Genomic DNA, 144179 nt, shown 5'->3' on the forward strand with positions numbered 1-144179 from the left:
TCAAACTAGCCACCCTTTGCCTTGATGACAGCTTTGCACACTCTTGGAATTCTCTCAACCAGCTTCATGAGGTACTTTGGAATGCATTAACAGGTGTGCCTTGTTCAAAGTTAATCTGTGGAATTTCTTTCCTTCTTAATGTGTTTGAGCCAATCAGTTGTGTTGTGACAAGGTAGGGGTGGTATACAGAAGATAGCCCTATTTGGTGAAAAACCAGGTCAATGTATGCTCCTGAGTGGCGCAGTGGTTTAAGGCACTGCATCTCAGTGCTAGAGGTGCTACAGAACTTGGTTCAAGTCCAGGCTGTAGGGTGGTGCACAATTGGCCTAGTGTTGTCTTGAGTTAGGGTTTGGTTGGGGTAGGCCATCATTGTAAGTAAGAGTATTATTTTTTAACTGGCTTGTCTAGTTAAATGAATAAAGATTTTATGGCAAGAACAGCTCAAATAAGCAAAGAGAAATGGCAGTCCACCATTACTTTAAGACATGAAGGTCAGTCAATCTGGAACATTTCAAGAACTTTTAATGTTTCTTCAAGTGCAGTCAGAAAAACCATCAAGCTCTACGATGAAACTGGTTCTCATGAGAACCACCACTGAAAAGGAAGACCCAGAGTTATCTCTGATGCATAGGATGAGATCATTAGAGGTAACTGCAGTGCAGATTGCAGCCCAAATAAATACTTCACAGAATTCAAGTAGCAGACACATCTCAACATCAACTGTTCAGAGGAGACTGCGCGAATCAGGCCTTATGGTCGAATTGCTGCAAAGAAACCACTACTAAAGGACACCAATAATAATAAGAAACTTGCTTGGGCCAAGAAACACAAGCAATGGACATCAGACCGGTGGAATTCTGTCCTTTGGTCTGAAGAGTCCAAATTTGAGATTTTTGGTTCCAACCTCCATGTCTTTGTGAGATGCAGAGTAGGTGAACGGATGATCTCCGCATGTGTGTTTCCTACCGTGAAGCATGGAGGAGGAGTTGTGATGGTGTGGGGGTACTTTGCAGGTGACACTGTCAGTGATTTATGTTGAATTCAAGGCACACTTAACCAGCATGGCTAATACATCGTTCTGCAGCAATACGCTATCTTATCTGGTTTGCACTTAGTGGGACTATCATTTGTTTTTCAACAGGACAATGGCCCAAAACACATCTCCAGACTGTGTAAGGGATATTTGACCAAGGAGAGTGATGGAGTGCTGCATCAGATGACCTGGCCTCCACAATCACCCGACCTCAACCCAATTGATACGGTTTGGGATGAGTTGGACCGCAGAGTGAAGGAAAAGCAGCCAACAAGTGCTCAGCAAATATGGGAACTCTTTCAAGACAGTTGGAAAACCATTCCAGGTGAAGCTGGTTGAGAAAATGTCAAGAGTTTACAAAGCTGTCATCAAGGCAAAGGATGGCTACTTTGAAGAATGTCAAATATAAAATATATTTTGATTTGTTTAACACTTTTTTGTTTACTACATGATTCCATATGTGTTATTTCATAGTCTTTAATGTCTTCACTATTATTTTCCAATGTAGAAAATAGTAATAAAAAATAATAATAATAAAAACCCTTGATTGAGTAGGTGTGTCCAAACTTTTGACTGGTACTGTATGGTGTTATTCCATAGTGGACTAAATGAGAAAAAAGAAGGAACCCACACACTGCTCTTGACAGTATCACTGCTCTTTAATAAGCTTTATGTATCAGACCTCTGACGAAGGTCGATACGTAAAGCTTATTAAAGAGCAGTGATAATATCAAGAGCAATGTGTGGGTTCCTTCTTTTTTCTCATATTGTTCAACTGTTACCATGCACCTGCAAAAAAGATAGCTCAGATGTGCGAGTGCCTTTTGAATGGTGGACTAAATAAAATGGAGTGTTGCTGGCCTTTTATTCCACCCATTCCATTGGCCATAATGCAAATCACTGTATATGAATTACATATTGGCTTATGGAGAAAAGAATAGTATTTGTGCCTATGTAAAATTGCCGTTTGGAGTAGTCAGTAGGGTCTGTAGAATCTACCGCACTTTAATGCTCTACGTTACTTGTTGTTGGGAAAGTGGTCAAATGTTCAGTTGTGTGGGTTCTACAATTCTGCCAGGTTACATGAAATTTGGCCGTATAGCCCTAAGTAGAGTGGCCATCTTGGAAAGCAAAAACTATTCCTTCACATTCTGTCTTTAAACTAGTGTAGAGGCCATGTCTGAAACTTGTCTTGCCTTCTACTTACTAAAACTACATACAGTGTACTAATTGTACTACATAATATTTACAAAATACGGTATAGGAAAAAAAGTTATAGGACCGGTGCTGGGTGCTGCATCAGCATTTTGAGGTCTTATCACAAGCCCAGCGACCAACAATGTTCTGTTTAGTCTTTACTACAGTGGGCTAAATCAGGGTCACACAGTGTTTCTTGGTAGTCTTAAACAAATCTACTTTGAAACAAAATGATGCACCTCACACACATGGGCTTAAAAAAGAAGACACCTGTACCGTGTCAGATATAGAGTTGAAATGTGTTCCGTTTTGAGTTTGCACCCCAATATTACACTTTATATACATCATAAGATAACTTTTAAGTAATGCTGATTTATTATGAAATCATGAAAAATATGAATAACATTCTACCCATGAGGCAACTAGAGTGCGATTTGGTAATTTGACTGCAGGAAAGGGCTACAAACTTTAATGTTCTGAGTGATATGAGGAAACAAAGGTTTAATAACAAGAGATAGGAAGATCAGCAGTATTCTCACAGTAGGCTGCATTCCATGTGGTTGAAACTGGAGTTAAGGTTGTCAATGCAGCGGGGTTTGTATAGCTTGTGATGAGAATGATTAAAGCCACACACCTTCATTTGTCAATAACCTCAAAGACTGGGCTACCAACTAAAATGTTAACACTGGAACAAATGCATCCCATTACATTTTCACATGCAAATAGCACTTGATTTACATTTAAAAATATATACATATATTGCCAAATTCTCGCAGTCAGCATGCCAGTTGCACACTCCATCAAAACTTGAGACATCTGTGGCATTGTGTTCTGTGACAAAACTGCACATTTTAGAGTGGTCTTTGACTGTCCCCAGCACAAGGTGCACCTGTGTAATGATCATGCTGTTTAATCAGCATCTTGATATGCCACACCTGTCAAGTGGATGGATTTTCTTGGCAAATGAAAAATGCTCACAAATAGAGATGTAAACTAATTTGGTTAAAACATAGAGATAAATAAGCTTTTTGTTCATATGAAACATTTCTGGGATTTGTTATGTCAGCTCATAAAACATGGGACCAACACGTTGCATGGGTTTGTACAACCGAGTAATTTCTGCACAAACTGTCAGAAACCGTCTCAGGGAAGCTCATCTGCATGCTCATCGTCCTCACCAGGGTCTTAACCTGACCGCAGTTCGGTGTCGTAACCGACTTCAGTGGGAAAATGCTCATCTTCGATGGCCACTCGCACGATGGAGAAATGTGCTCTTCATGGATGAATTTTGGTTTCAACTGTACCGGGTAAATGGCAGACAGTGTGAGTGGTGTCGTGAGGGAGAACGTTTTGCTGATGTCAACGTTGTGAACAGAGTGCCCCATGATGGCGATAGGGTTACGGTATGGGCAGGCATAAGCTATGGACAACGAACACAATTGCATTTTATCGATTGCAATTTGAATGCACAAGGATACCGTGACGAGATCCTGAGGCCCATTGTCGCGCAATTCATCTACAGCCATCATCTCATGTTTCAACATGATAATGCACAGGCCCAATGTGCAAGGATCTGTGGAAGCTGACACAATTTGTGGAAGCTGAAAATGTCCCAGTTCTTCCATGTCACCAGACATGTCACTCATGGAGCATGTTTGGGATGCTCTAGATCGAAGTGTACGACAGCGTGTTTCAGTTCCCGCCAATATCCAGCAACTTCGCACAGCCATTGAAGAGGAGTGGGACAACATTCCACAGGCCACAATCAACAGCCTGATCAACTCCATGCAAAGGAGATATGTCGTGATGCATGAGGCAAATTGTGGTCACAGCAGAAACTGACTGGTTTTCTGATCCACGCCCATACTTTTAAAAAAGGTATCTGTATTCCCAGTCATGTGAAATCCATAGATTAGATTAGATCCTAATGAATTTATTTCAATTGATTGATTTCCTTACATGAACTGTAAGTGCATGTTGTGTTTATGTGTTTGTACAGTGTATATACTCTACATCTGTAGTTCTTTCAACATGATGGCAAATTCAACACTGATTGGTTTGTGGCTACTCCTGGAAGTTTGCAGTTGTATCTCAAAACGGACCAGTAACAACAAGCAGGCCGTACACAGTCCCTCTGAAGAAATCAACATATTTCATTATTATAGATGTCATACATTTAGTTATTCAAACCATTTTGAATTGTGGATCCGAGATCCCGATGTCACACATCAGCCCCGTTATTTATAGAAAGACCTTATTGCATTGAGGGCAATGGAAGGGGCAGAGTAAAAAGTCCTGTTGGGTATTTTGACCTCAGTCCCTTATGAAATGACACCATATATAGATTCTACAGACCCTACTAGTACTCCCAACCAAACTTTTACATTGGCACAAAGAATAGTTTTTCACTGTAAGCCAATATGTCATTTATATACAGTGTTGCTTTGAGGACAATCGAGGGGGTGGAGGAAGGAGTCAAAAGCACTGTATTAAACCAGGCGTCCAGGAAAAGAGACCAATTTAAGTTTTCCAGACTCTTGAGTAATTCCAATAACATATATATTTTTTTACAATTGTATTTCTTTAAATATAGCCTAAACAGAACATTGATGTTCCCAAAATTTTGCATGTCTTTGCAGGGGGACTCTTACTTAAAAAAAATATATATATATACATCTGGGATCGTCCTTCCAGAATAATATCCTGCTGCTAGGAGAACTGTAATGATTCTTTGGAAGGCGGGGTAAACTTTTCTGGTGATGTCACTTGAGGTTTTTGAGGGATCCCACTTTTGGGCAGTTACTCTTCATTCCCTTCAATGATTACCCATATTGATCTCGTTATTACATTTTGATCAGCACTTTTTGATCAGCAAATATTTGCAATAGCTGATAGCCTACTGTGCCTTGAGTAGATCAATTAGACTACTGTGCACTGTTCTACCAATAATGCAATGATAAAACAATAAAACGTATGCCTAAAACAGGTTTCAGTTTAACGTTTTCTTAGTCATATGTATGGTATACACTGTCCAACTAAATGGATACTGGCAAGATCCTTCTCGACAATGCAACAACAATAAGAAATAATACAATATAAGAATATAATAGACATTTTAGCACAAGTATATTGCAGGAAGGCACAATTTATAGTACAATATTTACACATGTATCAGAGAAGGGACGATTTGGGGGTGTTTGCATTGTGTAGTGTTAGCAATAGTAAATAAGAGTCTGGTAGCAGCAGTTGTGAAGTGTACATGGATGTACACTGAGTGTACAAAACATTAGGAACGCCTTCCTAATATTGAGCTACACCCCTTTTTGCCCTCAGAACAGCCTCAATTCGTCTGGACATGGTCTCTACAAGATCTCAAAAGTGTTCCACAAGGATGCTGGCCCTTGTTGACTCCAATCAAATCAAATCAAATTGATTTATATAGCCCGTACATCAGCTGATATCTCAAAGTGCTGTACAGAAACCCAGCCTAAAACCCCAAACAGCAAGCAATGCAGGTGTAGAAGCACGGTGGCTAAAACCTAGAAAGGCCAAAACCTAGGAAGAAACCTAGAGAGGAACCAGGCTATGTGGGGTGGCCAGTCCTCTTCTGGCTGTGCCAGGTGGAGATTATAACAGAACATGGCCAAGATGTTCAAATGTTCATAAATGACCAGCATGGTCCAATGCTTCCCACAGTTGTGACAAGTTGGCTATATGTGACACACTCAAACCGGTGCACCTGGCACCTACTACCATATCCCGTTCAAAGGAACTTAAATCTTTTGTCTTGCCCAATCACCCTCTGAATGGCACACATACACAATCCCTGTCTCAATTGTCTCAAGGCTTAAAAATCCTTCTCTAACCTGTCTTCTGCCCTTGATCTACACTGATTGAAGTGGATTTAACAGGTGACATCAATAAGGATCATAGGTTTCACCTGGTTCACCTGGTCAGTCTATGTCATGGAAAGAGCAGCTGTTCCAAATGTTTTGTACAGTCAGTGTGTGGATGTGTGAATGATCTAACCATTCACATTTTTTTATCCTCACGAAAGTAAACATTGTCTCCTGTCCATGAACAACACCTCTTCCTCCCTTTTTCCTCTCTCTACCCTACTGATGTTACATTTGCAAACCCCTTTGGTTAACATAGAGATTCTGGGAACATCAGAAGGTGGGGGGAAATTAACTATATTCTGGTTATCCCGACCAATTGAACATATGCGGTGGTACTTAATGAATATGATGTCAGTTCGGTTATCATCTGAGACATTCTCATCAATGATAAGATGACATAAACTCTACAGTGGAAAGTCTACACATCAGAGTTATCGGATTCACATGGAATTGTTGTTCAATTTAAATGTTTGAATATGAAATTATTCGTGATGGGATGAAATGTGATTTTAGCTTCTAAAATGGAGAATTGGGTTTTCATAAGGTTAGGGCTCTGCTCAATCAGTGGCCCGTCCCTGTGAAGAGTCATGGGTTATACAACTTTTCAGACACACCCTTCTCGCTGCACTATATAAAGCCTTGACAAAAATGTAACCTCCTGTTCCGAGGATGTGAGGACGACGGTCCGATGTCAGAATGGTTCAGATAATAACTACAGAATGAAGCCAACATCAGCGTGAGCTTCGTTTGCGAATAGTATGAACTTTGAACTCTTATTCACTACAGAAGTGATACCTCCTAGCCGTTGAGTTAGCAACAGCAGCTGCAAACGAGGGTTAGGAAGGAACAGACAGAGTATCCTGTCCATCACACAACGACGTTACTACAACGTATCCAATTGACCACCAGACATTCTTCAAAGGACTCGGTTTGGCAACACGGCCTTCCATCTACCACCAACCTACCGAAGTGCAGCTCAGAGTAAATATTTATTGCATTTTCCTTTTCCAAATGGGCGGTCATTTAGAATGCATAAGATACTGTATTTACCAGTGCACAGCACTGTCCCATCCGAACAATAACCCCCCCCCAGTAAGACTGTAGTAACCAGTGAATTGCACTACAAAATACTGTAAGGTCACTTGTTGCTACTGTTAATGATAATGAATGGAACAAAATAAAAAGCTTAGTCTATTCTTCATCCTCTTTGAAAAAATGTATTTCAGGTATAGGGTGCCATTTCAGATTGTCCCCAAATCTCCATCGTCTTTCAGCTGTTGGCTCTGCAATGGCAGAGGGTTCTTCCTTTTCTTTTGTGTAACAAGCTGTCATATCTGTTCCGCCCGCTAGGGAGGTTGTCCTTTATGATGTCATTTGTAATCAAGTTATGATGAATTCTGTGTATATGTAATTCTATGTGATTAGTTAGGTATTTAGTAAATAAATAATTAAACCCAATTTTGTATTGCTGATTCAACTTGTTAGCCAGGGTTCGTGAAGATAACCAAGAATTTACAACTTTCAGATGAGACTGAATTAAGGTGACGATTAATATTGACTGCTATTGATGTAAAATATTACTAGGTCTTTAAGAGTTTATTCGGAAGATAACAGCTCTATAAATATTATTTTGTGGTGCCCCGGCTCTCCAGTTAATTACATTTACATGATTAGCTCAATCAGGTAATATTAATTACGGAGAAAGGATTTCATAGAATAGCATGTCATATCACTTAATCCGGCATAGCCAAAGACACGACACCACTGCCTGTGGACACTGGTCTCATTCTAATGGTCTACAGACAGCCTCTGCTTGAAGATATTCTATATGACTGTAAAATAAATAAATATTTGTTTATATTTGAATAGTTATTCTGTTACAAAATATGTACATAGTGTAGCATTGATTCACCAAGCAAGTCTGGGATGCCAACAGAAAATGTTGTTTTATTTAAATACAATTTGGTTGAATGACACATTTAGCCATATGAGAATTACATGGGAGTTCAAATGTTCAAAATTGTTTACCGTTTTACAGTAAATTGCAGACAATCCTGGTTCTACTGTAGGACCCAGTTAAAGAAAAAAGTGAAAGAAAAGTCCCATCCGAACAATAACCCCCCCCCAGTAAGACTGTAGTAACCAGTGAATTGCACTACAAAATACTGTAAGGTCACTTGTTGCTACTGTTAATGATAATGAATGGAACAAAATAAAAAGCTTAGTCTATTCTTCATCCTCTTTGAAAAAATGTATTTCAGGTATAGGGTGCCATTTCAGATTGTCCCCAAATCATCATCGTCTTTCAGCTGTTGGCTCTGCAATGGCAGAGGGTCCATACTTAGTGTTGTACAAATCAGAGTCCCCTTGTTCCCAGAACTACTCTTCACCAAATTCTCAGAGCAATAGGCCTTCATCCTGTACATATTAGCTTTATTCTCGCAGCAGCCCACGTTACTCAGTAACAGATAGACATCTTTCCTGAAAGCCTTAGTAAAGATGGCATAGAGGAAAGGGTTGGCACAGGAATTGATAGGAAAGAACAACACCAGGAGTATCTTGGAGTTGGTGACAGTGATGAGCGGAACCTTAAAGGCTGCGGATATAGCGAAGAACGAGATGGGTGCCATGCAGAGGAGATCGGTGAAGATGAGGACAGCCATGCGCTTAGCGATCTTGGCGTCTGCACTGCGGCTGGGGAACTGGGGGTTCCGTACTGCCAGGTAGATGAGGACGTAGCAGACGCAGACCACCAGGAACGCCCCCACGTTGAAGAGGAGGAGCAGGAGGATGAAAGCCTGGGCCAGAGGAGTCTTCACATCCATGGGAAGGCACATGCTCACCTGGAAAATATTTATTGTGTTATTTAATATACAGCAGTAATGAAAAAGTGTGTCCTAACCAATCTTCTCCTCTGGGAAAATAATGTAAAGAACACACAGAACAATGGACGGTCATTGTTTTCTTTTGCCGCGGTGTGTTATAGCAACAACGATGGACGGCTATCACTGGCTGTCGCAGCGGTGTGTTTTTTAACACAACGATGGATGGTCATTGCGTTCTGTCGCTGCAGTGTGTTGTAGCAACCACCTGCTGGGTGCAGACTAGTGGTGACTATTTGCGTGGATTCAACATGTAGAATCATTGAAAAATGAACAGAAAATGACGGCCACTATTCTGTTCAGAAGCACTAGGTATACTCTGCCGTCCATTGTTCTGTTTTTTTTTAAATAGTACAGTGTATTACATACCCTGCTGTAGCTGCTGACCCCCACCAGGGGGAGCATGGCCATCCCCAGACAGATCAACCACCCTCCAGCCATGATGACAGCAGCCTGCGCCAGGCCTAGCCTCTTCTCCAGCTGCAAGGCATGAGTTATCGTATGCCAGCGCTCCAGAGTGATAGTCGACAACGTGTACACCGACAGCTCCCCACCGAACACAGACAGGAAGCCCGCCGCACTACAACCTGCTCCCGTCTGCCAATCGATGGCGTGCTCACTGTAGTGGCCTCGGGTGTGGAGGTCGACCGCGGCGATCATAAGGAGGTAGACGCCGATGCAGAAGTCAGCGAAGGCCAGGTGACACATGAGAAAGCGTGGCACAGTGAGTTTACAGCGACTGGTGAAGAAGATGAGGAGGACTGTCAGGTTGCCAATGATCGCCAGGATGTTGATGAACCAGATGGCGACTCTGAGAAAACTGAAACCTGGAGTGAACAAAGGAAAAGCAGTCAAACTCAATCAAACTTCATTTATATAACACATTTCTTACAGACATTAGATACAATTTTTATTTTATTATTATTAAGAAATAAAGATCGTAAATTAGTCAAATAACAGTGGAAAGGAGACCGTACGACAAAGAAATCTGCCTAGGCCTTCTGTTCTTTCAGTAAAAGGCTGTTGCCAAAACATGTCCGTTAGTTTGACCTCTTGACTGCTTGAAATAACATTAAAACGTCTAAAGACTATTAGAGTGAATGAGGGTTTTCCCAGTTTGTCTTTTTAACCCTGCATTCAAATACAATTCTTACGGGACTAAGCTGAGTTGAGGGCAGCAATTCTTGATTCTACCTGCTATGTCTTCACACGGGTTAAAGGCGTCAGCCTCTGGTGTACACTGGAGGGTTGGTCTGGTCTGACAGTTTAACCCTAGTTCTGGATACTGGAAATCCACACCTCCGTAGGACTCATCTTCGACATCTTCATTTGTTCCATGTATTTCCACCAGTAGGGATGTGTCGGATGAGTCCACCATACCAGCTGGAAACCTGGTGGTACAGGAAGCGAGAGCTGTAAAGAGTAGGTCAATGGTCACTAAAGTTTTATGACTGTATAATTATATTGACATTTATTTTTCCCCGAATACCAATGCATTTAGTGTTGCGAGCTAGATGGATATTGTAGACTTATATGAATTAGTCTGGTAATCTGAGGCTACAATGATAGAAAAACCTGTTTCCATAGTTCAAAAGTGGAGAGATGAAAGGTCATAACTGAAAGGTCATGATTGATCATAATGTGTCACTAGTATTGCAGGACTGGATGAAAAACAGTTCACTTTCGTTCAGACAAGTAGTGGCATTTCTAATCAGATAGTTTAAATGGGATCCCTGAAAAGTCATAATCAATAGATGATTAATTACTCAAATTAGGAATTAGGCAAATAAGGCACCTTCACTGAAGATGTCTCTTAGTCAAAACGGATGAATCTACCAACTTAGCAATTCCATGATGTAATGAATAATTATTTGGGAAACTTAGACTTTAGTTTTTAAAGGCCCAGTGCAGTCAAAAACGTGATTTTCCTGTGTTTAATATATATTTCCACACTATGAGGTTGGAATAATAATATAAAATTGTCATAATTATGAGTGTAAGAGTTGTTTTTTTGGTGGGATGGAGTTTTGGCCTTCATGGTGACATCACCATGTGGTACATTAGTTAATAAATCAATAAGAAAGAGAGTTCCAAACCTCTCTGCCAATAACAGCAAATTTTCAGTTTTCCCTCCCCACTCAAAATTCTTGCTTGGGAAATTGCCCTTTACTAAAAAGCTATTTTTGATGATTTTTTACAATTGTAATTTAAAACAATCACAATAAGTCGCTAAATTGTTAACCAGAAATGATTTGATATTGAAATAAAAATGGCTGCACTGAACATTTAAACTACTGCAGTAGTAAACGAAGAAGAAAAGAAACTCACTTTTCATACGGACTGTCATCACAATACGTAGGCCAAGATCCATTATGTTGTGCTGCATTGATTGGAGAATCCCTAGGGGAGAGAGAGGTAAATTAAACCTGTGTTCAAAATCAGCTTGGAGCCATAGAGATGGATAGATGGCGCGCTTGCCACAAGATAGTCAACAATGGCACTGTCTATGCCATCACAGAAGCCATGATCACAAAGATAGGAGGTGTTCTCTCTTTTCCAGCTCTATATTTGGAGCATACTACCATGAGTGTCTGGTCTTGATTTCCTTGTGAACCTCATTGATAAACTGCAACAGACTGAAACAGATATGGTTCCCATTTATGATCCTGTGTTGTTAGAACTGCGAGCTTGAATGATTACAGTAAAAGAGAGAGGGGGCATGGGAGAAAGAAAGAGGGGGCATGGGAGAAAGAGAGAGGGGGCATGGGAGAAAGAGAGAGAGGGCATGGGAGAAAGAGAGAGGGGCATGGGAGAAAGAGAGAGGGGGCATGGGAGAAAGAGAGAAGGGGCATGGGAGAAAGAGAGATAGAGAGAGAGAGGGGGCATGGGAGAAAGAGAGAAGGGGCATGGGAGAAAGAGAGATAGAGAGAGAGAGAGGGGGCATGGGAGAAAGAGAGAAGGGGCATGGGAGAAAGAGAGAGGGGGCATGGGAGAAAGAGAGAGGGGGCATGGGAGAAAGAGAGAGAGGGCATGGGAGAAAAGAGAGAGGGGCATGGGAGAAAGAGAGAGGGGGCATGGGAGAAAGAGAGAAGGGGCATGGGAGAAAGAGAGATAGAGAGAGAGAGAGGGGGCATGGGAGAAAGAGAGAAGGGGCATGGGAGAAAGAGAGATAGAGAGAGAGAGAGGGGGCATGGGAGAAAGAGAGAAGGGGCATGGGAGAAAGAGAGAGGGGGCATGGGAGAAAGAGAGAGGGGGCATGGGAGAAAGAGAGAAGGGACATGGGAGAAAGAGAGAAGGGGCATTGGAGAAAGAGAGAAGGGGCATGGGAGAAAGAGAGAGGGGGCATGGGAGAAAGAGAGAGGGGGCATGGGAGAAAGAGAGAAGGGACATGGGAGAAAGAGAGAGAAGGGGCATGGGAGAAAGAGAGAAGGGGCATGGGAGAAAGAGAGAAGGGACATGGGAGAAAGAGAGAGGGGGCATGGGAGAAAGAGAGAAGGGGCATGGGAGAAAGAGAGATAGAGAGAGAGAGAGGGGGCATGGGAGAAAGAGAGAGGGGCATGGGAGAAAGAGAGAAGGGACATGGGAGAAAGAGAGAAGGGGCATTGGAGAAAGAGAGAAGGGGCATGGGAGAAAGAGAGAGGGGGCATGGGAGAAAGAGAGAGGGGGCATGGGAGAAAGAGAGAAGGGACATGGGAGAAAGAGAGAAGGGGCATGGGAGAAAGAGAGAAGGGGCATGGGAGAAAGAGAGAAGGGACATGGGAGAAAGAGAGAAGGGGCATGGGAGAAAGAGAGAAGGGGCATGGGAGAAAGAGAGAAGGGGCATGGGAGAAAGAGAGAAGGGGCATGGGAGAAAGAGAGATAGAGAGAGAGAGAAGGGCATGGGAGAAAGAGAGTGAGAGAGAAAGAGAGAAGGGGCATGGGAGAAAGAGAAATAGAGAGAAAGAGAGAAGGGGCATGGGAGAAAGAGAAATAGAGAGAAAGAGAGAAGGGGCATGGGAGAAAGAGAGAAGGGGCATGGGAGAAAGAGAGAAGGGGCATGGGAGAAAGAGAGAAGGGGCATGGGAGAAAGAGAGAAGGGGCATGGGAGAAAGAGAGAAGGGGCATGGGAGAAAGAGAAATAGAGAGAAAGAGAGAAGGGGCATGGGAGAAAGAGAAATAGAGAGAAAGAGAGAAGGGGCATGGGAGAAAGAGAGAAGGGGCATGGGAGAAAGAGAGAAGGGGCATGGGAGAAAGAGAGAAGGGACATGGGAGAAAGAGAGAAGGGGCATGGGAGAAAGAGAGAAGGGGCATGGGAGAAAGAGAGAAGGGGCATGGGAGAAAGAGAGAAGGGGCATGGGGAGAGAAGGGGAGAGAAAGGAGGCAGAGGGAGAATGGGAGAGAGTGAGAGAGAAAGAGAGAAGGGGCATGGGAGAAAGAGAAATAGAGAGAAAGAGAGAAGGGCATGGGAGAAAGAGAGTGAGAGAGAAAGAGAGAAGGGGCATGGGAGAGAGAGAGAGAGAAAGAGAGAAGGGGCATGGGAGAAAGAGAGAGAGAGAGAAAGAGAGAGAGAAGGGGCATGGGAGAAAGAGAGAAGGGGCATGGGAGAAAGAGAGAGAGAGAGAAGGGGCATGGGAGAAAGAGAGATAGAGAGAGAGAGAGAGAGAAGGGGCATGGGAGAAAGAGAGATAGAGAGAGAGAGAGAGAGAGAAGGGGCATGGGAGAAAGAGAGAAGGGGCATGGGAGAAAGAGAGAGAGAGAGAAGGGGCATGGGAGAAAGAGAGAGAGAGAGAGAGAGAGAGAGAGAAGGGGCATGGGAGAAAGAGAGATAGAGAGAGAGAGAGAGAGAAGGGGCATGGGAGAAAGAGAGATAGAGAGAGAGAGAGAGAGAGAGAAGGGGCATGGGAGAAAGAGAGATAGAGAGAGAGAGACAAAGTGTGTGTTTGTTTGTGTGCGTGCACTTGTTTTCCTACATTGTCAGGACCCCAATGTCCTAGCATTTCACCTTAATATCCTGAAAAGTTAGGAAAACAAGAACTGTTTTGAACATTCAGGACTTTTTTCAGGTCCTGAATTTGTTCAAATTGTATTTTAAGGGTTTTGGGGTTAGGGTTGGCTTAGTGAAAGGGTTTTTGGGTATAATGTTAGGGTTAGGTTAAGTATTAGGGTTAGGTTTAGGGTTAGGGAAAATATAATTTTTAATGCTCCAAAAATGTTACACTCCAAAAAGTCCTTACACTTCATGAAAATACAGCTGTATATGTGTGTGTGTGTGTGTGTGTGTGTGTGTGTGTAAGGCCAACTACCACATTTCGGACCCTGGGCACTGACCTCTTTCATTTCAACACATTTTGCCATGGTGCAGAGAGAAAAATTGGCAGTTTTACAATGTTATTATACAATATTGCAGTTTTAAAGCGAATTTCCTGCTATTCTACACATTTTGCCATGAGGCTGAGGGAACCTGTTGCAGTTTTAAAGCAAATGTCCTGCAATTCTACACATTTTGCTATCATATGCTATCTGTGGGCCCCCAACCTCTTGCTGCCTGTCTCCAGAGGAACTGCAACGAGGTCATGCTTTGATCTTGTACTGATATGCTTTGGGGAAACAGTCAGTCGGAGAGACATATGTTTTTGATTCTCAAGACATAATCACAAAGCAGTGGTAGAGTATCACTTATATTAGGACATGCACATTTGATTTGGTTAACAGCAATAAGGAGAGACTGGCATGAGAGCTGCGTCACAGACACACACACAGACACAGACACACACACGCACAGGGCCGGATAACCAAACGGGCACGCATCGAACATGCACCCCGGCCCCCAACCTAAAATTATAAACAATATATTTAGTCTCTTGTGATAGACTGCTAGCTGGCCAGCAAACACTACTTGGTTTTGGGTTCCGAGGTTACATTATCTTTAACCCATGCCCGAGAGACTGATTCCAGCTGCATCCTGTAAACAATTCATGTGATTCATTTGAAGGGCATTGAAGACCATTGTCTCATTAATTGCAAACTTCTACTAGGAATAGCCCACTTAATTACTAGTTATATCCCTCGAAAAGAGGAAATCCCTGTCCGTCAGCCCTAAAGCAAGTTTCCTCTTGGTCTAACGTCAAGACACTGGTTTCTCCTGTGGGAGACCCAGGTTCAAATCCTGCCTTTGACACTTGCCCCTCAAATCCTGCCTTTGACACTTTCCCCTGGTGTGAATCAGAAGAGGCTGGTTGGAGGAGCTATAGGAGGATGACTCGCTGAAATAGAACAGGGTCAAACATGTGGTTTCATATGTCTGATGTGCTTGATACCATTCCAGCCATTACAATGAGCCTGTCCTCCTATAGCTCCTCCCACCAGCCTCTTCTCGTGTGAATGGGATTATGCCACCTGTGTGTGTCCCAGGTGAGTAAGGCACAGCAGTGGCTGTTGTAGGTGAGGTGTGCCTTCTGCAGGTTGCCCAGATCCCTGAAAGGGGGTAGTCTCTTTAGGCCATAGGCTGTACGGGCAACCAGCTCCACGACAGAATTGAGGCCATGGGATGGCAAAGTCTCTATCGCCGTCGACGAGACATCTCTGGAAAACATACAGTGAAAACACAATCATAATAAAAAATGTATTAATTAATTCTCTCCCTCACTAATGAACTCACTCACTCAGTCATTCATCAGAGCTCTAATTACAGACACGGCAAAGGGTTCAGAAAGGTTTTTGAGGATATCACAGTACCAGTCAAAGGTTTGGACACACCTACTCATTCAAGGATTTTTATTTAGACCATTTTATACATTGTAGAATAGCCCTTACACAGCGCTTAGTGGGACTATCATTTGTTTTTCAACAGGGCAATGACCCAACACAGCTCCAGGCTGTGTAAGGGCTATTTGACCAAGAGTGAGAGTAATAGTGCTGCATCAGATGACCTGGCCTCCACAATCACCCGACCTCAACCCAGTTGAGATGGTTTGGGATGAGTTGGACTGCAGAGTGAAGGAAAATCAGCCAACAAGTGCTCAGCATACATGGGAACTCCTTCAAGACTGTTGGAAAAGCATTCCAGGTGAAGCTGGTTGAGAGAATGCCAAGAGTGTGTAAAGCTGTCATCAAATCAAATCAAATGTATTTATATAGCCCTTCGTACATCAGCTGATATCTCAAAGTGCTGTACAGAAACCCAGCCTAAAACCCCAAACAGCAAGCAATGCAGGTGTAGAAGCACGGTGGCTAGGAAAAACTAGGAAGAAATCTAGAGAGGAACCAGGCTATGTGGGGTGACCAGTCCTCTTCTGGCTGTGCCGGGTGGAGATTATAACAGAACATGGCCAAGATGTTCAAATATTCATAAATGACCAGCATGGTCAAATAACAATAATCACAGGCAGAACAGTTGAAACTGGAGCAGCAGCACGGCCAGGTGGACTGGGGACAGCAAGGAGTCATCATGCCAGGTAGTCCTGAGGCATGGTCCTAGGGCTCAGGTCCTCCGAGAGAGAGAAAGAAAGAGAGAAAGAGAGAATTAGAGAGAGCATACTTAAATTCACACAGGGCACCAGATAGGACAGGAGAAGTACTCCAGATATAACAAACTGACCCTAGCCCCCCGACACATAAACTACTGCAGCATAAATACTGGATGCTGAGAAAGGAGGGGTCAGGAGACACTGTGGCCCCATCCGATGATACCCCCGGACAGGGCCAAACTGGAAGGATATAACCCCACCCACTTTGCCAAAGCACAGCCCCCACACCACTAGAGGGTTATCTTCAACCACCAACTTACCATCCTGAGACAAGGCCGAGTATAGCCCACAAAGATCTCCGCCATGGCACAACCCATGGGGGGCGCCAACCCAGACAGGAAGATCACATCAGTGACTCAACCCACTCAAGTGACGCACCCCTCCTAGGGATGGCATGAAAGAGCGCCAGTACGCTAGTGACTCAGCCCCTGTAATAGGGTTAGAGGCAGAGAATCCCAGTGGAAAGTGGGGAACCGGCCAGGCAGAGACAGCAAGGGCGGTTCGTTGCTCCAGAGCCTTTCCGTTCACCTTCACTCTCCTGGGCCAGACTACACTCAATCATATGACCCACTGAAGAGATGAGTCTTCAGTAAAGACTTAAAGGTTGAGACCGAGTTTGCGTCTCTCACATGGATAGGCAGACGATTCCATAAAAATGGAGCTCTATAGGAGAAAGCCCTGCTTAGAAATTCTAGGGACAATTAGGAGGCCTGCGTCTTGTGACCGTAGCGCACGTGTAGGTATGTACGACAGGACCAAATCAGAGAGATAGGTAGGAGCAAGCCCATGTAATGCTTTGTAGGTTAGCAGTAAAACCTTGAAATCAGCCCTTGCCTTGACAGGAAGCCAGTGTAGGGAGGCTAGCACTGGAATAATATGAACATATTCTAGTCAGGATTCTAGCAGCCGTATTTAGCACTAACTGAAGTTTATTTAGTGCTTTATCCGGGTAGCCGGAAAGAGCGTTGCAGTAGTCTAACCTAGAAGTAACAAAAGCATGGATACATTTTTCAGCATAATTTTTGGACAGAACGTTTCTGATTTTTGCAATGTTAAGTAGATGGAAAAAAGCTGTCATTGAAAGAGTCTTGATATGTTCGTCAAAAGAGACATCAGGGTCGCCGAGGTCCTTTACAGTTTCATTTGAGACGACTGTACAACCATTACGATTAATTGTCACATTCAACAGAAGATCTCTTTGTTTCTTGGGACCTAGAACAAGCATCTGTTTTGTCCGAGTTTAAAAGTAGAACGTTCGAAGCCATCCACTTCCTTAAGTCTGAAACACAGGCTTCTAGCGAGGGCAATTTTGGGGCTTCACCATGTTTCATTGAAATGTACAGCTGTGTGTCATCCGCATAGCAGTGAAAGTTTATGTTATGTTTCGAATGTAAAATATATAGTGAAAACAATAGTGGTCCTAAAACGGAACCTTGAGGAACACCGAAATTTACAGTTGATTTGTCAGAGGACAAACCATTCACAGAGACAAACTGATATCTTTCCGACAGATAAGATCTAAACCAGGCCAGAACCTGTAAGTGTAGACCAAGCATTTTCTAACATTTTTGAGAGGAATGGAAGATTCGATATAGGCTGATAGTTTTTATATTTTCTGGGTCAAGGTTTGGCTTTTTCAAGAGAGGCTTTATTACTGCCACTTTTAGTGAGTTTGGTACACATCCAGTGGATAGAGAGACGTTGTCACACTGACCATAGTTTGCGTTGTTTGTTTCTATGTTTTGTTTGGTCAGGGTGTGATATGAGTGGGCATTCTATGTTGTTTGTCTGTTTCGATGTGTTTGGCCTGATATGGTTCTCAATCAGAGGCAGGTGTTAGTCGTTGTCTCTGATTGGGAACCATATTTAGGTAGCCTGTTTTGTATTGTGGGGTGTGGGTGATTGTTCCTGTTTCCTGTGTGTGTGTTCACGTTACGGGACTGTTTCGTCTTCGTTCATTTTGTCGGTTTATTGTTTTTGTTCGTTGTATAGTATTCAATAAAAATGGATAATCATCACACTGCATTTTGGTCCTCCTCTCTTTCGCCTGACGAAGAACGTTACAGCAGTTTATTATGTTCAACACTTGGTTGGGCCAAGCACAGGAAGCAGCTCTTTCAGTAGTTTAGTTGGAATAGGGTCCAGTATGCAGCTTGAAGGTTTAGAGGCCATGATTATTTTCATCATTGTGTCAAGAGATATAGTACTAAAACACTTGAGTGTCTCTCTTGATCCTTGGTCCTGGTAGAGATGTGCAGACTCAGGACAACTGAGCTTTGAAGGAATAAGCAGATTTAAAGAGGAGTCTGTAATTTGCTTTCTAATAATCATGATCTTTTCCTCAAAGAAGTTCATGAATTTATTACTGCTGAAGTGAAAGCCATCCTCTCTTGGGGAATGCTGCTTTTTAGTTAGCTTTGCGACAGTATCAAAAAGGAATTTCGGATTGTTCTTATTTTCCTCAATTAAGTCGGAAAAATGTGATGATCGAGCAGCAGTAAGGGCTCTTCGATACTGCACGGTACTGTCTTTCCAAGCTAGTTGGAAGACTTCCAGTTTGGTGTAGCGCCATTTCCGTTCCAATTCTCTGGAAGTTTGCTTCAGAGCTCGGGTATTTTCTGTATACCAGGGAGCTAGTTTCTTATGAGAAATTCTTTTAGTTTGTAGGGGTGCAACTGCATCTAGGCTATTGCGCAAGGTTAAATTGAGTTCCTCAGTTAGGTGGTTAACTGATTTTTGTCCTTTGATGTCCTTGGGTAGGCAGAGGGAGTCTGGAAGGACATCAAGGAATCTTTGTGTTCAAGGAATCTGTGAATTTATAGTATGACTTTTGATGTTCCTTGGTTGGGGTCTGAGCAGATTATTTGTTGCAATTGCAAACGTAATAAAATGGTGGTCCAAAACTAGGTCCAGAGTATGACTGTGACAGTGAGTAGGTCCAGAGACATGTTGGACAAAACCCACCGAGTCAATGATGGCTTCGAAAGCCTTTTGGAGTGGGTCTGTGGACTTTTCCATGTGAATATTAAAGTCACCAAAGATTAGAATATTATCTGCTATGCCTACAAGGTCTGATAGGAATTCAGGGAACTCAATGAGGAACGCTGTATATGGCCCAGGAGGCCTGTAAACAGTAGCTATAAAAAGTGATTGAGTAGGCTGCATAGATTTCATGACTAGAAGCTCAAAAGACGAAAAGTCCTTTTTTTTTGCAAATTGAAATTTGCTATCCTAAATGTTAGCACCACCTCCGCCTTTGCGGGATGCACAGGGCATATGGTCACTAGTGTAGCCAGGAGGTGAGGCCTCATTTAACACAGTAAATTCATCAGGCTTAAGCCATTTTTCAGTCAGGCCAATCACATCAAGATGATGATCAGTGATTAGTTCATTGACTATAATTGCCTTTGAAGTAAGGGATCTAACATGAATTAGCCCTATTTTGAGATGTGGGGTATCATGATCTCTTTCAATAATGACAGGAATGGAGGAGGTCTTTATCCTAGTGAGATTGCTAAGGCGAACACCGCCATGTTTAGTTTTGCCCAACCTAGGTCGAGGCACAGACGGTCTCAATGGGGATAGCTGAGCTGACTACACTGACTGTGCTAGTGGCAGACTCCACTATGCTGGCAGGCTGGCTAACAGCCTGCTGCCTGGCCTGAACCCTATTTCATTGTGGAGCTAGAGGAGTTAGAGCCCTGTCTATGTTGGTAGATAAGATGAGAGCACCCCTCCAGCTAGGATGAAGGCAAAGGGTGGCTACTTTGAAGAATCTCAAATATAATAACACTTTTTTTGGTTACTGCATGATTCCATATGTGCTATTTCATAGTTTTGATGTTTTTATTCTACAATGTAGAAAATAGTAAAAATAAAGAAAAACCCTTGAATGAGTAGGTGTGTCCAAACTTTTGACTGGTACTGTACAAATTCCAATGGAGCTAGAAGCAGAAGTGCATGCATTAGATAGATTTTCAACTTCTAAAGTGACTTACAGTGTGTGTACTGCATGCCTTTCTAGTATGGGTAGTTGATCCCTGCAGCTGTGGGAAGGTTACCATGACTTCACATAGTCTTGTGATAACCTGACTAAATAAAGGAAACATAGAATAAAGACCAAATATTGATAGTCTTAAGTGTGTCGCTTACAGTATCCTAGGGCCCACTGCTCCTTTAAAAGCTTCCCTATGGATCACTTGGAGGTTTCGGTTATTCTTCAAAACCCTGAGAACACATAAAACAAAGTAAATAGCATTGTTTATTGATACAGGTTTATTTAGCCATTTGCTATCATTGTAAAAAAATAAGTTGAAATGTTAAAAGTATAGGAAATACTACAATTTATTTATCTTGGTCCCATTAAAGGCATAGTCTTGTATTTCTCTAATGCCATTGTTGAACAGGTTCCTGGAATAGAGAGAAAACAATGTTAACACCATTGGCATTAAGGCCTAGATCCCAGATCCTGAGTAGGCAATAATGACAGTTAGTGACTTTAAATGTCATTCAGTATAGCAATATCATTTTCACACTTCAGGCTTTTAGGACTATATTCTCCTTTGGATTGGAAAAAGTAGGTCTAGCCATTATAATAACACAGTACTTACATTGCAGTATATTCAGTTGTCATGCCAACGAAAGCATTTACTGGTATTGACAGAAGATAGAGGTTGTCACAGATATCCCTGTAAAACACATTTTTGATTATTTTTGATTTATCCGTTATTTTACCAGGTAAGTTGACTGAGAACACGTTCTCATTTACAGCAACAATATGGAGAATAGTTACAGGGGAGAGGAGGGGAATGAATGAGTAAAATTGTAAACTGGAAATTATTAGGTGACCGTGATGGTTTGAGGGCCAGATTGGGAATTTAGCCAGGACACGGGGGTTAACACCCCTAATCCTACGATAAGTGCCATGGGATCTTTAATGACCTCAGAGAGTCAGGACTCCCGTTTAACGTCCCATCCGAAAGACTGCAACCTACACAGGACAGTGTCAATCACTGCCCTGGGGCATTGGGATATTTTTTAGACCAGAGGAAAAAGTGCCTCATACTGGCCCTCCAACACCACTTCCCTTCCAGCAGCATCTGGTCTCCCATTAAGTTGATATAATACTGTTTTAGGCCTATATTTACTTTTCAACAGTGTCGACATGGTGTCCTTCAACGTCACTGACCCATACTTACAAGACTCTGTCTGATGAAAGTCAGTGTTTTTAATGAATTTCGAATAAAAAAATAGTTTTAATGGAGAGTTTTGGCATCTCTACCTCTTATGGACTCTACTAGGATTTAAGGCAGCACCTCTTCTCATGTTGTTAGAGCACCCCTTTTTTTATTCATATACTTACAAGACAAAATTTTGGTTCCAAGGTTCCAGAGAATGGATAGAAGTCATGTCAGGAAACACTGTTATCCCAGTGTTGGATATACTCCTGTTAATGCATAAAAAGACTGTATTATATTACTTCATAACACAACAATAACCTATTTGCTCTACCTTACCGAGGTATGTTGTATCATATGGTTTCTATGTGTTGTATGTACAATATACACTGAGTGTACAAAACATTAGGAAAATCTTTCTAATATTGAGTTGCTGGGGCATTGACTACAAGGTGTCGAAAGTGTTCCACATGGATGCTGGTCCATGTTGTCTCCAATGCTCCCACAGTTGTGTCAAGTTGGCTGGATGTCCTTTGGGTGGTGGACCATTCTTGATATACACGGGAAACTGTTGAGCATGAAAAACCCAGCAGCAGTTCTTGACACACTCAAAGGAACTTAAATATTTTGTCTTGTCCATTCAACCTCTGAATGGCACACATACTGTACACAATCCATGTCTCAATTGTCTCAAGGCATAAAAATCGTTCTTTAACCTGTCTTCTCCCCTTCATCTACACTGATTGAAGTGGACTTAGCAGGTGACATCAATAAGGGATCATAGCTTTCACCTGGTTTCACCTGGTCAGTCTATGTCCTGGAAAGAGCAGGTGTTCATAATGTTTTATACATACAGTGTATACACTGGGAACAATAAAGATTTACTGAACTGAAATGAGCTATTGTGAGGTCAAAGTGTCAACATGTACATTGTAGCAGAGTATAAGAAAGTATGTGAATGAATAAACCAGACAGGTAGCATTATCTAGAGTGGAACAAGCCCTCTATGCAGAGAGAGATAGGATACATCCCAAATGGCAGCCTATTGCCTTTATAGTGCGTTACTTCTGACCAGAGCCCTGGTCCTGGTCAAAAGTAGTTCACTATAAAGGGAATACAAAGTAGTGGACTATAATAGGAATAGGGTGCCATTTGAGACACAGACATAGTACAGTACGGTATGGTCTCTGGTATCTCTTAAAGTTCAGAAGGCCTCTCACAGATAACGCAGCTTAGGAAGGTTGTTGAACGTCCTTCGAGCGATGTGCACTAGGCTCCGTATGTTCTTAATGAAGCTGCGAAACAAAAATGTATATGAGGTCACATACAGCACACATCTGACATACAGAACACACTTGATTTCAGCCAGTCCCTTTACAATATATTCAAAACATGGTCTCAGTAAGATAAGTCAAAATAGTGACATTTAATCATTTTAGTTATACTGTATGTCACCCAAGCTGACATATTAGTTATACCTCACTTACAATGACATATTACTAAACGTCACATACATCACTTGCAAATCTAGAACACCGTCTTGAAGACAGATCAGCCCATACAAGAAAGCAGACTAAACTCTGCTATGAGGATCCATGTTCTACCCCTGGGGGGAAACACACTCACATTTCATTGAGGTCGAGAAGATTGTTGAATGCAAGGGTCTCTATAGTTTCCAAGGCAACACTTTGACCGATTTCTCTAAAAGACGCACCAAGCAAAAACGGGTTATTTTGAACAATTCATAACCAAAAGGGGTGTGGTCAAAAAGCAATTGAATTGATATGGATCAACCCCAGATTGATATTTGACACTCACATATGCTGGACTCTTCTCAGGCCATCAAAGGTGTGGCTAGCTATAGTGCTCATAGTCAGATGCTTCAGGACGCTGAGAAGTATGGGAACAGTCAGAAAGACAATATTATATAAAATTGTACTTTTAAACTATTTTACAGACCATCGAAAAGGAACCAAACTTTAATTCAATACATTAGTATGTGTTTACTTTTAGTAAGTCAAATAAGACATTTTGTTAACAGTCAAGGAAGTGTGTTCTTGAAAGAATTCCCTGTCTGAAGTTGTCCTGGTAACAACACATTGTTCAAGGTCTTCCACACAGCCACACATATATCAGTTGTCCTCTTCAGTAAACACACACGCTCACATACACACACATAAGCACACGCACACGTACACGCGCGCAAGCGCACACACACACACAGACACACAGACACACAGACACACACACACACCAAAAACAAGCCCTAAATCCAGTGCCTTGCAAAGGTATTCATCCTCCTTGGCGTTTTACTGTTTTGTTGCATTACAACCTGTAATTTAAATGGATTGTTATCTGGATTTCATGTAATGGACATACACAAAATAGTACAAATAGGTGAAGTGAAATGAAAAAAAATACTTGTTTCATAAAATTCTAAAAAATAAAAAACAGAAAAGTGGTGCATGCATATGTATTCACCCCCTTTGCTATGAAGCCCCTAAATAAGATCTAGTGCAACCAATTACCTCCAGAAGTCACATAATTAGTTAAATAAAGTACACCTGTGTACAATCTAAGTGTCACATGATCTGTCACATGATCTCAGTAGAAATACACCTGTTCTGAAAGGCCCCAGAGTCTGCAACACCACTAAGCAAGAGGCACCACCAAGCAAGCAGCACCATGAAGACCAAGGAGCTCTCCTTACAGGTCAGGGACAAAGTTGTGGAGTCGGGGTCGGGTTATAAAAAAATCAGAAACTTCGAACATCCCACGGAGCACCATTAAATCCATTATTACAAAATGGAAAGAATATGGCACCGCAACAAACCTGCCAAGAGAGGGCCGCCCACCAAAGCTCACAGACCAGGCAAGGAGGGAACAAAGAGACCAAAGATAACCCTGAAGGAGCTGCAAAGCTCCACAGCAGAGATTGGAGTATCTGTCCATAGGACCACTTTAAATCGTACACGCCCCCAGAGCTGGGCTTTAAGGAACAGTGGCCAGAAAAAAGCCATTGCTTAAAGAAAAAAATGAGCAAACACGTTTTGTGTTTGCCAAAAGGTATGTAGGAGACTCCCCAAACATATGGAAGAAGGTACTCTGGTCTGATGAGACCAAATTTTGCTTTTTGGCCATCACGGAAAATGCTATGTCCGTCGCAAACCCAACACCTCCCATCACCCTGAGAATACCATCCCCACAGTGAAGCATGGTGGTGGCAGCATCATGCTGTGGTGATGTTTTTCATCGGCAGGGACTGGGAAACTGGTCAAAATTAAAGGCATGTTGGATGGCGCTAAATTCTTGAGGGAAACCTGCTTCAGTCTTCCAGAGATTTGAGACTGGGATGGAGGTTCACCTTCCAGCTGGACAAGGACCCTAAGCATACTGCTAAAGCAACACTCGGGTGGTTTAAGGGGAAACATTTAAATGTCTTGGAATGGCCTAGTCAAAGCCCAGACCTTAATCCATTTGAGAATCTGTGGGATGACTTAAAGATTGATGTACACCAGCGGAACCCATCCAACTTGAAGGAGCTGGAGCAGTTTTTCCTTGAAGAATGGGAAAAACTCCCAGTGGCTAGACGTGCCAAGCTTATAGAGACATACCCCAAGAGACTTTCAGCTGTAATTGCTGCAAAAAGTGGCTCTATACAAAGTATTGACTTTGGGGCGATAAATAGTTATGCACACTCAAGTTTTCTGTTTTCTTGTCTTATTTCTTGTTTGTTTCACATGAAAAAATATTTAGCATCTTCAAAGTGGTAGGCATGTTGTGAAAATCAAATGATACATACCCCCCACAAAACAAATTTTCCTTGCAACTCTGCCTAGAAGGCCAGCATCCCGGAGTCGTCTCTTCACTGTTGACATTGAGACTGGTGTTTTGCGAGTACTATTTAATGAAGCTGCCAGTTGAGGACTTGTGAGGTGTCTGTTTCTCTAACTAGACACTAATGTACTTGTCCTCTTGCTCAGTTGTGCAGCGGGGCCTCCCACTCCTCTTTCTATTCTGGTTAGAGCCCGTTTGCACTGTTCTGTGAAGGGAGTAGTACACAGCGTTGTACGACATCTTCAGTTTCTTGGCAATTTCTTACATGGAATAGTCTTCATTTCTCAGAACAAGAATAGACTGATGAGTTTCAGAAGAAATGTATTTGTTTCTGGCCATTTTGAGCCTGTAATCTAACCCACAAATGCTGATGTTCCAGTTACTCAACTAGTCTAATGAAGGCCAGTTTTATTGCTTCTTTAATCAGGACAACAGTTTTCAGCTGGGCTAACATAATTGCAAAGGGTTTTCTAATGATCAATTAGCTTTTTAAAATTATAAACTTGGATTAGCTGTGCCATTGGAACACAGGAGTGATGGTTGCTTATAATGGGCCTGTGTACACCTATGTAGATATTCCATGAAAAAATCTGCAGTTTCCAGTTACAATAGTCATTTACAACATTAACGATGTCTACACTGTATTTCTGATCAATTTGATGGGTTTTTTGGGACAAAAAATGTGCTTTTTTTCCAAACATAGGCATTTCTAAGTGACCTCAAACTTTTGAACGGTAGTGTATATTATTTTAACTATATTTACTGTATAGCTAATGAAGATTACGATAACTATTGCAACAAAGAAACAATCTTAGGGAAGGTTTTCACTCATAGAAACTGCACATGTAATAATCTGTTTGCGATGCGTGCAGGACAGCAGAAATGTGATCTGGAGTTAAAGGTCATGGGTTAGACAGCAGAACTATAGCACACATGACTATACTAGGCACCAAACAAAATAGTTTATGTATTATGTCCTGGGTTTGGTTCTCCAATAGTCCCGTCATCAAAGCGTATATTGAAAAATGAGTTACATGACAGAATTGTTTTACCATTACTGTTACAGTATACAGTATATGATGGAGTGCAGAGTTAAAAGAGTGTGTTGCTTCAAAATAGGTCACTGATCTCTGAAATTCAAGTAAACTCGGAGGCAAGGTGGAATCCTTGGACGTGCGAATGAAGTCGAATTTCATATCCCTCCATCGTTCCTGTAGTCGGACATCGATTTGGATGGTCAAAGCGATGAGGGAATCGAGATCAGGCAAGAAAAGAGAGATGGGGGGGAAAAGCAAGAGCTGATACAGAAACGGGGAATGGGGAAGATGGGCGACACCTGGAGGGGTGTGGAGACAATCACAAAGACAGGTGAAACAGATAAGGGTGTGACACAGAGATTATTTTCAAAGTAACAGAAGAAAATGTTTCGCAGATAATATTACACTTTCAATAACTACATAAATACACTATTAAACGGTTTATGATACATCTCCAATAACTCCAAAGTTTTATATTAAAAAAGCTAATTATATAAAAATCTGATTTATTTTAAGGTCTTTGTCCATAAATTCTCATCTGTAGTCAAACTGACATTAGTATGAACAGTGTAAAATCTAATGCAATATGGGACTTCTAATCATCTAGTCGAACAGAAGTGTCAAGACGTTGCATTAGTTAATGTGACGACTGTTGCTCATCGAATGATTAAAGGTTTCTAATTGTGTGATTAACTGAATCAAACAATTATTAACTCATTAACCTGGGGCACCATGGGAAAATTAGTTTTATTGAGTTTCTATTTCCCAAATTAACTTAAAGAATATCAGAATATCGATTTTACAACAGTCGCTAATTAATCAGTTTCCTCTACAGTCTCATTCTGAACGTCGTATAATCCGTGAATCTGCACGGACCCGGGTCTCACCAATGAGTTCGTACCACACCAATCTTAGTTGAGTATTTATTTACTAGAAAGCTAAAATGATGATAAAAGATATGCATACACAAAAACACATTCTAGGCTATTGATTAGAACTTAGTATAACGGGCCAACACACTATGGAGCGTGTTACCCAATATGGGGATTCAAAAGAGAGAGAAAAAGAAAAGGACACGAGAGAAATATACATTTGGGTGCATTTGTCAGCTATGCTTAACCCTAGCCTTGCCCCAAACTGCCGCTCTTATGGGTCAGAATATAATGATGTAATTACGTCTCAGATGGGAAACTCTGCGTGGGTCATTTAGGCTTCTCAATGACGCACTTCTCTGGCGCTAAACTCTCTGGTTGTCCTCACGATGTCAGTGTCCTTTTGGCTTAGTGGTCTGTATCCTCGCCCTTGCTCTGGAAGGGGTATTCTGAGGACAGACAGCTCTGTAGCTCAGAGCTCACAGCAAAGGAATGAAGCAGTGTAGATACTACGATTCGATGGTGGTCTGGCTTGAATTCACCCGCTTAGACACAGCTACTCATCCGTAGCTTGGATAGAAAAAAGATTTCTTTGTTTTCAACCTTGTGTTGCATTTTGGGTTCGTTGACTTTTTAGACCTTGGCTGCAGCTTGGGTCACTTAGTCTGATATGTTAATTATTCACTCACATGTCTTATACCCTCGGGTCAGAAGTGGGCGTAACCACCTTTAGGGCAATTCTCACGTTTCATCTTTACCAAAACAGTTACAATGTTTTCGTAATAATGTCATCTATTAACCTTTAATAACAAAACAAAAATGACATAGGTTTTCATATTCCATCTATCGTCATGACCACCATTGTGGCTGACGGAAACCATTGTTCCAAAGTCCCTTTATTGCATGTTTAATGTTCTGAGGTTGGTTCTCTATAGTGTGAGGACACAGGAATGTTGTCTGTGGCCTAAGATTTACCATGGTCGTGATGGGTCATAAAACCCCCACATCTTCAAACCCCTAGATCTCTCCTCCTCTGTTGGGGTTGAAAGATAATCTGCGGAGGCATTTTGAGGAGTTGGCACGGCAGCGCAACAGGGACGAGATGCAGCCCCAAAAATGTATTGGGGACGGGGGGGACGGGGAGTGTGGCTAAGTCAGGTAGAAGACCTGAGCCAACTCCCCGTGCTTACCGTGGAGAGAGGTGGACCGGGCAGGCACCGTGTTATGCCTTGAGGCGCATGGTGTCCCCAGTGCGCAGGCATAGCCCGGTGCACTACATCGCAGTGCCTCGTATCGGCTGGGCTAGAGTGGGCATCGAGCCAGGTGCTATGAAGCCGGCTCAGCGCATTTGGTCTCCAGTGTGTCTCCTCGGCCCGGGGTATATGGCACCAGCCCTACGCACGGTGTCCCCGGTTCGCCAGCACAGCCCAGTGCGGTCTGTTCCACCCCGCCGCACTGGCCGGGCTACGGGGAGTATCCAGCCAGGAAAGGTTTGCAGACCTCCAGTGCGCCTCCACGGTCCCGTCCATTCGGAGCCACCTCCACGCACCAGGCCTCCGGTGGCAGACCCACGCATCTCTCCGTCTCCTTCCTCCAGTTGCTCCCGCCTGTCCAGTGCTGCCAGAGTCTTCCTCCTGTCCAGTGCTGCCAGAGTCTCCCTCCTGTCCAGCGCTGCCAGAGTCTCCCGTCTGTCCTGAGCTGCCGGAGCCGCCCGTCTGTCCTGAGCTGCCAGAGCTGCCCGTCTGTCGTGAGCTGCCAGAGCCGCCCGTCTGTCCTGAGCTACCAGAGCCGCCCGTCAGTAAGGAGCTGCCAGAGCTGCCCGTCAGTCAGGATCTGCCAGAGCCGCCCGTCAGTCAGGAGCTGCCAGAGCCGCCCGTCAGTCAGGAGCTGCCAGAGCCGCCTTTCACTCCTGTGCTGCCGGAATCACCCTTCACTCCGGAGCTGCCTGAGTCTCCCGCCTGTCCGGTGCTGCCGGAATCTCCCGTCCATTCGGGACCCGCGGCAAGGGTCCCCAGTCCGAGGTCGGCGGCGAGGGTCGCCGCTCCCAAGGCGCCACTTAAGTGGGCCGAGACTATGGTGGAGTGGGGTCCACGTCCCGCGCCAGAGCCGCCACTGCGGACAGACGCCCACCCAGACCCTCCCCTATAGGTTCAGGTTTTGCGGCCGGAGTCCGCACCTTTGGCGGGGGGGTACTGTCACCTTAGTTCCTTTATTATGTCTTTGTTTTAGTTTGGTCAGGGCGTGAGTTGGGGTGGGTAGTCTATGTTCCTTTTTCTATGTTGTGTTTTTGTGTTTGGCCTGGTATGGTTCTCAATCAGAGGCAGGTGTCGTTCGTTGTCTCTGATTGAGAATCATACTTAGGTAGCCTTTTCCCACCTGTGTTTTGTGAGTGATTATTTCCTGTTTAGTGTTTTTTCCATTCACCTTACGGGACTGTTCGTTTGTCGTTTATTGTTTTGTTCAGTGTTCAGTTATTTTATAAAAAATATGAACACTTACCACGCTGCGCTTTGGTCCTCACCTTCTTCCACCACAGACGATCGTTATAATTAGTGTGTCAGAGTGTTTGGACAATCTCTCGATTTACAAAAGCCACATTGACAGGCCTCCTCATTAAGCCGAGCTCCTACAGATGTCCAAACACCAGCTAACGTAACCACCAGCTAATGTAACCTCCTACGAGGCCCATCGTGACAGCAGAATAAGAAATGGAGGACAGAGCCACTCAAATGGAATGGCCGATTACTTCACTTTAATGTAACTCTGTGGTTTGGAAGATATAAACAGACGACCCTCCCTTTTGTAGGCCCGCGGATCAATTTCCCAAAATGGTTGTATATATTATTTTATTCAGAACTCAACAGTTGGTTAGAATTTGAGCAAGTGATGTCAGGGACATGAAAACCAAATGAATTTCATATGTGATCACAAGTGTTTCACATGTGAAGTTAATGTGATAAAGTGACAACATGTATAAAAAAACAAACATGTGATAACATGAAACTACACATGTGAAAACATTTGACATCGTGAAATAAATGTGACAACATGGGGATGCAAAATTTCAACATGAGATACCATGAAACTACACATATGACAACATTTGAAAGTTTCTCACATGTAAAACTGCGAAATCGATTTTCATATTTGAATATTTACCATATGTAAGAATGCAATTCCACATGTGAGAGTTAGTTTCTTACATGTGGAACTGCAAATGTGATTTTCACGTTTTGATTTTCACATGTGAACTTGCAATTCCACATGTGAAGTGAAAACATGTTAACATGTGATCTCTAAATGTAATACATGTGAACATCTGACCTCACATGTGTCTCTTTTGTTTTCACATGATTTCAGATTGTGAAATTGTAAATTTCAAGTTTTTGTTTTGCAAGGGAAATAATTAAATGGTATGTTTTTTTAATAGATAAATGGTAAATGGTATGGCGATTTTGAACTGTTCAGCTAAAATAGTGTAAAAAGCTTTAATCAATGACGACATAGTACTGACTTTTCAATATGACCATAGCGGGATTTGATATCACAACCTCTGGAGTTAGGGGTACACTTATATGTCTGCTGCTCCAAAAAGTCTGTAGCATTCTCAGAAGTCCACTACAGAGTCATTACCTATAATACATCTCTGCACTTAGCAAAAGAGTGCCGTCTGCGCTGCTATCAGTTAAGGAGATTGTCCGGTACTTTTGTATACTCTTTGGCCAGTAGTTCTGAAAGCAGCACTCGAGCCAAAAGTGATCCCCGACAATTGCGTACTACGTCACATATATCCAGATATGTGCACCATGTCATTGCTCTCTCTCTCACTCTGCTGTGTGTATATCTTGGTAGCTGTCACTCAATTTTTTTTTTTTTATTTCACCTTTATTTAACCAGGTAGGCTAGTTGAGAACAAGTTCTCATTTGCAACTGCGACCTGGCCAAGATAAAGCATAGCAGTGTGAACAGACAACACAGAGTTACACATGGAGTAAACAATTAGCAAGTCAATAACACAGTAGAAAAAATGGGCAGTCTATATACAATGTGTGCAAAAGGCATGAGGAGGTAGGCGAATAATACAATTTTGCAGATTAACACTGGAGTGATAAATGATCAGATGGTCATGTACAGGTAGAGATATTGGTGTGCAAAAGAGCAGAAAAGTAAATAAATAAAAACAGTATAAAAACAGTATGGGAATGAGGTAGGTGAAAATGGGTGAGCTATTTACCTATAGACTATGTACAGCTGCAGCGATCGGTTAGCTGCTCGGATAGCTGATGTTTGAAGTTGGTGAGGGAGATAAAAGTCTCCAACTTCAGCGATTTTTGCAATTCGTTCCAGTCACAGGCAGCAGAGTACTGGAACGAAAGGCGGCCAAATGAGGTGTTGGCTTTAGGGATGATCAGTGAGATACACCTGCTGGAGCGCGTGCTACGGATGGGTGTTGCCATCGTGACCAGTGAACTGAGATAAGGCGGAGCTTTACCTAGCATGGACTTGTAGATGACCTGGAGCCAGTGGGTCTGGCGACGAATATGTAGTGAAGGCCAGCCGACTAGAGCATACAAGTCGCAGTGGTGGGTGGTATAAGGTGCTTTAGTGACAAAACGGATGGCACTGTGATAGACTGCATCCAGTTTGCTGAGTAGAGTGTTGGAAGCCATTTTGTAGATGACATCGCCGAAGTCGAGGATCGGTAGGATAGTCAGTTTTACTAGGGTAAGCTTGGCAGCGTGAGTGAAGGAGGCTTTGTTGCGGAATAGAAAGCAGACTCTTGATTTGATTTTTGATTGGAGATGTTTGATGTGAGTCTGGAAGGAGAGTTTGCAGTCTAGCCAGACATCTAGGTACTTATAGATGTCCACATATTCAAGGTCGGAACCATCCAGGGTGGTGATGCTAGTCGGGCAGCGATCGGTTGAAAAGCATGCATTTGGTTTTACTCGCGTTTAAGAGCAGTTTGGAGGCCACGGAAGGAGTGCTGTATGGCATTGAAGCGAGGGGCTGAAGCTGATTGATTGAACTCTAATTGCTAGGAGGCTGGTTCACGAGGGTGAACATTTTGGGGAAATGATGCATCACACCTTTCAGAAAAACAGTCACTTTCAAACTAGGGATTTTGTGGCTAATTGAGGTAACACGGTAATTATGCTTATAGACTATGCATGTACGAACTACACAGACACATCCAGCCCAAAGCAGGAGGTTAAAAAAAGACTTACTAGTCGGCAAAGTTCAGGAGCGTGTCTTTTTTCTGGCTAATCTTGCATCATTAATTTAATTAACTTATTTCAGCAATTTGAGGGTTTCCTGTATAGTTGTCTAATGTTGGTGGGGCATATTTTCCTGCTTTAATGTTACTCCTGAATTTTTTTTGTGTATTATACAAAGTTGAGGTTTACTTTGATGTCCAAAGTGTAGGAATACAGGTGAAATCAGTCACAGACACAGACATGGTGGCGTAGCAGGAAGAATGACGTGAACCAAAAGGTTGTGAGTTCAAATCCCAGGTGAGGACATGTTGAATAGTAATGACTATGTAAGTAAACATAGTTGAAGTCTGTAAAATATGTAAGTTGAAAACACTGTGACTGTTTTTTTGAAGTTCCGGTGACATCCTAACAAGTAATTTCTGTTTGCAGGGCCTGTGACATCTCGTGAAAAGAACTCCACTGGACTTTATGCAAACTGTAAACGACATATCCTGAGGCTGCATTTATTGTAGCTGGGGATTTTAACAAAGCAAATTTGAGAAAAACAATACAGAAGTTCTACCAATATATCGACTGCAGTACTTGCGCTGCCAAAACACTCGACCACTGTTACTCCAACTTCAGGGATGCCTATAAGACCCTCCCCCGCTCTCCTTTTGACAAATCTAACCACGACTTCATTTGGCTCCTCCCTTCCTATAGGCAGAAACTCAAACAGGAAGTACCAGTGCTAAGGACTAGTCAATGCTGATCTGACCAATCGGAACCCACGCTTCAAGATTGTTTTGATCAGACAGACTTGGATATGTTCCGGGTAGCTTCCAAGAAAAACATTGACAAATACACTCTGATTCAGTGACAGAGTTTAACAGGAAGTGTATAGGAGATGTTGTACCTATTGTAACTATTAAAATCTACATTTGCTTACCACCACAATAGATCCACAGACAATGCAATCGCCATCACACTGCACACTGCCCTATCCCATCTGGACAAGAGGAATACATATGTAAGAATGCTGTTCATAGACTATAGCTCAGTATTCAACACCATAGTACACTCCAAGCTCACCATTAAGCTCGAGACCCTGGGACTGAACCCCACCCTGTGCAACTAGGTCCTGGACATCCGGACGGGCCGACCCGGGTGGTGAAGGTTTGAAACATCACCTCCACTTCACTGATCCTCAACACTGGGGCTCCACAATGGTGTGTGCTCAGTTCCCTCCTGTACTCCCTGTTCACCCATGCCTGCGTGGCCAAGCACACCTCCAACTCAATCATCAAGTTTGCAGATGAGACAACAGTAGTAGGCTTGATTACCAACAATGACCAGACAGCAGTGGAGAAGGTGGAAAGCTTCAAGTTCCTCGGTGTACACAACACTGGCAAACTGAAATTATTCACTCACACAGACAGTGTGGTGAAGAAGGCGCAACAGCGCCTTTTCAACCTCAGGAGGATGAAGAAATTTGGCTTGGCACCTAAAACCCTCACAAACGTTTACTGATTCACAATCGAGAGGATCCTGTCGGGCAGTATCATCGCTTGGTACAGCAACTGCACCGCCCGCAAATGCAGGGCTCTCCAGAGGGTAGTGCGGTCTGCCCAATGCATCACCGGGGACAAACTACCTGCCCTCCAGGACACCTATAGCACCCGATGTCACAGGAAGGCTAAAAATATGATCAAGGACAACAACCACACGAGCCACTGCCTGTTCACCCTATCCTCCAGAAGGCGAGGTCAGTACAGGTGCATCAAAGTTGGGACCGAGAGACTGAAAAACAGCTTCTATCTCAAGGCCATCAGACTGTTAAATAGCCATCACTACTACATAGAGGCTGTTGCCTATATACATAGACTTTAATAAACGGAACACAAGTCACTTTAATAATGTCTACAAATCTTGCATTACCCATCTCATATGTATATACTGTATCCTATACTATTCTGCTGTATCTTATTCTATGCCACTCTGACATTGCTAGTCCATATATTTTTATATTCTTAATTCCATTCCTTAACTAGATTTGTGTGTATTGGGTATATGTTGTGTAATTGTTAGATATTACTTGTTAGATATTACCTCACTGTCGGAGCTAGAAGCACAATCATTTTGTTACACTCGCAATAACATCTGCTAAACACGTGTTTGGAACCAATAAAATTTAATTAGGATTTGGGAACAAAAAACATAGTTTTCTCCTGAATCAACACTAGAAATGTTAGATTTAAAAATCAACAACAGATAACTGATACCATGCCATTCCATTAGGTCTTTTGTGGCTTTAGCCTCTTAAAGGTACAACATGGTCATTTGCGAACACTGCCTGGAAAGGATTCAATTAACATTTTCATACTAGTGATAAATTAATGATGTAAGTGTTAAATTAAAACGTATTGGATCAAAAGAACCCCAGTGTTGGCGTTAATAACCAGTGTTAAACCAAAATCACGCCCATCATTATCATATTTCCCAGAAGGCTATACTGCAGGTAGATTTTTTAAAAATAGTTTGTTTCAATATCTATTTTTTTTTTCATGTACATTGATTAATATTATGCTACTTAAATATAAATAACATACTTTTTTCTAAACTAATCCAATCTGTTACTTGGACTTATTGCACCCATTACTGAAATGGTTGTTCCAGTTTAGATCTCTTAGGTAGTCTCATGTCTTTGGTTTCCCAAACCTGCAGTTGTTCTGAATGCAGGCTGCAGGGGAATAAAAATTCTAAATGTTGGATATCCCCACTCTGGCTGGATTCCAATAAGAATTACCCATCACTTTGCAGGCCTGAAAAACATGAGTTTCAGGTCACTGTATTGGGGTAAAAAACTTGGCCCTCAAAATACCTTATTAAATATTTGTTATTGTGTTGAATAATGAAATTTTATTGTTAACATATTAGCTTAGTATCTCACTTGGTGAAGGCCATAGGACTGAACAGTTATGAACGCAACAACCATGTCACTGTCCCTAACAAATACAGTCATGGGTGGTAACTTTACAATTCACTCGACATTACAATTCACTAGGAAATTTGCAAAAAAAGGCTTTACACTAACTAGATGTTACATTTACCACTGTCAGTGTTGATTTAACACTGGAGAATTTGCTGTGTAAAAATGACCTCAGCAAATTATCTATGAGAAGACTTATATACAGGTTTATAAACAGTCTGCCTGCCAAAATGTGGCTTACAGACAGACAGCTTTAAAGGGTTAGTTCACTTTTGATGTTCATCTTATTTTCGGCCTCTCTATAGGGTGTTGTTGTGTACTCTGAAACATTTTTGAATCCATTAACTCGTTATTTAACAATTTCAAGAATCATCTGGCTCACACTTTTGCAGCGTGTAGCAATCCTAAACTAGACTTCAGAAAAGTGAGCTATCCCTTTAATGGAAACTTGACTGCAGGAGATGGCCACTATACTCTGCCGAGAGATATTTGCTTTGAACTCATTTACAACTTTGAACCTCTCTCCACACACACACACACACGCACACGCACACACACACACACACACACACACACACACACACACACACACACACACACACACACACACACACACACACACACACACACACACAGGCTAGTATGTTTCAAATTGAGTAGAATTCAATAGAACATCTGCATTTAGTCATATCCAAATCAAGTAATAAAAAATTCACAACGTTGGCCACATAGTGTTTTAGAGCCTCTGGATTTGAGGATGAAACAGCAGAACATACAACAGTCAGCCTCCCAGGACTGGAGGAAGGTATCCGGAGCATTATATCAATTCAGTAGCTAGAGTAGTCAGCCTCTCAGGACTGGAGGAAGGTATCCGGAGCATTATATCAATTCAGTAGCTAGAGTAGTCAGCCTCTCAGGACTGGAAGAAGGTATCCGGAGCATTATATCAATTCAGTAGCTAGAGTAGTCAGCCTCTCAGGACTGGAGGAAGGTATCCGGAGCATTATATCAATTCAGTAGCTAGAGTAGTCAGCCTCTCAGGACTGGAGGAAGGTATCCGGAGCATTATATCAATTCAGTAGCTAGAGTAGTCAGCCTCTCAGGACTGGAAGAAGGTATCCGGAGCATTATATCAATTCAGTAGCTAGAGTAGTCAGCCTCTCAGGACTGGAGGAAGGTATCCGGAGCATTATATCAATTCAGTAGCTAGAGTAGTCAGCCTCTCAGGACTGGAGGAAGGTATCCGGAGCATTATATCAATTCAGTAGCTAGAGTAGTCAGCCTCTCAGGACTGGAGGAAGGTATCCGGAGCATTATATCAATTCAGTAGCTAGAGTAGTCAGCCTCTCAGGACTGGAGGAAGGTATCCGGAGCATTATATCAATTCAGTAGCTAGAGTAGTCAGCCTCTCAGGACTGGAAGAAGGTATCCGGAGCATTATATCAATTCAGTAGCTAGAGTAGTCAGCCTCTCAGGACTGGAGGAAGGTATCCGGAGCATTATATCAATTCAGTAGCTAGAGTAGTCAGCCTCTCAGGACTGGAAGAAGGTATCCGGAGCATTATATCAATTCAGTAGCTAGAGTAGTCAGCCTCTCAGGACTGGAAGAAGGTATCCGGAGCATTATATCAATTCAGTAGCTAGAGTAGTCAGCCTCTCAGGACTGGAAGAAGGTATCCGGAGCATTATATCAATTCAGTAGCTAGAGTAGTCAGCCTCTCAGGACTGGAGGAAGGTATCCGGAGCATTATATCAATTCAGTAGCTAGAGTAGTCAGCCTCTCAGGACTGGAGGAAGGTATCCGGAGCATTATATCAATTCAGTAGCTAGAGTAGTCAGCCTCTCAGGACTGGAGGAAGGTATCCGGAGCATTATATCAATTCAGTAGCTAGAGTAGTCAGCCTCTCAGGACTGGAGGAAGGTATCCGGAGCATTATATCAATTCAGTAGCTAGAGTAGTCAGCCTCTCAGGACTGGAGGAAGGTATCCGGAGCATTATATCAATTCAGTAGCTAGAGTAGTCAGCCTCTCAGGACTGGAGGAAGGTATCCGGAGCATTATATCAATTCAGTAGCTAGAGTAGTCAGCCTCTCAGGACTGGAAGAAGGTATCCGGAGCATTATATCAATTCAGTAGCTAGAGTAGTCAGCCTCTCAGGACTGGAGGAAGGTATCCGGAGCATTATATCAATTCAGTAGCTAGAGTAGTCAGCCTCTCAGGACTGGAGGAAGGTATCCGGAGCATTATATCAATTCAGTAGCTAGAGTAGTCAGCCTCTCAGGACTGGAGGAAGCTCTGGATAAGAGCGTCTGCTAAATGACTTAAATGTAATGTAATGTATCCGGAGCATTATATCAATTCAGTAGCTAGAGTAGTCAGCCTCTCAGGACTGGAGGAAGGTATCCGGAGCATTATATCAATTCAGTAGCTAGAGTAGTCAGCCTCTCAGGACTGGAGGAAGGTATCCGGAGCATTATATCAATTCAGTAGCTAGAGTAGTCAGCCTCTCAGGACTGGAGGAAGGTATCCGGAGCATTATATCAATTCAGTAGCTAGAGTAGTCAGCCTCTCAGGACTGGAGGAAGGTATCCGGAGCATTATATCAATTCAGTAGCTAGAGTAGTCAGCCTCTCAGGACTGGAGGAAGGTATCCGGAGCATTATATCAATTCAGTAGCTAGAGTAGTCAGCCTCTCAGGACTGGAGGAAGGTATCCGGAGCATTATATCAATTCAGTAGCTAGAGTAGTCAGCCTCTCAGGACTGGAGGAAGGTATCCGGAGCATTATATCAATTCAGTAGCTAGAGTAGTCAGCCTCTCAGGACTGGAGGAAGGTATCCGGAGCATTATATCAATTCAGTAGCTAGAGTAGTCAGCCTCTCAGGACTGGAGGAAGGTATCCGGAGCATTATATCAATTCAGTAGCTAGAGTAGTCAGCCTCTCAGGACTGGAGGAAGGTATCCGGAGCATTATATCAATTCAGTAGCTAGAGTAGTCAGCCTCTCAGGACTGGAGGAAGGTATCCGGAGCATTATATCAATTCAGTAGCTAGAGTAGTCAGCCTCTCAGGACTGGAGGAAGGTATCCAGAGCATTATATCAATTCAGTAGCTAGAGTAGTCAGCCTCTCAGGACTGGAAGAAGGTATCCGGAGCATTATATCAATTCAGTAGCTAGAGTAGTCAGCCTCTCAGGACTGGAGGAAGGTATCCGGAGCATTATATCAATTCAGTAGCTAGAGTAGTCAGCCTCTCAGGACTGGAGGAAGGTATCCGGAGCATTATATCAATTCAGTAGCTAGAGTAGTCAGCCTCTAAGGACTGGAAGAAGGTATCCGGAGCATTATATCAATTCAGTAGCTAGAGTAGTCAGCCTCTCAGGACTGGAGGAAGGTATCCGGAGCATTATATCAATTCAGTAGCTAGAGTAGTCAGCCTCTCAGGACTGGAGGAAGGTATCCGGAGCATTATATCAATTCAGTAGCTAGAGTAGTCAGCCTCTCAGGACTGGAGGAAGGTATCCGGAGCATTATATCAATTCAGTAGCTCTACAGCAGAGTCTCACAACTCAATCGCTGGTTGAAAACTGTTTTCTGCCCCTCCCAAAAGATAGAATTTGTAGATAATTGGCCCTCTTTCTGGGACTCACCCACAAACAGGACCAAGCCTGGCCTGCTGAGGAGTGACGGACTCCATCCTAGCTGGAGGGGTGCTCTCATCTTATCTACCAACATAGACAGGGCTCTAACTCCTCTAGCTCCACAATGAAATAGGGTGCAGGCCAGGCAGCAGGCTGTTAGCCAGCCTGCCAGCATAGTGGAGTCTGCCACTAGCACAGTCAGTGTAGTCAGCTCAGCTATCACCATTGAGACCGTGTCTGTGCCTCGACCTAGGTTGGGCAAAACTAAACATGGCAGTGTTCGCCTTAGCAATCTCACTAGGATAAAGACCACCTCCATTCCAGTCATTACTGAAAGAGATCATGATACCTCACATCTCAAAATAGGTCTACTTAATGTTAGATCCCTTACTTCAAAGGCAATTATAGTCAATGAACTAATCACTGATCATAATCTTGATGTGATTGGCCTGACTGAAACATGGCTTAAGCCTGATGAATTTACTGTATTAAATGAGACCTCACCTCCTGGCTACACTAGTGACCATATCCCTCGTGCATCCCGCAAAGGCGGAGGTGTTGCTAACATTTACGATAGCAAATTTCAATTTACAAAAAAAAAGATTAAGTTTTCGTCTTTTGAGCTTCTAGTCATGAAATCTATGCAGCCTACTCAATCACTTTTTATAGCTACTGTTTACAGGCCTCCTGGGCCATATACAGCGTTTCTCACTGAGTTCCCTGAATTCCTATCGGACCTTGTAGTCATAGCAGATAATATTCTAATCTTTGGTGACTTTAATATTCACATGGAAAAGTCCACACACCCACTCCAAAAGGCTTTCGGAGCCATCATCGACTCAGTGGGTTTTGTCCAACATGTCTCTGGACCCACTCACTGTCACAGTCATACGCTGGACCTAGTTTTGTCCCATGGAATAAATGTTGTGGATCTTAATGTTTTTCCTCATAATCCTGGACTATCGGACCACCATTTTATTACGTTTGCAATTGCAACAAATAATCTGCTCAGACCCCAACCAAGGACCATCAAAGGTCGTGCTATAAATTCACAGACAACACAAAGATTCCTTGATGCCCTTCCAGACTCCCTCTGCCTACCCAAGGACGCCAGAGGACAAAAATAATTTAACCACCTAACTGAGGATCTCAATTTAATCTTGCGCAATACCCTAGATGCAGTTGCACCCCTAAAAACTAAAAACATTTCTCATAAGAAACTAGCTCCCTGGTACACAGAAAATACCCGAGCTCTGAAGCAAGCTTCCAGAAAATTGGAACGGAAATGGCGCCACACCAAACTGGAAGTCTTCCGACTAGCTTGGAAAGATGGTACCATGCAGTACCGAAGAGCCCTTACTGCTGCTCGATCATCCTATTTTTCTAACTTAATTGAGGAAAATAAGAACAATCCGAAATTCCTTTTTGATACTGTCGCAAAGCTAACTAAAAAGCAGCATTCCCCAAGAGAGGGTGACTTTCACTTTAGCAGTGATAAATTCATGAACTTCTTTGAGGAAAAGATTATGATTATTAGAAAGCAAATGACAGACTCCTCTTTAAACCTGCGTATTCCTCCAAACCTCAGTTGTCCTGAGTCTGCACAACTCTGCCAGGACCTAGGATCAAGAGAGACGCTCAAGTGTTTTAGTACTATATCTCTTGACACAATGATGAAAATAATCATGGCCTCTAAACCTTCAAGCTGCATACTGGACCCTATTCCAACTAAACTACTGAAAGAGCTGCTTCCCGTGCTTGGCCCTCCTATGTTGAACATAATAAATGTCTCTCTATCCACTGGATGTGTACCAAACTCACTAAAAGTGGCAGTAATAAAGCCTCTCTTGAAAAAGCCAAACCTTGACCCAGAAAATATAAAAAACTATCGGCCTATATCGAATCTTCCATTGCTCTCAAAAATTTTAGAGAAGGCTGTTGCGCAGCAACTCACTGCTTTCCTGAAGACAAACAATGTATACGAAATGCTTCAGTCTGGTTTTAGACCCCATCATAGCACTGAGACGGCACTTGTGAAGGTGGTAAATGACATTTTAATGGCATCGGACCGAGGCTCTGCATCTGTCCTCGTGCTCCTAGACCTTAGTGCTGCTTTTGATACCATCGATCACCACATTCTTTTGGAGAGATTGGAAACCCAAATTGGTCTACACGGACATGTTCTGGCCTGGTTCAGATCTTATCTGTCGGAAAGATATCAGTTTGTCTCTGTGAATGGTTTGACCTCTGACAAATCAACTGTAAATTCCGGTGTTCCTCAAGGTTCTGTTTTAGGACCACTATTGTTTTCACTATACATTTTACCTCTTGGGGATGTTATTCGAAAACATAATGTTAACTTTCACTGCTATGCGAATGACACACAGCTGTACATTTCAATGAAACATGCTGAAGCCCCAAAATTGCCCTCGCTAGAAGCATGTGTTTCAGACATAAGGAAGTGGATGGCTGCAAACTTTCTACTATTAAACTCGGACAAAACAGAGATGCTTGTTCTAGGTCCCAAGAAACAAAGAGATCTTCTGTTGAATCTGACAATTAATCTTAATGGTTGTACAGTCGTCTCAAATAAAACTGTGAAGGACCTCGGCGTTACTCTGGACCCTGATCTCTCTTTTGAAGAACATATCAAGACCATTTCGAGGACAGCTTTTTTCCATCTACGTAATATTGCAAAAATCAGAAACTTTCTGTCCAAAAATGATGCAGAAAAATTAATCCATGCTTTTGTCACTTCTAGGTTAGACTACTGCAATGCTATACTTTCCGGCTACCCGGATAAAGCACTACATAAACTTCAGTTAGTGCTAAATACGGCTGCTAGAATCCTGACTAGAACCAAACATTTTTATCATATTACTCCAGTGCTAGCCTCTCTACACTGGCTTCCTGTCAAAGCAAGGGCTGATTTTAAGGTTTTACTGCTAACCTACAAAGCATTACATGGGCTTGCTCCTACCTATCTCTCTGATTTGGTCCTGCCGTACATACCTACACGTACGCTACGGTCACAAGACGCAGGCCTCCTAATTGTCCCTAGAATTTCTAAGCAAACAGCTGGAGGCAGGGCTTTCTCCTATAGAGCTCCATTTTTATGGAACGGTCTGCCTACCCATGTCAGAGAAGCAAACTCGGTCTCAACCTTTAAGTCTTTACTGAAGACTCATCTCTTCAGTGGGTCATATGATTGAGTGTAGTCTGGCCCAGGAGTGGGAAGGTGAACGGAAAGGCTCTGGAGCAACGAACCGCCCTTGCTGTCTCTGCCTGGCCGGTTCCCCTCTTTCCACTGGGATTCTCTGCCTCTAATCCTATTACAGGGGCTGAGTCACTGGCTTACTGGGGCTCTCTCATGCCGTCCCTGCAGGGGGTGCGTCACCTGAGTGGGTTGATTCACTGTTGTGGTCATCCTGTCTGGGTTGGCCCCCCCCCCCCACTTGGGCTGTGCCGTGGCGGAGATCTTTGTGGGCTATACTCAGCCTTGTCTCAGGATGGTAAGTTGGTGGTTGAAGATATCCCTCTAGTGGTGTGGGGGCTGTGCTTTGGAAAAGTAGGTGGGGTTATATCCTTCCTGTTTGGCCCTGTCCTCGGATGGGGCCACAGTGTCTCCTGTTCCCTCCTGTCTCAGCCTCCAGTATTTATGCTGCAGTAGTTTGTGTCGGGGGGCTAGGGTCAGTTTGTTATGTCTGGAGTACTTCTCCTGTCCTATTCGGTGTCCTGTGTGAATCTAAGTGTGCGTTCTCTAATTCTCTCCTTCTTTCTTTCTCTCTCTCGGAGGACCTGAGCCCTAGGACCATGCCCCAGGACTACCTGACATGATGACTCCTTGCTGTCCCCAGTCCACCTGGCCATGCTGCTGCTCCAGTTTCAACTGTTCTGCCTTACTATTATTCGACCATGCTGGTCATTTATGAACATTTGAACATCTTGGCCATGTTCTGTTATAATCTCCACCCGGCACAGCCAGAAGAGGACTGGCCACCCCACATAGCCTGGTTCCTCTCTAGGTTTCTTCCTAGGTTTTGGCCTTTCTAGGGAGTTTTTACTAGCCACCGTGCTTCTACACCTGCATTGCTTGCTGTTTGGGGTTTTAGGCTGGGTTTCTGTACAGCACTTTGAGATATCAGCTGATGTACGAAGGGCTATATAAATAAATTTGATTTGATTTGATTTGAGTAGCTAGAGTAGTCAGCCTCTCAGGACTGGAGGAAGGTATCCGGAGCATTATATCAATTCAGTAGCTAGAGTAGTCAGCCTCTCAGGACTGGAAGAAGGTATCCGGAGCATTATATCAATTCAGTAGCTAGAGTAGTCAGCCTCTCAGGACTGGAAGAAGGTATCCGAAGCATTATATCAATTCAGTAGCTAGAGTAGTCAGCCTCTCAGGACTGGAAGAAGGTATCCGAAGCTAGAGCTTCTTGGGTATAAAGCAAAAAAATATATGTTGCTGGGATTTTTCAAATGCATAGAGAGCACGTTTCCGTAGATTTATAAGGCGTTGGAACATCCGGTGCATCCACAGCGTAGAAAAGTTTTAAAGTATATATATATTTTACTAGGCAAGTCCGTTAAGAACAAATGGTTATTTACGATGACGGCCCGGGAACAGTTCCCCTTGTTCAGGGGAAGAACGACAGATGTTTACTTTGTCAACTCGGTGATTCGATCTAGAAACCTACCGGTTACTGGCCCAACACTCTAACCATTGGGTTACCTGTCTCCCCGTAGACCTATGTAATTGATCAATTTTAGGATACATTTTCTGAAAGTAACACCAATAGTAGTCTATCAAGGCAAGTAATAATATAATTGAGCATTTGTGCTTTTTAAAACACCACCATACATGACTAATCTTTCATTTTTTTAAAGTTAAGTAATTTAACATTGTATGTGCATGCATGCTCTCTGGTTCCAATTGATTTGACCAGTGTGTAAATGCGCACCAATATTATGTAAATTATTGTTACCATGTCCATCCACAAAATATTAATCTGCTCAGATGTAATATAAATCACTTACAGTCTTGGACCCCTTTCGCTCGTTGGAACGGACTTCTCCGTGATGTTGTTACATCTAATGGTGTTGGCGGAACACCGGCAGATTCCCGGACACACAAAGCTCGAAGCGTACCGGCAGCCAAAGCCAAAGAAGAGCAAAACAGACGGGTAGAACAGGAACAACAGCGATATCGACATCATTGAATTATCCTACTTTTCAAATTGAAGCAATAAATCCCAAGGACCACATACAGTAGGAGCAGCAAAGATGATGATGACAACCATTTACGTCCTTCTGTTGGAACAGACTCGGTGGATTGATGCAGCGTACGTTTGAATGGAGGAAGAAACAAACATTGCTCTATCCATCAAAAGGATAGCCTGAGCAATAAATTCCAAATAGTGGCTGGAGCGCATTGTGCAGACGCGAGCGCACCAGATGCTCTCCATTCCCGCCTACCCCGTAATCGCTCCGCGTCACGTGTAAACTGTCAGTATTATAACGATTGCAAGTGCCCAGGGATGTCATGGTCTTTTCTGTCATTAACCTACAGCGTCTACCCATAGTCTACCTCTCAAACATGACATAATTACTTGATGTGTCTATTCTGAGACAAGATACAGTATAACTTAAATAAAATATAAACGTATTAAATATCAACATATCAACTTTCATAAAATATCACATTTCTGAATGTTTTATTATGGAGGTCCCAATCCATTATTTCAAGCCCTGTCTAATCCTAATGGAAATGCACCATAATAGAATGGTTTCCAACAGCTTGTTTTGCATTATTGCACAAGAGACAAGAGATAGTAGACCTAATTCAAGATAAGAACAATATCTTCTAGCCTATGTGTCAGTTTGTGTTTGGCAGAACAGAAGGCCAAAGGGACCTTGAAAGAGGATCAAATGGAGAATGAAATAGAGTGGAATCTTGGAAATGTCATAGTTTTTTTATTGCAGTTCTTTTAATAAGTTCCACCCACCCCACCCCTCCCTTTGCCATATGGCCTGCATCACAGGATCAAATATATTTGGGTTCCATATATTGTCATTGGTTGCACTAATTGCATTTTTTGTCTACATTACCTGGCTCAAGCATTCATGAAATTACCCTGAAGAAGGCACAGTGATGCCAAAGCATTGGTATTTTACCCAATAAACTACTGGGAGTGTACAGTGCATTCGGAAAGTATTCAGTCCCCTTCCCATTTCCCACATTTTGTTACATTACAGCCTTATTCTAAAATGGATTCAATAAAAATGTTCCCTCATCAATCTACACACAATACCCCATAAATGTATTAAAAATAAAAAAAATCTGAAATACCTTATTTACATAAGTATTCAGACCCTTTGCTTTGAGACTCGAAATTGAGCTCAGGTTCATCCAGTTTCCGTTGATCATCATTGAGATGTTTCTACAAGTTGATTGGAGTCCACCTGTGGTAAATTCAATTGATTGGACATGGTTTGGAAAGGCACACACCTGTCCATATAAGGTCCCACAGTTGACAATGCACTTCAGAGCAAAAACCAAGAAGTGAGGTCGAAGGCATTGTCTGTAGAGCTCCTAGACAGGATTGTGTCGAGGTACAGATCTGAGGAAGGGTACCAAAAAATGTTGGCAGCATTGAAGGTCCCCAAGAACACAGTGACCTCCATTCATAAATGGAAGAAGTTTGGAACCCACAAGACTCTTCCGAGAGCTGGCTGCCCAGCCAAGCTGAGCAATCGGGGGAGAAGGGCCTTGTTTGTGGAGGCGACCAAGGACCCAATGGCCACTCTGACAGCACCAGAGTTCCTCTGTGGAGATGGGAGAACCTTATAGAATGACAAACATCTCTGAAGCACTCCAACAATCTGGTCTTTATGGTAGAGGGGCCAGACGGAAGCCACTCTTCAGTAAAAAACACATGACAGCCCGCTTGGAGTTTGCTAAAAAGGCACCTAAAGACTCTCAGACCATGAGAAACAAGATTCTCTGGTCTGATGAAACCAAGATGGAACTATTTGGCCTAAATGCCAAGCGTCACGTCTGGAGGAATCCTGGCACCATCCCTACGGTGGTGGCAGCATCATGCGGTGGGGATGTTTTTCAGCGTCAGGGACTGGGAGACTAGTCAGGCTCGAGCGAAAGATGAACGGAGCAAAGTACAGAGATCCTTGATGAAAACCTGCTCCAGAGCACTCAGGACTTCAGACTGGAGTGAAGGTTCACCTTCCAACAGGACAATGACCTTAAGCACACAGCCAAGACAACGCAGGAGTGGCTTCGGGACAAGTCTCTGGTTGTCCTTGATTGAACATCTCTGGAGAAACCGTGAAATAGCTGTGCATCCGAGCTGACAGAGCTTGAGAGGATCTGCAGAGAAGAATGGGAGAAACTCCCCAAATACAGATGTGCCAAGCTTGTAGCATCATACCCAAGAAGACTTGAGGCTGTAATTGCTTCCAAAGGTGTTTCAACAAAGTACTCAGTAAAGGGTCTGAATAGTTATGTAAATGTGATTTAAATAAATAAATTATGTGCAAACATTTCTCAAAACCTGTTTTTGCTTTGTCATTATGGGGTATTGTGTGTAGATTTATGAGGGGGAAAAACTATTTAATAGATTTTAGAATAAGGCTATAACCTAACAAAATGTGGAAAAAGTCACGGGGTCTGAATATTTTCTGAATTAACTATATATAGAGTGTGCGACTCTCTTCATTTATTTTAGAGCTTACAGTTTATTCGCCTTTAGTCAGCACCCCTACACTAAATCATTTTCTCTGGGTGTGCGCCAGCTCATGCTTTTTATTGGGTTCCAAATATAACTATTTTTGTAAGAGTGTGGATGGACACTACATTTCCCATTCCTCAGTCAGGAGAGATTAACTTCATTTTATATTGTAACATTCCAGGAACCTTAAAGTATGTTTTGTACTTACAACTTTGACTTGGACCAGACGCCAGATAAAATACAGTTTCAGGAAGCACCTTAATTTGGGTCCCAATGTCCGTATCAGGGGCCATATATTAGCAAGCGTCTCAGAGTAGGAGTGCTGATCTTGGATCAGTCCCCCCTGTCCATGTAATCGAATTGCTTGCGATCCAAGGCTAAACTGATCCTAGATCCACACGCTGCAACGCTTTGGCTGCATTTACACAGGCAGCCCAATTCTGATAGTTTTTCCACTACATTTACATTACATTTAAGTCATTTAGCAGACGCTCTTATCCAGAGCGACTTACAAATTGGTGCATTCACCTTATGACATCCAGTGGAACAGCCACTTTACAATAGTGCATCTAAATCTTTTAGGGGGGTGAGAAGGATTACTTATCCTATCCTAGGTATTCCTTAAAGAGGTGGGGTTTCAGGTGTCTCCGAAAGGTGGTGATTGACTCGGCTGTCCTGGCGTCGTGAGGGAGTTTGTTCCACCATTGGGGGGCCAGAGCAGCGAACAGTTTTGACTGGGCTGAGCGGGAACTGTACTTCCTCAGTGGTAGGGAGGCGAGCAGGCCAGAGGTGGATGAACGCAGTGCCCTTGTTTGGGTGTAGGGCCTGATCAGAGTCTGGAGGTACTGAGGTGCCGTTCCCCTCACAGCTCCGTAGGCAAGCACCATGGTCTTGTAGCGGATGCGAGCTTCAACTGGAAGCCAGTGGAGAGAGCGGAGGAGCGGGGTGACGTGGAGAGAACTTGGGAAGGTTGAACACCAGACGGGCTGCGGCGTTCTGGATGAGTTGTAGGGGTTTAAAGGCACAGGCAGGGAGCCCAGCCAACAGCGAGTTGCAGTAATCCAGACGGGAGATGACAAGTGCCTGGATTAGGACCTGCGCCGCTTCCTGTGTGAGGCAGGGTCGTACTCTGCGGATGTTGTAGAGCATGAACCTACAGGAACGGGCCACCGCCTTGATGTTAGTTGAGAACGACAGGGTGTTGCCCAGGATCACGCCAAGGTTCTTAGCGCTCTGGGAGGAGGACACAATGGAGTTGTCAACCGTGATGGCGAGATCATGGAACGGGCAGTCCTTCCCCGGGAGGAAGAGCAGCTCCGTCTTGCCGAGGTTCAGCTTGAGGTGGTGATCCGTCATCCACACTGATATGTCTGCCAGACATGCAGAGATGCGATTCGCCACCTGGTCATCAGAAGGGGGAAAGGAGAAGATTAATTGTGTGTCGTCTGCATAGCAATGATAGGAGAGACCATGTGAGGTTATGACAGAGCCAAGTGACTTGGTGTATAGCGAGAATAGGAGAGGGCCTAGAACAGAGCCCTGGGGACACCAGTGGTGAGAGCGCGTGGTGAGGAGACAGATTCTCGCCACGCCACCTGGTAGGAGCGACCTGTCAGGTAGGACGCAATCAAGCGTGGGCTGCGCCGGAGATGCCCAACTCGGAGAGGGTGGAGAGGAGGATCTGATGGTTCACAGTATCGAAGGCAGCCGATAGGTCTAGAAGGATGAGAGCAGAGGAGAGAGAGTTAGCTTTAGCAGTGCGGAGCGCCTCCGTGATGCAGAGAAGAGCAGTCTCAGTTGAATGACTAGTCTTGAAACCTGACTGATTTGGATCAAGAAGGTCATTCTGAGAGAGATAGCGGTAGAGCTGGCCAAGGACGGCACGTTCAAGAGTTTTGGAGAGAAAAGAAAGAAGGGATACTGGTCTGTAGTTGTTGACATCGGAGGGATCGAGTGTAGGTTGGTCTTTTGACCAATCACATTAGATATTTTCACATCAGATCTTTTTCAGAGCTGATCTAATTGGCCAAAAGACCAATAGTGAAAACAATATCATAATTGGGCTGCCTGTATAAACACTGCCTTTGTGAATATGGGCCTAGGACATTTAAATGCATTGATGATTCATTGATTTTATTTTGGGTTAAACAATTTGTACAGTTTAAAAACAGTATCTAAAAGTACAAGAAACACAGATTAAGACACATGAAATGTAAAAATACTTATTTTCAATGTGGTTGTCAGAAGACATAGCACACAGGAAAATGCATGTTTTTTTACCCTGTTTTTGTCCAAAACCTTGAGTACCAGCCAGTCTTCATGTCCATGCCAGCAGCAAGTGTGCGTCCCAAATGGCACCCTATTTCCTGCATAGTGCACTACTTTTGGCACATAGTGGACTACTCCTCACCAGTGTTGGGGAGTAGTTCCACTACTTGTAATTCAACTAGTAATTGAACTACGTTTTGCAGCAGCTTGGTGGTAGTTAAACGAAATTAAAATCTTATCGTGTTTTCAGTAGTTTTCTTGGCATGTGTCGGTGTACCTAACTTCTATCTAGAACAACCCACTAGGCATACATGTTTTACAAAAAACAACCCCCTATTGTTCTCTCTCTCTCTGACCACTGGGAAATTAATGGAAAACTCCACCCAAAAATGATATTTTTGTATTTGTTTCATTAGTCCTTTGTTGACATAGTCCCTAAATGTTTTTCTTGTCAGAACTCAAGTTTTCCATATACTGTATGTAACTTTCAAAATACAGAAATTGTCCCCAATTGTCCCCATTTTTCATCATATGGTGCTGCGTTTTGCATCATATGGGGATGATTTCTGTATTTTGAAAGTTCATACAGTATCTTGAAAAGTTGAGTTCTGACAAGCAAAACATTTTGGGACTATGTTTTCCTTTAAAGACCACACTCACTTTCTGGCCGTCACACGGATCTCATTGCACTCTTAACATCTTACTACAGAGTGATGTGTTCTTGCTGTCATGTGTCTCAACTTTGTATTACATATCATTTTTCACGAGGTCATTTTGATTCGGTGAACTACTTATTCATCGTAACTTTAGTTAAACGAACAATATTTATCTTATGGCTAGCTTTACTGTAGCTCAACTGCTTCCAGTGTGAAATAATTGTATAGCTTGGTACACTATATTTTCATCATAGCTTCCCCAACACTGTGCATTATACAGGGAATAGAGTGGCATTTGGGACACCACATCCTCATAAGCATCTAAATCAGACTCTGTAAGAGCCAGCAACTATTATAATCAGACTTCAGGCAAGGGAAGGGTTGGGGTGTGGTGGGTCTAATAAAGTAAAACAGCAGATAAAAATCGAAGCATTTCTAAATTCCACCCAAGAAATTTAATTTCCCTTTGATCCTCTTCCAAGATCACTCTGACCTTCAGTTCTCGCTACATTTCTAAGTGCATACTAACGGGAATTAACAGGACACAGAACATATCGTTCTTATCTTGAATAACTGTATGTCTGTATCGTGCAATCTTGTAGCATAAGCAAAAAAATTGACGGACTGTCTATGATATAAAAATGATCATTTTCACCACATTCTAAGGATATACGGTGTTTGTTTACAATAACATTGTTTACAAATACATTTGTAAAACTCGTTTATATGTTGGGTTTTGGTGGAGTAGTACAGCCGTTGAACTAAACTCCTGAGGCACTTATAAATAATGTTCTTCAAGAATCAATGGGAGTATACCATTAATCTTACATTTTTTGTGTTTGTTTTTATCGCAGATTGACTATTTAATAGTGCTAATTGTATAATCCCAAATGAAAAAAGTTTCTGACAGTCTCAAGCACACAATCCATCATGTCTGTGCTTTATCTGACCTCTGCTGGTTTAGAGGTGGTGTTGCAGCAGAGACTAATCTGTTTATCCTCGTCTTCGTTGCTGGAGAGGAGTTTCGGTATCTCGACCTCCAGCTAAACGTACATTCATACTGTATATTAAGTCTTCTGACAGCTAACTTTCTAGCTCCACCCACAATTCCGGGACTCCATAGCGTTCCCAGAAAGCATGGATTATTTAATCATTATTAGTTTTACACTTCAGACATCACTGCCATTGTGCTGTATTTTGTCTCTTGTATAATTCATTACATACAGTAGTTTATACTGCTTTAAGTGTACATTTTCGTTAACTGTAATTTCGTTAGTTATGCTCCAACTTTCCCTCCATCTTGTGCCAACATAAATTATTTAAAAGTCTAAATTCCAATAGTTTATATATTTTTCTAGGAGAATGTCAGTTGGATAAGCTCTCTGCAAGGTTTTGTATATCTTCCCTATCATGTGAACATCCTTATCTGACTCAAATAAGATTCACTCAAGGTTGCGTGAGGGCCAACATATTTTTAATCGAAATGTTGTGATATGTACCTTTTAAATTGTATATATTTGAAACTATCTACTTTGGTGAGTCCAAAATTACTTTTGAATTCTCTCATGGAAATAAATGCAATTCATGTTACCAAGTCATTTATGGTTTCTTATGCCTTTAGTTTTCAATGTGGACCAGTTTATCAGTGAATTCTGAAAAGCTACCCAAGGATTATTCGACAAGGTTGTGTTTTAAGGGAGTATTATTGGTTCTTGTAGAGTAAGTTTAATTTTCTTCCATATTTTTATAGTGTTCTTAACTATGAAGTTGTTCATGTTCTTAGCTTTATCTTTTGAAAATGAGGTACTGAGCTGGGCCGACAGGGCTTCCACCAGGGTATCTCGCTCCTTCCTCCATTTCAGTAGGTTCTGTTCCTTCTCACTGAGCTGGGCCGGCAGGGCTTCCACCAGGGTATCTCGCTCCTTCCTCCATTTCAGTAGGTCCTGTTCCTTCTCACTGAGCTGGGCCGGCAGGGCTTCCACCAGGGTATCTCGCTCCTTCCTCCATTTCAGTAGGTCCTGTTCCTTCTCACTGAGCTGGGCCGGCAGGGCTTCCACCAGGGTATCTCGCTCCTTCCTCCATTTCAGTAGGTCCTGTTCCTTCTCACTGAGCTGGGCGGGCAGGGCTTCCACCAAGGTATCTCGCTCCTTCCTCCATTTCAGTAGGTTCTGTTCCTTCTCACTGAGCTGGGCCGACAGGGCTTCCACCAGGGTATCTCGCTCCTTCCTCCATTTCAGTAGGTCCTGTTCCTTCTCACTGAGCTGGCCCGACAGGGCTTCCACCAGGGTATCTCGCTACTTCCTCCATTTCAGTAGGTCCTGTTCCTTCTCACTGAGCTGGGCCGGCAGGGCTTCCACCAGGGTATCTCGCTCCTTCCTCCATTTCAGTAGGTCCTGTTCCTTCTCACTGAGCTGGCCCGACAGGGCTTCCACCAGGGTATCTCGCTACTTCCTCCATTTCAGTAGGTCCTGTTCCTTCTCACTGAGCTGGGCCGGCAGGGCTTCCACCACGGTATCTCGCTCCTTCCTCCATTTCAGTAGTTCCTGTTCCTTCTCACTGAGCTGGGCCGACAGGGCTTCCACCACGCTATCTCGCTCCTTCCTCCATTTCAGTAGGTCCTGTTCCTTCTCACTGAGCTGGGCCGACAGGGCTTCCACCAGGGTTATACACAGAGGAGTTTCTTTAGACACAGTAGAGGGTAAAGCAGCTCTATTCTAAGGGTAATTTGTACAGGGAGTTATTTTACCAATCGGGTTTGCTGTTTGATGTGTGGCTCGGGGTCGTCTGCAAACTTTCTCATCTCCTGGTTCCTCTTGTACTCTGCCTTAGATCATATCCATATGCCCACATCTCTATGATTTACTTACACAGATCTTCCTTAGTCTTCCTTTGTCTGTTTTTAAAACCACAATCCTGAATTCGTCAGCCAAACAGCAGCCCCTTCACTTGATTTGCTATAAAGCTGAGGGATGGGGCTGGAGAAAGCCAAGGTAAACTGATCCAATCTTAAATTCAGAGAAATTGTGAATGCAAGGACCACCCAGTTTAATATTTTGAAGCTATAGGCTACACTGTTTGCTTACAGAGACTCAAATATCAAAAACATTTACAATGGATCACAAAATAAGTATTTGAAAATATCAGATTGGTTTATTGACTTAAACAAACAATAAATAACAAGCATAATATACAGATTAACTTTACAATAAATACAAAACTCAGTGCGGTCTCTTGACGCTTTGCATTCTAGTCTTTTCTAAAAAAAAAAAAAAAAAAAACATCAAAAATATCACTCAAATTATTTCCTATTTAAAACATTCTCTAAACCAACAACAACTTTCCATTCCAGCTCACTACTATCACTTCTTTCTGTGTGTTTAGACTGAAACAGATGAATGTAACCAGAAACTGGCTTTGGTTAATACTCATTTTTTGTTCAAAGTCTTTTGAGCATACAATTGTACTGTAAGTATTCCAGTAACTTATCACCTTGTAAAATCCCACAGTACATGCAATTGCATTTGTCTTGCTCTTGCTCTTGTTGCTGGTGATTCTCTGATCCACCTCTCCACAGACGACACCATTCTGTATACATCTGGCCCTTCTTTGGACACTGTGCTAACAAACCTCCAAATGAGCTTCAATGCCATACAACACTCCTTCCGAGGCCTCCAACGGCTTTTAAATGCAAGTAAAACTAAGTGCATGCTCTTCAACCGATTGCTGCATGCACCCTCACGCCTGACTAGCATCACTACTCTGGACAGTTCTGACTTAGAATATGTGGACAATTACAAATACCTAGGTGTCTGGTTAGACTGTAAACTCTCCTTCCAGACTCACATTAAGCATCCAAAATTAAATCTAGAATCAGCTTCCTATTTCGCAACAAAGCCTCCTTCACTCATGCTGCCAAACATACCCTCGTAAAACTGACCGTCCTACCGATCCTTGACTTCGGCGATGTCATTTACAAAATAGCCTCCAACACTCTACTCAGCAAACTGGATGTAGTCTATCAAAGTACCATCCGTTTTGTCACCAAAGCCCCATATACTGCCCACCACTGCGACCTGTATGCTCTCATTGGCTGGCCCTCACTACATATTCGTCGCCAAACCCACTGGCTCCAGATCATCTGTCTCTGCTAGGTAAAGCCCAGCCTTATCTCAGCTCACTGGTCACTATAGCAACATCCACCCGTAGCACGCGCTCCAGCAGGTATATTTCACTGGTTTTCCCCAAAGCCAACACTTCCTTTGGCCACCTTTCCTTCCAGTTCTCTGCTGCCAATGATTGGAACGAATTGCAAAAATCCATGAAGCTGGAGTCTTATAATTCTCCCTCTCTAACTTTAAGCATCAGCTGTCAGAGCAGCTTAATAAGCCAATCTGGAAATAGCACACCCAACTACCTCATCCCCATATTGTTACTTATCCTCTTGCTTTTTATCTCTACTTGCACATCATCATCACTCCAGTGTTAACGCTAAATTGTCATTTATTTCGCCTCTATGGCCTATTTATTGCCTTACCTCCCTACTCTTCTACATTTGCACACACTGTACATAGATTTTTCTATTGTGTTATTGACTGTACGTTTGTTTATGTGTAACACTGTGTTGTTGTTTTTGCTTTGCTTTGCTTTATCTTGACCAGGTCGCAGTTGTAAATGAGAACTTGTTCTCAACTGCCCTACCTGGTTAAATAAAGGTTAAATAAAAATAAAACCAACAATCACATAAATCTCCCCAGAATCTCAATAGCCAACTTCAACACAACATCAAAATGCATGGAAGCTACAGCTCTAACATTGGCCAGCAATATCGGCATTCAACAATTCTATCAGTATCCGTTATCAATGACAATCTGAATGAATGGATGGATTTCAATAGCCATAGATCTCCCCAAGACCTTGAGAAGTCATTGTTCTATTTAACATTGTTGATGTTACACAGGAGGTTTTTAGCACCACTCTGCCAGGCCAGAAGATTCTCACTAGGGGACTTGCCTTCCTGCAAGGGGAAAAAACACAAACATCCAAATGAACTAAGCATTTGTAAAATGGATCACCTTACTGTATCAAACATCAATATTCAAATGGACTGTAAATGGTGCTATGTTCACACAATAGCCAGTAACAATCATACCGACATCACTGGAATATACTCAATGAATGTGAAAAGATGAGCCAAAATTGTATGAGGACAGACATGTTGGATGATTATGGAGTACTTACACTGTTCTTAGTTTTAAGACTGGCTCCATACATCAGCAGCAGCCTGATCATTTTGAATCGGTTTATCCTCACAGCATCGTGCATGGGTGTGTCTCCATCCTAGTCATAAACAAAGTAGCTATTAAAAACGCAATACACAACCATACTATACAATAGTGCAAATCAAATCAAATCCAAATGTATTGGTCACATACACATATTTAGCAGCCTCATTAAATATAAATTAAATAGTACCCGTAAAACACCAGTCTCAACGTCAACAGTGAAGAGGCGACTCCGGGATGCTGACCTTCTAGGCTGAGTTGCAAAGAAAAAGTCATATCTCAGACTGGCCAATAAAAATAAAAGATTAAGATGGGCAAAAGAACACAGACACTGGACAGAGGAACAATGCCTAGAAGGTCAGCATCCCGGAGTCGCCTCTTTACCGTTGACGTTGAGACTGGTGTTTTGTGGGTACTATTTAATGAAGCTGCCAGTTGAGGACTTGTGAGACGTCTGTTTCTCTAACTAGACACTCTAATGTCCTCTTGCTCAGTTGTGCACTGGGGCCTCCCACTCCTCTTTCTATTCTGGTTAGACCCAGTTTGTGCTGTTCTGTGAAGGGAGTAGTACACAGCTTTGTGCGAGATCTTCAGTTTCTTGGCAATTTTCTCGCATGGAATAGCCTTCATTTCTCAGAACAAGAATAGACTGACGAGTTTCAGAAGAAATGTATTTGTTTCTGTCCATTTTGAGCCTGTCATCGAACCCACAAATGCTGATGCTCCAGATACTCAACTAGTCTAAAGAAGACCCGTTTTATTGCTTCTTTAATCAGGACAACAGTTTTCAGCTGTGCTAACATAATTGCAAAAGGGTTTTCTAATGATCAATTAGCCTTTTAAAATTATAAACTTGTATTAGCTAACACAACGTGCCATTTGAACACAGGAGTGATGGTTGCTGACAATGGGCCTCTGTACGCCTATGTAGATATTCCATTAAAAATCAGCCATTTCCAGCTACAATAGTCATTTACAACATTAACTATGTCGACACTGTATTTCTGATCAATTTTATGTTATTTTAATGGACAAAAAAAAGCTTTTCTTTCAAAAACAAGGACATTTCTAAGTGACCCCAAACTTTTGATCGGTAATGTAAATATTAGGAAGAGCAATGTCAGAGTGGCATTGACTAAAATACAGTAGAATAGAATACAGTATATACATGAGTAAAGCAGTATGTAAACATTATTAAAGTGGCTAGTGTTCCATTATTAAAGTGGCCAGTGATTCCAAGTCCATGTACTATATACAGGGCAGCAGCCTCTAAGAGTAACTGGGTGGTAGCCGGCAAGTGATGGCTATTTAACAGCCTTGAGATAGAAGCTATTTTTCAGTCTCTCGGTCCCAGCTTTGATGCACCTGTACTGACCTCGCCTTCTGGATGATAGCGGGAGTACAAATGATAGCATGGAGTACAATTGGTGGGTTTGCGAAGCCTCTCTGTGATTTGCCCCATGCTTGCATTTGTCATACTAGGGTTTGTATGTCTTACTCTGTCTTTAGCGTTGACATCTGCTCCACAGTGGATGAGGTGCTCAGCACATTCATTGTGTCCCGTCCTCACTGCCACATGGAGAGGAGTGCTGCGCAGCTGAGAGAAAACAGAGGGGGGGTCAGACCACAAACACAGACTGCTCAACTATCCATATACCATTTAATATGCTCTATATATGGCTCTGTTCTGTATATATCCCTAAGTAAACCCCTATATGTTTTTGATGTTGGGCATCACAAATTGGGTTTAAGGGCTCTCTGTCTCAGTGTTGTACCTTGTCTCTGGAGTTGAACTTCCCTCCTTCATTGAGAAGCAGCTCCAGAGTAGTCAAGCTGCCTCCCCTGCAGGCCCAGTGTACTGAAGTGGCATCCAACTGGAGGGAGTGGGCAAAACAAACAGTGTTAGGATGATGACAGTTCCCAGCCATTCTGAACCATTTCCCATGTACTGTATGTAATTAGAGCTCTGATGAGTGATTGAGTGAGCAAGTGAGTGAGAGTGCGTGTATGCTTGCATGACTGCGTGAGTATCTGAGTTTGTGACTAAGAGAAAGAGAGAGAGAACTTACTCTGTCTTTCTTCTCAATGGAAGCCCCAGCCTCCAGCAGTCTCTTCACAATCTCCACATGGCCCTTGGATGAGGCTTTGTGTAGTGCTGTCCTTAGGAACTGTAAGAGAGGGAGGGCAGACAGAGTTAAGTGAGATTCGTCTGGCTTCCTGTTACTTGTCCTGTGGCATTGTGAGACTAGTGCTATATTGGCCTTCGGCTGTCTGTAACTCAAGATGTTGTATCTCAATCAATGTAGCTTCTGGCATGTCAAAAGACTGACTTAGATGGCTGTCCATGTGTCATCATAAGAGAGACATGATGCGGTACTCACATGATCACCGACGTTGGGGTCACCTCCATCTGACAGGTACTTCTCAATCACAGGCAGTTTATTTTCCATAGCTGCTTTCAGGAACATGTCTTCATCGACTGTGTCGGGCTGTGTGACAATGAAAAGAGACATGTTGCATTAGCTTAGTGCCGTTTGACTTGTTTTAATCCGTTGCCGGCCTTTCTACATTGAATTCCCTCTTCTTGATTATGGTGAGGAATTTTAAAGAAAGAAGGAGAGAAAGATTGTGTAGAGTGAATAGTTGCGGGACGTACAATGATCTCTGGCTCTGGTTCTTTCCTGTTCTGCACCTTCCTCTCCCTCCTCCTCTTCCTCAGTTTCAGGATGTTGAAAAGGTCATCCACGGTCTCTAGTTTCAGCCGGCCTGATTTGTCGGTCTGAAAAGGAATAAGGTATACAGAATGTTGGGCCACATTTTGGAAGGCAAGTAGAATGTTCAGTGTTTCTAATTGAGTACTAAGCATATGAGGAGCTAAAAACTCACATTGAGATTGACAACTGTGATCTCCTCCTGAGTGCTGTTCACATTCTCCTCTGGGATAAGGTCTTTGTGTGACCTCCGGCCATCCTGTTTCTCCTGGTTGACGGCTGCCTCGTACACACTCTCTGAACACGCCCCGATAGGTGCTGGCCTGCCTCCTTTCCCTCACACCTTTTACCAGTGACCTGGGAGAGAAAACAGATTGGAGATGAGCTGGCCATCCACCTAAGCAGTACTTTCTATTCCAAGAAAGGAAAAAACAGAATGGAGGACAGGTAGCCATTCACAACAAAGCCTCCCCTCTGTGAGATGTTTCTGTCCTAATAAAGGACCAAAGAAGGAAGTATTGGGGTGCTAATAGAGAAATGTGTGCTGTCTAATGTCCAACTCATTTACAGACTGATCAAAGCCAACCCTTTTAGATGACTGGGCAGACAACCAACTGCTGGATTATTTTGGACCAAATGAAAACCATAATGTTTTGTTAATTGTATGTAGAGATAGATGTAGGATCTTAATTTGAGCATGTTTGCTACAGCAGAAAAAACATCCTGCAGTAACAGGAAATGTGAATTATTATGTGGATTATAATTCATGGACATTTTTATAGGAGATTGATACAGTTGTCATGAGGGAAAATCAAGTCTGAAATGTGTGGAAAGATTGAAAAGTGGAGATTACCAAACGGAAAGATCTCCTACAGAGCCTACTCTAGCCTTTTGGGGGCCCTAAATGAGATTTGGTTGCCCCCCCCTTGCAGGCAAAACATTTTAGTGGCTCCCCTCTTGACAGCAGAGAGATGTTTTTGTTTTAAAGTACATTTCCTGCAATTCTACATACTTCGCATGGGGTGTAGAGAAAATGTTGCCGTTGTAAAACTATTGCTCTGCAGTTCTACACAGCAATTTTATAAGACATTTCCTGAAATTCTATACATTTTGCCATGATTTATACCATTTTAGTAATATCATAGTGAGAGTGACTTAAAAAATGTAGGAGGGCCCCCTGGAGGACAGGGCCTCTAGGCATGTGCCCTGCATGCCCGATTGCTATTCAGCTATGATTACTACAAGTTTAGATAGCTGGCTAGACTAATTTACCAATATAAAATTGTTAGTTGACATTGCTCATTGAGTGACTGTCAGTGATTGGCATAACAAGATAAAAATTGCTGATGCAGAACCAAATTTCGAACTTGCACCTTATATATATTCTACGAGTCTAACTCTCAACAGTAAATTAATTGAGAGCCAGACAGAGGCCCTAAGCGCTTATGCCTGGAGCCGGCCCTGTCTACCTATCAGAGACTAACTAATATTGTCAGCAACAACATCTAGAATGCCCAAACCCAGAGGAAATAATGGATTAGGCAGAGTGAATCCCGATCACACATGCAAAAAAACAACCTACCAGCTCTTCAACGCTGTGCAGTCCCATGTCTAGTCTGTCTGTGTGATAAAAAGTATTCCAGTGTCTCAACTCCCGAAGTGGCCAGTGTCAATTCTGTTCTGGGTGAGGATGAGATCCATCATCTCTTATATAGCCTAAGAGTTTGTGATTAGGAACCCCAAAAAACAGAAATGAGGTCATGTTTCCCGCTATTTACCCTTTACCATCTCGCGCAGCCCCAGCCAAGGTGTCTCGTCAGTGGTCACGCCTGGCATGCGTCCGTGGTATGCGCTGATGTCACCATTGCTGGCTTGTAAAAATGTAATTCCTTAACCGCTAGACACCTTCAATCATTTGCACCCTCCTCATAGATAAGGTGACATCGCAGAATGCCTGCCTAATGGCTAGTCAGTCAGAGCTGATTTATTGCGCGGACGGTGACAAAACTTCTCAACTATGCGCTTCCGTTCGTGATACCCACTCGCACTTGCCATAAACAGCTGACTGACACATGCAGCTTGAGTTCGACACGCACAAGGTCATACGGTAAAAAGGTACATGATGAGAGGTCCTTACCTCATATATGCTGCTATTTAAAGACAACAACGAAAAGTGCCACAAAAAAATATATCATTGAACTTACAATTTGTTATTTGGACGAGGCTACTATATAAGTGTTTAACACTTCACATAATTCTGTATATAGGCTTACTATGTAGTAATATTAATAATAACAATAATAGGTATAATCAATAGCAGTGCAGTCATAAGGTCACTATTTGGCATGAACAAATATAACAATTTCGCAATTTCAAATTGTGTTATAACTGTTTTATAAAGATAAACTATGTAGACTATGTAGCTTAATTAATGCAATATGTTACCAAAAAAGTCAATTCCATAGTAGGCCTGTCAGTTAGGAATTTTTTGGATCACTCATGTCAAAGGACATGTTCATAACTACAGAGTAACTCATTAAAACATTATTGCTGGTAAACTATTTTGAATGGTGCCCTTATAAATGTCTGTCTGTTATGGCAAGCATGTGGAGGCATGTGCATGGTCAGCAGCTGCCTTTAGAGAACACAGCTTGAACTGTAGGCTAGATCTGACATTCAGACATCCATTTAGTAGGCTACCAACATCACTCATTTTACCTGTCCTTAAAAGGCCACAGAAGAGGCTGGTTGAGTGTGTCACAGGTTAAGTCTAGTAGTATCACTACCACAAACAAGATCATGAAAATTATTATGGTGCTGACACAAGGAAAATGACTGTATTGTACTGTATTAATTGCCTTTCATACTATTGGTATGACCAAGACAACCTCTTTTGTTTCATCACCCTTGTCTTTGTGTCCCTATCTACAAGGTACAATGAGTTTCAATGGATGACCACTGAGCAGCTGTAGTTGTTTGCACCATGTCCTTTGTACTTGATAAGACTCTGCTCCAGTAGCCTGCAGGTCACAGTGTCAAGTCCTGAGGGATATAGGAGTATTTCTGAATTAAAAATAGGCCTGTGTGAGATTCCTGTTCTTGAAATATATCTTGTTGACTCTAAAAATAGCAGTGTAAATCCTGCAGCTGTATTTATCAGTTTTTATGATAAGGTGCAGTTGGACATTGTATTGTCGTTAGTATATTATTGTATTATATTTCTGTGAGCATTGATGCCATGCTTACACAAGTTCAGCATCTAGTTTTGGCAACTAACATGAATTCAAAGTCAAATCAAGAACAAATTCAACCATGCCATTGGATTTAGTTTAAAGGTTAGCTGAACAACAGAAAATCAACTAAATTCCTTGAAGTTAATGACTTTTCGCAAATCCAATCAGCTTTCCATTGATTCAACATAGATTTTTAATTTTTTTTTTATTGAAATGACGTGGAAACATTGATTCAACCAGTTTGTATGGTATAATAATGATGACAAAACTCTTCCGTGGTCGCACATTGAGATTTGTGGTTGCAAGTATGATTTAATTATGCAAGCTGTATCATGAGGTGTGAATTTTTTTACAACAGTCACAAACTTGCAACTTGACATTTGAATACATTCAATAAGATTTGCAAGCATAATTTTTTACATAATTATTACAAGGCCATTTACAACAATTCATATTCTGCTGTGAATATAAAATACACTTGGAGATTTTTTTAAATCTGTGCATACTCAAAAATCTGTCACTATTGTCACGTTGGATTCGTAAACTTGTAGAATGTTTTGTAAGTTTCTAGAAAGAGATTTGCAAGTTTTTAAAAAACTGGTTTGAGCAGCTTTGTTGGCAGGAACCTTTGATCAGCCAAAACTACATAGAAATATGATTTACAGATCTGTCATTGAAAGCAAGTCTAAGAAGCGGTAGATCTGTTTTATGTGCGCCGTTTCTATGCTTCCTGTTCTTATGTTTTGTTTTTGCGTCTGAAAATATATTTCACAGCGGTTTGATTGGTACAATGATTCTCTACATTGCTTGTTTTGTCACATAAACTGAAATTAGGAAAACTATTATATTTTTTTGCTACCAGGAAATGGTGGAGCGATTTCTACATATTGCACAGTTAACATGTGAAATATAATCACAGATATTTCACCTATGTATAAATGTGAAGCATCCGTTTGGCGTTTCCACTTACTACCAAATATGGTGATGAGAGGAAGGTCAGTAGCCGGCAGTGAGAGAAGAGATGGATTTTGACCAACATTCTGCAACTTTTCTCATGACAGTCTCCTTACAGTTTTTCTTTTTCCAAAACTAGAAACTGTAACAAACAGAGTGGACTGCATTTTGTAGACTTTAGCCTTTGCCAAAGTTGCGTTGTTTAGAAGGAGTGCGAGGATGAATTTAGTTATTGCATACGTGCACGTCACATAGTAGGCGTTCCCTAATGTGAAATGCGCAAATAAATGCTAGAACATGCCAATAGGATCTTACTAACTTGTGCTTGGCTCTGTCACCTCCCTGTTTGTTCCGCCCATTATGCTTCATTTGCTTCCATTGGAAATGACAGGCTCTGGTCTATCTTGGGTTAGTTATACAAATCTTTGATATAATGGTATCAAATCAAATCAAATTTATTTATATAGTCCTTCATACATCAGCTGATATATCAAAGTGCTGTACAGAAACCCAGCCTAAAACCCCAAACAGCAAACAATGCAGGTGTAAAAGCACGGTGGCTAGGAAAAACTCCCTAGAAAGGCCAAAACCTAGGAAGAAACCTAGAGAGGAACCGGGCTATGTGGGGTGGCCAGTCCTCTTCTGGCTGTGCCGGGTAGAGATTATAACAGAACATGACCAAGATGTTCAAATGTTCATAAATGACCAGCATGGTCGAATAATAATAAGGCAGAACAGTTGAAACTGGAGCAGCAGCACAGTCAGGTGGACTGGGGACAGCAAGGAGCCATCATGTCAGGTAGTCCTGGGGCACGGTCCTAGGGCTCAGGTCCTCCGAGAGAGAGAAAGAAAGAGAGAATTAGAGAGAGCATATGTGGGGTGGCCAGTCCTCTTCTGGCTGTGCCGGGTGGAGATTATAACAGAACGTGGCCAAGATGTTCAAATGTTCATAAATGACCAGCATGGTTGAATAATAGTAAGGCAGAACAGTTGAAACTGGAGCAGCAGCATGGCCAGGTGGACTGGGGACAGCAAGGAGTCATCATGTCAGGTAGTCCTGGGGCATGGTCCTAGGGCTCAGGTCCTCCGAGAGAGAGAAAGAAAGAGAGAAGGAGAGAATTAGAGAACGCACACTTAGATTCACACTGGTACGTTTCATTTGAAATTGACAGCAGCTCATGTCAGCTAAACTGGCTTCTGATATTCATCCTCGTTTCACTATCAACTGACTGGCTTCATCAGGCAGCTTTAGATGTCAGTAGAAAGCACATATATTTGCTAGTTAAACATCTGGTTGATAACATGTAGCTAGCGAACGTTAGCTAAATTGAAACTGCTGGGGGGGGGACAGTAGCTAATAATGTTATGTTACTGGAAAATAAAAACAATATATTTTAAAGAATTGTTTCTGACTTTTGAACACTTTTTGTCAAACTACTTCATTCCACTGCCTGTTTATTGATTAAATAGGCTGTATTGGTCAAATTTAGCTGAATAGGCTTAAACACATATACATGCATGCTTAATTAGCCTAGTTAGCCAAATAACTACCTGACTAGGCTTATTGTTATTCATGTTTTTGTTGTTATTGCATTTCAGCTAGACAGGGAGTAATATTATTAGAAACCAGAATGCTGCCAGACAACCACAGGGCCATAGAGGTATAACAGTCAGTAATATTATTAGAAACCAGAATGCTGCCAGACAACCACAGGGCCATAGAGGTATAACAGTCAGTAATATTATTAGAAACCAGAATGCTGCCAGACAACCACAGTGCCATAGAGGTATAACAGTCAGTAATATTATTAGAAACCAGAATGCTGCCAGACAACCACAGGGCCATAGAGGTATAACAGTCAGTAATATTCTTAGAAACCAGAATGCTGCCAGAAAACCACAGGGCCATAGAGGTATAACAGTCAGTATTTTATGTAACCACTCATTTATACAAACTGCTACAGACACAAGAACTGACTTAATTGGTCCTATTCTTCAGGCTTGTCTGTGAAATATATTTTAGTTGGCAACCAGTATTCAGACCCCTTGACTTTTTCTACACTTTGTTACATTACAGGCTTATGCTAAAATGAATTAAATAAATACAAATCCTCATCAATCTACACACAATACCCCATAATGACAAAGTGAATACAGGTTTCTGCAGCATTGAATGTCCCTAATAACACAGTGTCCTCCATCATTCTTAAATGGAAGAACTTTGGAACCACCAAGACCCTTCCTACAGCTGGCCGCCCGGCCAAACTGAGCAATTAATTTTTTATTTGACCTTTATTTAACTAGGCAAGTCAGTTAAGAACAAGTTCTTATTTTCAATGACTGCCTAGGAACAGTGGGTTAACTGCCTGTTCAGGGACAGAACAACAGATTTGTACCTTGTCAGCTCGGGATTTTGAACTTGCAACCTTTCGGTTATTAGTCCAACACTCTAACCACTAGGCTACCCTGCCGCCCCAATCAGGGGAAGAACGGCCTTGGTCAGGGAGGTGACCAAGAACCCAATGGTCACTTTGACAAAGTTCTAGAGTTCGTCTGTGGAGATGGGAAAACCTTCCAGAAAGACAACCATCTCTGCAGCACTCCACCAATCAGGCCTTTATGGTAGAGTAGCCAGACGGAAGCCACTCCTCAGTAAAAGGCACATGACAGCCCACTTGGAGTTTGTCAAAAGGTACCTATAGGACTCTCAGACCATGAGAAACAAGATTCTCTGGTCTGATGAAACCAAGATTGAACTCTTTGGCCTGAATGCCAAGTGGCACGTCTGAAGGAAACCTGGCACCATCCCTATGGTGAAGCATGGTGGTGGCAGTATCATGTTGTGGGGATGTTTTTCAGCAGCAGGGACTGGGAGACAAGTAAGGATTGAGGGAAAGATGAACGAAGCAAAGTACAGAGAGATACAGAGCACTCAGGACCTCAGACTGGGGTGAAGGTTCACCTTCCAACAGGAAAATTACCCTAAGCACACAGCCAAGACAACACAGGATTGGCTTCGAGACAAGTCTCTGAATGTCCTTGAGTGGCCCAACCAGAGCCCGGACTTGTACCCAATCTAACATCTCTGTAGACCTAAATATAGCTGTGCAACGATGCTCCCCATCCAAGCTGACAGAGCTTGAGAGGATCTGCAGAGAGGAATGGGAGAAACTCCCCAAACACAGGTGTGCCAAGCTTGTAGCGTCATACCCAAGAAGACGAGGCTGTAATCACTGCCAAAAGTGCTTCATCAAAGTACTGCATAAAGGGTCTGATGTAAAGGGTCTGATGTATGTGAATGTGCTATTTACGTTTTATTTTACGTTTTATTTTAAATAGATTTGCAAACATTTCTAAACCTGTTTTTGCCTTGTCATTATGGGGTATTATGTGTATATTGATGAGGGAAAAAACTATTTAGTCAATTTCAGAATAAGGCTGTAACGTAACAAAATGTGGAAAAAGTCAAGGGGTCTGAATCATTTCCGAATGTACTGTACATTAATAAAAATGTATACACCCTGGACATGACACTTGCATTGATTTTAGACATTTAGGAGTCATATGCACCAAGTGCTGTCTTGTTGGAGAAAGTCTGCATGTTGTATGATGTTTAAGTTACCAAAGTAGTTAGTAAAAATGTTTAGAACAGACTATTAAAAATGTACTGTTTTGTAACAACTTGAACATGATTAGTTTATACCAAACTTTATTGAGTTTGGTGATCATCCCCCAAATTTGGCCTTTGAAAGCCTTGATATTTGCTGATAACTGACAACAGAGTGGCAGGTTCTTTTCATGTGCTGCTCTCAACTTCCATGGCCCAGCAGACTCACCTGGGGACAGGGGGATTGACACGTTAGTTTGTCTAGGAGACTTTTAGAGAGAGGAGATAGCATGAGTTTTGGGGTGAGTACAGTAAATCCAATTCAACCAGTGGCCCTGGATAATATGCTATAATACGCTCATCACTTTGAAAGACAGCAATTGTGATGGAGATTTACATAGTGCATAAAGTATATTACCACCAGCGGGGTTTACTTCTCTGCTCTGGAGATATCACATGTAGTTGGTCAGAAGGCTCTGGAGAGATCACATGTAGTTGGTCAGAAGGCTCTGGAGAGATCACATGTAGTTGGTCAGAAGGCTCTGGAGAGATCACATGTAGTTGGTCAGAAGGCTCTGGAGAGATCACATGTAGTTGGTCAGAAGGCTCTGGAGAGATCACATGTAGTTGGTCAGAAGGCTCTGGAGAGATCACATGTAGTTGGTCCGAAGGCTCTGGAGATCCTTGGAATATTTTCTCTGTGCCACCTGTAAAGAGATGGATAAAGGTACTGAATGCAATTGACAGAGAGAGCAAGAGAGTTAACAATTACATTGTTGATTATTACATGAGGACTATAAGGGTACCTTCCAATCAGACAAATGGATGCGTAAAGACACAGCATCCCAATGGCTTTCAAAGGGAAGAGTGTGTTGGGGGAGAGGGTTGTGCTGTCCTGTCTGTCAGAAAAGTTGCAAAGAATATCCTTCAACCAATTAAAAATGTAAAACAACGTTTTCCTCAAGCAAACCGGTGTGATGGACATCCGTTTCATGCCTTTGTGATTGAAGGCAACCTTAGTCAGTGGTTCAAGTTCTATCTTCATGTCTGTAACGTCGCTCTCACTCTCCCTAAGCCCTCAACCTTGACCTCCCATTGGCCCAGGGCCTCCTGCCAAACCATCTAATGAGTCTCTTTGATAGGGAGTTACTCCAGGAGTAGATATGTTAATGGTGCATAGGGCTTCTTCATTCCTCATGTAAGTGGATGATTATACAGTGGGGCAAAAAAGTATTTAGTCAGCCACCAATTGTGCAAGTTCTCCTACTTAAAAAGATGAGAGGCCTGTAATTGTCATCATAGGTACACTTCAACTATGAATATACTATGAAATATAAATCCAGAAAATCACATTGTAGGATTTTTTATGAATTTATTTGCAAATTATAGTGGAAAATAAGTATTTGGTCAATAACAAAAGTTTCTCAATATTTTGTTATATACCCTTTGTTGGCAATGACAGAGGTCAAACGTTTTCTGTAAGTCTTCACAAGGTTTTCACACACTGTTGCTGGTATTTTGTCCCATTCCTCCATGCAGATCTCCTCTAGAGCAGTGATGTTTTGGGGCTATTGCTGGGCAACACAGAATTTTCTATGGGTTGAGATCTGGAGACTGGCTAGGCCACTCCACGACCTTGAAATGCTTCTTAGGAAGCCACTCCTTCGTTGCCCGGACGGTGTGTTTGGGATCATTGTCATGCTGAAAGACCCAGCCACGTTTCATCTTCAATGCCCTTACTGATGAAAGGAGGTTTTCACTCAAAATCTCACGATACATGGCCCCATTCATTCTTTCCTTTGCACGGATCAGTCGTCCTGGTCCCTTTGCAGAAAAACAGCCCCAAAGCATGATGTTTCCACCCCCATGCTTCACAGTAGGTATAATTTGTAAGTCGCTCTGGATAAGAGCGTCTGCTAAATGACTTAAATGTAAATGTAAATGTGTTCTTTGGATGCAACTCAGCATTCTTTGTCCTCCAAACATGACGAGTTGAGTTTTTACTAAAAAGTTATATTTTGGTTTCATCTGACCATATGACATTCTCCCAATCATCTTCTGGATCATCCAAATGCTCTCTAGCAAACTTCAGACGGGCCTGGACATGTACTGGCTTAAGCAGGGGGACACATCTGGCACTACAGGATTTGAGTCCCTGGCGGCGTAGTGTGTTACTGATGGTAGGCTTTGTTACTTTGGTCCCAGCTCTCTGCAGGTCATTCACTAGGTCCCCCCCGTGTGGTTCTGGGATTTTTGCTCACCGTTCTTGTGATCATTTTGACCCCATGGGGTGAGATCTTGCGTGGAGCCCCAGATCAAGGGAGATTATCAGTGGTCTTGTATGTCTTCCATTTCCTAATAATTGCTCCCACAGTTGATTTCTTCAAACCAAGCTGCTTACCTATTGCAGATTCAGTCTTCCCAGCCTGGTGCAGGTCTACAATTTTGTTTCTGGTGTCCTTTGACAGCTCTTTGGTCTTGGCCATAGTGGAGTTTGGAGTGTGACTGTTTGAGGTTGTGGACAGGTGTCTTTTATACTGATAACAAGTTCAAACATGTGCCATTAATACAGGTAACGAGTGGAGGACAGAGGAGCCTCTTAAAGAAGAAATTACAGGTCTGTGAGAGCTAGAAATCTTGCTTGTTTGTAGGTGACCAAATACTTATTTTCCACCACAATTTGCAAATAAATTCATTAAAAATCTTACAATGTGATTTTCTGGATTTTTTTTTTCTCATTTTGTCTATAGTTGAATTGTATCTATGATGAACATTACAGGCCTCTCTCATCTTTTTAAGTGGGAGAACTAGCACATTTGGTGGTTGACTAAATACTTTTTTGCCCCACTGTATATATATATATATATATATATTTTAAACACATTGAACGTGGTTGTGGCTGATGCTGCTAAAAGTTCTGTCGATGCTACAGGTTACTTTGGCATCTTACACAAACTGTACACCTTGTTCTCAGCCTCCATACAACGATGGGCCATCCTGAAAAAACATGTGGATATCACTTTGAAGATGTGGACTGAGACAAGGTGGGAGAGTAAAGTTAAGAGTGTCGAGCCACTGATGTATCAGGCAGCAGCGGTGAGAGAGCCACTGATTGAGGTGAGTGATCAAACCAAAGACCCTGTGATAAAGATTGAGGCCCAGTCCTTGTCAGAGGAGGTGGGATCATACTGCTTCAGCATCTGTACAGTGGTGTGGTGTGACAGCTTGAGCCAGATCCAACATGTGAGAAAGCTGATGCAGTCTCCCAAGATGCATGTGGATGTTGCAGTCAGTCTTCTCATAAAGACGGAGAGAGGTCTCTACAGGTCAACAGGCTTTATGACTGCACAAACATCAGCCAAGGATATTTGTGAGGTTGTGAATGTAGAGGCCGTTCTACAACAAAAAAGACTGAGGTCCACAAAGCGGTACTTTTCATTCGAAGCATTTGATGAGCCTTTGAGTGATGTCCTGAAGAAGCTGGAGGGACATTTTTCAATGTTGTTGTTGATGCTGCAACCTCAGCCCTTCAGGAAAGATTTTCCACATTGGAAAATGTGAGAGAGAAGTTTGGAGTGCTGGGCTGAAGGGTGGATCGCCCAGGGAGCCATACAAACTAGATCCGTCACTGTGTGTGTGTGTATGTACGGGATACACATGGTATACACCATCTAATTAAATTCTTACTTGCAGGGTCCTTCGACAATGCAACAACAATAAGAAATAATACAAGATAAGAATACAAACATAAAGTGAATGGCTCAGTAGAATATGTATATTCTTAATTTCATACCAGCAGCTGCTGTATTGCTAAGCAAAGTGACTTCTAGTTACTCTTTTATAATTGTCATAATCATTATTATAATAGCGTCTCTGTAGCTATGGCACCCAGAATAGCTTCCGGCAGTGTGTCTTTGACCTTGGTCTCAAGAGTGCAAAAAATAATTACACACACACACACACACACACACACACACACACACACACACACACACACACACACACACACACACACACACACACACACACACACACACACACACACACACACACACACACACACACACACACACACACACACACACACACACACACACACACACACCATAAACTCTGTCATGCGGAGTTAATCCTTGCCCAAGTTCAGTGGGTTACCGGGCAAGGAGGGTAATTCTGACACCCCTAATCTCTAGTGGGGCATCAACACATATGCACCCCCCAAAACCCCCCTCATTAGTAACACCTCTGGCTCCAGGGGCTATTAATAATCATGGCCCTCCCGCTCAGTCTACTCTTCAGCCCACAGAAGGGTTTTGGGGTCTCGTCATAAACACACACCTGTACAACCTCACATACGTCACACATAACTTGTAAAAACAGTCCATATTTAGAGTGGACTGTTCCCTGTTTACTGATTGAGTGCTTTATCATCGGCATGGCAAAGAGAAGCAGCATTCCCTCTGTTTCTCTAACATGCTGGAGGGGTGACTAATGATACACAGTATTTAGCTCTGCATTTGTTGTGTTGGAAGTTGGCACCAGCCCTCAGCTGAAGAGAACACCATCATGTACAGTTCAAGTTGGAAGTTTACATACACTTAAGTTGGAGTCATTAAAACTCATTTTTCAACCACTCCACAAATTTCTTGTTAACAAACTATAGTTTTGACAAGTCGGTTAGGATATTTACGTTGTGCATGACACAAGTAATTTTTCCAACAATTGTTTACAGACAGATTATTTCACTTATAATTCACTGTATCACAATTCCAGTCGGTCAGAAGTTCACATACACTAAATTGACTGTGCCTTATAACAGCTTGGAAAATTCCAGAAAATTATGTAATGGCTTTAGAAGCTTCTGATAGGCTAATTGATATCATTTGAGTCAATTGTAGATGTACTTGTGGATGTATTTCAAGGCTTACCGTCAAACTCAGTGCCTCTTTGCTTGACATCATGGGAAAATCAAAAGAAATCAGCCAAGACATCAGGAAAAAAAAGGTAAACCTCCACAAGTCTGGATCATCATTGGGAGCAATTTCCAAATGCATGAAGGTACCACGTTCATCTGTACAAACAATAGTACGCAAGTATAAACACCTTGGGACCACGCAGCCGTCATACCGCTCAGGAAGGAGACGCGTTCTGTCTCCTAGAGATGAACATACTTGGTGCGAAAAGTGCAAATCAATCCCAGAACAACAAAGGACCTTGTGATGATGCTGGAGGAAACAGGTACAAAAGTATCTATATCCACAGTAAAACGAGTCCTATATCGACATAACCTGAAAGGCCGCTCAGCAAGGAAGAAGCCACTGCTCCAAAACCACCATAAAAAAAGCCAGACTACAGTTTGCAACTGCACATGGGGACAAAGATCGTACTTTTTGGAGAAATATCTTCTGGTCTGATGAAACAAAAATAGAAATGTTTGGCCATAATGACCATTGTTATGTTTGGAGGAAAAAGGGGGAGGCTTTCAAGCCGAAGAACACCATTCCAACCGTGAAGCACGGGGGTGGCAGCATCATGTTGTGGGGGTGCTGCAGGAAGCACTGGTGCACTTCACAAAATGGATGGCTGATTTCTTTTCATTTTCCCATGATGTCAAGCAAAGAGGCACTGAGTTTGAAGGTAGGCCTTGAAATACACCCATAGGTACATCTCCAATTGACTCAATTATGTCCATCAGCCAATCAGAACCTTCTAAAGCCATGACATCATATTCTGGAATTTTCCAAGCTGTTTAAGTACACTAAGTTGACTGTGCCTTTAAATTCTGACCGACTGGAATTGCAATACAGTGAATTATAAGTGAAATCATCTGTAAACAATTGATGGAAAAATTACTTGTGTCATACACAAAGTAGATGTCCTAACCGACTTGTCAAAGCTATAGTTTGTTAACAAGAAATTTGTGGAGTGGTAAAACGAGTTTTAATGACTCCAACCTAAGTGTATGTAAACTTCCGACTTCAACTGTGTGTGTGTGTGTGTGTGTGTGTGTACTGTATATACCTGTATGACTAATACAACTTGAAACAAGTCATAAGTGCCCAAACTCCTGTGCACATTCCCCCTTGGTTACACAACTCTCCTGTGCATACACCCTCACGTTTACACACTCCTCCCCATAAACCCACTCTCACCCTAACAGTTACACACTCCTCCCCCATAAACCCACCCCACCCTCACAGTTACACACTCCTCCTCCATAAACCAATCTCCACCATCACGGTTACATACTCCTCCCCCTTAAACCCACCCCCACCATCACGGTTACACACTCCTCCCCCTTAAACCCACCCTACCCTCACAGTTACACACTCATCCCACATAAACCCACCCCACCCTCACAGTTACACACTCCTCCTCCATAAACTCACTGTTGATGTTGTTTTACTTCCTGTGGGGAAGCAAGTGGGAGAGGCTGAGGAGGGAGGTGGTCAAGAGGCCCAGGTCCAAGGGGGGGGGAAAGGCTTGCCTGACCTCTACTTGTTCCTGGGCAGCCGCGTTACATCTCACTCTTGCCACCTCCCCGGTTAACAACAAGACCCAGGCCCTCGCACGGTTCTGGCTGGGATCTTACCTCAGGACCCTGAGTCTGATCCCAGTCGACCTGCGAGCCCCAGTCTCTTTCCTGCTCCCCACACACTACGTCCAGCTCCAGACGTTTTTAAGATATTTTAAACTGGAGAAAGAAGCAGTCACGGTTGTAACTAAACCTCGCTCTCTTCTCTCTCTTGTGCAGGAGCAGGAACCAGTGTGTCCAGTGCGCGGGCTTGCTATAGGCGAGCCCATAACGGTTTGGCATAACGTGTACCCATCCTGCTCTTCTGATTCGGCACTGGGACCTGTCCTGGATGGTTGCCCACGAGTTCCTCCGGGTCAGGGCCGTTATGCCCTCCCGGGACATGGTGAGGATATCCGCGTGCCCCTACCAGGCTGCGGCCAAGAGGGGTTGGTGAGGCACTTGCTCTGGGAGTGCAGAGCCACCTGTAGAAGGAAGCAGGCTCCCTGATTTCCCTGTGTCTGCCAGCAGGGGAGGACCTAACGCCCCAGCTTGTGCTGTATGGGGTGGGCCAAAGGCCTATTCCACCGAAGGCCTTCGCCAAGCTCTGGCCCACCCTCACGTGTCTGAAGGATGCACAGTGGTCCTCCCGCAACCTGCTGGTAGTGAAACGAGTAGAGACCACCCCCCAGGCAGTGGCCATGGTAGTCACGGAAGCCCTGGGGTGGTACAGAAGAAAGGTGGCCTCGACCCCAGGCGAAGGGTCCCCCACAACACCCAAGGTCCCGGCGGTCACGCCCTGACAGCGCTGTGGCGCCTAGGGCGATGCGCCTAGGGGAGGGATTCGGGGGAGCAGGAGGAGGCGAGTTTGATAAGGACTCACACCGTTCCTGTACAAAAGACAGAAGAAAGCCTTTTAACAGTAACTTTTTAAAATGTTTTTCATGTCTTAAAAATGTTTTACCTTCGTTAAATAATTTGTACACATTTTAAATGGCTTTTTACAGAATTTTTATGTTTTTTACAAGAAAAAGTACTTTTATTCATGGTTGTTTCTATTGGTTTTAACAACATGTATTTTTAAACTAATTTAAATGTAACATTCAAATGCTGTGTTTTATGCTTTTATGCCGTTTTTATGTGTATAAAATTGTGCAAAAATACATGAGCTGTTTTAAAGGAAGTGCAACAATAAAACTTTTCCAAAAGAAAAAATAAACACTGTTGACCTGCGTTCTTTTTTATACTCTCATCTTAACCTCATCTTAACATCTTAAAGATATTGCACACTTCATGCCACACACAGCGAATAGAGACGGGTTAACCCAATGGCATGGTGAGAATGTTGGATAAACAATCCAGCCCAAGGACAGGTGTAATGGGTGGGGCTGGACAAGAGAGACCCTGTGGTGTGGAAGACCGACCTAACACCAGGCACGGGATAAAACCTGATCCCCAGACCCAAGGCTAGAGAGGGGACTCGAGGAAGTGTAGTAGTTAGGGGATAAATCATAATAGGGGGAGTAGAGTAGTTGGTGTCATTGTGATATGTGTGGCACAGAAATAGACCCCCCAAACCCAGATCTCGTGCAGGATGGGTGTGAAGGATTAGGGACAAGGTTGTTTCCCCCAAGGAGTTCACATGTCCGGTTGTCAGACAGGACATTGATGTGTTGTAAAACATACCGCTCAGTCTAAAGAGCAGCAGGGAGTAGCACATATGTGACAAGTATGTGATCTTTCTTCTATTTGTGGAACAAAGAGATCATTGGGACAACGTTTTCTACAGCTGCTTCAAAATATGAATTCAAATATTTTCAAAGACTCAACAGATGTTTTTGTTTTTTGTTGAACAGAAGGGTCCAAGTATTAGTGACAGTTAATATACAGTTGGGTCTGGCCGTGAAAAGAGGGCTATTTGCATACCTTTGATATTTAAAGTAGAAATTGTGCACCAATATTTAATTTTAAAGCCTGTTATATTAAATGGTATAGACCACATAGAGAATTCAATATTCAGCATTTTGACATGTCACTTCTAGGAATATTTTTACCCACTTAACACCCACATTTCTCTAAGTTTCACCATCATTGTAATATTGTATTGTATTTTGCTGCTTTGACGAAGTCATTTCAGAACATCATTATTTATTTCATGATTAGTGATTAATGTTCCTCATCTTAAGGTCAACCAAGTTACTTGAACTGAACTCTTGTTTTAATATGGTGAAACTATTCCTTTTAAAATATAATTTTCCAAATGATACATTAACATCTAATAGTCTAATCATATTGTAAAAGCAGGTGAGCTGGTTCTACTGTTTTTGGACATTTTCTGGTGTTTTGTGGTGGAAAACTGAACGGGTCGAGCAGAACACGTCAACGCTGTTCAACCCATTGATAGGCAGGCAAGAATTTTTTTCATAATTTTTTTTTTTTTGTGAAGCTTGCATTCAATTGCCATTCCATGTTGTACACAACAAGCTTCCATTACCCATGTCACAAGGGGATTTAGGGCTGATTTAAGAACAAATTGTCAACCTCTGTCATGGTCAACCCTTTTCTTTGGCACTTAATAGGCACATACTATAGAATTTTTGAATTCTTGCGATAGAAACATTTGTTTTTTATGAAGTTGAACATGTGCTCTTTATGACAATATGTAAAAATTAGGTGAAATCCCTCCCAAAATGTGACATTTCGCAACGCACCAAATTGATGGAACAACCCAGTACATGCCTCTCTCTCTGTGTTACCAAATAAACAGAGCATGCATAGCTAAATTCAATCGGTAAATTGAACACTGTGAGTATTTAATTTCACACTTTGGAAGTGTTTATATGAGAACCACCAGAAAGTGTTGGATTTACACTTTTCAAAGTGTTGCCCTTTTAATAAAGATACTTTCCAACACCAGCAGCATTAAAATGTTCCACTCCATGTTAAATGTACACTGTTACGCTGATCACTGATACTTTCACAGCAAATTATCCCGTGTTAAATCAACACTGATCCAGTGTCTATATGGGTCCACACTTTTCAGTGTTAAATTAACACACTGCTTAGTGCAAAACCGAATTTGCATATTTCCCAGATTGCCTTGCTTTTCGAGTGAATTGTAGCCTTATACCACCCATGACTGTATTTGTTAGTGACAGAGGCATGGTTGTTGCATTCATCCAATTTCAGTATTGTGGCCTTCTTTAAGTGGGATCCTAAGCAAATAAGTTATCGTAAACATTTTATTCATTAACACAATACAACACATTCATAAGGCCTTATTTTCAGGGCCTAGTTTAACCCTAATACAGAGGACTGTAAACTCATGGTTTACAGGCAAAATCAGGCCTGAAAGTCACATTATGCTGGCTTGCAAAGTGATGTGTAATTGCTATTGGAATCCAGCCAAAGTGGAGATATCCAACATTTTACATTTTTATTCACCCACAACCTGCATTCAGAACAACTGCATAGTTGAGAAGATTAAGATATGAGGCTAACTTAAGCATCTAAACTGGAACAACCATTTCAGTAACAGATGCAATAATTACATATAACAGATTGGATTAGTTTAGAATATTATATGTTTTTAGATATTTGAGTAGCATAACATTAATTAATCAATCAATGTACATGCAAAAATATTGATATTGAAACAAACAATTCTAAAATCTAACTTCACTGAAAAATCAACACTAAGTAACACTGGACAATTTGACACCGTGATTGAAGAACATTTATTTTTGACAACAGCTTAAAAACCAACACCAGCTGGCACTCAGTCCATTCATAGTAACACAAAGTAACACCACATCAAAAACTGCTTACACCAGGATATGGACACTGACGACTTTGCTGTGTGACAGGCGTGAACATGTGCTTTCATAAACATACTGTACTGTATGTTCTCAGATGCTACTGAATAGATGCAGCCCATAGACCAGTAGTGTTTCTATTTATACTGAGCCTGCTCTAACAGTCATGGTGGAGTAAATATAGGCCTATCTACCGCTCAGCTGTTGATAAAAGCATTTCTGCTGTGATCTCACCTAGCCTATTTCAGGAATGGATCTGTGATGTCTCTGGATGAAGGGAATACAGATAGACACAGCAGTTTCTTCTCTTCAGCTTTGATCATCACACAACTTTCATATATGTTTCAGGCAAAGTGGAGCATCAAAAACATATTACTTTAATCCTATCCTTTGTAAAACATGCGCATGTGGTCTAATAAGTCAAATAGCCCACAGTAATAGAACAGTTTAAATAATACAGTAATTTGGGATATTATCAAAAGTAAAAATACTCTGAAACACGTTACTGCAGCATACTGTAAATTATGGTGTGTTGTGTGAAAATGTTGTGAACAGGGAAATACTTGCTGTATTTTGAATGGTACTGTAATTCCACCCCACAGAATACAGTACCGTATCTTCGGAGTGCCAAAAACCTGTTGATGTGTGTATTGTTATTTCTGTCTCATTAACATATTTTGAGGCATACCTTGTAAGACACTATATTTGTTGCACACGAGTGAGAATGCTGTATCAATGAACTCTTATGTGGTTGTAGTGCCTCATCAAATCTTAAACCTTAAATTGTTCAGCATTTTGCCACCTCCTTTTGGTCCCGTTTGCCCTGTAGTCTCAGTCAGTTTGGAAGCCTCTGTTAAGGCCTCTAGAAGCACAAGTGATACAGTGCATTCAGACCGCTTGACTTTTTCCACATTCTGCTATGTTACAGCCTTATTCACAAATTGATCAAATATTTTCTCTCTCTCATCAATCAACACACAATACCCCATAATGACAAAGCAAAAACAGGTTTTTAGAACATTTAGGAAATGTATATAAATACAAAACAGAAATACCTTATTTGCATTCAGACCTTTTGATATGAGACTCGATATTGAGCTGTTTGTTCCTGTTTCCATTGATCATCCTTGTGATGTTTCTACAACTTGATTGGAGTCCACCTGTGGTAAATTAAATTGATTGGACATGATTTGGAAAGGCACACACCTGTCCATATAAGGACCTTGAAGGAATTGTCTGTAGAGCTCCGAGACAGGATTGTGTCGAGGCACAGATCTGGGGAAGGGTAAGAAAAATATTCTGCAGCATTGAAGTCCAAGACAACACAGTAGCCTCCATCATTCTTAAATGGAAGAAGTTGGGAACCATCAAGACTCTTCCTAGATCTGGCCAAACTGAGCAATCGGGGGAGAAGGGCCTTGGTCAGGGAGGTGAGCAAGAACCCGATGGTCAGTCTGCCAGAGCTCCTCTGTGGAGGAGGACAACCATCTCTGCAGCACTTCACCAATCGAGCCTTTATGGTAGAGTGGCCAGACGGAAGCCTCTCCTTAGTAAAAGGCACACGACAGCCTTCTTGGAGTTTTCCAAATGGGACCCAAAGGACTCTCAGACCTTAATGCCAAGCGTCAATACTGAAGTCTTTGTTCTGTTCCTCCAGGCTATCTCGGTGACACCCACCACATCTGATCTATGGAATGCCAGCTGTAGGTTTTTATCACCAAGCCATCACTTAATCCGTTCCCAGCCCAAGCTCCATAAAGACTCCTCTCAGTTAACTCAGAAAGGAGAGAGAGAGTCCTAAGAACCTTACTCTATTAAATAAAACAACCATTTGGTGCATAAATATAACATAATCCTGTAATCCTGCTACCACAAGGAACCTGGCACCTTCCTTACAGTGAAGCATGACGGTGGCAGCATCATGCTGTGGGGATGTTTTTCAGCGGCAAGGACTAGGAAACTAGTCAGGATTGAGGGAAAGATGAACGGAGCAAAGCACAGAGAGATCCTTAATGAAAACATGCTTCAGAGCGCTCAAGACTTCAGACTGGGGCAACGGTTTACCTTCCAACAGGACAACGACCCTAAGCACACAGTCAAGACAATGCAGGAGTGGCCTGTCCTTGAGTGGCCCGGCCAGAGCCCGGACTTGAACCCAATCTAACTTCTCTGGAGACCTGAAAATAGCTGTGCAGCGACGCTCCCCATCCAACCTGACAGAGCTTGAGAGGATCTGCAGAAAAGAATAGGAGAAACTCCCCAAATTCAGTTGTGCCAAGCTTGTAGCATCATACCCAATAAGACTTGAGGCTGTAATCGCTGCGAAAGGTGCTTCAACAAAGTACTGAGTAAACGGTCTGAATAATTATGTAAATCTGATATTTTAATTTTTAATTTTTAATACATTAGCAAAAATGTATAAAAAAAGTTTTTGCTTTTTCATTATGGGGCACTGTGTGTAGATTGATGAGGGGAAACAACTATTTAATACATTTTACAATAAGGCTGTAACTTAACAAAATTTGGAAAAAGTCAAGGGGTCTGAATACTTTACGAATATACTGTATCCAACACCAAATATGAATGGATATACTCATGTGTAAACACTTTATCTAGTAGCCAACTTGCTTGCAGCAATCCCTTTGAATTACAAAATACTGTGAAATACAAACCCCTCCCCTCAATTAATTTCATCCATTAATTCTGATTACAGTAGCATTTACGTTTTACACTACAATCCAGTACCTTTTACGGTATCGTACTGTGTCATTACAGAGTATTCGCTTTGATACCATGTTTATATTACAATAAGTGTGCTGTAACATGAAATATAGAGTTGTACTTGCCACTGAGCTGCCCGTAAGCTACCGTCAAATTCCCAGTAACCCCTTCACAGTGTACACACCGTTTTGTTTTAAATCTGCAATATCTGCAGGGTTTGACCATAAGTGGGCTTAAGCACTGTGTGTAGAATTAGCATGCCCATAGTCCAGTATCAGAATAACTTTCCTTTAATAATAAACCAGTCAGAGTGAATGACTGACACAGCATTTCCCTTGGCTCACTGTGTCTACCCACTTTATATTATTCAAATGATGCCGGTCTTATCTTGGCCATAGCAGACTGGGAGAATAGACATGCAGGATCTCAGGGCTGGAGAAAGCTTTATCTATCTCTCACTCTCTCCTTCCCTCTTTCTTTCTCCCAGGCTGCTTTTAACGGGAAACAATGAGAATAATACAAGTTCAAAAATAGACTGAGAACAGAAAGATTGTATTTGAGCCTTTGAAAATCCACAGAGATGTACTCTCAGCCTATTCAAATATTTGTGATGACTGATTAATATGACCACTGTTATACAGACAACTAGGTCACCCGTGATACAAGTCAGTATTCAACGTCCATCCATGTCTGAGGACATTGGGAGATGATGTGGAAACCGGCCACTAGGGGCAACATTGAGCGCTGTTACCTTCAAGTAAGTTTCGGTTGTGGGTGGGCATAAGCACCTGCTTCTGATTCCAAAGGTTACAAGTTTGAATCCAGCTGTAGAATGCTGTTTTTGAGATTTTTTGTTTTAAACCTTTCCCAAACCTTAACCCTTACCTTTCAGACTTAATGCCTAAGCTTAACCTTAAAGACTTTGACATTTGACGTTTGCAACAACTTTGGAATGTGTTGTGAGAAACATGGATGAACGTCTAATTCTGACGTAAGACTGAGACCTAGTTTTATACAGTAGCCTACAGGTTTTATATAACGCAGTGCATTATAATATCAATGATCATGTTTTATGCAGTTTATCCCAAGGAGCAAGGAAATATTGGTCCCTCTCACATGTTAATCCACTGATAGGAACTTTGATTGATCTCCTATAAAAACATTCTCAACATGATCACCAAGTTAATAAATCTCTGCCTCAGTCAGAGAAAAAGATAGAGATACAATTCAAATTGTATCTATCATGAGCACAGATGTCTCATCATAAATGAGCACTATTATTTGTGTTTAATTGCACCTCATTCTTTTTGTCCCTTATTATAGCGGCGACCAGTGGCGAACCGTGATTATCGGACCTACTGTAGGCCTTCAACCCATGGTAAACAACCTATATTATATCACAAAGAAACACAGAAAAATCAAAACAGCCAGCTAGCTGCAACACAATATCTAGTTAACTCAACTTTGGGACAGGAAAGCAGCATGCATAGGCTGCATTACTGATATAGGCCTATGCCAAAGTTGAGGAAACTAGAAATTGTGTTGCAGCTGGTTGCCTTAAATGTTTGTGTGATAAAAAATATATAAGTTGATGCAACTTCAATTGTTTTTTACAGTGATGCAGTAGCAGGCGTAATAAGCGGAATTTGCTGTACAACCTTCGTGTATATGTTTAATGTGTGTCTAATTTGGCCATTGCCAACACTAAATATGTCAATTAAAACATAGTTTTTGTATTGAATATGCCCCTGAATTCCTAATTGCGATGAACACATTTGTATGGATATTATATGAATAGGACTTGTTTTACCCTATAAATATTACTTATTTGGGTTGTAGTAGACCTATAACCTTGTGCAAACTGTATGTGTTCTGGCAAAGGCCATTCATTTAATTTGCAATACACACCCCTGCGACTCATCTGCCGGACTAGGTTGCGGTTGCGTGACACTGCGTGTGTTGCAAGCATAGGATTTTTTCAATGTGTTGCTTTGCAATGCCGTAGGCTACCAGTAGTAATGCCGCATTCACTCGATAGTTGGTTCTAGAAAACGCAGAAATGTCAAACTTTCTAACTTGTGCTCGTTACACACGTGCCACGTTCAACCAGTTAGCACAGGGGTGTCAAACTAATTCAACAGAGGGCCGCGTTTCTGCAAGTTTTTGTTTTTTCCTTCCAATTAAGACCTACACAACCAGGTGAGGGGAGTTCCTTATTAATTAGTGATCTTAATTCGTCAATCAAGCAGGGTGGAGCAAAAACCTGCAATTACACTCCTCCCTCCTTGGAATGAGTTTGACACATGTGAGTTAGCAAGTAGAAAATGTCTGAGTTTCCAAGTTCCCGAAAGGAAGTGAGCGCTGCATAAACCACAGAATGAGTTAATGTGTAGCGTGATTCCGTTTTTTTATATACAGATTTAAGTCAAACGTACCATACAGCAATAACCTGTGTTCACACAGCGTGTGAATTGGCGGCATCACAAGCGCTGGAAAATCTCCAGCCCACTTTTAAGATCTGCGGTGGCTGTGGTAATGCCGCGTTCGAATGTTAGTCGGAACTAGGAAACTCAAATGTCCGATTTGCTAACCCAGGTGACAGAATCGGATCCCGGGTTTTTCCCATGTGTCCCACTTGCGAGGTATCAGAATCAACCAATAGGAAGCTCTACGCAAATAGCTTACGTTCATTTGTACTCTGAGGTCCCAAGTTTCCAATAGCACATGAACGCAACAATGGTGCGCTCAAGACAACTCTGACGCCTTGATTACACCGACAACAATTGTGTATTTTGGTACACCAGAAGTACATTAATTTCCAATGGAACGCTGTGCTTGCATTGCAGAAACAGTTGTAGTGCGTTCTGTGTGGTGCATACGTTGGATTTATCGATGCGTACATGGCTTGACAGAAATGGAAGCAGAAGGTGAACGCTGAACTTTTCTTGCACAGATATCCAGATGATGCTGTGTACCATTTTGTGTAATGACACTATCGATATGATCAGGCATGAACTCCGAACTAGGAAATCTCCGACCTCCCACTTCAGTGCATTCAAGAGAACTGGGAACTCGAGAAAAAACGAGCGCAGACTGGGAAAATATTTGACAGTCATCCAACTCTGAATTTAAAGTCGGAAACTCGGGCATCGTGGTGCTTTCAATACAACTGGGAACTCGCAAAAACACAAGGTCAAATCCTGACGTCAGTGATTTTTTTTTTTTTATGTCGGAAAGTCCGAACTCTAGAAAGATGCCTGAGTTAGAAGACCATCGGAGCTCGTTTATTTCGAGATCCCAGTTGTCTTGAACGCACTGAAGTCTAAAAGCTGGATATTTCCGAGTTTCGAGTCCCCAGTTGCTTTGAACGCGGCATCCTAGTGTTACGACTTTTCCGACCTGGAGATCACTGACGTCACGATTCTTCCCATTATGAGCTCGTTTTTTCCGAGTTCCCAGTTGTCATGAACGCACCATCAATTCCGTATTCTTGCCACTAGTTTCATACTAGCCTACGTAGTTGATACCACCTAGTGAACGCAGTGTCACGGACAGCCAATTCTTCTCATTCGACCAGCTATAATAAATCCTAATGGAAAAGGTAGAGATGTTACGAGGTAAGAAAAAATGTAGCCTATGTTGTTGAAACATTTCAGACAGAAAATAGCCTAAAAAGAATCTGTTTATCATCCCGGTTATAGCCTACAGTCAAACTTTGGGGGTGGGATGATGGCTTATGTTTCGTCTGTCGTGTGTGACATAACTGTATGTAGGTTGCTAATGCTAGTGCTTTTTTAAAAACGTTTTATAGAACAGGTTTATTTAGCTCGACTTTACTTCATTCCGCTATCTCCTTGCGAGTCGTAACTTTATTTAAAGTATGTGGTGTGTCGCGAATGTCGTAGTGGCTACAGACAGCAGCCATATGTGTGGGGCTTCAATGTTGTTATGATACAGGTGACACTAACCGTGACGTTCTCTACGATGAGATAGCTTAGTGTGTAGCTTACGGATTTTCACAATGAAGCGTGTGGTCCTTTTGTATTTCTTAACTGCGTGTCAAGGATTGTTCTAGTAAACCGAGGGCATTTGTATGACGCTAACACCTTTATGTGCCCCTCCATGTACCGACTTTTTCGGTCTTCCTAGACTACTATTTCTAGTTCATTTACACGTGTTTTGTCAGTAGGACGTGTTTAAACAGTGCTATCTGGTTGTCAATGCATGGTTTATGATGGGGATAGATGAAGCAGGTGCAGGCTCTAGTGGCAGCGTGACGAGTCATTTTTAAGTATGATTTTGACAAGCATGTAGGCAAGTCGTGTATTCCGAAACGTGGTAAATTGTTTTTTAAATGTAATTTTGCACATTTTATTTAAATGTCATCCTGGGACGTTGTTACCTCACCTGCGTGCAGCACATGGCATAATCATCTACTTTCTTGTCTGTTCTGCCTTACGTTCTGTCTGACAAGTAATCTGAGATGGTCTTTAGAAGAATGGCTTTCCCAGCCGATGAGTACTGGCTGAGGATGATGAAGACGAAGAAGATACAGGGGTCACCGCAGCAGTGTCAGGGGCTGCAGGGACCTCTGTGATTGCTGACCTCATCTCTGACCTCCCCAGCTCTGTATTGGCTGACCATGGCCACTCAGAGGACACCCCTGGTCAAAGACTTTAACCACTTCATTACCTGCTACCTGTGCAGAGGTTACCTGATCAAACCCACCACGGTCACTGAGTGCCTGCACACATGTAAGCAACACACACACATGTACACAATCACACAATTCCTGTGCACCAGGTAATGCAACATTGTAGTGTATTCAAGTTTTAAAAAGGCTTCTAAAGTTTTAATTTCCACTTAAATGTCAGACTTCCCTTACGAAAAAAGTTAACCCCAACCAAAATGTTCATTAATTATAATCCACATAATTATCCTGTTGCTACAGGATTATTTTCCTGCTGTGAAAAGCTGTTTAAATTAAGATATTACGTATTCATCTCTATACGTCCCCTCACTCCCATCTTCTCTCACACACACTAGAAGCATCTTACACAATATAATAGTAGTGTGATTTTTCTTGTTTTCCAGTTTGTAAGAGCTGTATCATCCAGCACTTTGAAGACAGTAATGACTGTCCCAAATGTGGCATTCAAGTCCATGAAACCAACCCTCTAGAGATGCTAAGGTATGACATATACAAACAGTCCTCCACTAGCTTTGACCAACCCTGACAGACAACAACACTCTTAGAAAAAAATCTGCTATCTAGAACAAAAGAAGGTTCTTTGGTTGTCCCCATCGGAAAGCCCTTTGAAGAACCCTTTTTGTTTCCAGGTAGAACTTTTTTGGTCCCATGTAGAACCCTTATCGCAGAAGCTTCTACATAGAAACTAAAAGGGTTCTACCTGGAACCAAAAAGTGTTCTCCTATGGGGACAGCCGACAAACCCTTTTGAAACTCTTTTTCTGAGTGAAGCTAACAACAAACACTTGGCCTTCACTTTGCTTTGAATACTGCAAGTGCACTGTCAGCACAAACCACAGCCTCCTCTTTCTCTTACCCGTGTCACATCCTCATCATCACTGGTCCTCTCTCTTCTCAGGTTGGACAATACTCTTGAGGAAATCATTTTCAAGCTTGTACCTGGATTACGAGACAGTGAGTTCTTTTCATCTAGGAAAAAACGGACATATTTCTAAATGATCTGTCAGTCAATACTTTCAATCACTCTTTAGAGGAGACTTGTCATTAGATGTAATGAGACTCATGAAAGTACCGTGTACTTCTTCTGTATTCTTTATGACTGTGTGTGTTGACCAGAAGAGGAACAGCAGGAGATTGATTTCTGGAGGAAGAATAAATCCAAAGAAAATGGACAAGGTACATAATAAATCTCAGTAACTAAGTCACTCTCACAAATTTTACTGTGTGTTACTATAAAATGTAATAAGTATGTCATTACACGTAAATAGAGTAAAGCACTGATATTGGACAACCTTTTTCAGCCAGGCTTGCTAGTATTATCTCCTAAAATCACATGTGCTCTGCTATCCCACAGGAGATTGCCTTGGGTCTAGGCTTGTGCTCAGTGATGATGAGGATGGTGATGAATATGGTCAGGATTATCACAGGAGTGACCCCCAGATAGCCATCTGCCTGGACTGTCTCCACAACAATGGACATGCTGCAGACAACACAGTAAAGGTGTGTGTGTGTGTAGCAGTTTCATGCCCATAGGAAGCAACAGGGGCACGTGCCACCTCAGATTTGTCCTGTTTAAAAATAATAATAATACAAAAACATATTTTTGTTGTTGTTTCTCTGTAATGCTACTAGCCAGCTAGCAATTTTATGAAGTTGTCTTTAGCCAGCCCAGATTGGTTCCCAACCTCATAACTAGCTACCAAGAAGCCATTTCAGGATATCAATCAAGTTCGAGTAGCTAGCTTGTCTATCTATCTTAGCTGGCATGCCTGCTGGCAAGGTTCGTAGACTTTAGAAAAGTAAGCAATTGCTAAATGTACTGAATAAGACTCCATTTAATTTCAATCTTTTTTTCTTTTTTTTTAAATCAGAGATTCAGAGAAGCATATTTAACCACCAGTCAGGAGAATACAGACAGCTATGCAGAAAAATAAACATATATTTTTTTACATAGAATTAAGCATAATGATTATGGCTCTAGATTGCAGGAAAAAGCTGTTTTGGGTGATTTAAAAATGCTACATTCTACAACCCCTCACATATTTTGTGCCCACTCAGATTTTTTGGGTACGTGTGTTTGAACTTTTTTCCTCTTCCTATGGGAGTGTTCTCTGTGAGTGTTTCTTTCAACATGCTCAGGGCCAGTTCAGGTATTCTTTGCATGTACTCTGTGTGCTATATGAATGTACAGTAAACATGCTGCTGTTGTTTACCCCAGTGTTTAATGAAGAAGTTCCTTCGCTGCTCTAGTCGAGTCACGGTGGGAACCATCAAGAAGTTTCTCAGTCTAAAGTTAAAGCTTTCAAGCTCTTGTGAGGTAAGATTACTACTGGTATAGAAAATGTCTATAACGTGCCTTTGTTTACGGGCGAGCGAGGACGTGTTTATCTGTCTCTCTCTTTGTCTCTCTGTGTGTGTCTGTCCTCTCTCGCTAGCTGGATGTGCTGTGTAATGGGGAGATCATGGGTAAGGACCACACTCTGGAGTTCATCTACATGACCCGCTGGAGGCTTCACGGTGACAACGTGAGTCTCTTATATCATGTCCTGTTTCTGTCCTTTCCTCCACACTTCCCCTGTCTCATCCGGTTCTTAGATATCATGTTCTCTCTGGCATGCCCAGAAATCTTCCATACCTGCCCTAATAGCCAATACACCGTAGATCACGGCTTGTCAAACATTCCGCGAGGGGTTCCAATCTGGCCCGTGGGTGCTTTGAGTAAATTTGATTTGATTTTGGGGGGTAACGAAAAAATTGACCTACATTCATACACTTTCTTGTCTGTCCAGCTCGTTAATAATCACCCAAATGAAAGCTAGACAGTCAGAGCATAGACAATTCCAGAAACGATGGATAGAGGACTATTTCTGCCAAATGTTGATGGTGAGGAAATATACCACAGTTTCTATGCGGTCCCCTGGACCTTGTTGAAAACAGAATGCCTGTCCCTGCCCTCCGACCAGCTGTCTTTGCTTTAGCAGTTCAGCTTTAGTAATTCCATCTTCTTGCCCAACTGTCACTAGTTCCACGGTCAAGCATTAGACCTATTAAAGGGGCTGAGTATTAAGCCTTGTCATGTTGCCACATCCTGAACAACTCGCTCATGTTAAACAGAGCCAAGTGGATGGAAAGAAGCATCGAAAGTTGAATGATATTGTGCTCATCAGCCTATGAAAAATAAATAAAGATTACCTTAAACTACATGTCTCCCCCCTCAAAAAGAGGGGGGCTTTTTACCCATTATACCAGACTCAGGCCCTGACCTTGTGCCACACCAAACTAGGCCAGACTAAGCCTAGTAGAATACAACAATAGAGATATAAGTGTGAAGGGGAGTGTGTGTGTAGCGTTACAAATACAAATACATCTAGACAGTGTTTTATAGATGGATATCCAGCAAACCCCTAGAAATCATCAGCAGCAGTAAAGTTTGGACTGACTGCAGATTTAAAATCTTTAAAAAAAAATTTTTTTTTAACCTAGGCAAGTCAGTTAAGAACAAATTCTTATTTTCAATGACGGCCTAGGAACATTGGGTTAACTGCCTGTTCAGGGGCAGAACGACAGATTTTGTACCTTGTCAGCTCGGGGATTTGAACTTGCAACCTTTCGGTTACTAGTCCAATGCTCTAACCACTAGGCTACCCTGCCACCCCACTAGGCTACCCTGCCACCCCACTAGGCTACCCTGCCACCCCACTAGGCTACCCTGCCACCCCACTAGGCTACCCTGCCACCCCACTGACTGCAGATAATTAATTGAGACATCCCAAAAGCATAACTTAATGCCTTGGAGCTCTGCTACCTGGCCCTGACATTATACATCAGGTTAGGGCTGGGTAGGGCCTGTTTTTTTTTTTTTTTTTTTTTTTTTTTCAATAACTAGTGTACGAGCCAGGCTTGGGTATAATTTTATAGAATGATTAAATTGATCACTAATATTTTGAAGCGGAGCCATTTGCTCTCTTCTGCACTGCTGCTCTGTGTCTCTACAGTCATCTTACTGTCATAACATGGTGTTAGAAGTGCTTCAACCTCGTCAAATATTAGACCAGAACATTGTCAAATATTAGACCAGAACATTGTCAAATATTAGACCAGAACATTGTCAAATATTAGACCAGAACATTTTTATAAAATAAGACCAGAACATCATCCGAGTCTACAGGAGAGATTACTTCACAGAAAATAATAATAGTGAGTTTTGTCACAGTTTAGAATGATTAAAAAGTAGCTAGTTAACAGCTCTCTCTCCTCAACATCCAAGCGTAGCTGTTTCTATGGATACTCACACACGCAGAGAGCGCATGGAGCAGATGCAGAGCAGGGACAGACAGAGATGAGCAGCTAACAGAGAATGTTATTTCTAATTTCAGGTTCTGGCCAGGCCTTAAATTTCGCAGATTAAATTGGGCCCGGGTAGGGCCTGAATGTCGCCGGGATGTCACAGTCTTAAATGTCATGCCTGTGCAGGGCTCGAATCTGAATGTCCAATACTGCCCCCTGTCTTCTTTCAGCTGTCAGCTATAGGGATCTGGGATGGTTCACAGGATCGTATGTTCTCCTTAAAACACCATGCATGAAAACTTTGGCTTGAAGTCAGTTGAAAGGGGCAATCCTGTCTCAATGCATCCATTCCTGTGAAATATGGGCCATTTGAGATGGAATTGCAAAGCTCATTAGTTAAATACACTCGTCAGAACGTGCCAGCATCTACTAGGCTATTTACTTTGCAAGTTGTCTTTGTATAAACTTCCAGGGAACTGAGAATAAACAGCACTGTCTTTCTACACTCTCCTCAGACATATCCCATGGTCCTGGAGTACAGGCCACGAATAGACTTTGGCTGAACAAAGCCCTTGAGAAGCCTTCATCGACAAATAAAAGCAATGACTGGATGTGCATCAAACTGAGGCCAGGGACTCAAATCCTTCCCAACATTTTGAACTTCTGTTTAATTTTGTTGTGTCCTTCGTTGTTGAACATTCCGTGCTTGTGGCCAAAGTGATATTGAAGACGAGTAACTAACGAGACAAGCTTAGCTGAAACATAGATGTATGAATGTATCCAAATGGTATTTATTAGCCAGGTACCCTGGTAACCCAGCCAATGACTAGGATTGACCTGCATCTACATGATGAATACAAGTTGGTGAGTACAGAAAATGAAATGGAAAGAGTAATAGGGAGGAGTCAAGCAACTCCAAGGCCTTCCAACGGATGCCTGACTGCTTCAACAAGAAGAAGTAGTAAAAAACAAATAAGCCATTTGTTAATTTTATAAAATGCACATAACATATCCACAGATTTGCCCACAATCAATCAATTGACCGAGCACCTTAATGTTGCCAAAAGGTTTCAGTCTAAACCGAAGCTCATTCGTCTTCATTCTGTCCCATGCTCAGTTATTATAACCAGTCTGACATGTTGCTGAAATCAACAAACACTCTCTGGCAGAGGCTCGGTAGCCTGCGTGATGGGAAGAGAAACGTTAAGCCTCTTTAACAAACACACACACACTCACTCAACCCAAACTGCAGTGTGATTGCCCTGGCTCCTGCCAATCTCAGACCTGCACTAATTGCTTTTTTTGGCACCAGTCAGAGTGACCAGGTATTACATTTGAGTTTTTCAGATTAATCTTAGTATCTCTCTAGCCTAAAAAGATACAATCTTACATGTTTTGAAGGGAAACCAGTGGTGTGTACATTTCATATTGTTACTAGACCTTTGAGCTATAAATGTGTTTTTTGAAGTACATGACATTACAACATGGTAGTACGAGATATGAATTATGCCAATTATGGATCTTTGATCACAGAATAGTATTGGGCACTGTAAGAACTGGTTGGCATAAGGCTTATTGTATTAGTGTTGAGGTGTAGTGTACTGAAACTGACTCTCGCAGTGATTCGGTATAGAGAGTATACAGTGTCTGCTTCATTACCCAGTCATCTCAAGTTTAGCCTTTTAAACTGTAATCTATGTTGATGTGGTTTATATGTGAACCATTTGAGGTGTGTTCCTTGCAGTGAAGCCAACCTGTCCTTGTGCTGACAAGGATTTCTGTTTTCCTTTTCTTTTTTTAACAGAAAAGGAAACATGTACATATTATTATTGTTAAAGTTTTATGCTGCTTAGAGTAATATATTATATTTTTAAATGTACCCATGCCTGATAATCATTCTTGAGATATTAGAGCTGTAGAAATATTGTTCATAACTGTACTTGATTTATAATAATTATTCATGAATAAATTAAATGTTTTTATTTTACTCTCTGTCTATTGACTTAACTGCCATTGATGAGACCATTTTTTGGTTTGCTTGGGCTTTGGGCCTCTAAGTCAGGAGTCAGGACAAAGGCCTAAAGCTTTAACCAATACTCCTTTTTTGTCAAATTAGCAACTTTTTTTCCCTAGCCCGTATTCTGTTTGCTCCTTATGAACTTTGTTTTATAGGTTCATTACAAAGTGATCCTGCCTCCTGCCCAAACTGGTCAGACCAGTTGTAACGATGATGAATTCCCTGATATGTTTATCTGACTGGACAGGCAGGAGAAAGTGTTTCTAGATGCGAAAAGCGGTCAGTATGTGAAATACATCTGCCCAACTTCAACTGGAGAGAGAAACCAGGTAGGAATGCACACACAGATGCTTCTCTCCCTCTGTTTGTCCTTTCTGCTTTGCCTGTATGCTTATCTGGGAGCTTTTTAAGGTCAGATACTGTTCACATGTATGTAGGCCAGAGTTCCCTACAGGCTTCATACTGTATGTACATTCACTCACTCATACCAACATTTGGGTCTGAAGGATTTAGGGCACATTGTGACTGTAAGTCTATAAGATGTCTCAAGAGTCCTGAAAACCCTCTATACAATCTCTTTTGTAACTTTGTTTTTATTTTGGTGTTACGAAACTAAAAAGTGACCTTTAATATATTAAACATAATTGAGATCTCATGAGTTCTGTGACTTAACTGACAACCTGATGACATCTGAGCTCATCATTTGGATGAAAAATAGAGTGATGCTGTGAAGTCCTGTGCTTCGAGGGGTCTATGATATTTTTATACTGTTTGCAGCAGACTGTCTGGCTCCCAAAGTTCACATGGGGCTCTGGAGAGTTGGTACATTTTAGGGAAGGAGTTTCGTGGGGCTTATGTACTGAGTAAACACTGACAGATGCAACAATATCCCTTCTGTCTCAGGATGTTCCGTCTCACAAACACGCATCATGACATGAAACGAGAACTCTCATTACAGTTCTTTTTTTTTTACAGAGATGTTGATATTGATCATGTTAACATGAAGGGAAATGATTGTATGTGAATGTATTGTTCTCAAAGTCTTTCATCTGTTGCTATATTGTGTAATAACAGGTGAGAGAAGAAACTTGCAGGTATTTTGGTGGGTCAACAGTTCGAGAATGACTAAATAACAGAATGAGTCGTTGAATACGCCTGTCACAAACTGTTGGAGTAGCACAGAGGGGCAAATTAGTACCTGCCACTTTAAGGAGGCTTAGTTATAATTGGACTGGTATGGAGGGTTGGACGGGCTGGATGTCTAGTTGGGTTGCCTTGTTGTTATCCTGGCTGCTCACACAACTTCTTATTGAGTGGATTGCTCTGTGTTGCATCATCCTCCCCGTCTGCTGCTGCTTCATTCTTTTGTCAGACCGATTGTGGGCTGTGTATGTAAAGGTAATATACAGTATTGGCCAAAACAGAGATTTTGTGTTACTAAGTGGGATTAAAATGTATTTAATTGTGATTTTTTTTTTTTTTTTTGTCATTGATCAAATACTCCATAATGTCAAAGTGAAAATATAATTCTACAAATGTTTAAATATTGACAAAACAAAAATACATAACTAAAATATAGTTGTTTTGCAAAACTATTCACCCTTATGTTTAGGCAAGTACATTTTGGACTTATATGGAAATAATAGGGATTGACATGATTTTGAAATGACTACCCCTTCCGCTGTCCCACATACACCATCTGTAAGGTCTCTGTCAAGTATTGCATTTCTAGCACAGATTCAACTACAAAGACCAGGGAGCTTTTTGAAAGCCTCATAAAGAAGGGCAATGATTGGTAGATGAGTAACAATAACAAATCAGACATTGAATATCTCTTTAAGCATAGTAATGTTAAACTTTTTGGCCTAAATGCAAAGCCCAATGTTAGGGGCAAATCCAACACATCACTGAGTAACTGCCTCCTTATTTTCAAGCATGGTGGTGGATGCATCATGTTATGGGTATGCTTGACATTGGCAAAGACTGGGGAGTTTTTCAGGATACAAAGAAACGGAATAAGCACAGGCAAAATTCTAGATGAAAACCTACTTCAGTCTGCTTTACACCAGACACCAGAGAGGAATTCACCTTTCAGCAGGACTATAACCTGTAACAAAAGGCCACCTTTTGTTGTGCACGAAGAAGACAGTGAATGTTTCTGAGAGGACAAGTTACAGTTTTGACTTAAATATGCTTGAAAATATATGGCAAGACATGAAAATTGCTGTCGAGCCATGACCCCCAAAACTCTTGACAGGTTGAGGAATAAAAAATATAAAAAAGGGCAATTTTGTTTTATTTATTTCACCAGGTAGGCTAGTTGGGAACAAGTTCTCATTTACAACTGCGACCTGGCCAAGATAAAGCATAGCAGTGTGAACAGACAACAACACAGAGTTACGCATGGAGTAAGCAATAAACAAGTCAATAACACAGTAGAAAAATAAGAGTCTATATACATTGTATGCAAAAGGCATGAGGAGGTAGGTGAATAATTACAATTTAGCAGATTAACACTGGAGTGAAATTATCAAATGGTCATGTGCAGGTAGAGATACCGGTGTGCAAAAGAGCAGAAAAGTAAATAAATAAAAACAGTATGGGGATGAGGTAGGTCAATTGGGTGGGCTATTTACAGATGGACTATGTACAGCTGCAGCGATCGGTTAGCTGCTCAGATAGTAGATGTTTAAAGTTGGTGAGGGAGATAAAAGTCTCCAACTTCAGCGATTTTTGCAATTCGTTCCAGTCACAGACAGCAGAGAACTGGAAGGAAAGGCGGCCAAATGAGGTGTTGGCTTTAGGGATGGTCAGTGAGATACACCTGCTGGACCGCGTGCTACGGGTGGTTGTTGCCATCGTGACCAGTGAACTGAGATAAGGAGGAGCTTTACCTAGCATGGACTTGTAGATGACCTGGAGCCAGTGGGTCTGGCGACGAATATGTAGTGAGGACCAGCCGACGAGAGCATACAGGTCGCAGTAGTGGGTGGTATAAGGTGCTTTAGTAAAAAAACGGATGGCACTGTGATAAACTGGATCCAGTTTGCTAAGTAGAGTATTGGAAGCTATTTTGTAGATGACATCGTCGAGGATCGGTAGGATAGTCAGTTTTACTAGGGTAAGTTTGGCGGCGTGAGTGAAGGAGGCTTTGTTGCGGAATAGAAAGCCAACTCTAGATTTGATTTTAGATTGGAGATGTTTGATATGAGTCTGGAAGGAGAGTTTACAGTCTAGCCAGACACCTAGGTACTTATAGATGTCCATATATTCTAGGTCGGCACCATCCTGGGTGGTGATGCTAGTCGGGCATGCGGGTGCAGGCAGCGAATGGTTGAAAAGCATGCATTTGGTTTTACTAGCGTTTAAGAGCAGTTGGATGCCACGGAAGGAGTGTTGTATGGCATTGAAGCTCGTTTGGAGGTTAGATAGCACAGTGTCCGAGGAAGGGCCAGAACTATACAGAATGGTGTCGTCTGCGTAGAGGTGGATCAGGGAATCGCCCGCAGCAAGAGCAACATCATTGATATATACAGAGAAAAGAGTCGGCCCGAGAATTGAACCCCGAGGCTACTGAGTCTGCCGATAAGAATATGGTGATTGACAGAGTCGAAAGCCTTGGCCAGGTCGATGAAGACGGCTGCACAGTACTGTCTTTTATCGATGGCGGTTATGATATTGTTTAGTACCTTGAGCGTGGCTGAGGTGCACCCGTGACCGGCTCGGAAACCAGATTGCACAGCGGAGCTGTTGGACGAGGTAGGAGTAGCCAGGAAGAAGGCATGACCAGCCGTTGAGAAATGCTTGTTGAAGTTATCGATTATCATGGATTTATCAGTGGTGACCGTGTTACCTAGCTTCAGTGCAGTGGGCAGCTGGGAGGAGGTGCTCTTGTTCTCCATGGACTTTACAGTGTCCCAGAACTTTTTTGAGTTAGAGCTACAGGATGCAAATTTCTGCTTGAAAAAGCTGGCCTTTGCTTTCCTGACTGACTGCGTGTATTGGTTCCTGACTTCCCTGAACAGTTGCATATTGCGGGGACTATTCGATGCTATTGCAGTCCGCCACAGGATGTTTTTATGCTGGTCGAGGGCAGTCAGGTCTGGAGTGAACCAAGGGCTATATCTATTCTTAGTTCTGCATTTTCTGAACGGAGCATGCTTATCTAAGAGGGTGAGGAAGTTACTTTTAAAGAATGACCAGGCATCCTCAACTGACAGGATGAGGTCAATATCCTTCCAGGATACCCGGGCCAGGTCGATTAGAAAGGCCTGATCGCAGAAGTGTTTTAGGGAGTGTTTGACAGTGATGAGGGGTGGTCGTTTGACTGCGGACCCGTAGCGGATGCAGGCAATGAGGCAATGATCGCTGAGATCCTGATTGAAGACAGCGGAGGTGTATTTGGAGGACCAGTTGGTCAGGATAACGGCTATGAGGGTGCCATTGTTTACAGATTTAGGGTTGTACCTGGTGGGTTCCTTGATGATTTGTGTGAGATTGAGGGCATCTAGCTTAGATTGTAGGACTGCCGGGGTGCTAAGCATATCCCAGTTTAGTTCACCTAACAGAACAAACTCTGAATCTAGATGGGGGGGGGGCGATCAATTCACAAATGGTGTCCAGGGCACAGCTTGGAGCTGAGGAGGGTCGGTAGCAGGCAGCAACAGTGAGAGACTTGTTTTTGGAGAGAGTAATTTTTAAAATTAGTAGTTCAAACTGTTTGGGTATGGACCTGGAAAGTATGATATTACTTTGCAGGCTATCTCTGCAGTAGACTGCAACTCCGCCCCCTTTGGCAGTTCTATCTTGACGGAAAATGTTATAGTTGGGTATGTAAATCTCCACATTTTTGGTGGCCTTCCTAAGCCAGGATTCAGACACGGCAAGGACATCAGGGTTGGCAGAGTGTGCTAAAGCACTGAGTAAAACAAACTTAGGGAGGAGGCTTCTGATGTTGACATGCATGAAACCAAGGCTTTTTCGATCACAGAAGTCAACAAATGAGGGTGCCTAGGGACACGCAGGGCCTGGGTTTACCTCCGCATCACCCACGGAACAAAGGAGGAGTAGTATGAGAGTGCGGCTAAAGGCTATCAAAACTGGTCGCCTAGAGCGTTGGGGACAAAGAAAAAAAGAAGCAGATTTCTGGGCATGGTGGAATATATTTAGGGCATAGTGTGCAGACAGGGGTATGGTGGGGTGCGGGTACAGCGGAGGTAAGCCCAGGCACTGGGTGATAAGAGAGGTTGTATCTCTGGACATGCTGGTTGTAATGGGTGAGGTCACCGCATGTGTGGGAGGTGGGACAAATGAGGTATCAAATATTGCACAAGCCAGTTGGCAAAGCTCTTAGAGACTAACCGAAGAACCCTCACAGCTGTAATCGCTGCCAATGGTGTTTCTAACATGTATTGACTCATAGGGGGTGAATACTTACAATATCTAATCAAGTTATAATTTTTCTCAACTTTTTAAGAAATGTAAGGATTTTCCCTCCCAGATTTTCATTAGAGTATTTTGTGTAGATCATTGACAAAAATGTACACCTAATTCATTTTATTCCCTCTTTGTAACACAATAAAATGTGAATATAAAGGTGAATAAAAAGGTGAATACTTATATAGCCACTGTATGTGGCTGCTTCTGATGGATCACTACCAATGACATGTTGTCATGCTATCCTTAAGCTAGCCATATATAAACAAAGTTAACGTTAGTTAAATGACCTATGATCTCAATTTGCCTGTGATCATAAGGTCATATGTTCGGTTACCATCCTGACACGTCATCAGCCAAGAGTAATAGTATATTATTAGGAGACCAAGATGGCAGACAGTACTCATAGGAACTCTAAATATGGAACTAATAACAGCACTGACTGTCATTCACACTTTGATTGCTGACCTCGCCTGAGGATGACATCACCCTGTGGAGAAAGTACTTCATTTATATGCCTTAGGGGATGTCATCACCCTTCATGGGCTTCAAAAGAATGGTAGAGAGCCCCCCTGACATATTGTACAGTATGATATAGATCAAAGTTCAAACACACATCGCTTAGGGTACATGGCGCAAGGCCATCAGTGACAGCTGACGGTCAGTACGGGCCTGGCGAGGCAAAGACGCTTCCAAGATGATGTCGCCCGTAAGATGATAGTTTCACCCTATCGCTCACCAGCCCAGAGCCAGTTATGACACGTCTCAGTGCCTATTGTGTGACATCGATGACAGATGCCAGCTGATGTAGGCAAACAGCTGAAAGAGTATTCTCCACTTACAAGGATGTACTATCACTACTGGGACCTTCTGGGGCCATCTGGGGCCATCTCCAATGCCTTCATAAGTCAAGCCACACGTAGGGAGACAGACACAGTGACAGAAATGACTTTTCTCTGAGGTAGACTAGATGAGTCTGTAATGTAGATGTTACACAAATCTAATCCTAAAGTCCCTTTCTCACCTTGACTCCTCCTCAGCTTTAAGCCACCACAAGCAGGTGTGTGTGTGTGACTGTGTGTTTATATGCAAGAGACAGACAGGTGTGTCTCTGAAATAGATGGGTGACGTAAGGCTCTGAGAGGCAGAGCCGGGGTACAACATGTCGACATGGTAATGGTAGTGTGTGTGGGTTTGTATTGTATGTTGAGTGTGAGAAAAGATTAATGTGTGTTCATCTATGTCTATGACTCTAGTCACCCAAGTCATAGACTGTTTTCTCTGCTACCGCATGGCAAGCGGTACCAGGGTGCCAAGTCTAGGACCAAAAGGCTCCTTAACAGCTTCTACCCCCAAGCCATAAGGCTGCTGAACAATTAATCAAATGGCCACCAGACTATTTACATTGATCCCACCCCTCCATTTGTTTTGATAAACTGCTGCTACTCGCTGTTTATTATCTATGCATAGTCACGTCACCCCTACCTACATGTACAAATTACCTCAAGTAACCTGTACCCCTGCACACTGACTCGGTACCGGCACCGACTGTATATAGCCTCGTTATTGTGTTACTTTTTATTATTTTTTACTTTCATTTATTTGGTAAATATTTTCTTAACTCTTCTTGAACTGCACTGTTGGTTAAGGGCTTGTAAGTAAGCATTTCACGGTAAGGTCTACACTTGTTGTATTCGAGCCTATGACGAATAAAGTTTGATTTGATTTGTCTAGAGTGCGTGTTGTACATACACATACTGTATGTACAGACATGTGAGTCTATGTGGCTGTATGTTCCTGTGAGGAGGGGCTAGTGCATAAGGCCTGAGTGTGGATATCTTTGGCTCGGACGTCTGACGCCTGGCATGAGGTCATTTTCTTGGTTGATGTGGGACTGGGAGGTTCGTTTATTTACGACCTTCCTTAACCCTTCAATTTATCTGCATCTACAACCCTCAAATTTAGCTTCACAGTGAAGTGTTTCACCATTTTCTTTTCAAGTCACCTAGGGCTACAAGTAGAACAGAACTAGATTTGACATAAACAGTTATATTCATGAGTTTTATTGCAAATGTCAATAAAAAAAGGTCTGCCAAAGCAAAATCCAGAAAAAAAAGAATGTATATGAATGTGTAAGTACAGAAATGTTTTCTCTGTGGGAAATTATTATTATTATCCAACTAGTCAGTGACAACTGTTTGGAGTTTGTGACAGCAACTTTGTGTGAATGTATTACAGTATTATAGACACTATGTCCTTGGATTTCCTATGATCTTCTATGAAGAAAATAATATTTTCTAAAGACTCTTGCATGACTTGTGAATGTCATAGAGCAAAACATGTTAAATGTGTAGAACCATGTAAACACGTGCACAATCTCAGCAAGTATACATGTGTCTGTCTGGTGCATGCATTTGTATCTTGTGCACATGCTTCAGGTGATAGAAATGTGAATGCACTACCAGGGCATTGAAAAGTTGATGTAAATGATACTTTGTCTCACATTCCTACCACCAAAAGGACCAACTGCATGGATAACCAGTATGTTCAAATATCATTTTATTCAACATAATGGCTTTTAGAGATGGTGAGAGGAAACTTTCCTGATTCAAACGTTCATTTCTACCCGACGTAGAATTCTATGCAATTCACTGTTGGGTTTCCAGGTAAGTGTATTGAAGGCATATAAAGCTAAGCATCTACAGACCCTACGGAAAACTGTCTCAATTCAGAAGGACACAGATACCGGTAACGCACGATCCAGCACCATCATTGGCCAACAGCACATACATTTTTTTTTCCCAGATCAGAGGGGAGCCAGCCACCACAAGCAAGGTTAATTTACAAAAATGGCATAATATACTGTCAATAAATATTACACTTCTCCCAATTATATAAGCTAGCTACTGCTCTCTGCTGGACGAAAATGGGAAAAGAACACTAAGATGTTGTTAGAGCTATGTAGTCATTAGAACAACTTAAATGTCCTCAGTTATTTACAATGTCCTCAGTTACATTGCAAAACCTTTACTAAAATACTCTATACAAATCAAACATCAAGCTTTTAATTGATAGAAATGTACATCAACAAGACTGTTCCTGTAAAATGTAAACGTCATTCCATACTCACTGCATTAAAAAACTAAACTCAGAAGTAGACTTGATTCAAGTGTAGACAGGAATGTAGTTGCATATCAGTGTCCTCTTCATTCTCAAATTTGTGAATTATTTTTCTGGGTGTTAAAAGCAATTGCAAATACACTATATGTACAAAAGTATGTGGACACTATTTCAGGCACACCCATTGCTGGCAGGTGTATAAAATCAAGCACACAGCCATGCAAACTCCATAGACTAACATTGGCAGTAGAATGGCCTAACTGAAGAGCTCCGTGACATTCAGCGTGGCACCGTCATATTTCCAACAAGTCTGTTAATGATCTTTTTGCCCTGGTCAACTGAAAGCACTGTTATTGTGAAGTGGAAACATTTCAGAGGAACATCAGCACAGCGGTAGGCCACACAAGCTCACAGAAAGGGACCACCAAGTGCTACAGTTGAGTCATTTAGCAGATGCTCTTATCCATACAATTTCATACTTTTTTCCCATACTCGTTCCCCGTGGGAATCGAATCCACAACTCTGGTGTTGCAAGCACCATGCTCTACCAACATTTACATTTACATTTAAGTAATTTAGCAGACGCTCTTATCCAGAGCGACTTACAAATTGGTGCATTCAACTTATGACATCCAGTGGAACAGCCACTTTACAATAGTGCATCTAAATCTTTTAAGGGGGGGGGGGTGAGAAGGATTACTTTATCCTATCCTAGGTATTCCTTAAAGAGGTGGGGTTTCAGGTGTCTCCGGAAGGTGGTGATTGACTCCGCTGTCCTGGCGTCGTGAGGGAGTTTGTTCCACCATTGGGGGCCAGAGCAGCGAACAGTTTTGACTGGGCTGAGCGGGAACTGTACTTCCTCAGTGGTAGGGAGGCGAGCAGGCCAGAGGTGGATGAACGCAGTGCCCTTGTTTGGGTGTAGGGCCTGATCAGAGCCTGGAGGTACTGAGGTGCCGTTCCCCTCACAGCTCCGTAGGCAAGCACTATGGTCTTGTAGCGGATGCCAGCTTCAACTGGAAGCGAGGAGTGGAGAGAGCGGAGGAGCGGGGTGACGTGAGAGAACTTGGGAAGGTTGAACACCAGACGGGCTGCGGCGTTCTGGATGAGTTGTAGGGGTTTAATGGCACAGGCAGGGAGCCCAGCCAACAGCGAGTTGCAGTAATCCAGACGGGAGATGACAAGTGCCTGGATTAGGACCTGCGCCGCTTCCTGTGTGAGGCAGGGTCGTACTCTGCGGATGTTGTAGAGCATGAACCTACAGGAACGGGCCACCGCCTTGATGTTAGTTGAGAACGACAGGGTGTTGTCCAGGATCACGCCATGGGACCTGAGTGCTGAAACGCGTAAAATTGTTCTGTCCTCAGTTGCAACACTCACTACAGAGTTCCAAACTGCCTCTGGAGGCAATGTCAGCGCAACGTCAGCACAAGAACTGTACATCTTGAGCAAAATTAAAAGGGTTTCTTTGGCTGAGCAGCCGCACACAAGCCGAAGATCGCCATTAACAATGCCAAGCGTCAGCTGGAGTGGTGTAAAGGACTCTGGAGCAGTGGAAACGCGTTCTCTGGCAGTCCGATGGACGAATCTGGGTTTAGCGGATGCCAGGAGAACGCTATCTGCCCCAATGCATAGTGTCAGCTTTAAAGTTTGGTGGATGAGGAATAATGGTCTGACGCAGGTTTTCATGGTTCGAGCTGGGCCCCTTAGTTCCAATGAAGGGAAATCTTAGCTCTACAGCAGTGGTTCTCAAACTTTTTATAGTCCCGTACCCTTTTAAACATTCAACCTCCAGCTGCGTACCTCTCTAGCACCAGGGTCAGCGCACTCTCAAATGTTGTTTTTTGCTGTTATTGTAAGCCTGCCACACACACACACACTATACGTTACATTTATTAAACATAAGAATGAGTTGTGGGAAGTGACAAAGGGCTCTTATAGCACCAGGGCACAAATAATAATAATGTAATAATAATAAATAAATAACTTTGCTCTTTATTTAACCATCATACATATAAAACCTTATTTGTTAATCGAAAATGGTGAATAACTCACCACAGGTTAATGAGAAGGGTGTGCTTGAAAGGATTCACATACATGTAACTCTCTATGGTGAATAACTCACCACAGGTTAATGAGAAGGGTGTGCTTGAAAGGATTCACATACATGTAACTCTCTATGGTGAATAACTCACCACAGGTTAATGAGAAGGGTGTGCTTGAAAGGATTCACATACATGTAACTCTGTATGGTGAATAACTCACCACAGGTTAATGAGAAGGGTGTGCTTGAAAGGATTCACATACATGTAACTCTCTATGGTGAATAACTCACCACAGGTTAATGAGAAGGGTGTGCTTGAAAGGATTCACATACATGTAACTCTCTATGGTGAATAACTCACCACAGGTTAATGAGAAGGGTGTGCTTGAAAGGATTCACATACATGTCCATACAGAAACTCTGCAATGTTGGGTTGAATTGGAGAGAGTCTCAGTCTTAAATAATTTTCCACACACAGTCTGTGCCTGTATTTAGTTTTCATGCTAGTGAGGGCCGAGAATCCACTATCACATAGGTACACATTTCGATGAGGCTCTTTTGTTCAGATATCGGTAAGTGGACTGGAGGCAGGGCATGAAAGGGATAACGAATCAAGTTGTTTGTGTCATCCGTTTCGGGAAAGTACCTGCGCATCCAACTCACTCAGGTGCTTCGCTATATCACATTTGACAATGTCCGTTATCTTGAGTTCCTTTGCACACAAACAATCATACAAATGAAAGACCTGTGTGTTGTCCTTGTTTACGCAGACAGAGAAAAGCTCCAACTTCTTAATCATAGCCTCAATTTTGTCCCGCACATTGAATATAGTTGCAGAGAGTCCCTGTAATCCTAGATTCAGATCATTCCGGTGAGAAAAAACCTCACCCAGATAGGCCAGTCGTGTGAGAAACTCGTCATCGTACAGGTGGTCAGATATCTCTCAATTCAAAAAGTGTCAATACTTTGCTCCTTGATAACCAGCGCACTTCTAAGTATGTTGTAAAAACGTTACATGGTCCGTGCCCATATCATTGCATCGTGCAGAAAATACACGAGATTTCAGGGGCCTTAACCATTTTCACATTAGTGTTCAAAACGTCATTCAAGCGGTCAGGCATTCCCTTGGCAGCAAGAGCCTCTCAGTGGATGCTGCAGTGTACCCAAGTGGTGTCGGGAGCAACTGCTTGCACGCACGTTACCACTCCACTATGTCTCCCTGTCATGGCTTTTGCGCCATCAGTACAGATAACAATATGAGCAGCAGCTACCGTTTGGCTACATATGGACTGTTAATGGAATTCCCACTGGTTATGTTGACTATTGTAGTAATAAAGTAAATTTAGCACTGACTGATTCAACGTGAATCTGAACGGGAAAATCATCATGCATCAGACATAAAACCATATGTAGCGATATAATTTACTTCAGAGCCAGAGGGACGCACCCTTCCTGCTCCTACTTCTCAGAAACGACAGTTCTGATAACGAGTACATAAAAATATGCTCTGTATGCGTTCTGCCTTATATCAATGGGAACATTTAACAAACAATGATTTCGTAGTTTTAATGTTTATAAACATTGGAAAGAACCACTTTAACATTAATAAAGTACAGAAGTAGTACGTCTACCTTTGACTCATTCCTCTCTGCCTCCTTCTTTCCACTCCTCTCCTCTTTTGACCTCACCCTCTCACCTTCCCCCCCTACTCACAAGGCAGGCAATACGCTCGACCTCATCTTTACTAGATGCTGTTCTTCCACTAACCCCATTGCAACTCCCCTCCAAGTCTCCGACCACTACCTTGTATCCTTTTCCCTCTCGCTCTCATCCAACACTTCCCACACTGCCCCTACTCGGATGGTATCGCGCCGTCCCAACCTTCGCTCTCTCTCCCCGCTACTCTCTCCTCTTCCATCCTATCATCTCTTCCCTCTGCTCAAACCTTCTCCAACCTATCTCCTGATTCTGCCTCCTCAACCCTCCTCTCCTCCCTTTCTGCATCCTTTGACTCTCTATGTCCCCTATCCTCCAGGCCGGCTCGGTCCTCCCTCCCGCTCCGTGGCTCGACGACTCATTGCGAGCTCACAGAACAGGGCTCCGGGCAGCCGAGCGGAAATGGAGGAAAACTCGCCTCCCCTGCGGACCTGGCATCCTTTCACTCCCTCCTCTCTACATTTTCCTCCTCTGTCTCTGCTGCTAAAGCCACTTTCTACCACTCTAAATTCCAAGCATCTGCCTCTAACCCTAGGAAGCTCTTTGCCACCTTCTCCTCCCTCCTGAATCTCCCCCCTCTCTGCAGATGACTTCGTCAACCATTTTGAAAAGAAGGTTGACGACATCCGATCCTCGCTTGCTAAGTCAAACGACACCGCTGGTTCTGCTCACACTGCCCTACCCTGTGCTCTGACCTCTTTCTCCCCTCTCTCTCCAGATGAAATCTCGCGTCTTGTGACGGCCGGCCGCCCAACAACCTGCCCGCTTGACCCTATCCCCTCCTCTCTTCTCCAGACCATTTCTGGAGACCTTCTCCCTTACCTCACCTCGCTCATCAACTCATCCCTGACCGCTGGCTACGTCCCTTCCGTCCTCAAGAGAGCGAGAGTTGCACCCCTTCTGAAAAAACCTACACTCGATCCCTCCGATGTCAACAACTACAGACCAGTATCCCTTCTTTCTTTTCTCTCCAAAACTCTTGAACGTGCCGTCCTTGGCCAGCTCTACCGCTATCTCTCTCAGAATGACATTCTTGATCCGAATCAGTCAGGTTTCAAGACTAGTCATTCAACTGAGACTGCTCTTCTCTGCATCACGGAGGCGCTCCGCACTGCTAAAGCTAACTCTCTCTCCTCTGCTCTCATCCTTCTAGACCTATCGGCTGCCTTCGATACTGTGAACCATCAGATCCTCCTCTCCACCCTCTCCGAGTTGGGCATCTCCGGCGCGGCCCACGCTTGGATTGCGTCCTACCTGACAGGTCGCTCCTACCAGGTGGCGTGGCGAGAATCTGTCTCCTCACCACGCGCTCTCACCACTGGTGTCCCCCAGGGCTCTGTTCTAGGCCCTCTCCTATTCTCGCTATACACCAAGTCACTTGGCTCTGTCATAACCTCACATGGTCTCTCCTATCATTGCTATGCAGACGACACACAATTAATCTTCTCCTTTCCCCTTCTGATGACCAGGTGGCGAATCGCATCTCTGCATGTCTGGCAGACATATCAGTGTGGATGACGGATCACCACCTCAAGCTGAACCTCGGCAAGACGGAGCTGCTCTTCCTCCCGGGAAGGACTGCCCGTTCCATGATCTCGCCATCACGGTTGACAACTCCATTGTGTCCTCCTCCCAGAGCGCTAAGAACCTTGGCGTGATCCTGGACAACACCCTGTCGTTTTCAACTAACATCAAGGCGGTGGCCCGTTCCTGTAGGTTCATGCTCTACAACATCCGCAGAGTACGACCCTGCCTCACACAGGAAGCGGCGCAGGTCCTAATCCAGGCACTTGTCATCTCCCATCTGGATTACTGCAACTCTCTGTTGGCTGGGCTCCCTGCCTGTGCCATTAAACCCCTACAACTCATCCAGAACGCCGCAGCCCGTCTGGTGTTCAACCTTCCCAAGTTCTCTCACGTCACCCCGCTCCTCCGCTCTCTCCACTGGCTTCCAGTTGAAGCTCGCATCCGCTACAAGACCATGGTGCTTGCCTACGGAGCTGTGAGGGGAACGGCACCTCAGTACCTCCAGGCTCTGATCAGGCCCTACACCCAAACAAGGGCACTGCGTTCATCCACCTCTGGCCTGCTCGCCTCCCTACCACTGAGGAAGTACAGTTCCCGCTCAGCCCAGTCAAAACTGTTCGCTGCTCTGGCCCCCCAATGGTGGAACAAACTCCCTCACGACGCCAGGACAGCGGAGTCAATCACCACCTTCCGGAGACACCTGAAACCCCACCTCTTTAAGGAATACCTAGGATAGGATAAGTAATCCTTCTCACCCCCCCCCTAAAAGATTTAGATGCACTATTGTAAAGTGGCTGTTCCACTGGATGTCATAAGGTGAATGCACCAATTTGTAAGTCGCTCTGGATAAGAGCGTCGGCTAAATGACTTAAATGTAAATGTAAATGTAGTAGGTTCCATAGTCACGTCGTATTCCGTTGTCCAATCAGAAACGAGAGAAATCGTTTGTGACTTAAATTCCGATTTACAGCAAAGTTGGAAAAAAATAACCCATCAAATACATGTGTTTGGGGGAATTTAACATTATGTGAAATTTGGAGATAGTAATGTCGCTTAAATATCTCAATAATCATTGCACGCCACTAACGTCAGCTGAAACGCTTCACACCATAACACATCATCATAGATCTCCTATCATCTCTCTCGCCACCAGGTGACAGTAGTTCTACGTACTGGTTTTCCCTCTGACACAAAATATTAGTAAACAAGTTTCATGATTGATTAGCTATTTATTTCACACGTTTGTAATGTAACAACCTCTAGCCCCAGCATTACATTCCAAGTTGAAATAAGCCAACGTCTAGCCAAGGGTGACCACATGTCCCGGATAGTGCAGGAGAACATGTTGTCCCTTTATCCCGCAACCAAATAATCAAGCCCGGCATTTCATCAACAAATGTAAGGCCCGCGAATTTAGAAATGAAATGTAAACTTGTCCAGTATTGCTGTCAGACATCCCGACCTGTCTTTTAAAGTCACGTTGGGTTTATGAAAACGTAAGCCAACTGATGATGTTAAACCCTCCAATAATTGTTGAGAACTGATATTCTTCTGCCTAACTACTTTCAAATACAGGAAGTATTTCACCGATGGTTCTCCCATGCTCATTAGTTTCTCATTCAACATATTTTCTGAAACGTCACTCAATCCCGTTTTAAACGTCTCCTTTCCTAACTGTTTAACATTCACTGAGACCAACCAGAAATGTTTCATTGGTCGAATATTCCCAGAACTCTGATGATGTGGTCTCGGTTCTGTGTCACTAAATTTTTCGCAGTCAAAAGAGTAGGATAGATGTGCTTCAGTTGCTCCTTCGGTGCGCGGGCTGCAGGGGTGCAGTGCTGCAGAAGCGACGTGCTCCGCCACTTCGCACAATGGTGCTTGTTTGGTAAAGTTAGATAAAAGCTGAATCAATGTCTTGGAAGTTTACATAATGATTCATTAGCATTCTATACAACAGTACCAAATATAATAGTATAACGTTACTGTTACGCCAAAAATTAGAATTAGGATGGTAGCTGATTAGTAGCTGAATAGTAAAAAAAACAATATAAATCGGCCAAAACTCAATAGCGCACGCCACTATACAGAATCTGCTTTGATTTAAACAAAATACAGGAAGGCTATGTATATTGAACACAAATATATACGCAATATTTATAGTGTAGGTCCTATGTTTGATGAGCTGAAATAAAAGATCACATAATTTTCCAGATGCACAAAAAGTTTATATTTCAAAAATGTTGTGCACAAATTTGTTTACAACCCTGTTAGTGACCATTTCTCCTTTGCCAAGATAATTCATCCACCTGACAGATGTGGCATATCAAGAATCTGGTTAAACAGCATGATCATTACACAGGTGCACCTTGTGCTGAGGACAATAAAAGGTCACTCTAAAAGGTGCAGTTTTGTCACACAACAAACACAATGATGTCTCAAGTGTTGAGGGAGCATGCAATTGGGACGCTGACTGCAGGAATGTCCACCTGAGCTGTTGCCAGAGAAGTGAATGTTAATTTCTCTACCAACATAGTTTTAGAGAATTTGGCAGTACGTCCAACCAGCTTCACAACCGTAGACCATGTGTATGGCGTTGTTTGTGCGAGCAGTTTGCCGATGTGCCCCATGGTGGCAGTGGGGTTATGGTATGGGCAGGCATGAGCTACAGACAACGAACACAAGTGCATTTTATCGATGGAAATTTTTATGCACAAAGATACCGTGACGAGATCTTAAGGCCCATTGTTGTGCCATTCATTCGCCGCTATCACCTCATGTTTCAGCATGATAATGCTGAGGATTTGTACACAATTCCAGGAAGCTGAAAATGTCCCGGTTCTTCCATGGCCTGCATATTCACCAGACATGTCACCCACTGAGCATGTTTGGGATGCTCTGGATCGACGTCTACGACGGCGTGTTCAAGTTCCCGCCATATCCAGCAACTTCACACAGGAGTGGGGAGTGGGACAACATTCCACAGGCCACAGTCAACAACCTGATCAACTCTATGCAAAGGAGATGTGTCATGCTGCATGAGGCAAATGGTTGGCACACCAGATACTGACTGGTTGCTAGTAAATAGACTTGTGAATTGCGCTGGAACAGCCATGAAAAAGTGAATAGGTGTGAATGGTGCATGCACTCTAGGGGTGAGTAGGCTCTGTGGGTGAATGGTGGTCTGAGCCTATAGCGTCAGTTTACCTACCAAAATCAGGCGTAATGTTTACTTGAATCTTTGGAAAAGCATATTCTCCATTTTCTATTCCCTGATGCTTTACTCATAACAGGTGGGGATTTTAATATTTATCTGAATAATTCAATTGATAGATGGCCTCCGGGACAGTCCACTTCTATGAATACAAGTTTAAGGCAGTTTATGGAAAGGTCTGATATTGATATTCACCTGGTGTACTAAGGCAGGCTCCAGACAATCACGCATATATTTTTGGCTGGTGTCTAAGTGTTTTGATAAACAGGATATTTCTGTTAACATCCAAGCCACTCCCCTTACTGATCATAGAGCTATTCAAATTGACTTTAAACTTTTTATCTCTGATAATGGCCTTGGCAGAGCATCCTACTGGAATTTTAATAGCTCAATATTTAAACATGAGTTGGTCAAGATGGAGATAAGCAATTTAATTACACACTTCTGGACAAAGCTACAAATGACAATTAATACAGTAATAACTGAGAGCTTTTTAAATATGAGGTTAGAAAATATTTAAGAAATTGTGGGAGAATTCTTGCCAAGACGAGGAGAGCTGAAGAAGAAAATGTCATTACAAAGATCACCTCTCTTGTTCAAAAGCCTGTTCAAAGTCTCTCAGAGGAGAACAAATCTGTTCTGTTTGAGCTACAACACAAGTTGGATGATATGTATGAACAGAAAGCAGAGGGAGCCTTTGTCAGTGTCTAGAAGAGGGTGAACTAAATTCATCTTGTTTTTTCAAGTTAGAAAAATACCACTTTAAAAATAATACAATTAAATATTAATGGTCTCATCACAGATGATCCCAAATGAGCCTCTATCTTTAGTTGCAACTTGTACAGGAATTGATATAGTTCTAAGTATTGTGAGGTTTCCTCAACTCTTTTCTTTGACTCTCTGGGGGATGTGAAATCAATTGGGGATGCTGAGAGGGAACAGTGTGATGACCCTATTATAGTTGAAGAGATCATTTATTCTATTGAACACCTTAAAAATAATACGTCTCCTGGGACTGATGTTATATCTGCTGAGTTTTACAAAACCCCTTTTCAACAGTTAGCCCCATTTCTGTTGGAGGTCTTTTCTGAAAGCATTGCAAATAATGCTCTCCCTCCCAGTCTGACTCAAGGTCTGATTACATTAATCCCTCGATGATTGGCATCCAATCTGTCTGCGCCAAATGTTAACCTCTATATTTGCAAAAAGTATTGGACTCAATTATAGAAGAGACCTAATCTGGATTCATGAGGAATAGACATATATCAAATTATATTTGACTGGTGATAGACCTTATTGACTACTCTGATCTAATCTTCAAATATAGTTTTATTGTCTTCTTAGACTTTTATAAAGCCTTCGATACAGTGACATGAGTGTCTATTTCTCTCCCTTGAGAAATGTGGTTTTTGGGAATTAATTAGTAATATTAAAACTCTTTATATGAATGGGAACAGTTCCATTAAATTAAAGCATGCCACTTCTCCTACATTTGATTTGAAAAGAGGAATTACGCAAGGTTGCCCAATTTCGCCTTACCACTTCCTGCTTTGCAACCCAACTTCTTACAAGTTTTGTTAAATCCAGCGATATAAAAGGGATCTCTATTGCTGACAGAGATATTATCATAAGTCAACTTGCAGATGACACCACCCACCTTTTGAAAGATGCTGACCAGATTCCTAGAGCAGTCGATGTGATGAATATTTTTTCAAAAACATCTGGTCTTTGCCTAAACCTTGATAAGTGTGAATTCTTTGCTGTTAAAGACTGTGTGATACCCTTTATATGCAATATTCCAGTCAAGGAAAAAGTAACATACCTTGAGATTATCATATCTAAGGATCAATAGGAAAGATGCTCACTAAATTTCATATATTTTATTGAAAAAGACAAAAAGAAGTTGAATCATTGGTTGCAGAGGGATTTATCCTTGAAAGGTCGAGTATTGCTTCCTAAAGTTGAAGGTATCGACAGACTTACTTATGCAGTCCAGTCCCTCCATCTTGACAACAAAATAGGTAAAGGTGTTGACCAGATGCTTTTCAACTTCATCTGGAAAAATTGTACACATTATATTAGGAAATCGTTATGAACACACATGAATATGGTGGTCTCAATTGTTTTGATTTTCCTACTTTGAATGATACTTTCAAGATAAATTGGGCAAAACATTTCTTAAAGAATCCAACTTCAATTTGGAATTTCATCCCTCACTATATCTTCTCCCATTTGGTGGCTTTAATATTATGTTACTTTGTAACTATAACGTTGATAAGATTCTTACAGAATTATCTGCTTTTTATAGACAAGTATTCTTAGCATGGTCATTAATATATAAACATAATTTTCCCACGCATAAGTATGTAATTTGGAACAATAATGATGTTTTGTAAAAATAAAAAAAATGTAAGTCTTTATTTTTTAAGAACTGGTATAACAATCATATCCTGCTGGTGAGTCAACTTTTTAATGCAGAAGGATTGTTACTCAATTATGATATATATATATTTTTTATCTCTTTACAATATCCCTGTTACACCTAGACAGTTGCCCATTGTCTTTGATGCTATTACATCTTGAACTCTCATGTTGTTTAGAGGTGTAGCCAGACCTCACCTTCTTGACCTACCCTCACTTAATCCAGTTGACTCTCCAATAGGAAAAATGTGTTTCTCCTTGCTCCCTCAGAACAACAGATCCATCCCTGCTTTATTTCAAAGGGACAATGTATCCATTCCTTATGTCACAACTTAAATGTGTCAATAATATCTGTTGGGAAAAAGCCTGGTTATTACCACACAAATACCTTCTTGTTAACAAGGTCAAAGAGGTATCTTTCAGAATGATCCATGAGTATTAACCCTGCAACTCATTACCTGAAGAAACTCAAAGAAGACATTAATTAACATTAGCTGTACTTTTTGTGTTGACCATCCAGGAACAGTTTTGCATTTATTTTTGCATTGTCTACATGTAAAGAAATTATGTAAAGATATTTATAGGTTTATAACTGTTAATATGCTTGATGACTTTAGTTTGTTATGGAAGAATGTGCTACTGGGTTTCCTTAACTATAATAACGCTAAAGATTTTTTTTTACCTCATAAATCTAATTGTGCTAATGGAAAATGTAATATTCATGAATGTAAATTCACTAATAAAAAAAACACTGTTCCGTGTTTTCTATAAGGAATTTGAGCAGTACATTAAGACCATTATACATTCTTCTAATAAGAAAGCTGTTAAAACAATCAATACGTGTGTATCTTTTAAGGTCTTTGTATAATCTATAATTTGTTGTACCCCCAACCATATGAAATCATTGTCTCTTTGTATACCTCTTGTATGTATACTGTTTTTTCTGCAATAAAATATATATATATATAAACGCTACCATTCAAACGTTTGGGGTCACTTAGAAATGTCCTTGTTTTTGAAAGAAAAACTATTTTTTGTCCATGGAATTAACATCAGTGTAAAGGTATTCGTTGTCTGAAGAAGAGGAATCATCGGACCAAAGCGCAGCGTGGTAAGTGCTCATGCTTTCTTTATTAAAACTGAACACTATAACAAAATAACAAAGGGAATAACCGAAACAGTCCTGAAAGGTGCAAAACTCCAAACAGAAATGACCACCAACAAGGGACCAAGCAGCGTGGTAAGGAGGAATGGACATGGGACATCCTGGACGGCAATCCTACACGTGGGAGGAGATCCTGGCCGGAAAGGATCGCCTGCCCTGGGAGCAGGTAGAGGCAGAGAGGCATCGTTATGAGGGAACACGGCTGGCAAGGAAGCCCGAGGGGCACACGGGGAGTGTGGCGGAGTCAGGTTGGAGACCTGAGCCCACTCCCCGTGCTTACCGTTGCGAACATGGGACTGGTCAGGCCCCGTGCTATGGGGTGATGCGCACGGTGTCGAGGCGGAGCATTCACAGGCCGGTGTGCTCTGTGTCAGCGTCCCACATTTGCTAGGTGGAAGCGGGCAGCCACCCGGCACAGGTGGTGCCAGCTCTGTGCTTGAGACCGCCAGTGCGCCTCCACGGCCCAGTGTATCCGGTGCCTCAGCCAAAGAAGAGGCCTCCTGTGTGTCTCCCCAGCCTGGTGAGTCCTGTGCCTGTTCCCAGAAATAGGTCTCCTTGTGTCTCTCCAGACTGGTGTGTCCTGTGCCTGTTCCCAGAACCAGGTCTCCTGTATGTCTCCCCAGCCTGGTGAGTTCTGTGCCTGTTCCCAGAACCAGGTCTCCTGTGTGTCTCTCCAGCCTAGTGAGTCCTATGCCTGTTCCCAGAACCAGATCTCCTGTGTGTCTCTCCAGCCTGGTGAGTCCTGTGCCTGTTCCCAGAACCAGGTCTCCTGTGTGTCTCTCCAGCCTAGTGAGTCCTGTGCCTGTTCCCAGAACCAGGTCTCCTGTATGTCTCCCCAGCCTGGTGAGTCCTGTGCCTGTTCCCAGAACCAGGTCTCCTGTGTGTCTCCCCAGCCTAGTGAGTCCTGTGCCTGTTCCCAGAACCAGGTCTCCTGTGTGTCCCTCCAACCTGGTGAGTCCTGTGCCTGTTCCCAGAACCAGGTCTCCTGTGTGTCTCCCCAACCTGGTGAGTCCTGTGCCTGTTCCCAGAACCAGGTCTCCTGTATGTCTCCCCAGCCTAGTGAGTCCTGTGCCTGTTCCCAGAACCAGGTCTCCTGTGTGTGTCTCCAACCTAGTGAGTCCTGTGCCTGTTCCCAGAACCAGGTCTCCTGTGTGTCTCTCCAACCTGGTGAGTCCTGTGCCTGTGTCCAGTGAGTCCTGTGCCCTTCAGTCCGGAGCCTCCAGTGTCGCCCTTCAGTCCGGAGCTTCCAGAGGCGCCCTTCAGTCCGGAGCTTCCAGAGGCGCCCTTCAGTCCGGAGCTTCCAGAAGCGCCCTTCAATCCGGAGCTTCCAGAGGCGCCCTTCAGTCCGGAGCTTCCAGAGGCGCCCTTCAGTCCGGAGCTTCCAGAGGCGCCCTTCAGTCCGGAGCTTCCAGAGGCGCCTTTCAGTCCGGAGCTTCCAGTGTCGCCCTTCAGTCCGGAGCTTCCAGAGGCGCCCTTCAGTCCGGAGCTTCCAGAGGCGCCCTTCAGTCCGGAGCTTCCAGAGGCGCCCTTCAGTCCGGAGCTTCCAGAGGCGCCATTCAGTCCGGAACCCACAATGAGGGTCTCCAGTCCGGGGCTTCCAGAGGCGCCCTTCAGTCCGGAACCCACAACGAGGGTCTCCAGTCCGGGGCCCGCTACGAGGGTCCCCAGTCCAGGGTCCCCAGCCAAGCCAGAGGTGGAGCGGGGTCTACGTCCCGCACCAGAACTGCCACCGCGGATAGATGCCAACCCAGACCCTCCCCTATAGGTTTAGGTTTTGCGGCCAGAGTCCGCACATTTGGTTTGGTCAGGGCGTGAGTTGGGGTGGGCATTTCTATGAGTTGTGTTTCTTTGATTTTCTATCTCTATGTTTTGGCCGGGTATGGTTCTCAATCAGGGACAGCTGTCTATCGTTGTCTCTGATTGGGAACCATACTTAGGTGCCTTTTTTCCCCACCTGTCTTGGTGGGAAGTTAACTTTGTTTGATGGCACAGAGCCTTAAGCTTCACGGTTTGTTTTGTTTATTGTTTTGTCGGCATCATTTTGATTAATTATAGAAAATGTACGCTCACCACGCTGCACCTTGGTCCTTTCCTTCAAACAGCCAATCAGATTGATCAGAAATACAGTGTAGACATTGTTAATGTTGTAAATGACAATTGTAGCAGGAAAAGGCAGATTTTTTTATGGAATATCTACATAGGCGTACAGAGACCCATTATCAGCAACCATCACTCCAGAGTTCCAATGGCACGTTATGTTAGCTAATCCAAGTTTATCATTTTAAAAGGCTAGTTGATCATTAGAAAACCCTTTTGCAATTATGTTAGCACAGCTGAAAACTGTTGTGCTGTTTAGAGAAGCAACAAAACTGTCCTTCTTTAGACTAGTTGAGTATCTGGGGGAATCAGCATTTGTGGGTTCGATGACAGGCTCAAAAGGGCCAGAAACAAAGGACTTTCTTCTGAAACTCATCAGTCTATTCTTGTTCTGAGAAATGAAGGCTATTCCATGTGAGAAATTGCCAAGAAACTTAAGATCTCGTACAACACTGTGTACTACTCCCTTCACAGAACAGCACAAACGGGGTCTAACCAGAATAGAAAGAGGAGTGAGAGGCTTCGGTGCACAACTGAGCAAGACGACAAGTACATTAGAGTGTCTAGTTTGAGAAACAGACGCCTCACAAGTCCTCAACTGGCAGCTTCATTAAATAGTAACTGTAAAACACCAGTCTCAACGTCAACAGTGAAGAGGCCACTCCGGGATGCTGGCCTTCTAGGCAGAGTTCCTCTGTCCGGTGTCTGTTCTTTTGCCCATCTTAATCTTTTATTTTTATTGTCCAGTCTGAGATATGGGTTTTTCTTTGCAACTCTGCCCAGAAGGCCAGCATCCCGGAGTCGCCTCTTCACTGTTGACATTGTGTAACGGTTTTGTTCCTGGGAAGGAGAGGAGGACCAAAATGCACCGTGGTTATTTATAAACATCTTTAATGAAAGATGAAAATGTGAACACTATACAAAATAAGAAAACATGGAAAAACCGAAACAGCCCTAACTGGTGCAAACAACAGAGACCGGAACAATCACCCTCAAGATACCTAAAGAATATGGCTGCCTAAATATGGTTCCCAATCAGAGACAACGATAAACACCTGCCTCTGATTGAGAACCACTCCAGGCAACCATAGACTTACCTAGAACACTCAACTGAACACAACCCCATAGACTACAAAACCCCTAGACAAAACAAGACACATAAATCACCCATGTCACACCCTGGCCTAACCAACATAATAAAGAAAACACAGAATACTAAGGCCAGGGCGTGACCCATTGTAAGTAACTAAGTGTGTTTTGTCTGTTTAATGAACACAATATTGATTTCATGTGCATGCTGCAACCTACAGACTAGTAACATAATTAAACTCAAAATATGCCATTGATTGATTTAGAAAATACACTTTATTAGTACTGGTTTCCTAGGACTTGCCTAACACAAATTAATAATAGGCCACCTAATATCCCTGTAATATTAGTCTATCATTCCATTATTCTTAAGGGGGAAAAGGCATCAGAATGTGGTCCTGTGTGTCTCAGTTGGTAAAGCATGGCACTTGCTGCGCAAAGTGTCGGGGGTTGGATTCCCGCTGGGGCCACCCATACATATAATGTATGCAGGCATTACTGTAAGTCACTTTGGATAAAAGTATCTGCTAAATAGTATAAACTCATGCAGTGATTCACTTATACCACCAGATGGGATACAGTAGACATCAGAAAATGGTGCTGCTCTAAGAGAGGGATTGTGATACTGACACTGTAGTCAGTTTGTGATTCTTAATGAAGGCAGGTTAAATGTTCACAGTGGGTTCTATATACACACCCAACCGGAAGAGGATCTGTCTGTGTGCAAAGAAGTGAATCATGGTGGAAAACAGTCTAGACACTGTCACTGTGAACAAGCACTCTATGCAACACCGCATCCTGCTAAATTACATGGTTTCAGACACTAACGTTTCTGTCTTTCTTCAGTTCTCTGCAGAATAGTAAGGGGAAAAGTTTGATAATAACAAACATTTGTTAAAAAATGCCAGAAAATCATTCAGATAGTAAGATTTGTCTGAATAAAACACATACTTAATCACTTACACACACACACACACACACACACACACACACACACACACACACACACACACACACACACACACACACACACACACACACACACACACACACACACACACACACACACACACACACACACACACACACACACACACACACACACACACACACACACAAAAACAATTATAGACGCAGACAGACAAGTGTGTACAGTCTGTCTGTGAGTTAAGTGTTAGGAGGTAAGGAGTTGAGAAGGTTCTCATGAGAAAGCTCAGTCCTTGTGATACCAACCCGGAAGCTGTGGTTTCGCTGCAGTTGGGTGCTCTCTTGTATGCGCTCTGAGTGCCTTGTCAGCCCCCACAGGAAACCTTCAAACCCTGGGTTGAACAGGTCATCAAAGGGTTAGGTAGCCAACTGGCTGGGTCACAAGGTTACTCAACAGACAGATATTCAAGACAAATAGCTCATAGATGTAGCTGAAACCATTGTTTGAGACATTGTCCCAAAATGCATTATTTTGAGATGTAATATATATAATAATCTATGCCAGTTAGCAAACGCTTTTATCTAAACCAAGTCATGCGTGCATAAATGTTTTACATTTGAGTGGTCCCGGGAATCAGACCCACTATCCGGACGTTGCAAGAGCCATGCTCTACCAACGGTACTGCAGACTACCAGATGTGATGGTCAGATCGATTTGCGAGATTGATCGATCTGGCTGAATTCAGCTGCATGTCTGTTATTGCCTGGAGATGAGATATATAATGAGATTAGACTGATGAGAATGACAGCCTCTCTTTTATTTTTTTCCACCATTAAATCAGCGGCATGTCAAATTCTGCATAATGCTGTGATCTGTCTATGTCTGACTCAAATCAGCAAGAAAGTTTTCACTTTAATCTGTTTATGACTAGACTATTGAAGAAGAGTGTTGCTTTTTTGTTGTTGACAAACCTACAGAGGGGGAAGATTTATTTTATGATTTTCAAACTCATGGTAGAGACGGCATCTTATGAATCAATGATAGCAAAATTACGGGAACACTTTTAAAAATTTATGCCCAAGATATTGGAACACTTTTTGAATTATATAAGGGACGTAGGGCATAAATTAGAACAAATATATGTAATGGGTGTTTTTTTGTGCATTTTTTTGTGTAATTATTTTTATTTGCTGTTTAATATTCCAACCACTGATATTTGGTTGAAAGGTGTTGTATTGTTTGCTGTCTTGTTGAGTGTTATGTTTTTGTTGTTATTAGTGTTATATAATATCATGTTGATAAAATAATAAAAAAACTTTATTGACGTGAAAATATATATATAGAGAGAAAGCAGCCCAGCGAGGTGATATGTCCTGTCCAAGGTGCTGTATATCCATATCTAAGGGACTTCTTCTATGTGATTTTCTTTCTTGAAAAATAATAATATAAAGAAGCAACCTCTGCAGCTCCCCCTAAAAAAACTACCATCAACAACCCCAGAACAAACTACAAATCCTTTACTCTAGGAGTAAAGATACATCTTGGGTAGAGACTGCAATTGTTTATGGATGGAAACTGCAGACAGTTTAACATGTGTCTGAAAATGTGTGAAATAGAAGATTTTAGGAGCGATATCTGCTCTATCCCACACTGTTCACTCCTAACATTGTAAAAGGAGAGGCAACCTTTTTATCTATCTATAAACACATCCTGAAAATGATTCCTGCATGACACATTATTTGAAGGAATTAGTTTATTATTCATTTGTACTGTAAAGGAAATCCTGTCTCCTTGAGTTGTATTTATGTTTCTATATTGACAGAATATAATCACTTGCTGTCTATGTTTTGTTTCTTTGTGAAATTCGAATCGATTGGATGGGTACTTCTCTTCAAGACCATGAGATATTTTTCTTCTTTGAATAAAACTGCTTTCTCTCACTCTTATATCCTTTGACATTTTGTTTGCTACTCTCTGACAAACAGAGGCCTAAACGCTCTTTGCAGGACCCTTTTCTGGGGGATTTTTCAGACCTTTCTGTTGTCCACACGGGTTAGTCCTATCTTTTATTGTTAGTTGTGTGTAACTAACGAGGAGTTTATATGATGGCATACATAAATGTGGAAACAATGAAAAGAATTTGAAGGATCTGAATGGCTACATATTCATTATTGGCAATAATCCACTGCAGCTATCATGAGAAAGAGGGGTTTTGTTTACAGTGAGATAGAAACTGCCCTGGGATCTGGCTATCAGAATAACATTCTGCCCTGGGATTAGAGTCTAACACAAACAAACTGCCTTTGGATCAGACCGTCAGACCATCAGGCAACTGCCCTGGGATTAGGCAGAGTCCCACAGGAAAGTCAGGGGTCAACACATAAGATTGAAAACAGATCCTTTACAATCCTCTTTTTGATTTAGCCAGTGTTCTGAATAAGACTGAACATACAGTACAAGCTGGCTGTTCAGTCACAGTCATAATTCATTTTGTCCACTTCAGTGGTACTGTGTGGCTCAATTGGGAGCGCATGGTGCTTGCAATGTCAGGGTTATGGGTTCAATTCCGCAGGGACCCATATGTGAAATGTTTGTACACATCACTGTAAATTGCTTTGCATAAAAGTGTCTGCTAAATGGCATATATTATATTAGTGAACAAATAGTCCAGAACAGAAGAGGAGAAGAGTGATAGGAAATAGAGCGGAGCATTGAATATGAGGAGCAGGTAGATTCTCCTCAGTCTTGTGCCTTCTCTGTGTTCTAGCAGTGCAGATGGACTTGTGACATCACAGGGGTTAACAACCTTCATGTCTTTGCTCCCACCATGTCATCCATGCCCCTTAACGACATTGTTCAAGCCATATTGGATTACTGCCGCTAGGCTTGCACAGAATCAACTGCAGTGATGGAACATTACCCCCCCATTAGTACCCGGACTGGCATTGGGTTGGCCACATTAGCTGGGACATTGAACACTCTTTCCCAGGACAGTGTGCCCTCTGATGGGTTGGGAGGAATCATTATGCCTGCCGCTCCACTGCCCTCCCCAACAGAATCAGTGGCTGGGCAGCGACATGGCACCCTGTTGGGCTAGCACCACAGTGGACCTCACACCGTCAAGAGTTAATCTCCTGGTTAATTTGACAGGGTTCAGGAGTGTCTAGTGGAGATACACTATTAATACAAAAGTATGTGGACACCCCTTCAAATTAGTGGAACCGGCTATTTCAGCCACACCCATTGCTGACAGATGTATAAAATCTAGACCCCTTAGTTCCAGTGAAGGGAAATCAATGATACAAGGACATGCTAGACCAGTGGTTCCCAAACTTTTTATAGTCCCGTACCCTTTTAAACATTCATCCTCCAGCTGCGTACTCCCTCTAGCACCAGGGTCAGCGCACTCTCAAATGTTGTTTTTTGCTGTTATTGTAAGCCTGCCACTCATACACTATACAACACATGGCTCTTGGGAAGTGACAAAGAGCTCTTATAGGACCAGGGCACAAATAATAATCTAGTAATAATATTTTTGCTCTTTATTTAACCATCTTACAAATTAAACCTTATTTGTTCATCGAAAATTGTGAATAACTCCCCACAGGTTAATGAGAAGGGTGTGCTTGAAAGAATACACATAACTCTGCAATGTTGGGTTGTATTGTCACTGATGCGTTGTGAAATTGTGTTGTTTGATGATGGAATTGTCTGTATAGTTTTGTTTGGCCTTTTCCCCCAGCATTGTCCCAGCCATTTCAACGTCAGCAGGAAGAATTAGGTCCTCCACAATAGTATGGGGCTTGCCTGTCCTCGCCACTTGGTAGTTCACCATATAAAACACCTCTAGCCCCTTCTTATTAATGGTATCTGTTGCTTCTATACATGTCTTACTACTCGAAAGTTGTCTTAATTCTCACTCTAAAAACTCGTAGCTTATTTTTCAAATTGGCATGTTTGGTTTCTAAATGTCTGGGTAAGAGTGAAGGTTTCACCGAGTTGTGAGATAGTACTTTTTGCACATACTGTATAACACACTGTGGCTGAGGAAAGGCACTACTCCCAATATAAGTGAACCCCAAATCAATGTTGTTCTCATCATAATTGCACCTCTTCGATGGTCCAACGTCCGTGTCTATTGTTCGGTGCTTTCCCGGGTAAGGGGGCAGTAGCTCTTCGGCTGCATCAAACTTAAAACTGTCAGTGTTTTTGCTAGCAGGGCTAACAACAAATGTAGAATTACTGATGCTAGCATTGGATGTGCTCGTGGAAGCAGAACAACTTGTGTCGTCAACAGGTGCAGGTGTAGTACTGCTAGTAGTAACCATTAATCCATTTTCGAGCAAACGGAATGAGCAGAAGCTACGTTTGGCTACATACGGACTGTAAGTGGAATTCCCGCAAGAGAGCAACGGTTAATGTGATTGGATGTTAAATATTTGACTAGACTACCTGTATTTGACATTGGGTTGTTATATTGCTGAACACTAGATGGTTTAATTAAAATTTTTGGCAGTGAAACAAGGCTACTCAGTCAACAACAAAAACTCACCCAAATGTATAGTCCCGTTGTAAATCTAAATGGACTGTTTGAAAATGTGAAAAAAATATTTGGGAATACCTATTTCAAATGTGAATCACATTTTTATTTAGCGCACCCCCGACGGTATTGGGCCTACCCCTGGGGGTACCCAGTTTGGAATACCTGCTCTACAGCATTCTAGACGATTCTGTGCTTCCAACTCTGTGGCAACAGTTTGGGGAAGGCCCTTTCCTGTTTCAGCATGACAATGCCCCCTTGCACAAAGCAAGGTCCATACAGAAATTGTTTGTCAAGATCGGTGTGGAAAAACTTGACTGGCCTGCACAGAGCCCTGACTTCAACCCCATCGAACATCTTTGGGATGATTTGGAACGCCGACTGCGAGCCAGGCCTAATCGCCCAACATCAGTGCCCAACCTCACTAAAGCTTTTTTGGCAGAATGGAATTAAGTTCCCGCAGCAATGTTCCAACATCTAGTGGAAAGCCTTCCCAGAAGAGTGGTGGCTGTTATAGCAGGTGCCCACATACTTTTGGTCATGTAGTATGTATAGCCATGCTCATGTCACTGTTTATTCAAATGTCATGTTGTGTAGGTAGGCTACAGACTTGGATATGACTGAAAGTACATTACAGGTTCATAGTTAAAGGGACAATCAGTAGTTCAAACAAAAAAGTGGGAACCCTGCCACTGATTTGATAAACAGCTGTGCGATGGGGCTGGATACATTTAACAACTCTCAAATTCATAGACAGAGCTATGGATGCAAGGACTTACCATCCATGATATAAAAATTATAGTTTCAACATTGTTGTTTACACTTACCTTGTTTACAAACAATGGAGTAAAAACAACTCCTATTTTGGGTTCTGATTGGGTATGACAGTCGAACTAAGCTCATTTATACATTATATTCTTCAAGAATCAATGGGTATACATAATATCAGTACATAATATCAGTACAAAAATATATGCAGAAATCGCCGATTGCCAATTTTTTTAGGCAGGGGGCTCCAGTATTTGATAAAGACACAATTTCCAGTCTTTGTGTCTATATCGCCTGCAGTAATGCTTTTATTTTACAGCCCAGTTTAAGGTAGTAATTTCTAAGTAAGTACTTTGTTAATACCAGACTTTAAAATAAAGGGTTACCTCGCCTGCTTTTATTCCTCTATGTCTCAGCCTCTTATCCTTAGTCAGCAGGTTCCTTCTCACACCTAGCATTCCTCTCTCCCCTACACAATGGGTTCTCAACTCAACCTGAGACAGGCTCAGGATGGGGTAGCATGCAGCATCATCCAGAACCAGATGCCTTCATTCAGGGATGTTAATAGTTGTGTGAGAAGTAGAGAGAGAGAACAGTGGAATGGTCAGAGCTTTTTTTAAATGATTTAACCTTTATTTAACTAGGCAAGTCAGATAAGAACAAATTCTTATTTTAAAATGACAGCCTACCCCGGCCAATTTTGCACCGCCCTATGGGACACCTGATCATGGCCTAGTTGTGATACAGCGCGGGATTCAACCAGGGTCTGTAGTGACGCCTCTAGCATTGAGAAGCAGTGCCTTAAACCGCTGCGCCACTCGGGAGTTTAACTCAGCATGCTGTAGAATCCAGATATCAGTTTGTTTAGTCTAATTAATGTGACCACCCACATTAGTGCTTCCTGGGTCATGTTCAGGAGGCTACGTTGCAGAGAAATGTTTTGCAACGGAAACCAAAAATCTGTGTTCTTATTGGATATATTCAGGTACAATTTCAATTGAGGTAGTATTTTAGCACCACACAAAAATGTGTTCTCCCTTCTTAGCATGACCCAGGAAAGAGTATCTTTCCACGATGTTACAATAGATATCATCATCATCATTGTTCAGCTGCAGAACGGTCAACCACAAGCTTCAATAGATACAACTGAGACAAAAGTTGCCCTATTCATTTAGCTGACAAGACTATTTTTGGGGATCGTAACTCATAGCTGTCTGTGCAATTGCTGACACAGCCTCTGTTGAATTGTCCTTATGAACTGCCCTTACCCTCGGTGGGAACAGACCACCCTAGCCCAGAAAAAGCATGCCAGTGCCATTTAAAAAAATATATAATTGTAAACATTTTGGCAGAGGAAGGCGGGGAGCTCTACTCAGACAATCTCAGTCTTGTGCAGGGACTATTAAAGTAATTATCCATGAGGCAGTGTCTATGATTGGAGCCCTGTTTTCCCCTAAATGGCACACAGACTGATCTAACACAGTGTTTTCGATGTGAGTTAAGATACAGCCGATGGTAATGATGAGGTGCCGACAATAAATATATTTTTTTCTGAAGCAAGGAAATCCAAACTCATTATAATGAATGACAAATGAACACAGAGGCCTGGTGCAGTCTGGCTACTACTGATTATTACAACTATCCAGAGAAAGCCAGGAGAAAGGACATTTGACTGACTAATGACTGCACTATGTACACACACTTAATTATAGGTCACCGTGCTCAGATGACTGAATTAGGGGCACCACCTTTTGTTAATGTTTTACAGCCTTTTAGTTGAAAGGTTGTTGGGTACACCTTTTTTAAAGGATACTGAAAAGAGGTGTTCAAGCATGTTTTGTTTTTTTACAGATATTGTACTGGAAGTGTCAGCCTTTGTGGAAGATTGGTTTTGAGAGTAAAACATAAAGCAACATGGCCTTTGGGAGTCCTTTGAAAGGGTTTCTGCCCACAGGAATTGTTTGATACCACTCCTGCCTAAATACTCCTCTGGAAACATGAATCCAGAGGAAGTTGAATAGCTTGAATCGTCGGTTCCTCCCATTTTACCTCCCTCTGTTTTCTTTTTCCTTAAAAGAAAGGACAAGAACTGTTTGAGTCTACTGAAACAAAGGATAAATTGTTGTAGCTGGAGAAGAATGGAAGTCTGGACAAAGTATTGTTTCCAATCTGTTTCATAAGGGAAGGAAGAGGCACACAAAGAGTTGGGCTGTGTTTGGGTTGAGGTGCTCCAGAAGGACCAGCTTGGGCTTGCTGTAAGAGCTCGCAACAGTGGCATCAATGTGTAGGACAGCTACAATAATACCCCAGGGGGAAACTGGGAAGGAAGAATAGGCTTTTCATCGCTAAACTGTTTTGGTTTGTTTTATATAATTTTTTTTAGATAATTACCCCACCAATGTTTTCCTTTCCTGCCTGTGTTTGGTTCCAGGATAAATACAAACTATGAAGTGGCTTGTTCTCATCAAACTGTTTTGGCCCATTTCCTAAATTGTATGTCGGGCTATGTCATCCTGAATTACTCTACACAACCCAAAGTTGTCTTTTGCAACAGTTTTATTTCTGGTTCTGGACGAAGCTGAAAATGTGTTTTTTTACGGATGCTGAAAATACTGTACATAGTTTTTTGTCATAGTTTCTACGGATGAATTTCAATCACATATTAATGAACTTATATATATATATACATACATGTCATTGAAGGAAACACTATTCCACTTAATTATTTTTAAATTCCAATCAAAATAGAAAAATAATACCAACTGAAGATTACAGTGTTGAACATTTATTATAGCTCTCATCTGTCACATGCACTTATGTTAGCTTTTACAGAAGCTTTAAACTGTCAGTGATCATGTTCACCGTTTTATGACAACAGGAAGACCAATAGAAGCTTCAACTACAATAACATTCTAAGTAATGGTTACATATAACATTTTCTTGCTTTGACTGTGATAGGTAGTTGCTTATTTACCTTAGTTGTTTTGGATATTTGAGTCAGCTAAATGACCAAAATGTAAATGTAAAAAATATCTATTGCAAAGCATGCTATGTATTATTCTAATGAGCTGTCATATTTTTTTATCTGAGCTTAGAGGTAAGTCTTTGTCCTCAGGCCTGGAGGGAAGCCAAAGTAATTCCGTTACCCAAGAGTGGTAAAGCGGCCTTTACTGGTTCTAACAGCAGACCTATAAGCTTGCTGCCAGCTCTTAGCAAACTATTGGAACAAATTGTGTTCATATATATATGACCATATACAATACTATTTCTCTGTAAACAAATTAACAACACACTTTCAGCATGCTTATAGAGAAGGGCACTCAACATGTACTGCACTGACGGTTGAAATAAATAATTTGATTGTGAGAGCTGTACTGTTAGATTTCAGTGCAGCCTTTGATATTATTGACCATAACCTCTTGTTCAAAAAACATATATGTTATGTCTTTTCAACCTCTGCCATATTGTGGATTCAGAGCTATCTATCTAATAGAACTCGAAGGGTTTTCTTTACTGGAAGCTTCTCTAATGTCAAACATGTAAAGCGTGGTGTACCGCAGGGCAGCTCTCTAGGCCCCCTACTCTTTTCTATTTTTACCAATGACCTGCCACTGGCATTAAACAAAGCATGTGTGTCCATGTATGCTGATGATTCAACCATATACACATCAGCAACCACAGCTAATGAAGTCACTGAAACCCTTAACAAAGACTTGCAGTCTGATTTGGAATGGGTGGCCAGTAATAAACTGGTCCCGAACATATCTAAAACTAAGAACATTGTATTTGGTGCAAATCATTCCTTAAGGTCCCCCTCGGGACGGTTGAGCTAATACGATTAGCATAAGGTTGTAAGTAACAAGAACATTTCCCAGGACATAGACATGTCTGATATTGGCAGAAAGCTTAAATTATTGTTAATCTAATTACACTGTACAATTTACAGTAGCTATTACAGGGAAATAATACCATGCTATTGTTTGAGGAGAGTGCAGAGTTATGAATTTGAAAAGTTATTAATAATCTAATTAGGCACATTTGGGCAGTCTTGATACAATATTTTTAACAGGTGGTTGGTTCATTGGATCAGTCTAAAACTTTGCACATACACTGCTGTCATCTAGTGACAAAAATTGCGCCTGGGCTTGAATAATATATTATGACCTTTCTCTTGCATTTCAAAGATGATGGTACAATTTTTATTTTTTAAACGCATGTTTTTTTCTTTGTATTATCTTTTACCAGATCTGTGTTATATTCTCCTACATTCACGTTCATAAACTTCAAAGTGTTTCCTTTCTATTGGTATCAGGGATATGCATATCCTTGCTTCAGGTCCTGAGCTACAGGCAGTTAGATTTGGGTATGTCATTTTAGGCAAAAATTGAATAAAAGGGTCCGATGCTTAAGTGGTTTTAAGTTCTAGACCTCAGTTGAATCTGGTAATGAATGGTGTGGTCGCCCCACAATAGGGTGGCGAGGGGTACAAGTACAAGTACAAGGGTGGAGAAGGGTACGAGTAATGGGAGATTGGAAAATCCCCATACGGCTCACCAGAGTACTCATACCTACTGATGAGCCTGGTCTTTTTAATGGACAGGTGGAAGTACTGTATAATGTCCTGTTGTCCCGCAATAAAGACAGCTCCTGGTGCTCAACCTGAGTAAACATTCATCCAGAGACAATCTAGCCCTTCCCAGTAGCTTAGGCTCTGGAGGAGGCGAGTCGACAGTCCTCTGTGATTCCTGTGGTGACTCGGGTAACATCGTATTCGCTCGGGAAGTTCCAGGATGTCGGGAACTTCGAGGATTTCTCCTACGTTCCCGTAGCTGCCCATTGATCCTTAAGATCAAGTTGATGAGGGAGTTGAGGTCCATGGGAAGCTCCAGGATGCGAGCTCGTCTTTAACCTTCTCCGATAATCCGTGAAGGAGCGTGTCGAAAGAGATTCTGGGTTCCAGGCACTATCAGCAGCCAATGTTCCACACTATAGGCGTTTTGATGCAGATGGAGTAGCTTCTGAGAAGCCTCTCTCCCAGACAACGGAGAATGAAATACCTTCCTAACCTCCGCCAGGAACTCCCCCAGACTGAGGCAAACGGTGGATTGTTGCTCCCACACTGCTGTCGCCCTGGCGAGAGCCCTCCAGGACGTCAGTGTCATAAGATACGTTATCTTCGAGCGATCTGAGGGAAAAAAAGAGGGCTGCAGCTCGAAGATGAAGGAACACTGGGAGAGAAACGGTTGGCAGGTTCTTGGATATCCAGCGTAGCGCTCCAGAGGAGGTAAGCGGGGTTCTCGGGAATCCGGGATTGGCTGGGGAGAAGTGCCACTGGTAGCGGGGTAACTGAAAGTCTGGGGGGTTACTGTAGAGGCTTGCTGCCTAGTAGAATATCCGCGGAATTGCTCCAGCAATGCATTGAAAGTGCGGTCGTGGCGTTCTAGAGTCCATCCATAAGGTTTTAAAAGTAACTCCTCGTCTTCCAATGGTGACTCCTTGGAGTACGCAGCATTGCGGAGCTGGTCCAAGTCTGCTGGGTCAGTCATGGCCAGTTCATACTATCAAGGCTCAGACTAAGGCCCAGATGCAGACACAGGAGACAGATAATATGAGTCTCAGGGTGTATTATAGTACAAGGGGCAGGCATAAGGTATGTCAAGGCAGGCAAAGAGTCTTAATCCCAATCAGAGTCAGGCAGGTACAGGACGGCAGGCAGGATCAGGGTCAGGACATGCAGAAAGATCAGAACTTGAAGACTAGGAAAAACAAAAACTATAGCACAGGAAACACGGGAACACGCCGGTAGGACTTGACAGGACAAGACGAACTGGCAACAGACAAACAGAAAACAGGTATAAATACACAGGGGATAATGGGGGGAGATGGGAGACACCTGGTGGAGGGTGGAGACAAGCACAAGACAGGTGAAACCTGGGCGTGACAGAATATCCATTTGAACATGGGAAATTATTAATTACACTTTGGATGTTGTATCAATACACCCAGTCACAACAAAGATACAGGTGTCCTTCCTAACTCAGTTGCCTGAAAGGAAGGAAACCGCTCAGGGATTTCACCATGATGCCAATGGTGACTTTAAAACAGTTACAGAGTTTAATGGCTGTGATAGGAGAAAACTAAGGAAGGATCAATATCATTGTAGTTGCTCAACAATACAAACTTAAATAACAGTGAAAAAAGCAAGCCTGTACAGAATAAAAAATATTCCAAAACATGCATCCTGTTTGCAATAAGGCACTAAAGTAAAACCTCCAAAAATGTGTCAAAGAAATTACCTTTATGTCCTGAATACAAAGCGTTAAATTAGAGGGAAATCAAACAAAACGCATCACTGAGTAACACTCTTCATATTTTCAAGCATGGTGGTGCCTGCATCATGATTTGGATATATTTGTCATCTGCAAGGACTAGGGAGTTTTTTTGAATAACATTTTTTTTTAAAACATGTTTTCACTTTGACATTATGGCCCAGGTGCTTCAACAAAGTAATGAGTAAAGGATCTGTATGTGTATGTAACTGTGATATTTCAGTTTCAAATGTTTTTATAAATTAACAAACATTTATCAAAAACTGTTTTTGCTTTTTCATTACGGAATATTGTGTGAAGATGTGTGAGAAAAAAACTATTTTACTCCATTTTTAAACAGGTTATTAGAAGTGTTTGCTAAAAAAAAATCTCAAATGAAATGAAATATCACATTTACATAAGTATTCAGACCCTTTACTCAGCACTTTGTTGAAGCATCTTTGGCAGCGATTACAAGCTTGGCACACCTGTATTTGGGGAGTTTCTCCCATTCTTCTCTGAAGATCCTCTCATGTTATGTCAGGTTGGATGGCGAGCGTCATTGCACAGCTATTGTCAGGTCACTCCAGAGATGTTCGATTGAGTTCAAGTCCAGGCTCTGTCTGGGCCACTCAAGGACAATCAGAGACTTGTCCCGAAGCCACTCCTCCGTTGTCTTGGCTGTGTGCTTAGGGTCGTTGTCCTGTTGGAAGGTGAACCTTTGCCCCAGTCTGAGGTCCTGAGTGCTCTGGAGCAGGTTTTTAATGTACTTTTTTCCATTAATCTTTCCCTCGATCCTGACTAGTCTCCCAGTCCCAGCCACTGAAAAACATCCCCACGGCATGATGTTGCCACCACCAAGCTTCAACATACAGATGGTCCACATTTCCTCCAGACATGACACTTGGCATTCAGGCCAAAGAGTTCAATCTTGGTTTTATCACACCAGATAATCTAGCTGTCATGTGACTTTTTACTGTCATGTGCCATTTATTGAGGAGTGGCTTCAGTCTGGCCACTCCACCATAAAGGCCTGATTGGTGGAGTGCTGCAGAGATGGTTGTCCTTCTGTGAGGTCCTCCCATCTCCACAGAGGACCTCTAGAGCTCTGTCAGAGTGACCATCGGGTTCTTCCCTGACCAAGGCCATTCTCCCCCTATTGCTCAGTTTGGCGGGCAGCCAGCTCTAGGAAGAGTCTTGGTGGTTCAAAACTTCTTCCATTTAAGGATGATGGAGGCCACTGTGTTCTTGGGGACCTTCAATGCTGTAGCCATTTTTTGGTACCCTTCCGCAGATCTGTGCCTCGACACAATCCTGTCTTGGAGCTCTACAGACAATTCCTTCGACTTCATGACTTGTTTTTTTATCTGACATTCACTGTCAACTGTGGGACCTTATATGGACAGGTGTGTGCCTTTCCAAATCATGTCCAATCAATTGAATTTACCACAGGTGGACTCCAATCAAGTTGTAGAAACATCTCAATGATGATCAATGGGAACAGGATGCATCTGAGCTCAGTTTCGAGTCTCATAGCAAAGGGTCTGAATACTTACAGTGCCTTGCGAAACATAAAGTAAAATCTACAATGGAATGGTTCAAAAATAAACATATCCAGGTGTTAGAATGGCCAAGTCAAAGTCCAGACCTGAATTCAATCGAGAATCTGTGGAAAGAACTGAAAACTGCTGTTCACAAATGCTCTCCATCCAACCTCACTGAGCTCGAGCTGTTTTGCAAGGAGGAATGGGAAAGAATTTCAGTCTCTCGATGTGCAAAACTGATAGAGACATACCCCAAGCGACTTACAGCTGTAATCGCAGCAAAAGCTGGCGCTACAAAGTATTAACTTAAGGGGGCTGATTAATTTTGCACGCCCAATTTTTCAGTTTTTGCTTTGTTAAAAAAGTTTGAAATATCCAATAAATGTCGTTCCACTTCATGATTGTGTCCCACTTGTTGTTGATTCTTCACAAAAAAATACAGTTTTATATCTTTATGTTTGAAGCCTGAAATGTGGCAAAAGGTCGCAAAGTTCAAGGGGGCCGAATACTTTCGCAAGGCACTGTATGTAAATAAGGTATTTCTGTTTTGAAAATGTTTCTAAAAACCTGTTTTGCTTTTTTCTTATGGGGTATTGTGTGTAGATTGCTGAGGATATATATATTTTTTAATCCATTTTAGAATAAGACTGTAACGTAACAAAATGTAGAAAAAGTCAAGGGGTCTGAATACTTTCTGAAGGCACTGTAGATCATGTCAGCGGTATGATCAGGGGCACACAGACCAGACGATTGAGATGGTGTTCCTGAAGTCATTCTGATCATAACTATTTTTTAACACAATGTCTCCTCCATCATTTCCTATGACCGAAAACAGCTTCTGGACATCAGAACAGCGATCACTATCCTCGATTTGGATGCACATTTCTGCTTCAGTAAGTTGGCAGCTCTGGATGTTTTACTAACTTTGGACCAGGCCCTAATCCTCGGGACTCAAAAGAAGAAGTAGCGGCATCCTGACAAGACTACATTGGCGAGCAAATAGACCGCCATTGCCCTCTGTTCTATTGGCGAATGTGCAGTCACTGGAAAACAGACTGGATGAGCTCCGTTCAAGGCTATCCTAGCAAGGAGACCTAAAATGATGTTTATCAGAGTCGTGGCTCAACGAGGACATGGATATATACCTTGCTGGTTTTTCTATGCATCGTCAAGACCCGGACAGCAGACTCAGCTAAGACGAAGGGAGGTATGTGTCTTTGTTAACAACGGCTGATGCGCAATATATGATGTTAAGGAAGTCTCAAGTTTTTGCTCGCCTAAATTAAAATATCTCATGATAAGCTGCAGACCTTACTATTTACCAAGAATAACACCCCAACACACACATACACACAAACATGTGTTATTCCTCGTGTCACAATTTACATTTTTAATCGATTTTATTATCTTTAACTCTGTATTGTCAGAAAATGACCCTTAAGTAAGCATTTCACTGTTAGTCTACACCAGTGTTAACGAAGCATGTGATTTTTGGGGTGAGGTGGAGCGCAATGGCGCAGCGGTCTAAGACACTGCATCTCAGTGAAAGAGGCGTCACTACAGTCCCTGGTTTGCATCCAGGCTCTATCACATCCGGCCGTGATTGGGAGTCCCATAGGGCGGTGCACAATTGGCTCAGCATCGTCCAGGTTTGGCTGGGGTAGGCCGTCATTGTAAATAAGAATTTGTTCTTAACTGACTAGTTAAATAAAGGTTACATTTAAAAGAAGCAATGAAAATGACCTAGGTAAATAAAGTGGAGCCATGGGAGGTAGTTCCAGTCTGTGTCTGCCCCTGTCTGTTGAGGACGGAAGAGGAAGTGCGTCATAACTAAAAACTCAAATAATAGGGACAATAACAAAGTTGGGGAGGCGGGGGTGGGGGAGTGTGATGGTGTTGGCAGGCCTTTAGCCAGCGGCACAACTGGAGAAAATCAATAGGGGGGACTCATGGTCTTCTGGACTTAGCACTGAGAGGAAAGAGATTGGATTGAAAATGTCTGATGTGTCATCTCGCATCGGGTCAGATAGGGACAAAGGTGGTTCTTCTCAGACCTGTCCTAAAAACTGTCCTATTCAAGAGATCCCTGATGCAAAATGCTGTACCTTACATAGCACAGACCTCAAACAGACTGTGGACTGTCCTGATAAACTTCAGTCCGCCTGAACATTCACGAAATATGTCCACTGATCTCTCTCTGACCTTTCTCCTCAGCTCCGACCACTGAGAGGGGAATTCACAGTCACTTCAGCTGGGATCTAAAATAGACAATAGTGAATTAATTAGTTCCTGGGCATCATAATAATCACTAATCTAATACATTTGCCAGATATCCTGCTTCCATCCCAGTTGAAGGAAGCGGTTTGGTACAGGTTTTGTGGTTATTGGCACCGAAGGCCTCTCTCACACAGTCACAGAAAGATATATATATATATATATAGAGAGAGAGAGAGAGAGAGAGAGAGAGAGAGAGAGAGAGTGAAAGGATGAGAGAAAGAGGGAGAGAAACTCAGAGGGAGAGAGAGGGGGGGGTTGATCGAGGGGAGGAGGGAACGATTGAGAGAGGCAGCGAGGGACCCAGAGAGAGAGAGCTGGAATTTCAGGGCTGGAATGTTCCTTTAATTAACATGTCTGAAACGGCCCAAAGTTCTGGAGCTGCTCTCTCCTCTGGCATGCTTTCAGTGCTGGCAGGCCCGAGGAGGCAGAAGTGAGCGCTCTAAGGACCCCACACTGGTGTAGACCTTACCATGAAATGCTTACTTACGAGCCCTTAACCAACAATGCAGCGTTTTTTTAAAGTAAGTAATTTGCTAAATAAATTAAAGGAAAAATAGCAACACAATAAATTGTAGTGGTCCTTCTGTAGCACAGTTGGTAGAGCATGGCGCTTGTAACGCCAGGGTAGTGGGTTCGATTCCCGGGACCACCCATACATAGAATGTATGCACACATGACTGTAAGTCGCTTTGGATAAAAGCGTCTGCTAAATGGCATATATATATATATAGAACACTGTCTATTATTGCTGCTATTGTCTATTATATATCCTGTTGCCTAGTCACTTTACCCCTACCTACAGTTGAAGTTGGAAGTTTACACACACTTAGGTTGGAATCATTCAAACTTGTCTTTCAAACGCTCCACATATTTCTTGTTAACAAACTATAGTTTTGGCAAGTCGGTTAGGACATCTACTTTGTGCATGACACAATATATGTTTCCAACAATTGTTTACACAGAGATTATTTCACTTATAATTTACACAGAGATTATTTCACTGTATCACAACACCAGTGGGTCAGAAGTTTACATACACTAAGTTGACTGTGCCTTTAAACAGCTTGGAAAATTCTAGAAAATGATGACATGGCTCTAGAAGCTTCTGATAGGCTAATTGACGTCATTTGATTCAATTGGAGGTGTACCTGCGGATGTATTTCAAGGCCTACCTTCAAACTCAGTGCTTCTTTACTTGACATCATGGGAAAATCAAAAGAAATCTGCCAAGACCTCAGAAAAAAATTGTAGACCTCCACAAGTCTGGTTCATCCTTGGGAGCAATTTCCAAATGCCTGAAGGTACCACGTTCATCTATATAAACAAGAGTGCGCAAGTATAAACACTGTGGGACCACGCAGCCGTCATAGCGCTCAGGAAGGAGAAGCTTTCTGTCTCCTAGAGATGAACGTACTTTGGTCCGAAAAGTGCAAATCAATCCCAGAACAACAGCAAAGAACCTTGTGAAGATGCTGGAGGAAACAGGTACAAAAGTATCTATATCCACAGTAAAACAAGTTCAATATCAACATAACCTGAAAGGCCTCTCAGCAAGGAAGAAGCCACTGCTCCAAAACCGCAATGAAAAAGCCAGACTACGGTTTGCAACTGCACATGGGGACAAAGATCATACTTTTTGGAGCAACGTCCTCTGGTCTGATGAAACAAAAGAAGAACTGTTTGGCCATAATGACCATCGTTATGTTTGGAGGAAAAAGGGGAGGCTTGCAAGCCGAAAAACATCATCTCAACCGTGAAGCACAGGGGTGGCAGCATCATGTTGTGGTGGAGCTTTGAGGCAGGAGTTACTGGTGCACTTCATAAAATACATGGCATCATGAGGAAGTAAAATGATGTGGATATATTGAAGCAACATTTCAAGACATCAGTCAGGAAGTTAATGCTTGGTCGCAAATGGGTCTTTCAACTGGACAATGACCCTAAGCATTCCAAAGTTGTGACAAAATGGCTTAAGGACAACAAAGTCATGGTATTGAAGTGGCCATCACAAAGCCCTGACCTCAATCCTATAGAAAATGTGTGGGCAGAACTGAAAAAGTGTGTGCAAGCAAGGAGGCCTACGAACCTGACTTAGTTACACCAGCTCTGTCAGGAGGAATGGGACAAAATTCACCCAATTGATTGTGGGAAGGTTGTGGAAGCCTACCCGAAACGTTTGACCCAAGTTAAACAATTTAAAGGCAATGTTACCAAACACTAATTGAGTGTATGTAAACTTCTGACCCACTGGGAATGTGATGAAAGAAATAAAATCTGAAATAAATCATTCACTCTACTATTATTCTGACATTTCACATTCTTAAAATAAAGTGGTGATCCTAACTGACCTAAGACAGGGCATTTTTATCAGGGTTAAATGTAAGGAATTGTGAAAAACTGAGTTTAAATGTATTTGGCTAAGGTTTATGTAAACTTCCAACTTCAACTGTATATGTACAGTACATAGCGACCTCAATTCAGTGGTGGAAAAAGAGCCCAATTGTCATGCTTGAGTAAAAGTAAAGATAATGTAAAATGACTCAAGTAAAAGTGAAAGTCACCCAGTAAAATACTACTTAAGTAAAAGTCTAAAAGTATTTGGTTTTAAATATACCTAAGTATCAAAAGTAATTGTAATTAGTAAATATACTTAAGCATCAAAAGTAAAAGTATAAATTATATTAAGAAAACCAGATGGCACAATTTTCATGTTTTCCACCATAATTTGCAAATAAATTCATTAAAAATCCTACAGTGTGATTTTCTGGATTTTTTCCCCCTCATTTTGTTCTGTCGTAGTTGAAGTGTACCTATGATGAAAATGACAGGCCTCTCTCATCTTTTTAAGTGGGAGAACTTGCACAATTGGTGGCTGACTAAATACTTTTTTGCCCCACTGTATATAGATGGATAGATGGTTGGATGGATAGATATGTGGATGGATGGTGCACTGGTTGTCTACATGATAAAGAGTGAAGCAATAGTGTGTTATAACAGAGTACTTATTTTATTTCTGGTCCCAGAACCAAATGGAGTAACTGGCCAGACCAGCACGCAGACAAGACTTGTTCTGGGTGCCCAGATTCATTCTGTACCAACCACACACAGTGCAGAATGAGACATGATGTGGAAACATTTCTACATGTTGTCAAATGCTTTTGTCTCAAAAGAAACTTAAGGTGTCAGAAAGTGAATGTGACTGGGAGAAGTGTTGTTATTATTCCCAGGGAGTGAACTCACGCTAACCCTGCCACAGCAGGCACTTGTCAGAGTTGACTGCAATGTGTGTTTGTCTAGGACAAAAGTAAGAACCACTGTATGAGAGTGGCACTTTTAATATGACTGTATTATATGAGATTTAAAAGATGCAGATAAACCCGACTAAAGAAAACAGAAGACAGCTGGTTTGCAGGAAGCATAACTTACAACAGAACAGGTGATAGATATGAATATAGATAAAAAAAAAGCTAGTTAATAGCCCATGTCAACTGTGATGGAGTGCCTTTGGAATGTTCTTTCACAGTTTCATAAGACACTACTCAAATATCAATAGATCTTCATATCTATGTAGAAGGGAGAGTGTTTTCATAAAGCACTGGATGACAGTCATTATGACATTCCTGTCTTTTGTGAATAGGAATTTAATTTTAGAATGTTGGCTGGTCCATTGGAAGTTGTGCATTATAATGCATTAGGCATACAGTATATCATAAGGCCTTTGTAAATGTGCTTATAATGCATTATGAAGGCTGTATAGGAAGTGTTCATATTTTTTATTTTTGCACTGACTCTATGCACACACACACACACACACACACACACACACACACACACACACACACACACACACACACACACACACACACACACACACACACACACATACCTAATTAGCTCACACGTGACACACACATTCATACTGACTCTATACACACACACACACACACACACACACACACACACACACACACACACACACACACACACACACACACACACACACACACACACACACACACACACACACTACTCTGTTTATCATATATCCTGAGTCCTACATGTAGTCATCTTACCCCTATACATATCTACCTCTACCACTCCAGTATCCCTGCACATTGTTAATATGGTACTGGAACTGACCTGTGACAATAAAACAATGAAACATGTATCACATCACAAACGGCAGGTAAGATCAGTACGCTTTAATAAGATATCAGTGCAGAAATACGTCTTCTTATTGGGTTCAGTTCCCCATACAGTAATAACAAAAATAATAACAATATAATAATGTCAATATGAATTCAATATAAATCATAGGATCATCTAAAACAGTGGTTCCCAACCAGGGGTACTAGGACTCCTGGGGGTACTTGGCGTATCCACAGGGTTACTGGTAAAATGCACATGAGACCATAGGCTTACTGGTAAAATGCACATGAGACCATAGGCTTACTGGTAAAATGCACATGAGACCATAGGCTTACTGGTAAAATGCACATGAGACCATAGGGTTACTGGTAAAATGCACATGAGACCATAGGGTTACTGGTAAAATGCACATGAGACCATAGGGTTACTGGTAAAATGCACATGAGACCATAGGGTTACTGGTAAAATGCACATGAGACCATAGGGTTACTGGTAAAATGCACATGAGACCAGGGTTACTGGTAAAATGCACATGAGACCATAGGGTTACTGGTAAAATGCACATGAGACCATAGGGTTACTGGTAAAATGCACATGAGACCATAGGGTTACTGGTAAAATGCACATGAGACCATAGGGTTACTGGTAAAATGCACATGAGACCATAGGGTTACTGGTAAAATGCACATGAGACCATAGGGTTACTGGTAAAATGCACATGAGACCATAGGGTTACTGGTAAAATGCACATGAGACCATAGGGTTACTGGTAAAATGCGCATGAGACCATAGGGTTACTGGTAAAATGCACATGAGACCATAGGGTTACTGGTAAAATGCACATGAGACCATAGGGTTACTGGTAAAATGTGCATGAGACCATAGGGTTACTGGTAAAATGCACATGAGACCATAGGGTTACTGGTAAAATGCACATGAGACCATAGGGTTACTGGTAAAATGTGCATGAGACCATAGGGTTACTGGTAAAATGCACATGAGACCATAGGGTTACTGGTAAAATGCACATGAGACCATAGGGTTACTGGTAAAATGCACATGAGACCATAGGGTTACTGGTAAAATGCTCATGAGACCATAGGGTTACTGGTAAAATGCACATGAGACCATAGGGTTACTGGTAAAATGCTCATGAGACCATAGGGTTACTGGTCAAATGCACATGAGGGGGTACTTCAGTGTTACTCCGGGCAGAGCAAAATTCAGTTGGTGGTACGGTAACCAAAAAAGGTTGGAAACCACTGATCTAAAATAACTATAAGACATCCACAAATGTAATGGATAAAAGCAGAACATATCCCAAGGAAAAAACAACCCTCATTATATTTAGTAGCCTAGAATGCTGATATTGTCTTTAAAGAGGACGAGAACTGAGATTGTTCAATTATTCATATTTGTATGTTTACTTTTTGGGCCCTTCAAGTGTCACAGTAGCTACAGCTAGGACTGGTGGATAGCCTTCCTTCTGCAGTTACCATTTTGGGACTTCCCTCTAGCCTACTCATTTCACATACAGGAGCACAATTTAGGCCACACCCCATCTGCAGTTCCATCTGACATCCCAGACTCCTCTCTGTCAGGAAAAGGAGCGTGGCCAGCCTCCTCTCCGTCAGGAACAGGAGCGCGGCCAGCCTCCTCTCCGTCAGGAACAGGAGCGCGGCCAGCCTCCTCTCCGTCAGGAACAGGAGCGCGGCCAGCCTCCTCTCCGTCAGGAACAGGAGCGCGGCCAGCCTTCTCTCCGTCAGGAACAGGAGCGCGGCCAGCCTCCTCTCCGTCAGGAACAGGAGCGCGGCCAGCCTCCTCTCCATCAGGAACAGGAGAGTGGCCAGCGAGGCAGAGAACTTAATCTCTATCTAACTTTGGTTTTCTTCAAATGCTTAGAATTCAAGTAATAACGAGACATTTAATCTCATATAAGTTTAATATAACAAATGCAAAGCATGGGACTTTTGCTTGCTTTTGCATGTTAAATACTGCATATCTGGGGGTTTTAGACAGCGCATATAGGGACCAAAACCAGATACTTGTCAGCTAACAGAGTGGTCTGATCTAACTATCTGTAATTTGTCATTGTTCCCACAAAATAAATAAACACATACAATTATACATCCTAACATTTTATCCTTGTGTTTAATTTATCTGGGATGTGGGTAATTTGAGGAAACGTCCCACATTCCATTCACTTTGGCTCAACGAAAACAAGGAGCATATTTTCTCATGTCTTTGGAGGAACTCACTGTGTCGATATATTTCCATTAACAGTGGAAGCAATGTTTTGTCTTTGTTAGAATGCGCTAGAGTTGACAAGGTGGCTAAACTTGGCAGGGATGTACCTTAAAATGAACGTGGGAGGGAAAGAGAAAGAGCGAGAGGGATGAGAGAGGGGGGGAGAGCTAGAGAGCGAGACCGAGAGAGAGAGATGAGCTGACTACTGAGTGAAGTAGCGTGTGAAGAGATCAGTGCATCAGTGGGCAGGCTGAGCAGGATGTATCCCTCTCTGTCAGTCACAGTTCAGCACCACAGTCCCTCTCTATCTGTCCCTCAGTTATCCATCTCACTTCTATCTCCGTCTCTGTCTCATAGCTCTATCACCACCTGCATCTGTTTCAACAGGTTTCAACAGGTATCTGCCGCACATTGCTCTAAGTCTATATTTAACTATTGCGCCATCTAACCCAGAAATAATCTTAGATTCAACCGTTTAAATTTTGAGATTTTTGTATTGACAAAACATGTTCTGCCAAGCTGTCAAGGGAAGTGCCTGAGTATTTGATATTGACCATTGGTCTTTAAAGTGTTTAGTGTATCACCCTCACTAATTTAACACCCTCTACACCAAATTACAGCCTCTGGTTTCTTATTAACAACCTAAACCCGCAATAAATCAACACAGTGCCAGACACATAGGTCGACGTGCTGAATCTGATTCTTTATCTTTCTAAAATTCTCTCCTTTAGAGCGTCTCTCTGTTTGGACTGGACTTCTAATTACATCTACTCAACATACTGGATCTGACACTAGAGCTCTCCAAGCTAAACATCTGGATTTGTATAGGCTAGTGTAGTTTTATTGGACAATCTACTGTACGTCTACGTCTACAATCTGTGCATTTGAAGGGCATAACACTGGGCTGAATCAACATTGAGACAACCTTAAGGCAATGTTAAGGCACATCATGTCTGTTATGAATCACCTTTAAAGACAATCTCAGCAAGAAAAATGAACAATAACATCAAAATACAGTGTTACTGAAAGTGGATCCATGAAACATATAAAGTTGCCTCTACAAATGCAAGATGGTTATATCTATAAAGCACCATCACCTGTTTAGATACTGTTGAAAGATATTACTTTTGTGTCAATTTCTTTTGTTTACAATATTCAAAATGCTACATGTCAAAAGTGGAACTTAGAAAATGTTATCGTTTTTTCCCCCTCCATTTCCTTTTTTCTTTAAAGCGCAACAACAGATCAGTACTGGCCTGCTAACAATTTCATTATACTTGTGCATACACTCTGGAAAAAACAAAAAACAAAACAGACACCAGCACTATGGAGTAACATCTAAAACACAGGAATACAATCTGCATCTACTGGGTAGATAAGACAAAGTACCAAGGCACATAAACACTAAAACACTATCTTGACATTATAGTAGAAACTTTATAGCTTCTGTCTTTAAATACATATATGTGTGTACGAAGCTAAATTCAAACTTTTAAGTGGTCACCACACAAAAGACAAAGACCTAAAAATGAGAATGAAATAGAAAGAGAAGGAATACAGAAAAAGAGTCTCAATGTCAATAGCGAGTTGCCATCTCTTAAACTAAGGAAGTGTTCGTCCTCCTTTAGGTTCTTTATACCTAAAGGAGGACATTGCCATTGGCTACACGGAGTCGCATTAAGAGAAATTCCATGCAACCTTGTTTACAACTTGTTTACAAGTTCAAACGCTGGAATGTGATATTTAATTTACACCTTGATTAGGCTGATAGAAATCCTAATTATTTAGTTTAATGATTCTCAATTTGAGTGTCATGTAATTTCTATATAGCCTAGACTTACTCATTCTGAACTTGTAATGCGAGTGGGACCGGTGTGGCTTCGTGACAATGACCACACGAGCAACCTCTCTTACTTAACAGCTGCAACACAGTTAAACCTGCGACACGGCTAAAACGCCAGCTGTGCGGGTGTCGGCTATCACTGGTTAACGCTTGATCTTAGTGAATCTAGGCCACAGGTGGCTGCTGGCACCTTTATTGGAGTGAATGGGCTCATAGTAATGGCTGGAATGGAATGAATTAAATGGTATTACAGTCATTATTATGAGCCGTCCTCCCGTCACCACCCTCCTGTGATCTAGGCCAATGTCTCTCTGATTCTGATATGACTTCTAATGCCATGAAAAAGGTACCAAAAATAGCACTCTCCTCCCTATGTTGGAGGCACGCTCTGATTTGACCAATCAACTTCATGGCAAGTACTGTAACTATCCAGTGAGCTCACACTGAGGGAACAATAGAAACATGCAAACAGACACCAGTGACTGAAGGAAACTAGACAGTAAGGAATGGGGAAAGGGTAGTAAAAGAACAACAAAAAAGTTTATTTAAAAAAAACCTGGGTGTTATGCTTACATTCGGTGAAGCTTAATCTGGATTTCAGACTGTTTTGTTTGTTAGTGTGTCTATGACAGCGTCGTACAGACAGACAGACAGACAGACAGACAGACAGACAGACAGACAGACAGACAGACAGACAGACAGACAGACAGACATGGTGAAAGAAGAAAAGTAGGCTACAGATCACACAATTGGGGGGACAGAATAGAGCTTGAGAACACTGAAACAGATCAAATTGTTTAACAGAAATAGACTAATAACTAAGAATTATACACGTATATAATTTATGATGATAAAGACAACAAAAATAGAACAGAAGCCACACGTTTTTCTAATGATACATAGGGGCAGTAGGGTGGATGGATGAGGAGGAGGCAGGGTATGTGTGGCTTTGACGATGAAACAGGTTTGTATGGGGCTTGGTATGGTAGGGTGGGTGGGGGGCATGGTTGAGTAGTACTATGTTAGATGTGCCAGGACGTTAGGACAGGGGAATCGGCTTGGCTGAGGTGTCAGTCAGTGTTTTCGAGAGATGTGTTAGTCTAGGGTGTATTGGCTAAGACTATTGGAGGGTAAGGATGGGTAGAGGTGAGGTTGGTGAGGGCTATGTCTAGGTAGGGTAAGATAAAGTACGGTAGGGGGTATATGTCTGCGTCTCGGAGGCCTGGTCCAGGGCTGGGTAGGGTAGAGTGGGCAGGTGGGGGAGTAGGGGGTGTATGGCTGGGTCTAGGTGGCCTTGTCCAGTGGAGGGTAGGGTAGGGGAGTAGGGGGTGTAGGGTTGGGTCTAGGTGGCCTGGTCCAGAGGAGGGTAGGGTAGGGGGGTAGGGGTGTAGAGCTGGGTCTAGGTGGCCTGGTCCAGGGTAGGGTAGGGGAGTAGGGGGTGTAGGGCTGGGTCTAGGTGGCCTTGTCCAGGGGAGGGTAGGGTAGGGGAGTAGGGGGTGTAAGGGCTGGGTCTAGGTGGCCTGGTCCAGGGTAGGGAAATGCAGTAGGGGGTGTAGGGCTGGGTCTAGGTGGCCTGGTCCAAGGCTCTCAGTAGGTCACTGCCCTGAAGCAAGTGCAGGTTGCCTTGGAGAGGGACATTGACCTCGCAGTCGTAGCGGGTGAGCTCTGGCAAACAATAGGTCTCAAAGGACGGGCCCAACAGCCGACTGGCAACCCCTACACACACAACAAACATGTAGACAGTCCATTAGTAGGGAGGAAATGGCTTTGGGGCAAAAGCCAATCAACATTCATCTGAGGAGGACAGTCAATTGACTATGGTGCCAAGTCATGGAAATGGACTGTGATTACAAAACCAAGGATATTATTTGTCCAAATCAATTTCTAAAAATAGATTTGAACATGTTGTTTCATCATTGCCTAAATCCCCACGTGAACATTAACATATTTTCTTTGCCTCTGGCCAACTGGTTTCTACTAGTTTGACCAGTCAATCTTTTAAATGACGTATGACACATGGGAGTTGCATTAGAATGGAAATAAAAATGCCAGGCTTACCCTCTGTCTTGGGAGAGGGCAGCATACGGTATTCTCTGTAGTTGCACCACTGTTCGGGGAAGGCTTTTTTAGGTGCACTGTTTCCACATCCTGGATACTGGGACTTCCTGTGCCGTTGAAGGGGGCTGAGACACTGGTCAACACCCCCATGTATGCACATACCTTTATCTGTAAAAGAAAGAGGAAGAGAGATATTAAGATGAGTTCAATATTGCTATATTTTCTCTACTATGGTTTTTACTATAAGTGATATTTGGCATTTTGGTTTGCACACTGTATGTCCCACATTGTCCACCATCCAGTACCTGCCAGTGAGCTGGTGCTGAGAGATCTATCCAGGATGGCACAGCTTTCATTCCTCATCCTCTTCCACATCATCTCTGATGGCGTACTCAGGGTGGAGTCACCCTGATAAACGCAAAAACAGACACACATTACAGTCGAAAACATAGTCAAAAGTCTGTAGTTTCCACATCTAATACAACTCTCATGAAATATTTAGTGAGAGGCTATACGTACCACTGCCATTTGCGTGAAGGAGCGCTTGAAGTTGTTGGCTATGGCGATTCTAGCAGGACTCATGTCTCTGTAGGCCTGGACAAAGTTCTCCATTGACCTGCAGAAGAACATCACATTACTTCACCATCTCTGTAGATCAACTCTAGCTCTAACAACCATCAGTACAGGAACTGAATTCAATCAGTAGGACAGACACACTGAAGGTCCACTACAGTACCTCTGCTTGTGCATTCTGTTGACCGGCATGTTCTGACATGAGTTGCTTCCGCCCATGGCGTCCACTTGTTGTTGGTAGTGTAACGGGGGATCGGGGGGCCACTGCAGGTTCTGACGTCCGCCCATGGAGGACAAAGGGGTGCTGGCTAGGGTGTGGTAGGGGGTGATCTGTGCAGGGCCTGTGTAGGGCAGAGTAGGCCTGGAGTCCATGGGGCTTATTTCACTGTGGTTGGGGCCTCTCTTGTCTCCTGGGGCCCACTTGGCGGGCTGGTAGTGGGCAGACTGTGGGGATCCCAGGGGCTGGAAGAGGCTGGCGATGTTGCTGAACCCGTTCTGTGTGGTGCGGTGTCCCATTTGGTCAGCGGCCCCCTCGGTGCCTCCAGGGGCCTCTTCAGTAATGATGGGGTGGAGTTGGAAGTCTTCTCCGTCCATGGGGATGTATGGAGCCAGGGTCTCCAGATCCAAATCACTCAGGACCGACTGAGAGGGTCACATCAAATCAAACCTCTGAAGTGCATTATGACATTGCAAGACAAAAAGTATCCAACATACAGTCAGACCAGAAAGCAACCCCACTGCACACCTTGGTTAAAGGGCAATTCCACCACTTTCAACCCCATTTTCATTATCTCCAACACAATACCAGTGTCTACATATGTTAAAACGGTGCATTTCTATGTTGAGCATAAGAAATATAAAGTTGAAGTTGAAAAGATTTTAAAAACAGTGATTTTGTAACACTGTGAGATTGGCGGTGACAAAGGGATGCAAGAAAACACCCTCCATCCAGCTAGAAACACAGGTTTTTTAAATCAGTTGTTCTTACTTTTAATCCCACCCTGTGATGACACAGAGAAGCATGATGTTATTTTTTATGCAGTGATGGAGATAATGCATATGAAGTTGAAAAGTGGCAGAATTGCCCTTCAAATAAATGTAAATCTAATATAATGTCTACCCTCCATCTCATGCACACTGGTTGAGTAGTGGGTCTGTGAAGTGCCAGTGAAACTGACCTGGGTGCTGCCGGGGCTCTTGGGCCCCTCTGTGTCCAGAGCAAAGAGCTTCTCAGTCAGCTCTACCTTCAGGTCACTCTCTCTCTCGCTGTAGTAATCCCCTGGGCTGCTGGGCTGTACCCACAGAGAGGAGGGAGAGTGGGAGACCAAGAGAGGGAGACCAAGAGAGGGAGACCAAGAGAGGGAGACCAAGAGAGGGAGACCAAGAGAGAGAGACCAAGAGACAGAGACCAAGAGAGGGAGACCAAGAGAGGGAGACCAAGAGAGAGAGAGAGAGAGAACGTGACATGACAAAAGCTCCATTGAGCCCTGAGTAACTAGTGACCACTGCTTATTCCAACCATCCACCCCCTCCATTCTCACCACACTCTGCCCCCTGTCCCAAACACCCAGGATCCGTGCCCACACCATCACACATGCACACACACGCACAAACAAGCGCACACATGGTGACAAACACACACATTGTGACACACACTTAGGCTACACACACACAAACCCGAACACACACAAGCGTACCAAAACACAATACATAAACCATGAGTCACATTAATTTGCTGTGGAAGAAAAACGGGTAATGAAGGCTTGTGCTAGCGGACGTGGTGTTGGTGAATGAAATAGTAGATGACAGAAGAATGGTAGAAGAGTGAAAAAGGACACCAGGGACAGTAGCAGCTACATACCGTGGAACAACTGCTCAGGCTAGGGGGGGCAGTGCTGGGGGTGGCGCTGCCTGGTGTGGGGTTCTGGGGCACTGAGAAGGTGGCAGCCATGTGGTTGGACATGTCTCCTGCCGGGCAGGGCTTGTGGGCATCACTGCCCCAGCCCTGGGGGGCCGGAGGGGGCATGGGAGACATCTTGGGGTAAAGAGGAGGATGAGGCTCCTCAAACGGTGGCCTTCCTGTAGGACACAATCATATAAACAGTAGATGGTTAATATTCCTGTTTTCATAGAACTTAGGCCATTACTTTAAACTAGAAATTGTCTAATCTTGTCCACCAGCCGGCTGTAGAACCGTCTGGTTTCACATTGCCTCAGAACCGGACTTGGCTGGAGCGGACGAAACAACCACTGTTTTTAATTGTCTGATCTGTCAGTCCATCACCTTCTAGCTTAACTCATTGTGGACTTCAACGTGTGATCAGCGTAAGTGATTTAAACAAGAAAGTGAGTTAGGAAAATCTGAAAGTACGCATCTTAGAAATATTTTTCAGTATAGATGTACTTTATGCGCCAGCAATTGGAGTCTGGGGACGACGTTAGAGACGGCATAACTATAACTACATGTTTAATTACCATATCATGTGACATGGAGCATGGCATTGGGGAGATGTATTGTAGTAATGGGATGATATGGATATAGTTAGGGGGAAATGGACAGTGTAATGGAAGATATTGGTATGGTTAGGGAGACACCTAAAGAAGAATGGGAGATATTGGGGAGTGTTCTGACCAAAGTCAAGGGTGATGACGGCGTCTCCAGGTGTGGGGGCCAGCTGAGCAAGGTCTTCTGGCTCCTCTTTGAGTTTGGTGAACAGGGTCTTGATGGGCTCCGTGGCCACCGCAGCACCACTCTGGGTGAAGAAACTGTTCATGTGGTGTGGCTTGAACAGAGACTCAGTCTGGTCCATGGAGAAGATCATGGACTTGTTCTCCACGTCACTAAAAAACACACAGAGACAGAGGGATACCTCAGGGATGTGTTATGTTACCACCAGATTTTAAGATTAAATTAAGATACTGTCATACTGTAATCTCACATTTGAACCAGCAGCCTTCCACAATCACTTTGTCCCCCCAATATTGTACATAATGGGCCAGTTTCCTGGACACAGGTTAGGCCTAGTCCTGGACTCAAAAATCATTTCAATAGAGGACCTCCAGTGAAAAAACATGCTATTTCATCCAGGAGTAGGTTTATGGTCTGAGAACCTCAGATTAATGGGCCCTATGTTCTGTTTCTGCTTGTTCTTTGACCATACCTGAGGACGAAGTTGACACAAACGATGCACTGCGGCTGGGAATTCCGGCTGTTGTAGATTACTGTGCCCTGGGTCTCAACCCACACGTAGCCTCCATGTTTGGCCAGCATACGATACTGTCCACTCACTGCCTGACCTTTACTGCACACTGTACAGAGAGAGAGAGAGAGAGA

General features: G+C 42.6%; 4 protein-coding genes and 1 long non-coding RNA gene across 10 annotated transcripts in view; 2 read left to right on the top strand and 3 right to left on the bottom strand.

Annotated features, from left to right (window-relative positions):
* Positions 1–8051: 8051 nt before the first annotated feature.
* On the bottom strand, positions 8052–44780 carry lhcgr (luteinizing hormone/choriogonadotropin receptor). Of its 3 annotated transcripts, XM_035801086.2 has the most exons (14): positions 44302–44780; positions 23512–23583; positions 23320–23394; positions 22914–22988; positions 21879–21962; positions 21127–21204; positions 20858–20926; positions 20669–20743; positions 20515–20562; positions 15387–15572; positions 11340–11411; positions 10206–10402; positions 9381–9838; positions 8052–8972 (listed from the first exon to the last, which is right to left on the bottom strand). In XM_035801086.2, the coding sequence occupies exons 1-14, from the start codon at positions 44478–44480 to the stop codon at positions 8406–8408; spliced, it is 2235 nt and encodes a 744-aa protein (XP_035656979.1). In that variant the 5' UTR covers positions 44481–44780; the 3' UTR covers positions 8052–8405. The 3 variants fall into 3 exon arrangements, with proteins under 3 accessions (XP_035656979.1, XP_035656980.1, XP_035656981.1); XM_035801087.2 differs by lacking the exon at positions 20515–20562; XM_035801088.2 differs by lacking the exons at positions 15387–15572; positions 20515–20562 and having other exon boundaries at positions 44302–44779.
* Positions 44781–53061: 8281 nt separating this feature from the next.
* On the bottom strand, positions 53062–59762 carry LOC118402625 (ankyrin repeat domain-containing protein 1). Its single transcript, XM_052478425.1, has 9 exons — positions 59705–59762; positions 58102–58262; positions 57872–57994; positions 57597–57704; positions 57285–57383; positions 56991–57089; positions 56714–56812; positions 55172–55270; positions 53062–54947 (listed from the first exon to the last, which is right to left on the bottom strand). The coding sequence occupies exons 1-9, from the start codon at positions 59760–59762 to the stop codon at positions 54864–54866; spliced, it is 930 nt and encodes a 309-aa protein (XP_052334385.1). The 3' UTR covers positions 53062–54863.
* A 19847-nt stretch (positions 59763–79609) lies between these two features.
* On the top strand, positions 79610–80504 carry LOC127911421 (uncharacterized). Its single transcript, XR_008078398.1, has 3 exons — positions 79610–79761; positions 80094–80148; positions 80387–80504. It is a non-coding gene; the product is annotated as an uncharacterized LOC127911421 (long non-coding RNA).
* Positions 80505–81127: 623 nt separating this feature from the next.
* Positions 81128–89754, top strand: LOC118402812 (polycomb group RING finger protein 5-B-like). 3 transcript variants are annotated; one of them, XM_035801089.2, is made up of 9 exons: positions 81128–81697; positions 83396–83524; positions 83865–83961; positions 84379–84434; positions 84597–84656; positions 84835–84980; positions 85699–85797; positions 85916–86005; positions 88283–89754. In XM_035801089.2, exons 1-9 carry the CDS (start codon positions 81592–81594, stop codon positions 88328–88330), a joined length of 831 nt encoding a protein of 276 aa, XP_035656982.1. In that variant the 5' UTR covers positions 81128–81591; the 3' UTR covers positions 88331–89754. The 3 variants fall into 3 exon arrangements, with proteins under 3 accessions (XP_035656982.1, XP_035656985.1, XP_035656984.1); XM_035801092.2 differs by having other exon boundaries at positions 81131–81697; positions 83245–83524; XM_035801091.2 differs by lacking the exon at positions 81128–81697 and adding an exon at positions 81704–82387 and having other exon boundaries at positions 83245–83524.
* A 44408-nt stretch (positions 89755–134162) lies between these two features.
* Positions 134163–144179, bottom strand: part of LOC118402813 (endothelial PAS domain-containing protein 1-like) — a 64206-nt gene continuing 54189 nt past the window's right edge. For both annotated transcript variants that reach the window (XM_035801094.2, XM_035801093.2), the window contains exons 8-16: positions 144007–144154; positions 143478–143686; positions 142707–142924; positions 142024–142137; positions 141009–141487; positions 140792–140888; positions 140578–140680; positions 140273–140440; positions 134163–139930 (exon numbers count right to left, since the gene is read on the bottom strand). In XM_035801094.2, coding sequence (XP_035656987.1) covers positions 139779–139930; positions 140273–140440; positions 140578–140680; positions 140792–140888; positions 141009–141487; positions 142024–142137; positions 142707–142924; positions 143478–143686; positions 144007–144154 — 1688 coding nt within the window. In that variant the 3' untranslated portion in view covers positions 134163–139778. The remainder of the gene's footprint in view (positions 139931–140272; positions 140441–140577; positions 140681–140791; positions 140889–141008; positions 141488–142023; positions 142138–142706; positions 142925–143477; positions 143687–144006; positions 144155–144179) is intronic.

The sequence above is a fragment of the Oncorhynchus keta genome, chromosome 24 (genome assembly GCF_023373465.1).
Source record: "Oncorhynchus keta strain PuntledgeMale-10-30-2019 chromosome 24, Oket_V2, whole genome shotgun sequence".
NCBI classification, from domain to species: Eukaryota; Metazoa; Chordata; class Actinopteri; order Salmoniformes; family Salmonidae; genus Oncorhynchus; species Oncorhynchus keta.

Coding starts and splice junctions, on each gene's coding strand:
- LOC118402625 (XM_052478425.1), bottom strand. CDS start 59,762: ATGCCAGGCGTGACCACTGACGAGACACCTTGGCTGGGGCTGCGCGAG. Junction 57,705..57,871: donor AACCAGAGCCAGAGATCATT/GTACGTCCCGCA, acceptor ATTGTCACACAG/CCCGACACAGTCGATGAAGA. Junction 57,090..57,284: donor CCATTGAGAAGAAAGACAGA/GTAAGTTCTCTC, acceptor CACTCCCTCCAG/TTGGATGCCACTTCAGTACA.
- lhcgr (XM_035801086.2), bottom strand. CDS start 44,480: ATGATGTCGATATCGCTGTTGTTCCTGTTCTACCCGTCTGTTTTGCTC. Junction 23,584..44,301: donor AGCGAAAGGGGTCCAAGACT/GTAAGTGATTTA, acceptor CATACTTCTCAG/CGTCCTGAAGCATCTGACTA. Junction 15,573..20,514: donor AGGCATGCAGTACACACACT/GTAAGTCACTTT, acceptor TATGTTTTCCAG/AGATGTCTCGTCGACGGCGA.
- LOC118402812 (XM_035801089.2), top strand. CDS start 81,592: ATGGAACGCTGTGCTTGCATTGCAGAAACAGTTGTAGTGCGTTCTGTG. Junction 83,525..83,864: donor CACTGAGTGCCTGCACACAT/GTAAGCAACACA, acceptor CTTGTTTTCCAG/TTTGTAAGAGCTGTATCATC. Junction 84,435..84,596: donor TGTACCTGGATTACGAGACA/GTGAGTTCTTTT, acceptor TGTGTTGACCAG/AAGAGGAACAGCAGGAGATT.